The sequence below is a fragment of the Odocoileus virginianus genome, chromosome 7 (genome assembly GCF_023699985.2).
Source record: "Odocoileus virginianus isolate 20LAN1187 ecotype Illinois chromosome 7, Ovbor_1.2, whole genome shotgun sequence".
NCBI classification, from domain to species: domain Eukaryota; kingdom Metazoa; phylum Chordata; class Mammalia; order Artiodactyla; family Cervidae; genus Odocoileus; species Odocoileus virginianus.
The window spans coordinates 37113831-37258009 of NC_069680.1; positions in this window are offsets into that span (position 1 = coordinate 37113831).

The following is a 144179-nucleotide window of genomic DNA, read 5'->3' on the forward strand; positions in this document are numbered from 1 at the left end:
TAAGTCCGACAAGACTGAGCAACTTCACTTTCACTTTTCACTTTCATGCATTGGAGAAGGAAATGGCAACCCACTCCAGTGTTCTTGCCTGGAGAATCCCAGGGGTGGGGGAGCCTGGTGGGCTGCCGTCTATGGGGTCGCACAGAGTCGGACACGACTGAAGCAACTTAGCAGCAGCAGCAACCTCTCTGCAAGGTTGTCTTTGGATTAGACATAGTTGATTAAAGCAGTTCTCAGCTTTTGTTTTTAATTTTAATCTTTTGAGGTTGAGAAGCAGTTGTCTCTTTCAGTCTTACATATCCTTGAATTTGTAGACTTTATTCCCTTTCATTACTACTTGCAAAAGCTGACATTTTATTTCTGAGCTTAGCTCTTTCTTTTTTTTTTTTTTTTCATTTATTTTTATTAGTTGGAGGCTAATTACTTTACAATATTGTAGTGGTTTTTGACATACATTGACATGAATCAGCCATGGATTTACATGTTTTCCCCATCCTGATCCCCCCCTCCCGCCTCCCTTTCCATCCCATCCCTCTGGGTCTTCCCAGTGCACCAGCCCTGAGCACTTGTCTCATGCATCCAACCTGGGCTGGCAACCTGTTTCACCCTTGATAGTATGCTTGTTTCAATGCTATTCTCTCAGAATATCCCACCCTTGCCTTCTCCCACAGAATCCAAAAGACTGTTCTGTACATCTGTGTCTCTTTTTTCTGTTTTGCATATAGGGTTATCATTACCATCTTTCTAAATTCCATATATATGTGTTAGTATTGGTCTTTATCTTTCTGGCTTACTTCACTCTGTATAATGGGCTCAAGTTTCATCCATCTCATTAGAACTGATTCAAATGTATTCTTTTTAATGGCTGAGTAATATTCCATGGTGTATATGTACCACAGCTTCCTTATCCATTCGTCTGCTGTTGGGCATCTAGGTTGCTTCCATGTCCTGGCTATTGTAAACAGTGCTGCGATGAACGCTGGGGTGCCTGTGTCCCTTTCAGATCTGATTTCCTCGGTGTGTATGCCCAGAAGTGGGATTGCTGGGTCATATGGCAGTTCTATTTCCAGTTTTTTAAGGAATCTCCACACTGTTTTCCACAGTGGCTGTACTAATTTGCATTCCCACCAACAGTGTAAGAGGGTTCCCTTTTCTCCACACCCTCTCCAGCATTTATTGCTTGTAGACTTTTGGATAGCAGCCATCTTGACTGGCGTGTAATGGCCCCTCATTGAGGTTTTGATTTGCATTTCTCTGATAATGAGTGATGTTGAGCATCTTTTCATGTGTTTGTTAGCCATCTGTATGTCTTCTTTGGAGAAATGTCTGTTTAGTTCTTTGGCCCGTTTTTTGATTGGGTCACTTATTTTTCTGGAATTGAGCTGGAGGAGTTGCTTGTATATTTTTGATATTAATCCTTTGTCTATTTCTTCATTTGTTATTACTTTCTCCCATCCTGAAGGCTGTCTACTCAACTTGCTTATAGTTTCCTTTGTTGTGCAAAAGCTTTTAAGTTTAATTAGGTCCTATTTGTTTATTTTGCTTTTATTTCCAATATCCTGGGAGGTAGATCATTGAGGATCTAGCTGTGATTTATGTCGGAGAGTGTTTTGCCCATGTTCTCCTCTAGGAGCTTTATAGTTTCTGGCCTTACATTTAGATCTTTAATTCATTTTGAGTTTATTTTTATCTCTTTCTAGTACTAATTTGTCAGACAGTCAACAGCAATCAACTGACACTACTGATATTGTTAAATAAAACTAAATCACATTGTTTTTTCTTTTCATATGATAAAAGTTCTTAAGTCAATAGTCTGTCTTCTGAGTTATTATCATGACAGCTTTACCAGATAGGTCACCTTTACATAGCACAAATGTAACTCTTTCAGACTTTGAGAACCATATCCTGATCAACTGCTATATGAACCCTAAGTGAAGAATTTTGGTCTGTGGAGTGTGTGTGTGTGTGTGTATGTGTATGTGTGTGTGAGAGAGAGAGAGAGAGAGATAGAGACAGAGACAGAGACATACAGAGAGTGAGAGAGACAGAGAGAGAGAGGGAAATGGCAATGCTTCACTTCCACAGTCAATTATTTTTATCATAATGGTAAGTTACATTCTGTTCTGACTTTAATTCTTAATGCTTTTCAGAATAAATGTTTATTTCTCATTAATGATACATGAATTCACAAATTTACTAGAAGCTGGGATTAGTGATCTCTCTACTTTGGCCTAATGGTTAATCTTGATCTGTATCATTTCTATTATATTGGCAGAAAGTGAAGGAAAGAATGCCAACTAGTCACTGTTTTTTGAAAATTTAACCAAACTTGATATTCTAATTAGAGAAATGACCTAAGATACTGATTTCATAAATTCTAGGCTAGTGCCTTTTGACAGTCCATATATTATAGAATATCAGTTATCTTTCTAAGGCATTATATATAAATATAATTATTTGGTTCCAGAGATTAAGGGAAGTTGACTAGAAAGTCACAATCTAAATTATATTTCACTATAAGTTGAATCAATTTTGAATTTTTTTTAGAGCATGTATTTAAAATATGTTTCCTTTATTCTAGAAAATCAAAAGCAAATATTCATTAGAAAAACCAATTGAAGAGTTGAGTTTCACATTAAATAAAAGGAAAAATGGTGTTATAAATTTTGGTTTATTTCACTGTCTTCTGTCGCTAAGTCCTGTCCAACTCTTTTATGAGCCCATGCACTGTAACCCTCCATTGTCCTCTGTCCATGGGATTTTCCAGGGAAGAATGGTGAAGTGCGTTGCATTTCTTTTTCCAAGGGATCTTCCTAACCAGGGATCGTACCTGCATCTCCTGCATTGGCAGGCAAATTCTTTACAACTGAGCAACCTAGAAAGCGCCTCAGTGGAGATGCTGTCACTTCAGTCATGTGCAACTCTTTGCGACCACATGGACAGTAGCCCACCAGACTCCTCTGTCCATGGCATTCTCCAGGCAAGAATATTGGCATGGGTTGCCATTTCCTTCTCCATCAGTGTAGATATTAAGTATCAAATATACATAATTATTCACAAGACCCAGAGGGAGGCTAACTTGGGTTAAAATAAGTCTACTTTCCTTTCAATTAGTGTATTGTGTCATATTTGACAATTTTCTCCTGAGAGTATTTATAATATTTATCTCTGGAAAAAGTTGAATTAAATATTGTGGAGTATAGAACTTCCCTGGCAGTCCAGTTGTTAAGACTCTGTGCTCCCAATGCAGGGAGCACAGGTTCAGTCCCTGGTTGGGGGACTAAGCTTGCTGCCAGGAGTGGCATGCTGCCTGGAGTGGCAAAACACACACAAATGCACACACACAAACACACACACAGACACAATCAAAAACAAACAAACAAAAAGACAAATTTTTTTAGAAGCACAAAACAGGTAGAGAATGAACAGGTAGAGAATTAGTATTTTTATTAATTTTGTTACTGTGGGCAGTTTTTATAGACCCCAGATAGAATATGGTATACTATTATGGTATGCAGGTGCCTGTGCCACCTGCATATGAAACCAAATCTGTTGTTTGCATCATGTTCACATTATAAAAATACACTCCACATATTAGTGACTTAATAAAAAACAATTTAATGACAGCTCTCAAGGTTCTAGGAGTTAGATATCTGGTTGGCTCTAATTTGGTCTCCCTAAAATAGTTACAGTTCTTCCCAGGTGGCTCAGTGGTAAAGCATCCACCTGCCAAGCAGGAGACATGGGTTTGATCCCTGGGCCAGAGAGATCCTCTGCAGAAGGAAATGGCAATCCACCCAGTGTTCTTCCCCTGGAAAATCCCATGGACAGAGGAGCCTGATGGGCTACAGTAGATGGAATGGCAAAAGAATCATATACAACTTAGCAACTAAACAACAACAACAAAATGGTTATACTCAGGTGGTAGCCAAAGCTGTAGTCCTCTAAGAGCTTTTTCATTCACATGACTGGCACTTGTGTGGGATGGCAAAAAAAAAATTGTTGCTGGTTGGGCATTTCTGACTTCATGTATTTTCTCTATGTGGCAAGGTTGTGTTTCCTCACTGCACAGAGTTTACAGGCTATTCAGACATCTTATAGGAGAACGGGAATTTTCCAGAGCAAATATTTCAACAAACCCTGGTGGATACTATACCAACAATGCATGAGATCCTCATTTTAATTGTGGTGACAATATATTATTATTTTTTTTAATTTATGCTTAATTTTTGTCTCTTATCCAAGTAATCTTTTCTTTTTCTTTTTTTTTTCCATTTATTTTTATTAGTTATTAATTACTTTACAACATTGCAGTGGTTTTTGTCATACATTGAAATGAATTAGCCATGGATTTACATGTATTCCCCATCTCGTTCCCCCCTCCCACCTCCCTCCCCATCCCATCCCTCTGGGTCTTCCCAGTGCACCAGGCCTGAGCACTTGTCTCATGCATCCAACCTGGGTTGGTGATCTGTTTCACCCTAGATATACATGTTTCAATGCTGTTTTCTTTTCTTTTTTTTTTTTTTTAATGCTGTTTTCTTGAAACATCCCACCCTCGCCTTCTCCCAGAGTCCACAAGTCTGTTCTATACATCTGTGTCTCTTTTTCTGTTTTGCATATAGGGTTATCGTTACCATCTTTCTAAAGTCCATATATATGTGTTAGTATACTGTAATGGTCTTTATCTTTCTGGCTTACTTCACTCTGTATAATGGGCTCCCGTTTTATCCATCTCATTAGAACAGATTCAAATGAATTTTTTTTAATGGCTGAGTAATATTCCATGGTGTATATGTACCACAGCTTCTTCATCCATTCGTCTGCTGATGGGCATCTAGGTTTCTTCCATGACCTGGCTATTATAAATAGTGCTGCGATGAACACTGGGGTGCACATGTCTCTTTCGGATCTGGTTTCCTCAGTGTGTATGCCTAGAAGTGGTATTGCTGGGTCATATGGCAGATCTATTTAAATATTTGTTTGCCTTGCCTATGCCAGGTCTTAGTTGCGGCATGTGAGTTTTTTAGCTGTGGCATGCGAACTTTTAGTTGTGGCACGTAGGATCTAGTTTCCTGACCAAGGATCGAACCTGGCCCCTCTGCATTAAGAGCATGTTGTCTTAACCACCAGACTACCAGGGATGTCCCTAAGTAATCTTTCTCTATGCTCAGATAGAGAAGATTCTGTCTTATGTTTCAATCTTAAACTTTTATAAATTCAGCCTTTGTGTTTAGAATATAATACAGTTTTTCTTACCATTTCTCTGGTAAGAAGTAAAGTCGAGGTAAAACTATTTTTTTTCCTCCTCTAATATCGATATATAATTTTCCTAATACCGTATTGGAAAAGACTATATTTTTCCTCATTCAAATTAGATTAAAATACATATTGATCAATGAATCATATATATGCACAAATAATTATAAAATGTTTCATCGCTTCATCCTTTTGTTAAAGATGTCACTGCCCTTATTTAGCTGAAAAACTTTTTGTTTAGATTTTTTAAAAATAAAAATATTTACATTGTATTATTCCTTTTAAAAATTGCTTAGCAGAAGTTTTAATTAGGATTGCATTCAATTTACAGATCAATTTGAAGAGATTAAATTAGAAAAATATTGAATCTTTTAATTCAAGAACATTTTACATCTCTGTATTTTTTTTTTTGTACATGGAAAGGTGGAGATCCTTGATTTTATTTATTTATTTTTACTTACAAATATTTTTATTAATATGTTTTTTATGAGATTTATTTAGTTTCTTTCAGTAGTGTCTTATATTTTTCAGTGTATAGATTTTACAGCATTTTGGTAAGCATATCCCTAAGAATTTTATGTTTTTGAAGCTACTTTAAGTGGCATTTACACAATATTTTAAGATTTAAAATTCAACATCATATTTTTCATTGATAATATATAGTAGTTATGCTATATAATTACCTATTATATAAAATTCATACAATTATATGCTATTATGAAAAACTATGATAATATGTCACATCCTGGATATTTCTTTTTTACCACATATATGAGTTCTAACAGCATTTTTGTAGCTTTGTTAGACTTTTGAAATGTAAAATTTTTTCATTCTTCATACAGGTAACTTTATTTATTTTCCCAATGTGTAGGACTTTGATTTGCTTTTCTTTTTTTTTGAACTTTTTAGGATCCCAGCACAATGCTGAGCAGAATGGAGAGAGTGTCTCTTCCTATGTTTTTCAACATAGGAAGAATGAATATAGTATTTTGTTATTATTTTTTAGATACAGTTTTATTGCTTTTTATGCTTAATTCTTGAAATAAATGCTACTTATTTGTGGTGTGTGTTTCATATGTTACTGGATACTTGTGCATGGTATATAACAGTAGTGCATGCATGCTCAGTTGTGTGATACTGTTTGTTTCAAAATGACTAAGCAAAATTATTTTCCTCATTTCATTTCCTTCTACCTGTACCTCTCTTTCCAAAGTGGAACATTTATTGCTAAAACAATGTGAATTTATTTATCAGCTAATGAGCAATTTCTTCAGATAGAAAGTGATCCCACATTTATTTCTGAGATAGGTCCCTGTCTATCTTGTGCTGCCTGTAGTTTCTGTGGGCCAAGACCACTAAGATTCTTAAAAGTACTGAGAGGATCCGTAATTCATGTCCTGACAATGCTTAAAAAACCCTATTAAGCAACTCTCTAATTTCTCTTTTCTTTCTTTCTTTTTTTTTTTTTGAGGTACAAATAAGAGGGTTACATCAAAACTCTTGAGATAATTAACTTGAAACTATACTGAGGCACTGAGGTTGATCTTTGTCCTAATTCCATTTCAAAATTTGAGGCTTTTTTTTTCTTGAAAGAAACCAGTCATAAGAAATAGTCTAAGGTAAGGTTTGAACCCAGTGAATCCTGCATCCTGAGGCCTTTAAAGTTTTCTTGTGAAGCAAACACTTCTTTTGTTCTTGTTGTTGTTCATTTCTTGTCTTATATTTTAACATAGGTTGAAGAAGCCAGTAGCTCCTTTCTGTTTTCTGCCTGAAAATCCTCCCAGAAATAGCCATGTTTATTAGATACTTATTCTATGAAAGGATGACAGTTTATACAAGTTTCTGCCGCTACAGAATAATGATCTCTTTTCCCAGCCTTCATAACTATTTTCTTCTTTGTCCTTAAGTCTCTGGTGCTGCATGCATGTGTGCTAAGTCACTTTATTTGAGTCCAACTCTGTGTTACCATATGGACTGACGGTAGCCTGCCAAGTTCCACTGTCCAGGGTATTCTCCAGGCAAGAATACTGGAGTGGGTTTCCTCCAGGGGGTCTTCTTGACCTAGAGATTAAGCCCATGTCTCTTCTGTCTCATGCATTTTGCAGACAGATTCTTTGCCTTTGCTGCCACTTGGGAAGCCACTTAAATCTCTCGTGTGTGCATGCTAAGTCACTTCAGTCCTGTCTGACTCTTTTCGAAACAACAGACTGTGGCCCACCAGACTCCAGGCAAGAATGCTGGAGTGGGTTGCCATTTCCTTCTCCCTTAAATCTCTCACCAGTCTTCAAATTCCTTCCAGCTGTTACTAACTGCCTAATCACCAAACCACTACAAATCCTTGGAGTTTTTTTGTTTGTTTTTTGTTTTACAGTGGAACTGTGATTTTGGAGATGAATACTGTTTTAGTAATATTTTGCTTCATAGCAAATGATCCTCAAAATCACCACATAGATGACATTATTATCTCTCTTGCTTATAGGAGTTAATGATTTCAACTAGCTTTTTCACTTAGCTAGCTTGGGCTTCCTCATAGATGGAGATCTCAGGGTAGTTGTACATTTTACATTATGGTTAGTATCTTATGATCTAGTCACAGAAGTCATGCAACATAAGTTATACTGTTCTCAACTGGATAAAACAATTGGCTCAGATTCAAGGAATTGGGGGGATAGACTTTACCTTTCAGTGAGAAGATGGCTTGCATGTACATAGATAGGAAAGAAATTGATGGTAGGAAAAATACTAAATTATCTATATTATATACATATATGCTGTATCTATACAAAATATACATATTTTGTATGTATATATATATCAATATATATGTGTATGTATAAATATGGTATATATATGTATATACATATGTATACATATATACGTACAGTTGTATCCATGCATGTGTGCATGTGTATCCACTTGCATGTGTGCATGATCAGTCACTCAGTTGTATCCGACTCTTTGCAACCCTGTGGACTGTAGCCTGTCAGGCACCTTTGTCCATGGGATTTTCTAGGCAAGAATATTGGAGTGGGTTGCATTTCCTCCCCCAGGGGATCTTCCAGACCCAGGATTGAATGCCCATCTTCTGTCTCCTGAACTGGCAGGCAAATTCTTTACTCTTGAGCCACCTGGGAAGCCATACACAGACATGCAATGTATCACTATATATTTCTCAAGAATTCTTCATAATTAAAGAACTTAAATATTAATTTTAGCTTTTCCTGTGAATAACTTACCTGTAGACTTAACAGGGAAGGGAAATTAAAATGATAAATTGTGAATTTCTTTTCTTAAATCAACAGTATATGACATTCAGGATAGAAAAAAATGATCACCCTAACCAAAAATGATGACAAATTGGTAACAAAAAGTAGAAAATTGTTGAAATTAGTTGCTGAAAAATATTATGCATCAATTAATATACTCTGTAAATATTTATTAGACTTTTAATGCAGTACATGCAAGCATCTTTGCTAAACACTCATTAGAAATAGTATTTTTTGGTTTCTAAAGGGACACTAAATGTTTGACTCTCGATTTTGAGTTATAATAGAAAAATATATACACTCTTCCAAACATTTATGAAAAAATTATTGCTTTTAATGAAAACTGTTCCATAAACTGATTCAATATTTCTAGTATTATATGAAAAATTATTTCTTTTCTATAACCTGTCATGCAAGCAATCCATATTAATTACTTATTGAGATAGTTTCCACTAATAGGGAATATATATAACAAATATAAAATCAGAGGAATGCATATTAATGCTAAATATCCAAGAGAAATTTCCTTCTGTTCATGTATGTACATATATATTTATATACACACATATACACATTCATAAAATTCATGTTCAAAATAAGAAATGAGAGAGACAATCCCTTTGTGTTCAGGACCCAGAGCTATTCCTGTATGAATATGTAAATATATTGCTTCCTATGATAATACATTCATGTGATATCAATCTTTCCTTCTTCCTCAAGGCAGAATATAATCTATGGAGAAGAAAATGATGTGTTTGCTATATCAAAATGCCTTTAAAGACAAGTTATTTATCCACTCTCATTTCCAAATAGATACCTTACCTATAATAGGCTGCTCCTATATAGTTCAGAATTTCTATATGTCTTTCAGATTTTATCATTTTCTTTTCTTTTTACACCTGCTTTAATATAGTGTCCCCACTTTCCAAAGTGTTAGTTTGTCAATTTCTGTTCAGATGTTATATACTCAAAACTTGCCTAGATCTTTAACTGACTGTGCTAATGAATCATCCTTAATAACACTGATATTGTGTAGTGGGCTTAACTTATCTCTAAATAATAGAACTAAAGTTCTTGCAGTAGATATTTAAGTCAGAAAACATGAAAAATATTGATTCAGTGTTTATAGTTGCTAATTTTAAGACTACCAAAGATGTTAACAGAAACTCTTTTGAAAAATATATTTAAAAATAGATATAAATTTCTGATATTTCAATCCAGCAAGAAAAAGAGCAAGAGACTTTATAATATGTAAAGAATGCTATTCTTAATTTGAAAGATTTAGTTTCTGATAATAACTTCTGGGCTTCCCTTGTGGCTCAGCTGGTAAACAGAAACCTGGGTTCAATCCCTGGGTTGGGAAGATCCGCTGGAGAAGACAACAGCTACCCACTCCACTATTCTGGCCTAGAAAATTGCATGGATTATATAGCCCATGGGGTTGCAAGGAGTGGATATGACTGAGTGACTTTCACTTACTTACTCATTTAATAACTTCTGCTACACCTGATGATATTTAAAAATTCTTTACATTGGAAGCTTGGCAATGTGTGATAGCAATGGGCAATTGAATTTTGAAAGCATTTTTGTTGATGCAGTTGAGGGATACTAACAGGAAGAAACAAAATGCTGAATGCTGGTTTGCAGACTTTTGTTAAATAAGAAAAAAAGAAACTGACTCTTTTTATTTTTTAGCTATTGAATTAATACAGTAGACTTACATGAACATTTTATTAGATGATCAACAATGATATGAGAGCACTGAAGGAGGGATTACACAAAAACAGAAAGTATTATGTCTTTGATATTGGTGGTGGGTTGTTCTTTCAACTGACCTTACATGGAACATTATGTATATTTAGGTATCTATTTTTAAAGTATCTCTTACAGTTATTAGTTAACATATATCTTGAGGTCATTAACTTAACTACTGGAGATGCTATCAAAGGGGAGACAGCATAAGTCAAGTGTTTGTCTACTACTCATTTTAAGAAGCCAGTTTCTTATTTATATCACTTAAATTACATTTTGACAGATGTATATATTTTCTCTAAAGAATATCCTTTTCCCTAAACAATTTGAAAGTCTATTTATTTTTGTTTGTTTGTTTTGTTTAAAGTTTATTGAGAAATAGTTGACAAATATAATTGCATGTATTTAAAGTATACGCATGATGATTTAATATGCATGTACATTATGGAGTGACTATCAAGATCAAGATAATTAACACATTCATCATATAGCTAACTCTTTTTTTAATGTAGTAAGAATGTTTAAGATTTATTCTCAGCAACTTTCAAATGTGTACAATACCATATTAACTATGATCACCATACTGTGCATTTGATCCTTAGGACTGAATCTTCTTATAACTGAAAATTTGTACCCCTTGACCTACATCATCCCATTTCTCTGCTGCCACCTCAGCTTCTGGTAGTCACCATCTAGTTCCTTTATCTATGAAATTAGCTTTTTTTTTTAAGATTCCAAATATAAGTGATACCATACAGTATTTGTCTTTTGCCACCTGGCTTATCTAATTTAGCATAATGCATTTCAACTTGACCCATGTTGTCAAGATATCCTTCTTTTAAAGGCGGAATATTTCTCTATTATATAAATATGTACATTATATATATATATATATATATTTTCTTTACCCATTGATTTATTGAGGGACATTTATGTTATTTCCATACCTTGGTTATTGTGAACAATTCTACACTGAACATGGGTGAGCAGATATCTCTTCAAGGTACTAATTTCAATTCCTATAGATATGCACCCAGGAATGGGATCATACAGTAATTCAGTTTTTAATGTTTTGAGGAAATACCATGCTCTTTTCCCTACACAGTTTTCAGTTTACTGTTTTCTTTACTGTAAACATTTTCTTAACTGATATAGTCTCACTTGTTTATTTCAGCTTGTGTGCCTTCACTTTTCATGTCTCATCCAACTCCTCCAAGATATATCTTATGCAATTTATTATATAAGACCAAAGAAATCCAATTTCAAAGAAGAAAGGATTGTGTTTTGCAAAAAAGAAAATAATTGTGTATCACCAAACTCTGCTTTGAGCTCTGATGCAGCAGCTGGTATCATAAGGAATGTTTTCCCTAAGACCAACTATAAAAACGGAATTAAAAAACACAAACAACCATAATAACAAAATAGGAAAGAGAACATTGAAGGTACAGGGAACAAGAAAGGTAACAAGATTTGAGAGTAGAGAGAAAGAATTTTTTCCTCATGGGATATTTGCCAATCCACTGAATGGACCACAACTTGAAGAAAAAGCAGCAGTTAGGGCCTGAAAATAAATCTCACTAAAATGGAGGGATGTAAGAATTTTAATTCAAGACTTTCATGGAGTCATAAATTGAAGGACAAATAATTTAAATAAAAGGTAATGAAGGAAAGTATACCTGATATACTAAGAATGATTGGCTACCATGCATCTGTGGCGGATAGACCCTAGGATGGTCCCCATGACCCCTACCTTCTACTATTTATGGTTTATTTAATCCTTTCCCCTTGAGTATAGGTGTGGTATGTGATATGCCTCTAGCCAATAGACTATGACAAAGCCAAAGACTATGAAAGAATTTTGCAGATGTAATAAGTTCTCAATCAGTTGATTTTTAGGTTGTCCAAATGGGATTGTTCTGGGTGGATCTCACTTAGTCAACTGTTATAGCTTAATATAAAGTTATATCAAGTTTCTATTTGAAGTGAAAAAGTCTTGTTGACTTGAATAAAGCAATAGCCAAGCTGGAGAAGCCCACATGAAAAAAAACTACGAAGACTCTAGAAATGTCTAGCATCTTTTAGTGCAAGAGAGCAGTCTCTTTTCGACAGCCAGCAAAATTCCTCCATCATACAGACACAAGGAAATAAATTCTTCCAACAACCTGAACAAACTTGGGTGTAAAGTTTTCCCCAGTCAAGCCTTTAGCTGAGAACAAAGTTTGGCCAACAGCTTTCATTCTGCGACTCCAAGGGGAGGAACAAACTAAGCACGCTCAGGATCCTGACACGAGCAAATTGTGAGATAGCAAAGGAAGGCTGTTACAGCCTCCAAGTGTAATCATTTATCACACTTTGATAGGAAACTACGAAAGCATTTGTCAACATATATGCCTTGTATGCGTGGAGTCAGAATCAGAGAAATTAAGCAGAAAATCATTGTTAAGAGACCAAAAACTTGACTCCTGTGGTTTTGGGAAGAGAAGAGAAAAATTGAAATTCTGAGCCTACCAAGGAGAGACTAAGATCATTATCCAGACTTTCAGTTAAGAATCTACAAATAGGTCAGATTCAGGTAGATTAGAAGTTTTATATATATATATATATATATATATATATATATATATATATACATATACATATATTATTTCCTTATTAAATAACACTAATTATTCCCTGGTACAATATTACACACATACACACTCACATTTACACACACAAACACACACATTTACACACAGGAATAAACAAAAAATAGACTTTTACACTGATCTACATAGTTACAGGAAAGACATTTAAGATTAACTGTGAAGACTATTTTACAGGAAATAAATAAGATAGACAATTGCATCTGAGAACTTGAACTTATTAAAAATATGGAACAAAATGCATATGTCTAAAACAGCTGAGATAACAACAAAAAAGATTGGAGAACTGGAAAATAAGGAGTAGAAAATATTCATATTAAAACATAGATAAAAAAGGATTAGAAAATATACAAGAGAACTTAAAAGTAACATAGGAAATAATTTAAAATTCTAAGATACATATAATTTATGACTCAGAGGATGTAAATGTAGAAAGCATTAGAAATAAATGTATTTAAAAAGTATTACCTGAAAAAATTCAAAACTGACAAAAACAACAAAGAATCAAGACATTTCTAAACTCTTATATTGTTGACCCACAGACACACACTCCACATACCTAAGCATCATAGTATACCTCTTAAAAACCTGAAGACCAAGAGAAACATATGAAAGTATCTAGAAGGAAGACTCTTATGGGCAGTATTGAAGAGGACATATGACTTTCATAAAGACAGTGGAAGTCAAAAGATAAGAGAACAACATCATTAAATTGCTGAGAAAAATATATGTAGAATAAAGTTCCATAATATAGCCTTGAAAAATGAAAGATGTCATATATTATTTCCCACACACTAAATATTATATTTATGGCATTATTTTCTGCTTTGTCCTACAAGATTGTAGTGGGAAGAACTGCTGATGCTGCTTTGAGAGCAGACTTTTTTTTAATTTTTATTTTTATCCCTATATCCCCAGATTTTAGGGTATTGCTCTTGGTAAGTCTCACTGAATATATTTTATAAGTGAATGCATAATCTAAAAGTTTTACTTCCCATCTCCTTTTATCATAAGTACATTTTGACACTCATAGTCGTATAACAATGAATTTTGTGAGGATTATTTTCTTCCTCATTTAGTTTCCTTTATGATGTGAATCTTTCTAGTTTACAAATATGTTTGATGATGATAAAAGACATTTGAATATAGGAATTACTATCCTTCTGAGTCATGGTTCTCAGGTGTCAATACATATTAAAAATAATATAACCAAAGCAGATCAGAAGAATTTTAAATTCCTATGACAAATATTGGTAATTTTGATTGAGTATGATTGAGATAGGACCAAGTAAATTGAACTTGTACAATGATTGTACAAACCATGTACATAATGCTTTGATCACTGGAGGAACTCAGTTATGAAGGAATGACCCACAGCTGTACCACCATCTTCCAACAAGTGATAAATATCCCAGAATTTTTAGAAATAGTAAAAATGTAAAACATTTGCAGTGTGCCTTTAAATGGGATAGATTAAAACAGTGAAAAACTATATGATTTCTACTGCATTTAATTATTGCTCATATTGATTTATGCTGACTACATTAAAATTAACCATACAATTTCTAAGTTCACTGGCAAATTTTTTGTTTACATTGCCTTGAGTTCATCTATATGTTAAATTTAAGTTCTACATTGACCTATAAACTTGGTAACTTATCAGAAAGGACATTGTTTTGAGTTGATAATTAAAATGCAGCCATTTATTTTCCAGAAAATACCAGTAATTGGTACATTCAAGCTAAAGAGAATCCTGTCAATACTGCTTTATCTGCATTAGCACAATTCACACTCTCATCTCATTTTAAGCAGCAGTTTCCCAAGTCCTTATGCTTTATTTTTTAGGCTAAATCCCTCTTTATGTGAGGCAATGAGGATTGTAATGAATTTTGATGACAAGTCTACAAACTCTTCTCCCTGCTGCATAAAGACATACAGAAAATATATGTGTCTTCTGGGTTTTTTTTTTTTTTTTTTACAAAATTTAGTAAAACTGACATAATTTATTTTTCTGAAGGATGTTAATAATTGTTGTGGATTGACTTTCTACTGCTATGGAAATGCAAATGCTTTCTACAATGTAAAAAAAAAAAAAAAAAAGAAAATACTTTCTACAATGTAAAGTGATGATAAAAAGCAACTTTCCCTAGAGCTAAATATAATCAGAAATCATCTTATTCTGATATACACAGTTATGCTAAAGTAGTGTTTAACTTGTAAAGATTATTTTCATATATGTCAATTGGCCTATGTGCTTAGAGATTTCTTAATATGAATGATATATTTCAAATACCTTTAGACATCCTACTTTGCATTGTTATAAAAAGCTCACACCATTAGTTTGGAATTCATTTCAAAAATTGTGCTCAGTGTTGACTGGGAAAATGTAGAGGTAGGCAAAAGAAAAAAAACACAATTTTACACTCAGCGTATTTATCAACTTAGGTGAAACAAAACGGTTTGAAATACCTATGGTAATTGATTTTCATTGAGCATATATGTAAACAAAATATGTAATTCAAGCAAGCAGTCTTTCCATATTTCATTTTTTCCTTCACTAATCTCTTCAGTGAAATGGCAAAAAAAAAAAAAAAAAAGTCCAATAAAAGTGAAGGGTGCATGCTTAGATTTGTGATCTAGATACCAGTTAGATTTGTCTCTCATCAATAGAATTCATAAATCCTGAGATAAAGTCAGAAAAGGAGAATGACAGAGAGTCAAATAGTCACAATTCTGTGGAAAGTAAAAGTAACAGAGAGGGTAAATGTGGATCACTGCTCTTTCATATCCTCGCCTCTTAGCTTTTCTTTTTATAGTTTCAGCTTTAAGTCAAGGAAAAGCCTATCCTACATAACCCAGTTAATATTTTGTTCCTTAATTGGATCTGTTTATAGCATTTTATACTAAAATTGATGGAAGTCATTATCTCACAAGGCTCTAAGTCCCTTTATCAACATTTTGTCGTCTCTGTGCTTGCTCAATTGTGTCTGACTCTTGGAGACCCTCATGGCTGTAGCCCTCCAGGTTCCTGTGTCCGTGGGATTTCCCAGGCAAGAATACTGGAGTAGGTTGCCATTTCCTTCTCAGGAGATTTTTGTCAACCCTGGGATGGAACCTGTGTCTCCTGCATTGCAGGTGGAATTTTTTTTGCCAGTGTGCTACCTGGGAAGGCCCCAATAGAGGGTATATGGGCAGAAAAAAGATACACAGAAGCCCAAGTAGGACTATATCGCCACAAATTTGTACCTGGAAAGTAGTTCATTTCCCATCAATATTACTTTTAAAAATCATTAGGAGCAACAAATATTCCACTGACTTAATCTTTTTATAAGAAGAGCAGGAAGAAAGAGGAATAATTAAAAATTTAAACTGTCAGGAAAATATTAACTTGTGACTTGAAGAGGAGAGTTTTAATAGAATAGTAGTCATCAAAGCTAGGTTATAGGGTTGTTGGTGTTCTTCATAAGTAAGTCATGTCCTATTCTTTGTGACCACTTGGATTGCAGTACTCCAGGCTCCTCATCCGGAGTTTGCTCACATTCATGTCCACTGAGTCAGCGATGCTCTCTAAACATCTCATCCACACTCTCCAACCATCCATCCATGCTCTACCCTTCTCCTTTTGAGTTCAGTCTTTCCCAACATCAGGGCCTTTTCCAAAGAGTTGGCTCTTTGCCTAGGTGACCAATGTTGGAGCTTCAGCTTCAGCATCAGTGTTTCCAATGAATATTCATTGGGTTGTTTTCCTTTAGGATTGACTTGTTTGATCTTCTTGCTGTGCAAGGGACTCTCAAGAGTCTTCTCCAGCGTGACAGTATGAAAGCATGATTCTTCACTGCTCAGCCTTCTTCATGGTGTAACTCTCACATCTATACATGACTAATGCAAAAACCAGAGCTTTGACTCTAGGGACCTTTATCAGTAAAGTGACATTTCTACTTTTTAATACACAGTCTAGCTTTGTCATAGTTTTTCTTTCAAGGAGCAAACGTCTTCTAATTTCATGGCTGCAGTCACTCTCTGCAGTGATTTTAGAGACCGAAAAAAAAAAAAAAAAAACCTTTCATTTCTCTACTTTTCCCCTTATATTTGCCATGAAGTGGTGGGACTGGATGCCATGATTTTAGCTTTTGTAATGTTGAGTTTCAAGTCAGCTTTTTCATTCTTGTCTTTCACCCTCATCAAGAGCTCTTTCATTCTTCACTTTCTGACATTAGAGTGCTATCATCAGCATATCTGAGGTTGTTGATGTTTCTCTTGACAATCTTGATTCCAGCTTATGATTTATCAAGCCCAGTATTTTACATGATATACTCTGCACAGACTACAACAGACTGGTTCCAAATAGAAAAAGGAGTACATCAAGGCTGTATATTGTCACCCTGCTTATTTAACTTATATGCAGAGTACATCATGACGAAATGCTGGGCTGGAAGAAGCACAAGCTGGAATCAAGATTTCCAGGAGAAATATCAATAACCTTAGATATGCAGATGACACCACCCTTATGGCAGAAAGTGAAGAGGAACTAAAAAGCCTGTTGATGAAAGTGAAAGAGGAGAGTGAAAAAGTTGGCTTAAAGCTCAACATTCAGAAAACTAAGATCATGGCATCTGGTCCCATCACTTCATGGGAAATAGATGGGGAAACAGTGGAAACAGTGTCAGACTTAATTTTTTTGGGCTCCAAAATCACTGCAAATGGTGATTGCAGCCATGGCATTAAAAGATGCTTACTCCTTGGAAGGAAAGTTATGACCAACCTAGATAGCATATTCAAAAGCAAAGACATTACTTTGCCAACAAAGGTCCATCTAGTCAAGGTTATGGTTTTTCCAGTGGTCATGTATGGATGTAAGAGTCAGACTGTGAAGAAAGCTGAGCACCGAAGAATTGATGCTTTTGAATTGTGGTGTTAGAGAAGACTCTTGAGAGTCCCTTGGGCTGCAAGGAGATCCAACCAGTCCATCCTGAAGGGGATAAGTCCTGGGTGTTCATTGGAAGGACTGATGTTGAGGCTAAAACTCCAATACTTTGGCCACCTCATGCAAAGGGTTGACTCATTGGAAAAGACCCTGATTCTGGGAGGGATTGGAGGCAGGAGGACAAAGGGACGATGGAGGATATGGCTGGATGGCATCACCGACTTGATGGACATGAGTTTGGGTAAACTCCAGGAGCTGATGATGGACAGGGAGGCCTGGTGTGCTGTGATTCATGGGGTCGCAAAGAGTTGGAGATGACTGAGCCACTGAATTGAACTGAACTCTGCACAGAAGTTAAATAAGTAGGGTGACAAATTACAGCCTTGTTGTACTCCTTTCCCAGTTTTGAACCAGTCCATTGTTTCATGTCTGTTTCTGACTGTTGCATCTTGATCCACATACAGGTTTCTCAGGAGACAGGTAAGGTGGTCTGCTACGCCCATCTCTTTAAGAATTTTCCACAGGTTTTTGTGATCCACACAGTCAAAGGCTTTAGTGTAGCCAATGAAGCAGAAGTAGATATTTTTCTGGAAATCCCTTGACTTCTCAATTATCAATCAGATGTTGGCAATTTGACCTCTGGTTCTTCTGTCTTTTTTAAACCCAGCTTGTACATCTGGAATTTCTCAGTTCATATACTGCTGAAGCCTAGCTTGAAGGATTTTTGAGCATAACCTTGCTAGCATGTGAAATAAGTTCAATTGTAAGGAAGTTTGAACATTCTTTAGCATTGCCCTTCTTTGGGATTGGAATTTTAAAAGGGCATGGATACATGTTTCATTGCTGTTCTCTTGAAACATCCCACCCTCGCCTTCTCCCAGAGTCCGCAAGTCTGTTCTATACATCTGAGTCTCTTTTTCTGTTTTGCATATAGGGTTACCGTTACCATCTTTCTAAAGTCCATATATATGTGTTAGTATACTGTAATGGTCTTTATCTTTCTGGCTTACTTCGCTCTGTATAATGGGCTCCAGTTTCATCCATCTCATTATAACTGATTCAAATGAATTCTTTTTAATGGCTGAGTAATATTCCATGGTGTATATGTACCACAGCTTCCTCATCCATTCATCTGCTGATGGGCATCTGGGTTGCTTCCATGTCCTGGCTATTATAAACAGTGCTCCGATGAACATTGGGGTGCACGTGTCTCTTTCAGATCTGGTTTCCTTGGTGTGTATGCCCAGAAGTGGGATTGCATTATCTAGGGTGAAACAGATCACCAGCCCAGGTTGGGTACATGAGACAAGTGCTCGGGCCTGGTGCACTGGGAAGACCCAGAGGGATCGGGTGGAGAGGGAGGTGGGAGGGGGGACTGGGATGGGGAATACATGTAAATCCATGGCTAATTCATTTCAATGTATGACAAAAACTACTGTAATGATGTAAAGTAATTAGCCTCCAACTAATAAAAATAAATGGAAAAAAAAATAAAATAAAAAAAGAAAAAAAAAAGGGCATGGATATTGAAAAACCAACATGAAATTTTTTGACAGTGTAGAGAAGGAACATAGGATTTAGGAAGGTTGACAAGAGCATTCAGAAAATGTTATTCAAGGGGTAGAAGAAGAAGAAATGATCAATGGGATATGAGAATATGCTGGGAAGATCTAGTTTTGAAACAGGAAGAACACATTTTCTTTTTATAAAAAGGAAGGTGTATAGATGTGTAGATGTAGAGAAATGTAACGGTAATAATAATAGGAGTAGCAATATTAGTCATGATCATAAATATAATTGCAAACAATTTTAGAGGTACTTATATGTGCTACATAAGTATATAACCCACTCTAGCATTCTTGCTGGAGAATCCCATGGACAGAGAGCCAGGTAGGAGTCCATAGGGCTGCAAAGAGTCGGACATGACTGAGGTGACTGAGCATGCATGCACACATAACCTGATGTTATAGATAAAAGTTTTCATATTTTATAGAAAACATAATTTGAGATTAGGAAGGTTAAATGAGTTTCCTAAAGTTTTATGCCTAGGATTTAGTAGATTCACAGACAGAGCCAGTATGTTTAATCATTTTGCTGCCATCTTTCATTGTTGCTACCTGCCAAATATATATTAGAAATTCAAGGACACCACATTTCATTGAGTCCCTTGCCAGCAGTGTTCTAGTCTTAATTAAGCTAATGGGAGGTACTCTTGAGAAATTTTAGAGGTATAAGAAAGTAGAAGCTCTTTTTTTTCCACTCCCGCAAATCAATGGATAATTGGTGGAACGTTGTTAATGTAAAATTGCTTTGACATCAAGATGACTGGTGAAAATAATTCCTCTTGGGACTATAGGCACTTCTGATTTTTTTTCTATCCAGGAAGATTGGAGAGAGCTAACAGTGATTTTTTTTTGAACTTGTTCCTTCAGTACTTCCAAGAGCGTGTCAGTTTTCTGTTGTTGTGTAACAGTTTACCACACATTTAACAGCTTCAAACAACATATATTATCTCATAGATTTGTGGGGCCAAGATCTGTGCACCACTTAGCCAGGCATTCTATACAATCAATGCATTAGCCTGGCTGCATTCTCAGATGGAGGGTCAACTGGTAGAATAATCTAATGGGGAAGAATTCCAGGGTTACCAGGTTGATGGCATTATTTATTTCTGGGACTTTCTGACCGATGGCCTCACCTTTTGTGGCTCTGATTCCCCTGGTGGCTCAGACGGTAAAGTGTCTGCCTACAATGCGGGAGACCTGGGTTGGATCCCTGGTTGGGAAAATCCTCTGAAGCAGGAAATGGCAACCCACTCGAGTACTCTTGCCTGGAAAATCCCATGGATGGAGGAGCCTGGTAGCTTACAGTCCATGGGGTCACAAAGAGTCGGACACAACTGAGCAGCTTCACTCACTATTCTCTTAATTGGTGGTCATTCTCGGTTCCTCAACTACCCTCAGAGTTCTTAGAAGCCGCCCTAAGTCTCTTGATATGTGGCCTTCTCCAACATGGCTTCTTATTAGTAATCCCACAAGGAGATTCAGTCAGCCAAGATGGAGGGCTGTATAACATAACATGATGAGTAGGACATTTCATCACCTTTGCTGTGTTCTGTTGACAAGAAGTAAGAAATGAGTTTTGCCCGAAATCAGGAGAGGGAATGAAACAAAGACAGATTTTAGGAGGCATCAAATCATTCGGTCATATTAGTGTCTATAAAACTGTAAGCACCTGTTAACGTTGTATTAACTTTCTTCCTGTTTGGCTCCTTCTGCAGTTTCAGTTTTTCTGATCCAAACATAACACTGATGGAATATAGGAAGTATTTTGTCCCTTGCCAATGAAAAATATAGTAATCAAAAAGTTGCTGGTTATTTACAGGCCAACTGAACTGAAGTATTTATAGGTCTAATCATATTTACTTTTTCTCTAAACACTATATAACAGCAGGATTATTCGTAAATATGTGTTGTTGCTGTTCAGTCACGCAGTTGTGTCCAACTCTTTGTGACCCCATGGGCTGCAGCATGCCAGGTTTCCCTGTCCTTCACCATTCCAGGAGCTTGCTCAAACTCATGTCCATTGAATCAGTAATGCCATCTAACCATTGCGTCCTTTGTCATCTCCTTTTCCTTCTGTCCTCAATCTTTCCCAGCATCAGAGTCTTTTTCAATGAGTTGGCTCTTCGCATCAGGTGGCCAAAGTGTTGGCGCCCCAGTTTAAGCATCAGTCTTTCTAATGAATATTCAGAGTTGGTTTCCTTTAGGATTGACTGGTTTGATCTCCTTGTAGTCCAAGGAACTCTCAAGAGTCTTCTCCAGCACGGCAATTTAGAGGCATCAATTCTCCAGCACTCAGCCTTCCTTATGGTCCAACTCTCACATACATACACATGACTACTAGAACAAAAGATTAAGAAAAAAAATTTTAATTTAAATATTTTTCAATGTAAAATGTATTGCAATGTGTTTGCCTTTAGGTTTATATCTATAGACTTTCCAACTAAACTTTCCAATGATGTAAGTATATGTCCTTTGAAGTAGATTGGATAGAATCATTGAATGCTAGATTTGAACATATTCTTAAGCAGAATGTAATATTAAGTTTGATAGAGAATTTAAGCATAATATTTTGAATGTTGTTTGGATAGTTAAATTGCTGATGGGAAATGTTAACTGTAAAACTAATTGAAAACACACCTAAAGATTATTTTTTATTAGCACATATTAAATATTTAGGATGGTTTTCCCATCTGTCTTTTTGTTAACTTATTTAGTATAGCTCTAGATCTATTAGTCACTTATGCTTCTCAATGATTTAATGCCTACAGTGTTCTTCTGTCATCAAATACTTTGTCTGAGAAGTACTATTAGACATATTTGTATAAAGCACATACCTAAGAACATTTATTTTTAATGCCTACACTAGAGATTTGGAATACTTCTTCTCTCCTTATTACTTTGGCTTACTGAGTAAAGATGTAGGATTTTTATTTTCTTATGTGACTTAAGATTTGGCAAACAAATTCCGTGACAATTTGGTCATAGAGCTGTGGTAATGTGGGTAGCCTCTGTCTCAGCACATATTGGTTAGTGTAAATTTCCTTCAGACTAGGAAATAGCATAATAAAAATATGTGTGGTAAGCTGGGGATATTTAGCAAAATATTTAATGATGATTTGGCCATAAATCAGTGGCTCAGTGTTAAAGAATCCACCTGCCAATGCAGGAGACACAGGAGACATAGGTTTGACCAGTGGGTTGCAAAGATCCCCAGGAGTAGGAAGTGGCAACTCACTACAGTAGTCTTGCTGGGATAATCCTATGGAGAGAAGAGCATGGAGCGCTACAGTCCATAGGGTCACAAAAAGTCAGACACTACTGGGCACAGATTGGCCATCAATTGCAGCAAAGGGAGCAAAATTCTACAGAGGAGGTTTGCAATTAATCTTTCTTAGAAATATTTGATATGAGGTAATTAAAAGATCATCTGCTTTTTATATCCCTTACTTCATTATTTGAGGTTTTTTTATTCTAACTTCTGCCAATGACTGATTCTTTGTTTGTATATTAGGATATTTTATCATCAACATAATTATTTTGCTATTTGAAAAAAAACAGTGAAAACATAATTTGAGATATTGCATATAAAAAAGTCTGCATTCTTAATTTAGAATAGAAATATTAAAATATATTCTTAATTGTAGTTGAAAATGAGATAAATTGAGTTTTTTAATAAAATTCATTTCTACATTACTTTTTAACAAATATGTATTTTAAAAAACATAGCTTTTTTAAGATAAAAAAATATTTAAGAGCACATTATCATGCTTTCTAAATAGTCTACCACTTACATAAACTAAAATAAGAAGATCATTCAACAGAAAATGTTAGCTTAGTGATCTTTAAGTATAATATGATGAATGTGTGTGTATGTGCTTGCATAAGTTCAAAACTCAAAATTTAAGCTCTGAGATAAATGTTCATGTATACATCTCACATGGTAGAAGTCCAGTACCACATTCAACATGAACGTGAAAATATCTTGTTTTAAAAAAAAACAAAGAAAACAAGCAATATTAAGTGATGAAGAAAGGGGTGAAGGATCATTAGAATTTCATATCAAGATTATTTTCACGATTCAGGTTGAAGCGAGCATCATCCTAGTGTGATACAATGATGAGTATCTGAAGCAAACATTTGGAATTCTGAATTAATGTAAGTTAGGCTATAATTCATGGCATCCCTGCCTCATATTCCATATCAGGAAATGAACTTCTTTTGTTCGCAGATGAAGCTACCTCGAGGCACCCTAGGGAAATATTCTACTGAGTACCATGGATGTTTTCCAAGGGCTACATGGAGATCCATCTTCAGGCATAGACCCAGGCCTTTTATCAGGAGGAAATAAGGCAGTCTTGCATATCATTGTTGAGCCACAGAGTCACTGTACCAATTTTAGTGAGTGGATAAATAGAGCATTTGTGCCTAACAGACACTTACCTGGATTTAATACAAATATACTCTAGTAGTTATTTGCAGAAAATATGCCCTTTGAAACAATGATATCCCTTAGTATATTTTTCATATTTGCTTAGGTTGTCAGCTTACATCATCTCTCCAGAAAGAGCTATTTCAAACATAGACATTCATGGAATATTCATGGACTTTCTTGCAAAGAATAATTACCTGTAGTTTTCCCATCAGATCCTGAATTTTCCTCCACTGAATTTTTCAGATATATCTTTATATCCTTTGTCATAACATATGTATTATTTTAAAGTATGTGGAGTTTATAAGGATTTCACTAACCAAATTCCTCATTATTCTGTCTATCCCTGCTTTTCATTCATGATTTTATCTTCTCATATACTGTTTTTTTGTGGTGTGTTTCTAGGTGGGTACTGGCATGTACTAGATAGTGACTTTAAATTCTAGTGTGTAGTCATCTTCCTTTAAAAAGCTTTTATATGTTTTTTGAAATTAAGTGAGGCGTTAGTAATCTAGGATCATGTAAATTTAATTTCAGAGTCTGAATTTTCTAGGAGACTCAAATGATAAATTATTTTTAGCTTATAATTAAATTCCAATTCAAATGCAAGAAAGCTGTCAATACCTTGAATCTGGCCTGTTTAAACATGTGAATAATATTATTATTCCACAATTGTCTGTCTAACCATATGAAATTGTCAACCGTTTTGCTCTACCTTTAGAAATAGTGAAATGTTCCCAGGAGGAAAATAACTCTAATGCTGAATTCATTTACCTGATTTTTCCATCTTCTATATGTCAGGAACAACTTAGTGAATAAAAGAACAATAAGTAGTTCTATCCAACCTGATGTCCTCATGTTCCTATGCCTTCAAACAGGTGTTCGTGAATGTGTGCACACATAATATTTTACTTTTGTAGTTTTTTTTAATTGTTTTGCTGTAGCAGAAGTAATCTTGACTTTAAACATATGAAGAGGTCAATCTAGAAGAATTAAACAGCTTACTCATAATATCACAGATAGTTACAACAGATGGGGAACTAGAACTTGTTCTGGCTCTATGGTTCTTCTCCTTATCAGAAGAACCATTCCATCTATCAGTCACTTGCTGTGGATAAAGGGCAGCTCTCGCAGTGGTGCAGGCAAGTACATCAAATGCCAGGGACAGAAATATCAATGGTGTGAACTTAGTGTTCAACACTAGAGGAGGCAGCAGCCTAATCACAACCATTCTGTCACATGATTTGACTCTGACACTGGTAGCATAACCTCTGTATCTTCCTGACATTTTTAAGAAACGTCTCCCAAATATCTGGGTGATTCTGCGGATTATCCAAGGTTCAATGTCAATAAATGAATTCCTGCATAAAACAGGTAAAATCAATTTCAGAACTCAAAACTAAGAACCTCAGGGTTACAACATTATATCTTTGGACCCTCTGAGGCATATCAGGAACATGTAAAAGTACCAGAACTAAAGAGAACAAAAGACAAACCACTACCACAGCAACAAAAACAAGAAATGTGCTTTAAATAATATAAGAAGAAAACTAAAGACAGAAAGGTTTAACCTCTCTAAGAGGCATTTCTTGAAATGTTATGCCTACAACAAAAATTGTGAAGCATTGTGAATATTTAGAGCATAGGGGCCTGGAATGTGATGTGTTGCAAAGTGTCCAATATTCCTACACAAAGAAGACAATACCCAAAAGACTGAATAAATTTCAATATTCTCCTATGGTATTCATACCACAAAAATATTTGTTTATTTATTTTAGTCTAGAATCCATCCCTTTAAATTACATGGCTTTAATGTATACTATTTAGGAATATGATGTCCCTGTAAATAAATTAAATATCAGAACATCAGATCACTGATGACGGGGCTGCCATATTATATGTTATCTGCTTGCCTATGGAGTGCAACTGAATTTCTGAAATTGGCATGTATCACTTTTGCTTTGAATATGACTGCATGTATAAGATAACTGTAACTAATTTATAGTGGCAGTTAATGTAAGCTCATTCAGTTCAGTCACTCAGCCGTGTCCAACTCTTTGTGACCCCATGGACTGCAACATGCCAAACTTCCCTGTTCATCACCAACTCCTGGAGCTTAATCAAACTCACGCCCATCGAATTAATGATTCCATTCAATCATCTTATCCATGGCCATCGCCTTCTTCTTCTGCCTTTAATCTTTCCCAGCATCAGGGTCTTTTCCAATGAGTCAGTTCTTAGCTTTACGTGGTGAAATTATTGGAGTTTCAGCTTTAGCATCAGTCCTTCCAATGAATATTCAGGACTGATATCCTTTAGGATGCACTGGTTGGATCTCCTTGCAGTCCAAGGGACTCTCAAGTGTCTTCTCCAATACCACAGTTCAAAAGCATCAATTCTTCAGCACTCAGCTTTCTTTATAGTCCAACTCTCGCATCCATATATGACTACTGGAAAACCATAGCTCATTCAGGACTACTTTCCTTTAGGATGAACTGGTTGGATCTCCTTGCAGTCCAAGGGACTCTCAAGAGTCTTATCCAATACCACAGTTCAAAAGCAACAAATCTTCAGTGTTTAGGTTTCTTTGTAGTCCAACTCTCACATGCATACATGACTAGTAGAAAAACTAAAGCTTTGACTAGATGGACTTTGTTGGCAGAGTAATGTCACTGCCTTTTAATATGCTGTCTAGCTTGGTCAGAGCTTTTCTTCCCAGGAGCAAGCATCTTTTAGTTTCATGGCTGCAGTCACAATCTGCAGTGATTTTGGAGTGAAAATCACCACCCCCTCCAAAGAGTCTGTCACTATTTCCATTGTTTCCCCATCTATTTGCCATGAAGTGATGGGACCAGATGCCACGATCTTAGTTTTCTGAATGTTGAGTTTAAGCCAACTTTTTCACTCTCCTCTTTCATTTTCATCAAGAGGCTCTTTAGTTCTTCACTTTCTGCCATAAGTGTGGTGTCATCTGCATATCTGAGGTTATTGATATTTCTCTCAGCAATCTTGACTCCAGCTTGTGCTTCCTCCAGCCCAGCATTTCTCATGACGTACTCTGCATATAAGTTAAATAAGCAGGGTGACAATATACAGCCTTGACATACTCCTTTCCCGATTTGCAACCAGTATGTAGTTCCATGTCCATTTCTAACTGTTGCTTCTTGATCTGCAAACAGATTCCTCAGGAAACAGGTCAGGTGGTCTGGAATTCCCATCTTTTTCAGAATTTTCCACTTTTTGTTGTGATCCACACAGTTGAAAGCTTTGGGGTAGTCAGCAAAGCAAATGTAGATGTTTTTCTGGAACTCTTGCTTTTTTGATGATCCAGTGGATGTTGGCAATTTGGTCTCTGACTCCTCTCCCTTTTTAAAATCCAGCTTGAACATCTGAAATTTCATGGTTAATGTACCTTTGAAGCCTGGCTTGGAGAATTTTGATCATTACATTGCTAGTGTGTTAGATGAGTGCAATTGTGCAGTTGTTTGAACATTTTTTGGCATTGCCTTTCTTTGGGAGTGAAGTGAAAACTGATCTTTTCCAGTCCTGTGGCCACTGCTGAGTTTACAAATTTGCTGACATATTGAGTGCAGCACTTTAATAGCATCATCTTTTAGAATTTAAAATTGCTCAGTTGGGATTCCATCACCTCCTCTAGCTTTGTTCGTAGTGATGTTTCTTAAGGCCCACTTGACTTTGCATTTCAGGATGCCTGGCTCTAGGTGAGTGATCACACCATTGTGATTATCTGGGTCATGAAGATCTTTTTTGTATAGTTCTTCTGTGTATGCTTGCCATCTCTTCTTAATATCTGTTAGGTCCATATAATTTCTGTCCTTTATTGTGCCCATCTTTGCATGAAATGTTTCCTTTGTATCTCTATTTTCTTGAAGAGATCTCTAGTCTTTCCCATTCTATTGTTTTCCTCCATTTCTTTGCATTGATCCCTGAGGAAGGCTTTCTTATCTCTCCTTGTTATTCTTTGGAACTTTGCATTCAAATGGGCATATTTTTCCTTTTCTCCTTAGCCTTTAGCCTCTCTTCTTTTCTGAGCTATTTGTAAGGCCTCCTCAGACAACCATTTTGCCTTTTTGCCTTTCTTTTTCTTGGGGATGGTCTTGATCACTGCTTCCTGTACAATGTCACAAACCTCTGTCTGTAGTTCATCAGGCACTCTGTCTATCAGATCTAATTCCTTGAATCTATTTATAACTTCCACTGTATAATCTTTAGGGATTTGATTTAGGTCATTCCTGCATGATCTAGTAGTTTTCCCCTACTTTCTTCAATTTAAGTCTGAATTTTGTCATAAGAATTTCATGATCTGAGCCACAGTCAGCTCCCAGTCTTGTTTTTCTGACTATATAGAACTTCTTCTTTTTTGGCTACAAAGAATATAATCAATCTTGTTTCTATTTTGACCATCTGGTGATGTCCATGTGTAGAATTGTCTCTTGTGTTGTTGGAAGAGGTTGTTTGCTATGACCAGTGCATTCTCTTGGCAAAGCTCTGTTAGTCTTTGCCCTGTTTTGGACTCTGAGGCCAAATTTGCCTGTTACTCCAGGTATCTCTTGACTTCCGAGTTTTGCATTCCAGTCCCCTATAATGAAACATACATCTTTTGTGTGTGTTAGTTCTAGGAGGTCTTGTAGGTCTTCATAAAACCATTCAACTTCAGCTTCTTCAGCCTTACTGGTTGGGGCATAGACTTGGATTACTGTGATATTGAATGACTTGCCTTGAAAATGAACAGAGATCATTCTGTCGTTTTTGAGATTGAATCCAAGTACTGCATTTCAGACTTTTATTAACTATGATGGCTACTCCATTTCTTCTAAGGGATTCTGGCCACAGTAGTAGATATAATGGTCATCTGAGTTAAATTCACCCATTCCAGTCCATTTTAGTTCAGTTGCTCGGTCGTGTCCAACACTTTGTGACCCCATGGACTGCAGCACACCAGGCCTCCCTGTCCATCACCAAATCCTGGAGTTTACTCAAACTCATGTTCATTGAGTTGGTGATGCCATCCAACCATCTTATATTCTGTTGTCCCCCTCTTCTCCAGGTCCAGTTCTAAATGTTGCTTCCTGACCTGCATACAGATTTCTCAAGAGGCAGGTCTAGTGGTCTGGTATTCCCATCTTTTCCAGAATTTTCTAGAGTTTATTGTGATCTACAGAGTCAAAGGATTTGACATAGTCAGTAAAGCAGAAATAGATGTTCAATAGTTCACTGATTTGTAAAATGTCGGTATTCACTCTTGCCATCTCCTGCTTGACCACTTCCAATTTGCCTTGATTCATGGACCTAACATTCCATGTTCCTGTGCAATATTTCTCTTTACAGCATCGGACTTTACGTCCATCACCAGTCACATCCACAACTGCCTGTAAATGTATTATATATATTATTTATTTCCTCTTTTATTTCTTCTAAGTATTTTGGCCCTCATATTGATTTATCTTTGTGTTTTATGTGTAGCAAAATGAAATTCATAATTTTGTTTCAGAAAAATAAGGGAGTTGTCATAAAATATTTCTTAGAAAAAGACATTAGTGAACAGGATCAAGAACTACAATTGTGTTCTTAACATTGGAAAAATGAAAAATAACATTTTGATAGCTGAATATTCATTCACCCTTTCTTCCTTACATAGACAAGCCTACAAAGGATTCTTTTCAGGATGGAAATGCATTTGGCTAAAGATTCTATGATTTCAAAATTTCCTTGGCATTAGGAGAGTAAATAATACAAATATGGTCAATGAAATATAAAGATCACTGAGTTTACTGGGGAAAATAATTTTAAGAAAAACAGATATGTTCACATACTCCTTTCATTTCTTTTCTTAACTGTTTAATTTTTACTATTCATCCTGGCTATAGAATAGATATAATGGTCAAAGTTATAGCAGATATCTTGCAAAATAATATGTGGTGCTTTGTGTAAATGAAATGCAGGATTGCCATTCAAGAAGCAGGGGTGAAATATATGGATAATTATACAAAATTTTCTTTCAAATATTTCACTATTTTAAAATTTAAAAGGGATAATAGTAATATTTGAGTAACAAAATAATGGCAGAAAAATATTGCAAATGGTATAAAATATTTTCATCCATTAATTTTTATAACAATAAATTATAATGATGTATTAATGTGATATGTAATTGTTCCTAAGATTTTTCTGGCTAATTTTCCTCCAACTCTATCCAGTATGTCATCAAAAAACTGGAAATAGAACTGCCATATGACCCAGCAATCCCACTCCTGGGCATACACACCGAGGAAACCAGATCTGAAAGAGACACATGCACCCCAATGTTCATCACAGCACTGTTTATAATAGCCAGGACATGGAAGCAACCTAGATGCCCATCAGCAGATGAATGGATAAGGAAGCTGTGGTACATATACACCATGGACTGTTACTCAGCCATTAAAAAGATTCATATGAATCAGTTCTAATGAGATGGATGAAACTGGAGCCCATTATACAGAGTGAAGTAAGCCAGAAAGATAAAGACCATTACAGTATACTAACACATATATATGGAATTTAGAAAGATGGTAATGATAACCCTATATGCAAAACAGAAAAAGAGACACAGATGTACAGAACAGACTTTTGGACTCTGTGGGAGAAGGCGAGGGTGGGATGTTTCGAAAGAACAGCATGTATATTATCTAGGGTGAAACAGATCACCAGCCCAGGCTGGATGCATGAGACAAGTGCTCTGGCCTGGTGCACTGGGAAGACCCAGAGGGATCGGGTGGAGAGGGAGGTGGGAGGGGGGATTGGGATGGGGAATACATGTAACTCCATGGCTGATTCATGTCAATGCATGACAAAACCCACTACAATGTTGTGAAGTAATTAGCCTCCAACTAATAAAAATAAATGAAAAAAATACTTTTAATAACTTCATTTTTAAATAGTAAAATTGAGAGTGACACCAGTGTCTCTTGCCAATGCAAGAAATAATTTTTAATTTTGAGATGGATCTTTCTGCTGATGTTCTTATTACTGCTGCTGTTAACTGTACTTTATAAGATGTGAAAACTTTGGCATACAGTTTTATAATTTATTTCAAAATATAAATTTTAGTATATCTAGAGCTAATGAGATTTGTTGAAATATTTTCCAAAAAATATTTAACACTTCAACCAAATCATCTTTTTTGAAAGTCTTAATTTAATTTAAAATTTATATAATGGCATTTTACTAGTTCCTCGGACACTTACTGTAACTTGGGACCACCCGTGGCCAGTGGAACTGCTATGCACACAAGTTGCCCTTAGTTCTTATTGCCTGTAGGCCTGAACTGATGTCTGCACACGTTGCCACCCCACATATGTCACCCGCTCATGCACATGGTTTATTTTCTCTTAAGACTACATTTATAAGATGCATCTTCAAAGAAAGTAGTATTAACAATATCAAGAGGTGTTAAACCAATAGCTGAATCCCTTCTGAGAGCAGGGCCTTGTGTAACCACACAGTTTTCACATATGAAGCTGATCCTACAGATAAATTAAAAACATGATGGAGCAGTTAAAAAGCCATGCACTAAGAATGATGGATAGAGAAAGTAGCATTCAGGGTACTTGATATAAAAATGGAGAAATGGTGTCACTATAAACCCTTCACAGCCAATTCTTGACTTTGTATTAGGTCATAACAACAATAACAAAACTCCAAAACAAAGCAAAACAAAAAGCAAGTAAATAAATACCTAAATGATTAAACCAGTCTTTCTTCAGGTGTTTTTTGTCTTTTGATATTTAAATACATTCTTAAAGAGCATATAATTAATTACACAGAATTGTGTTGTGACAAGTAACAAAATTTCATATACAGAATAGGCATTCTGAAAAAGAGCGGGCTGTAGACGTTTGCAAACCTTCATATTAAAATGTCAAGTGCTGATTACCTTTTTGATGCATATGCAGACACATCAAAAACTTTAGGCAAACTTTCATATTCTGACCATTAAACAAGAGATACATGCTGACTGAGCTGTAGCACAGGTTTCTTCTATCGGAAAGTAAGTTGTTCCTGTGAAATCTTTTCTAAGTCAATATGGCATAAAGCGAAAAAAAAAATTGCCTAAGGACACATCTTGCTAACAGCTGCCCAAAATAAATCAAGAAAAGGGACAGAAGCTTTTAGAAGCAATTCAAAGCTGTGGAGGCTTGAGATGCTGAGTGTAGTTCTCCTCAGAAGGAGATTGGCAATGTAAAACTCTTCAGACAACCATAGAGGAAATCTTTACAACTTTGAATTTTGTAGTGGGTTTGTAGATATGACACCTAAAATATGAGTAACAAAAGAAACGTAGGTATATTGGACTTCATCGACATTTGAAATTTCTGTAGATTAAAGAATATTTTCAAGAAAGTGAGCAAACAACCCCATTTAAAACAGGCAAAGAACTTTTGTAAACATTTCTCCAAAGAAGATTATAAATGGCTAATAAGCACAAAAAAGCTATACAACATCAGTAGTCATTAGAGAAATGAAAATCAGAACTGTTGAGACATCACTTCACACTTACTGTGCTGTGTGTGCTGAGTTGCTTCAGTCGTGTCTGACTCCGAGTGGCCGTATGTACTGTAGCCTGCCAGACTCTGTCCATGGGATTCTCCAGAATACTAGAGTAGGTTGCCATGCCTTCCTTCAGGCATCAGTTCAGACTGTAGCATGCCAGGCTTCCCTGTCTGTCACCAACTCCTGGAGCTTGCTCAAACTCATGTCCATAGAATCGGTGATGCCATCCAACCATCTCATCTGCTGTTGTCCCTTCTCTTCCTGCCTTCAACCTTTCCCAGCATCAGGGTCTTCTCCAGTGAATCGGCTCTTTGCATCAGGTGGCCAAAGTATTGGAGCTTCAGCTTCAGCATCAGTCCTTCCAATGAATATTCAGGATAGAATGGCTATATTTAAAAACAAACAAACAAAAATCACAAAATAAAGTGTAAGCAAAAGTGTGAAGAAATTGAAACCTTCTTAGATTGCTGGTGGAAATGTTACATTGTGTAGCCATGTGGAAAAGAGTTTGGAAATTCCTTTAAAGCTAAACATAAAAGTACCCTATCACTAAGAGTCCACTCCTAGGTAAACTGAAACAATTGAAAACAAGGACAAAAGAGATATTTGTGTGCCAGTGTTCACTGCAGCATTGTTAACATTAGCCCTAAGATGGAAGCAATCCAACAGTTCATCAATAAATGAATGGATAAATAAAATTTTTTTATATACATAATAAACTGTTATTCAGCCATAAATAGGAAACAAGTCTTAATACATGTTACCACATGAATGAAACATAAAAACTACTGGGAAGGCAGGGACAAAAGGGCAAATACTGTGTAATTCAACTTATACGAAATATCTACAATAGTCAAATTATAAACTGATTAAAGTTTAGCAGGAGTTGGGGCAAGAGGAAAATGGGGAGTTATTACTTAATGACTATCAAGTTCCTGTTTAGATTATTGAAAAAGTTTTGGAAATCTAAAGAAGTGGATGACTATACAACATTGTGAATATAACTAATGCTGCTGAACTACACACTTAAAATAGTTAAAATAGAAATGTTATGTTGTATATATATTCTACAATAAAAACTTAGAATTTAAAATAAAATTGGAGATTAAAAGCAATACTTTATAATGATAATCAGTTCAGTCTATTAGAAAAAATCAAATTGATTTAATTAAACATCCCATTATAATACTCCCTAAAATGACTGTAGACATTTATGTGTAGTGTTCCACCATTTATTTGGCCACTCAATGCATACTCTAAGCAGAGGGATTTTCAAAGTATATAATTTTTCCTCTTGGAATCACATATTTTAAATAAGTTTTATCAGGTGCTATGAATGATGTTGAGGGTGTCAAATCTTTAACAGTGGAATGATCTGTTTTTATTTTTAAATTTTTGGATCAATTTTCTTGTGTAAACTTTTAATTTAATTTTTATTAAGCTATAGCTGATTTACAATATTATGTTAGTTTCAGCTGCACAGCTTCAAATGCTTTTCCCTTATAGTTATCACAAGATATTGAATAGAGTTCCATGTGCCATGCAGTAAATCCCGGTTGTTTATCTATTTTATATATGCATGCTAAGTTGCTTCAGTCAGGTCTTTTGCAACCCCATGGACTGTAGCCTGCTATGATCCTCTGTCCACGGGATTCTCCAGGCAAGACCACTGGAGTGGGTTGCCATTTCCTTCTCCAGGATTTTATAGATAGTAGTGTGTATCTACGAATCTCTTAATCTGTCCCTCCTCCTCCTCTTTCCCTTTGGGTTAGTTTGTTTTCTATGTCTGTGAGTCTGTTTATGTTTTGTAAATATGTTTTATTTGCATTAATTTTTTTTAATTTCACATATAAGTGATATTATGTAATATTTGCCTTTTGCCTGCCTGACTAAACCTGAAAAGAGTGTAGTGTAAGTTCTCCTCCTACTAATATTTATAAGGAAGGTCAGTGAGTGATCTGAATTATCTTCACCTTACAGCTGTAGAACATACATAAAGGGAGAGAGTAATGCTCAGAGTTAGTGATGCATCACTGAGACACAGTATCAGAAAAGTGAAATAGCCCAAGGCCATCATCTAGAATAGAGTCATGACACTGGGGTGGTGCAGACAATCTAAAGCAAGTGGCTATGTCTAAGTCAGCTTCTGTTTCCAAGCATTTGAGTAATTTGCAGTTTGTTCATCTTTATCAGAATTCTAAAGCTAAATACATAGTATAATTTCATTCATACCAAGCTATATCCAGATCACATAATTGCCAGATTAATAATATTGAGTAGATTATAACTGCAGAGACTATCTTTTAATTCTTTGTGCTTTTAGAACTGACATATAAGAAGCATTCAGTAATATTTTTCAGAGGTTACAAAATCATCCTGTTAACTAAAAAATACTGTTGGTGATTTCAAAGATGTGCAGGAGCTGGGAGGGAATTTCTCCTGTCCATCGTACAGTAAAGCAGTAATATCTCAGTGACAGTCTGACTTGTACACAAAGTGGTATAGTCAAATCCCTGAAAGAAAATATTATTTTCTATCAATTGGTTTATGACATTTTATTTTCCTTCTGAATCTTATTTTGGATTCTAGGTTGATGAACCAGGCAGAAAACAGAATACACTGAGAAAGACAGGCCTGGATTGCCTGCCTTTGGCCAATGATCAGTTATAAATAGTATTCTCTTGTCATTGACTTCTGAGCACATAAAAGGAAGAATCAGAATGACCACACAGGGGAATTACAGAACATGGTAAAGGTCAAAGCTATACAACTTAGTATTATCTTTCAAGGAACATATGAAGCCATAGAATTCTAAAACCTAATTCCTGTGACAAAAATCTCTAACAAAAAGAAAAAAAAAATAGCACAATATAAATCTAGTTCTCTACTGTTCTCTGGTAGCTTAGATGGCAAAGAATCAGCCTGCAAGGAGAGAGACCTGAATTTGATCCCTGGGTTGGGAAGATCTGGAGTCAGGCGGGGCAACCCACTCCAGTGTTCTTGCCTGGAGAATTCCCATGGACAGAGGAGCTACATGGCATGGGGTGGCAGAGAGCTGGACATGACTGAGCGATTAATCACAGCACAGCAAAGCACATTCTCTGGAGCAGGAGGAAAACTTATCATCGTAATCTGTTTTAGTTACAAGCCTAAGAATATAATCTTATTGATAATAGTCATATAATCAGAAATGAGTGTCAGATGAAGTATCTTATAATGGAATTTTATGGCAGAGCTTCCTTAACTGTGCTTTATGACTAGCATGTTTCCTTGTTTTACTAAAGATTTGGTTGGAATTTAAAATTAATCCATAAGATTTGTTACATTAAAATTGGAAGAAATTAAATTTTATAATCACGAGAAAATTTTAAAGATATTCTCTAACATCAAAAGTCAATTTGAAAATAATCTTTCTTAATCAGCCTCAGCATAGGTCTTTTCAATAGCATATATAATGAGAAACAGTAAGCTAATTCTAGCAGGCTTTAGCTCCATGATTAAGTCAGCTTAGCTTGAAGCAGTTTTGTTCTAGAAATGTGTGTGTATGTGTATTTAGTTCCAGGCTGAAATATTTCTAACCAAAATATATTTTATCTCAAGTACTAGTAAGTTTGCCAGCTTCAACTTTTAGTTAATTAGTGACTCCCTTAGAATATAGCAAAATGTTAGGTAAAAAACTAAGTTATTAATATTCAGGCAAGATTAGGGTGCTGGTGTTCTGGTAATACTTTAACTGATATAGGATACTACTAACACCAACATAAGAGTGAATATGGAAATAATGAATACCATACTTAAGATGAATATTTTTTCCCTAAGAAAAATAATCTTATTTTTGAGGGGAGATATTGGGTGTCCTAGATTAAATGGCTATTTGATTTTGAGGTAGCTGATTATTCCACAACACTTTTGGCACCAGAGACCAGTTTTGTGGAGGACAATTTTTCCATTGTCCAGGGGATACAAGTGATGAGAAGTGGCTATACATACAGCTAAAGGTTTGCTCACTCATCTGTCTGCCTCTCACTTTCTGATGTGTAGCCTGGTTTCTACCTTTCCATTATCCGGGGTTGGGGACCCCTAAGAGAAAGAGCTAGTTTTCTTTGTTACATCAAACCAAATTCAGATGAATATTCCTTCATCTTTTGACCATCCTTGTGCTGGGAAAGATCAAAGGCAGGAGGAGAACGGAACGACAGGATAAGATGGCTGGATGGCATCACTGATTCAATGAACATGAGTTTAAACAAATTCTGGGAGATGAAGGACAGGGAAACCTGGTGTGCTGCAGTCCATGGGGTTGCAAAGAGTCAGACATGACTAAGCAACTAGACAACAGAAACAACATGCTATTTTGAGGGAAAGGCCATTTGGACATATATACTTCTTGTGGCTGTCATCTACAGAATTATCTGCTATTTCCCTCTCATCAAATTCTTTGCCACCTAGATATTCTCCTTACCTTTCCCCACCTTCTTCTGACATGATTTCAGCATTCAGATAGCCCTTCAAAAAAGAACTTTGGCCTTTGGGTACCTGACCTTTTAATTCTCTGTACCTTTCTCTTTCAATCCACTTTAGCCATTTCTTTCTGTGGCAAAATCCTTGACCTTGTTTTTTTCAGGATGGGATGGGCCTACTGATGAAGCCAGCAATAGAAATGCTCCATAAATGATTCTTTCCTGTTTTCATTTTCACCACTTCATTTGTTCTTCAAACTCAAAGAGTTTGAAGTTACTTTGTTTTCTGTGCACTATCCCACTTAATTTTTTTCCTGATTTTTGTTCTAGGTTGAAATTAATGGTCCATAGCCTTAACTGCTCTCTTATAAATATCCCTAGTTCCCTGAACCCCTTGTCCTTCATAAATTCCTGATCAATTTAACTGCCAGCCTTAGTGGTTAACTGTCTCTCAAACTCCTGCCACAAATCCTTCAAAAGCAACCTATTTCCTCTTACTTTTGTAAAAGTTTATATTTCTGTATAAAGCTAATGCTTCTATCTTTGCTCTGAATCCAACCACACTAGCTTCATTAAGAATAGAAATTCAATCTTTATTTTCTGTCATACTTTCAACTTTCTCTCTATACTGGCTTTCTACTATAAACATGGACCTGTGCTCAAATTTTTCACCTTCCACCCATCCCCACCATCCCATGTCAAATCATTACATTTCTCTTCTCTTTCCAGCCAAAGTTTCTGGTAGATTTATATATTTTATTTTTAATTACCAATTGTATGTTCATTTAAACCTATTATATTCTACTCTCTCCCCCATCAGTCTAATGAAACTTGTCTTGCAGTGATCCCTCAATTTCATATGTTTAACTCATGAGACCGTTAACATCTACGTATTAAATTGTTTTTTTCTTAACAGTTCACTGATTTCCATATCACTTCTGCTACTGTACTTTAGGCTGATGTCTTTGGCAGGCATTACTACAAAAATGTTTCAATTTGTCTAGACAATATACAGTTTTTTTCATTTTGCAGTTAGAGGATTCTTTTGCAAATTTCAGCAGGCAGTGGCATTCCTCTCCATTCATACCCATTGAATTCTGTTAGGACTGTGCTGTCCTCTTGATTTTTATTTCCTAGAACAAGTGTCTCTTGCTGATGTAACAGCTGAATGCTCAGTTGTTCCTTCTTCCTGAAATATTATTCTTCAGATAACTTCCCTCCTATTTGCTAACTCCTCCTATTTATATTTCAAGTTTCAGTTAAAATTTCATTTTCTTTATACTCCTTGTGACCTCTCCACCAAATCCGAGTCTTTCCATCACACCCGTATCCCATGCAAGCTCTGAATGTACTGTGTTTTCCCTTGTAAAACATTTATCAAATTCTTTTAATTGCTCAGTTGTTTCTCTGTGTCTTACAGAGACTTCTTACAGGGTGACTTCTATCACCAATCTCTAGACCCAGGAGACTAACTAATAGTAGATTAACACATTCTCTAATGCTTAGTAGATACTCATAAATATGCACTGAATAAATCAATGAATGAATATATGATAAAACAATATTATAAAAAATCCCATCACTATTCATTAGAAGGTAAATGGTTCCAGCATATAGGGAACCTCTTATTAGCTTAATAACTAAATTTCTGTGTCATTTCTTTCTGCATGCCTTTACTGAAATTTTGCTTTGTTTTTTTCTTAAAGAATTTGGGATTTGAGTCATTTCTTTTGTGCAACCAAAGTCAGCTATTTTTCTACTTTAATTACAAATCAACTGTGTAGCATAATAATATACAAATGTCTTAATTCCCTGCTCTATCTAAATAATACTACAGACTTCTTGAAAATATATGCAGAACTAGTAATTATAGGAAGACAGAGAATTTGTTTAAAAAAAAGAAAAAAGTTGAGAATTAAGAACTCCTTTAAAACTACTTATATTCAAGTAATTGATCATTATTGAACTTTAAAAGCAACAGACTTAAGAAATCAAATTCAAACACTTTTCTCAATAGGCCCTTTGTTTTCTTGGAAAATATGTCTGTTTTTGAATCATTAATCAGCTCAATTCAGAAAATATTTTAGTAGACACAGATGCAACCTGATAAATATTCACTTATTCGGCCTATGTACTTTTATGTAAACTGAACTTATTGTTGATCAACTTATTAGATTAAACAATTCATACATTAATTCATGGAAGAGCTTGATCCCTGGTATTTTTCATTACCTACTAGAACCTTCTTAGTTTTCTTTTCGAGCATATGCTCCTGAAATATACTGTTGACCCTGGATAGCAGAGATGCCTTTAAAACCCTGGAAGTTATCTTTTTAGTTGGAAGCTCTCCTTTCTCCTGTTTCTCACTATTTTTTGCCCACCTTACTTTGTCAACTTCATTTTAATTATCTGTTTTTAATGGAAAGGAAAACTTTCATTCCTAATGTGTTGTTTTAAATAGATGTGTCTGATCTCAATGACTCATTAGCTCCTTCTGACAAACTCAGTAAGCATCTAATTTCTCTTTTGCTAACCTTTGTTCTCTGTTTGTTTCCCATTTAAATCCTATTTTCAATCCAGTCTATATACCCACTTTTCAGATTTTTTGCAGATCAGACAACAGATAGGCTTGAGTCTGAAAAATAGTTGATGCTATTTTTTTTTTTTTTCTGGAATTGAGTTCCAGTGATGCCAAACTCCCTGTTTTTATTCTTGTATTACCCCAATGAGGGGAGGAACTTCTAGAAATATACTGTCATATTTGAATTACCAAAATACCATAAGCATACATACAAACAAATACATTTTTCAACCAGTGAAGAAATTTATTTCCTCTCTCAGGAAATGGAATCTCAGTTCAGGAGGTTGTTATGATTCAAATAATGCAGAACTATTAATAATGCTTGTGTCTTTCACAATGATCTCAAACTTTAAACATTTTAAATTTTAATTTTTTTTTCCTCTCCCAATCTATCAATTTAGGTGAGCAGTAGAAAGGAATCACAAATTAATTTATTTTCTTCAGGTAAAATGGAGGCATAGGAGAAATTAACTCAAGTTCAGTTCAGTTCAGTTCAGTCACTCAGTCGTGTCCAACTCTTTGCAACCCCATGAATCACAGCACACCAGGCCTCCCTGTCCATCACCAACTCCCGGAGTTTACTCAAACTCATGTCCATCGAGTTGGTGAAGCCATCCAGCAATCTCATCCTCTGTTGTCCCCTTCTCCTCCTGCCCCCAATCCCTCCCAGCATCAGGGTCTTTTCCAATAAGTCAACTCTTCCCATGACATGGCCAAAGTATTGGAGTCTCAGCTCCAGCATCAGTCCTTCCAATTATCACTCAGGACTGATCTCCTTTAGAATAGACTGATTGGATCCCCTTGCAGTCCAAGGGACTCTCAAGAGTCTTCTCCAACACGACAGTTCAAAGCCTTCAATTCTTCGGCGCTCGGCTTTCTTCACAGTATAGTTAACATCTATGAAAAATAATCTTCTTGTCTGCCTTCTTCAACAGGTTGTCTAAAGTACATAGCTTTCCTTCCAAGGAGCAAACATCTTTTAATTTCATGATTGCAGTCACCATCCACTGTGATTTTGGAGCACAAGAAAATAAAAATTTGTCACTGCTTCTACTGGAAGGACAGCTATGACAAAACTAGAAGCATACTCAAAAGGAGAAACATCACATTGCTGACAAAGTTTCTTATAGTCAAAGCTATGATTATTTTCCAGTAGCCATGTACAGATGTGAGTTGAACCATAAAGAAGACTGAACACTGAAGAACTGATGCTTTTAAATTGTAGTTCTGTAGAAGACTTTTGAGTGTCCCTTGGACTGCAAGGAGACCAAACCAATCAATCATAGAGGCAATCAACCCTGAAAATTCAGTGGAAGGACAGATGCTGAAGCTGAAGCACCAATACTTTGGCCACCTGATGCAAAGAGCTGACTCATTGGAAAAGACCCCAGTGCTAGGAAATACTTATGGCAAAATGAGAAGGGTTCAGAGGATAAGATGGTTAGATAGCATCCTCCATTCAATGGATGTGAATGTGAGCAAACTCCAGAAGATAGTGGAGGACAGAAGAGCCTGGCATGCTGCAGTCCATGGGGTTGGACATCCACAAGGAGTTGGATGTGACTTGGGAGTAACAACAATAAAGTACATGAACAATACTTGGAAAACATAGAAGGTACTCAAATATGCTTACTTAAATGATCCACTTGCCATGGGATGAGCAATTATTTTTTTTAAGTTTACTTCCAGAATTTACACTTTTATAGCCTCGCTTAAAACATTAAAACTCTTAGTCATCATCTATTCGATAGTCTCTAGGACACTTGAATAAGTCCTTTACAAATTTATCAATAGATCATAATCACAGTAATTTGAAAAGCAATATAAAAAGATGAAGAATATCTGATACTTAGTGTTTGCAGGTGTCTATGGAAATGGGCTCTCATTGTTATAAAAATCTAACTTGGACCAGTAGGTGTAAAGGTGGTTTTCACTTCTTAAACACATGCACACGAACAATTTAGATATACAATTCTAACTGTTGAGGTTTCAGACATTTACCATAGTTGTATAAGTAGAATTCTGTATCAGACTTCTGTATAAGGATTTTTATTACAAAGTTCTTTAATGTAGCAGAAATGTAATCATCCTTAATTCTCTAAAATTAATCAGTGATGGTAAATTAATAAAATTGTAAAATGTGATATGTAGGCTCAAAGATGAATGAGATAGATTCATATTTTCTAACATGGACATATTTGGATAATAACAGTTTCAAAAATACAGAAATAGGCTTTGAAATATACAGGATGTCTTATTTTATAATACTTATGATTAGTGCATAACTTAGGTGTTCATTTTTTTTTCTATTAATAATGCATTTTTCTAGAACTAAAACATACTAGTCATTATTTCTTATTCCTGGAGTTGCATTAATTTTCACTTTTTTTTTTAAATTGTAATACTTGAATTGATGTTGTTGTTAGTCACTAAGTCACGTACAGCCTCCAACTAATAAAAATAAATGGAAAAGAAAAAATTAAGTCACGTACGGCTCTTCTGTGTAGACTATCACCCAGCAGGCTCCTCTGTCTTTCCTCTGGATTTCCCAGGCAACAATACTGGAGTAGGTTGCCGTTTCCTTCTCCAGGGGATCTTCCCAACCAGAAATTGAATCTGCATCTCCTTCATTGGCAGGAGGATTTTTTTTTTTTTTTTTTTACCACTTAGCCACCAGGGAAGCCCTGATATACAACTTACATATGCTATACTTATATTCAATGTTGTTCAGATATCACCTTATTCCAAGCTGCCTTGTGGACTTAATACAATTCTAATTAATATCTACTGGGTGTTTTACAGATATTTGGTCAGTTTGTTTAAAACTTGTATGGAAATACAAGGGAAATTTAATTTCAAAAGGAATCTAGTAAAAGAATAAAGAGGACTTACATTGACTAATTTCAAGACTCATTATAGAGTAATCAAGATAGAGCGTCACTAGATAAGAATGGATGTATAGATTGAAGGGAAAAAAATGAGGTCAAAAGTAAATCCCACAAATATGCTCAAATGATTTTTGCCAAAACTCCAAGGATATTAAATGCAGGAGACAGAAGTCTTTCTCTCAAATGAAGCTGATAGCCTTTATGTCTTTATGGGGTAGGGGAATAAACCTTGAGTATAACCTGCTATCATTCAAAAATTTAACTTGAAATTGTTCTTAGTTCCAAACATGAAAGTGATAACTAACATAGCTTTGTAAAAATCTATGAGAATCTCTGTGACATTGGAGAAGGGAAAGATTAGTTATGTCAGATATATGATTTTTTTTTAAGGAATAAATCCACTTTTCCAAAATTAAAAACTTCTCTCTAAAGAGAAATAATTAGGGGGAAAAGGCTCTTCAGACACTGAAGAAAATGTTAAAAATATATATTACTGACTTGTATCAAGAGTAAATGAAAACTCTTCTACCCTCATAGTATGAGGAAAGCCAGACCCAAGGAAATGGTCAAAATATTTGAAAAGACAGTTGACAAAATAGGATATCTGTGTTTCTAATAAGAACATTAAAATGTGCTCAAAATCAATCTTCTGAGAAATGTAAATTAAGACCAATGGGACACACAGTTATATATACACTAGAATGGCTATAATTTAAAATATAGAGATCATATATATTAATGTTATGCATAAAATAAAGAGATAATCAAGTTGTGGTGCAGATGTAGGCCAGCTGGAACTCATGCAGAGCTGGTATGAGAGGGGATGTAAAATAGTACAATCACTTTGGAAATTCTTTAGAATTATGCATTTAATTATACATATGCTTAGGAAAATACTTAAGTTATTTATATAAAAAACACAAACATATGAATGTTAATCAACATGCTTCTGAATAGCCAACAGATCACAGAAAAATAGAAAACAAAATCAAAATATACATAGAAACAAATGAAAATAAAAACACAATAACCTAAAACCTATGGGATTCAGTTAAAACAGTGCTAAGAGGGAGGTTCATAGCAATACAAGCCTACCACAAGAAGCAAGAAACTAGTAAAAGTCTCTCAGTCGTTTCTGACTCTTTGTGACCCCAAGAACTATACAGTCCATGGAATTCTCCAAGCCAGAATACCGGAGTGGGTAGCCTTTCCCTTCTCCAGGGAATCTTCCTAACCCAGGGACTGAACCCAGGTCCCTGCATTGCAGACAGATTCTTTACCAGCTGAGCCACAAGGGAAGCCCAAGAAATAAGAGAAATATCAAATAAACAATCTAATTTTACACCTAAAGAAACTAGAAAAATAAGAAAAAGAAAAACCCCAAAGTTAGTAGAAGGAAAGAAATAATAAAAATCAGAGCAGAAATAAGTGAAAAAGAAACAACAAAGACTATAGCAAAGATCAACAAAGTTAAAAGCTAGTTCTTTGAGAAGAAATAAAACAGACAAACCATTAGCCAGACTCATCAAGAAAAAAAGAGAAGAATCAAATCAATAAAATTAGAAATGAAAATGGAGATATCACAATGGACAACACAAAAGTACAAAAGATCATAAGAGACTACTATGAGTAACTATAGGCCAATAAAGTTGACAAGTTGGAAGAAATGGCAAAATTCTTAGAAAGTATAACCTTCAAAAACTGAACCAGGAAGGAATAGAAAATCTGAAGACCCATCACAAGCATGGAAATCAAAACTGTAATCAAAAACCTTAAAAAAAAAAAAAAAGAAGAAGCAAAACATACAAAACAAAACAAAATCTTCCAACAAACAAAAGCCCAGAACTAGATGGCTTCACAGGTGAATTATACCAAAAGTTTAGAGAAGAATTAACACCTATCCTACTCAAAGTCTTCCAGAAAATTGCAGAAGAATGTAAACTCCCAAATTCACTCTATGAGGCCACCATCACCCTAATACCAAAACCAGACAAAGATGCCACAAAAAAAGAAATTTGAGTTATTTATAAATGTATACATATACTTACCCATGCAACACAGAGGTTTTACTACTATGTATTTGTAAATGAGAAATGAAAACACTTTTACTCTAATACTTACCCAGGAAGATTTATAGCCGCACGGATTCAATGGAAATCCGGGATTCAGACAGACAAGGCATAAAATGTGACTACTTGATTGATTACATGGGTATAAAGGTGAAGTAGTCATTATTATTAATATATAGAATATCAATATTTTGTATTATCATTAAATGATTTTATGTTATTTCCTAAGTAAAAATGATTATTTGATTATCAAAATATATGGTCTTTCATAGAATGTAAAGTTTGGGAAGAATCCTAAATGTAATTTATGCTCACCTCTACTGATAGTTGTCAGACATGCTATCTATAATTAATATATTGGGCTCAGTTCAGTTCAGTTCAGTTGCTCAGTGATGTCTGACTCTTTGTGACCCAATGATCTGCAGCACACCAGGCCTCCCTGTCCATCACAAACTCCTGGAGTTTACCCAAACTCATGTCCCATTTAGTCGGTGATGCCATCCAGCCATCTCATCCTCTGTCGTACACTTCTCCTCCTCCCCTTAATCTTTTCCAGCATCAGGGTCTTCTCAAATGAGTCAACTCTTTGCATCAGGTGGCCAAAGTACATTTCAGCTTCAGCATCAGTCCTTCCAATGAACACGCAGGACTGATCTCCTTTAGGATGGACTGGTTGGATCTCCTTGCAGTCCAAGGGACTCTCGAGAGTCTTGGACCAGATAAACACAAATGAAAACTCCCAGTTCTATACTCGGAGTGATTGATTTGACTACTTACTTATACCAATTTCCTATGCTACTTTAAAATATATGCTTCAGATTTGTGTGTCTCATTCTGTAAAATAAGCATAATAATACACCTGTCACAGAATTATTTTACACCATTGTGAATGGCTTAGCATGGTGCCTACATACTAAATGTTCCTTAAAGTTTAGTTTTTGTTATTTTAAAAATTGGGTTCTGTGGGGGCACTCCTTATAGCTCATACAGGAAAGAATCTGCTCACAATGCAGGAGAACCAGGTTTGATCCCTGAGATGGGAAGAACCCCTGGAGGAGGGAATGACAACCCACTCCAGTATTGCCAGGAGAATTCCATAAACAGAGGAGCCTGGCAGGCTTCATAGTTCATGGTGTCACAGAGTCAGACATGACTAAGTCACTTTCACTTCACCAGGGCACTCAGTGTTTCTTACCTCATCCAAATCTGGCTTTTAAACCTTGTGGATGGTTATTGTTGATATGGCTCAGAAACAGTGGCAATGATGAGAACTTTGAGTATGATGGATTTGTCTTTTGGGCTTGTCTTGAAATCTCTGTCTTGTGATAAGGAGGGTAGGCTTTGGAACCAATTGCTTAGGTTCAAATCTAGATTCCTCTGTTTACCTGTGTTGCTTAACCTTGGATATGATAGGAATACAGGAAACCCTGTAGGAAAATGGATTCTTGTTCAAACATTTAAAAGGCTGTTTTTGTACCACGAGGATTTCCATAGCTTTAGTGTGGCACTGTACTAAGATTGGGGTTGGTTGGTGACATACCTTTATTTTGTAAGTTGGAAAAGAGCTGTGGGGATGTCAGGCATGTTCTTAGGCAAATCATTTCTTTTTGCCCTTCTTCAGGGGATTTTCCTGACCCAGGAAATGAACCCTGGTCTCCCACATTGTAGACAGATTATTTACCATCTGAGACACCAGGGAAGCCCAAAGGGTATAAATGAAAGTTAAAATGTTAAAAATTAAATCCCTAATATTCATGCTGTTATACTCTTCAAATAGTCTTTATGCAGCCACACATGGAAAGACACTGAGTTAGGTCTGCTAATAAAGCTGTTGTGATAAAGAGACCTCAAAATGATGTGAATCAAAAAACTCAGAATTCAGTTTACCTTTTTATCAGCTATTACTAAACGTTCTTTATCTGCAGTGTTGAAGCTACTTCATACCCACAGTTTCTGCTGTTGCCTTCTGGGAATGGAAAAGAGAAAGTGGATAGCAAACTGGTACTCTTTAGGATGTAATGTAGAAGTTGTATACAATGCTTCCACTAACAATCACTGTACAAACCTGTTAGAAAGTCACAGCTGTACCCAGGAAGCTATGAAGGGTGACTTGTCACTGCTTAGCCAGTTACTTTTTTAAAAAACAAGGATTTCTTTATTAAAAATAGAATGATAAAATGGCCTTAGGGGATAATTAGCAGACTAATACTTTCAGATGCTTTATCAGACACTAAAAACAAACATGTTTTTAAAAAGTCAGCTTAAGATTCCTCAGTGGCAACCAAACATATTAAAGCATTCATGAAAAAACAAACAGTAATAAAGGGCTACTTAAAAATGTATCATATTTTTGTGTGATTACTCTACAATATCTATGAGAGTAACATGCAACTACTAATAAACCCATACTCAGCCTTCCCTTCCTTGAACAGCAAAATGTCAGCACTAATGTATAATTATCTTTTTTTCAATTTCTCTGAAGGGAGAAATTCTTTCTTTGCCTTTGGGAGATGGCACTGGTTTTCTTATAAGAAAGCTCATTTCAATATCCTGAAACTTGAATTGTTAGAAAGTGTTGTTTTTCTCAGGCTAATATTAACTATTACTTATTATTCACTAATATCAAGTAAATATATTCCTGTGTATTTTTCACTGGGAATAATTTAAAAATTTTAGGCACTATGAGTAACTCAGAATTTTATCATCAGTTTTGAATATTTTTATTTCTTTGAATAATCCTGAATTATGATATTTTACATATCTAAAAAGTAGTTGGTCCATAGTTCTACATTAAATGTTTTTAGTAATTAAATGTCATTTACTTTCTGTAAGAGTTTCATTGTTGTATGTATTTACATAGCTACTCTTTACACTATAGAAATTTTTAGTAAATTTAAAATTAAATATTTAATTACTGAGAAAAAATTCCGTGCTAAGCTTCTTCCTTAAAGAAATCCCACATTCAATATTTCAGGTCACTGGGGTGCCATTTGGACAGTATAAGTGTGCTGTAATTTCTTCACATAATACCTTAGAGGATTAAAACAGGATTTTTAAATTGCTAATCTTGCAACCAGCGTGCAATTTAACCACTCAGTGAGTTCTTTTTGTATTTGAGATTCTACATAAAACTTTTATGAATGCAGAGACCTTCAAATTTGATTAACTAATTTTAGGAAGAGAGAAACTTGCAGTCTTCCTCTGGAAATAAACCCCCACCCTCCTCCAGGTATACTAAACAGTACTTATCAATAGAAAAATGTATGTAGACTCTATGAAAATTATATGCTGAATTTATATAAGCAAAGCTAATTAGTTTTTTGTACTAAAAGTAATTTCTATAAATGCAATTTGGTTTCATTTTTTTAATTACAAATTTTGCCACAAAAATAATTTAAGAATACCATGATTTATACAATATAGACTTCCAAGATACTAAAGCTTCTAGAAAAAACTATGCACATTAATTTTTGTTTCATTTACTTTTAGTAATAAGTACAAGGAAATGGCAACCCACTCCAGTATTCTTGCCTGAAAAATCCCATGAATAGAGGAACCTGCTTGGCTACAGCCCATGGGGTCACAAGAGTTGGACACTACTTAGCGACTAAACCACCAACACCATACATATTACAGTACTTTAAGGAAGCAAGTAAAGAACTGTGAAGTTAAATAAATAATAATTATAAAAGGAAAAGTTTAAAAACTATTGTTACAAAGCAATTTAGGAAATAGGATATAAAATAAAATAGTTTTAATATATTCTCAAACTTAAGAAAATATTAATAGTCAAGAATAAACTTTCCTTTTCTGAATCATTTGAGAGTATATTGCCTGATACTATTACCAAAATACTTCAGCACCTATTTTATACAAGAAGGATATTCTGCTATTTGACCTTCTTACAACCATAAAAATTAACATTAAACTTTAATATATTGCTACTAACTAATAAGCAAATTGTATGGACCTAACAGAAGCAGAAGATATTAAGAAGAGGTGGCAAGGATACACAGAACTGTACAAAAAAGATCTTCACAACCCTGATAATCACAATGGTGTGATCACTCACACGCACCTAGAGCCAGACATCCTGGAATGTGAAGTCAACTAGACCTTAGGAAGCATCACCACGAACAAAGTTAGTGGAGGTGATGGAATTCCAGTTAAGCTATTTCAAATCCTAAAAGATGATGCTATGAAAGTGCTGCTCTCAATATGTCAGCAAATTTAGAAAACTCAGCAGTGGCCACAGGACTGGAAAAGGTCAGTTTTCATTCCAAGCACAAAGAAAGGCAATAACAATGTCCAGACTACTGCACAATTGCACTCATCTCACATGCTAGTAAAGCGATGCTCAAAATTCTCCAAGCCAGGCTTCAGCAACAGGTGAACTGTGAACTTCCAGATGTTCAAGCTGGATTTAGAAAAGGCAGAGGAACCAGAGATCAAATTGTCAACACCTGCTGAATCACTGAAAAAGCAAGAGAGTTCCAGAAAAAAAATTTCTTCCTGCTTTATTGACTATGTCAAAGACTTTGACTGTGTGCATCACAATAAACTGTGGAAAATTCTGAAGGAGATGGGAATACCAGACCATCTGACCTGCCTCCTGAGAAATCTGTATGCAGGTCAGGAAACAACAGTTAGAACTGGACATGGAACAACAGACTGGTTCCAAATAGGAAAAGGAGTACATCAAGACTGTATATTGTCACCCTGCTTGTATAACTTATATGCAGAGTACATCATAAGAAATGCTGGGCTGGAAGAAGCACAAGTTGGAATCAAGATTGCTGGGAGAAATATCAATAACCTCAGAGATGCAGATGACACCACCCTTATGGCAGAAAGTGAAGAGGATCTAAAAAGCCTCTTGATGAAAGTGAAAGAGGAGAGTGAAAAAGTTGGCTTAAAGCTCAACATTCAGAAAACTAAGATCATGGAATCTGGTCCCATCACTTCATGGGAAAGAGATGGATAAATAGTGGAAACAGTGTCAAACTTTATTTTTTGGGCTCCAAAATCACTGCAGATGGTGATTGCAGCCATGAAATTAAAAGATGCTTACTCCTTGGAAGGAAAGTTATGACCAATCTAGACAGCATATTAAAAAGCAGAGACATTACTTTGCCAACAATGGTCCGTTTGGTCAAGGCTATGGTTTTTCCAGTGGTCATGTATGGATGTGAGAGTTCAACTATAAAGAAAGCTGAACACCGAAGAATTGATGCTTTTGAACCATGGTGTTGGAGAAGGTTCTTGAGAGTCCCTTGGATTGCAAGGAGATCCAACCATTCCATCTTAAAGGAGATCAGTCCTGGGTGTTCATTGGAAAGACTGATGCTGAAGCTGAAATTCCAATACTTTGACCACCTGATGTAAGAGCTGACTCATTTGAGATGATCCTGATGCTGGGAATGGTTGAGGGCAGGAGGGGGGAGTGGACAACAGAGGATGAGATGGTTGGATGGCATCACTGGCTCAATGGACATGGGTTTGTGTAGACTCCGGCAGTTTGTGATAGGGAGGCCTGGCATGCTGCGGTTCATGGGATCACAAAGAGTCAGACAAGACTGAGTGACTGAACTGAACTGAATAAGCAAAATCCACTACAGTTTTTCCAATAATGCCTTTAATAGCCAAAGATTTCAGCTCAGCATTACAGTTTGCATTTAATTTTCACTTCTCTTTGGTTACTTCCAATTTCACAGAATTCTTTAGTAATTCCTTAATTTTTATGAACTTGACAGGTTTGAATGCTACAGGCCAGTTACTTTGAATAGTGCCCCTCGACTTGGATTCATTGAGTGTTTCTTCATAATAATAGGATACAGGGTATGACACTTTAACAGGATTATTACAGAATTGATGCTGTATTCTTATTTCCTTTATTAGGTGGTACATGCTTTAGATTTGTCCTTCAGTAGTGGTGGTCACTTTGATCACTCTGATGAGGTATTATCTACCAGAGTTTATCAGTCAAAAGTCATAAATTTTTCCTTTTTAAATAGCAAATATTTTGTTTGGAGTTAATTTGAAACTATGTAAATATCTTGTTTCTTATGAAACTTCCAAATTATTTTTTATTTCACCTTATATTCATGTTTTCCTGTTCTATTTGATGTTACAACCGATTGTTATTATTACAATTACTATTTTGTTGGCCACGTTTCTCCAATTTTGACCAACTGGAATATTTTCAGCTTCCATGTGTTTTTGATATGCTTGCATCTCTAAGCCATTTCTTGTTATCTGGCTGAAGTTGTTTAAGGATCATTGTATACTGTTATATGCTTATACCCTGTATCAGTCATTCACCAGGAGAATTGATCTGTTTTAAAGGAAGATGGAATTTAAAAGTCAATCATCAAACATTTGTTATGGTCATTGCGATTAGAATGCTGATGCCTCCAGCTTACTCATGGAAAGAGTTAGAAAATTTGTATTTTGTCACATTTTCATGTCCAGGTATGCATCTATCTATCTGTCTATCTATCTATCATCAAATGTCTTGAGTGCACAAACATATACCCAAATTCAATTCCACGTTTTTGGGTGCATTCTAGTTTTCTTCCTTTCCATATTTGTAATTACCTTCTCTAACCCTGGGTGGCTCAGATGGTAAAGTGTCTGCCTACAATGCAGGAGACCCGGTTTGATCCCTGGGTCAGGAAGATTCTCTGGAGAAGGAAATGGAAGCCCACTTCAGTATTCTTGCCTGGAAAATCCCATGAACAGAGGAGCGTGGTAGGCTGCAAAGAGTCAGACAGGACTGAGCGACTTCACTTTCACTTTCGCTTTCTCTAAGAATGAGAAATTGACTCCAATGATTCCAGTTATTTATTTATTTATTTATTTAATAAATACTCTTCTGTGTTTCCATATCTCTGTTCGGATACTCTCTTCACACCATACAGGTTCCAGAAGGTTGTATTGTACCCTCTCCCCATTCCTAATGTGGATATCCTTTATGTTCCAATCACTTTTAGATGACTACCACTGTGGGCCCCATCTACTTGTTTTAGGACTGAATATTCATGAGTTGAAGGGATGGCTAAGCAAAGGAAGAGTTGAAAGAAGAGAATGTGGAGGCAGAAAAGTCACCATTGTTTTAGAATATTTCCCTTTCTTCATTCCTACTATATCTTATTCTAATTCCAGTTTGTAATATGATAGGTCTTCTGCGTGTCAGTCACTCAGTCATGTCTGACTCTTTGTGAGTCCGTGGACTATACTCTGCCGGGTTCCTCTATCCATGGAATTCTCCAGGCAAGAACATTGGAGTGGGTTATCATTTACCTCTCCAGGGGATCTTCCCAACCCAGGAATGGAACCCCGGATCTCCAGCATTGCAGGCAGATTCTTTTTACAGTCTGAGGCACCACGGAATGCTAGGTCTTACTTCATCAATAATAACAACACATTCATATTTATTGTGTTCTTTTTCTCAATGCTAAGATTTTTGCTATTCTTCAGTATGTCAGTTTTATATTTTGCTGAATATAATCTGCTTTTAATTCTGAATTGAATTTCTAACTTCAAATACAGTGTCTGTGTATATAAATTTCTGTAAAACTTTTTTTTTTTTACAAATCTTCCCAGATATATATGTTAACAGTTTATTTTATATGTAATATTTTAATAGCTTATTTTATAAGGTATATAAAAATATACTAATCTATTTTGTATTCTGGTTCTGATAATTCCAGTATATGCAGTATGATTTTTCAGTTTGTTGGTTCTCAGAACTCCGATTCACAGTGAATTACTTCTTCAAGTACTTTTCAGTTCTTGAATGGTGAGTCCATGACACTTGCACTTTATCTTTGGGAATTTGTTGAAAGTTTAACTGCATTCCCCCAGCAAGTATTTATAGTTGTTTCTCACAGATCTTTCATGGCTTACAAATCCAGGACAGTCATTATTTTTACTTTTGCCTGTGTATTTTTAGGTGAACACAATGTTGTAAATGTCAGTTCTAATACTGTGTGGTACTCAGTTTGTGATTAGGAATTGTTAGGGCAAAATCTTATTTTGTGTCTGTCTATGGAATGTCTCTTCTTTTCATACTTTGTGCACTATAGGTGTTGAATTTTAGGAGACCAAGATTTGTTTGGGAAGCCTTTGCTTCATTCTAATAATGGAGGCCTTAGATTAATTCTCTTCAAAACCCAGTAAAGTCTAAGGGCTAGGCTAGGAACCTTTGGCACAAGTTCCAAGAGCCAACATTATTAATACCTAGGCTTACTTTCCCCCTCTGGATTCTCAGTTTCATTTTATTTATAGCATTTTAAAATTTATGTTACCTTCTCACTAACACAACTGTCATCATGTGTGTGGTGTGTGTGTATTTTTTTTCCTAAACTTTATCCAGTGTTTTGGTTTACTTCTTCTAGGTGATTCCCAAAGAGCTCTTTCCAACTAATTTCTCTGATCCCTATATCTGCTATACTACCAGAACAAGAAGTAACCAACAGATTAGAAATTTACATAACCTTGAAATGATTTAGCAATAGAATATGTGTATATTTTATGATGGGAATTAACACATACTATTTAAGACTGATAGTGTTACAGCTCTTCTTTTTCATTTCATCATCTGTTGCTTCCATCCAAAATCATTATCTTAAGAAACAAAAGCAAAATTGTCTTTCTTAATACCATTTTTTAAAATAAATCTAGGTGGTCAGATGACATTAAAGTCTTAATGAAAAAACTTGCTTTTATTTTTTAAAAAGAGCATACTATTTTAATCACCAGCTGAAAATGTTGGTGATAATTTTGAAATTTTTTTTCTTTTGTACAATATTTATAGGATGTAAAATACCTCTTTTAGGGTAAAATTCCATATAACAGAGTTCCATAACTGGAGTGAATTGTTAGAAAATTACATTAATTTCTGTTCATCCAACATTGAATTTGCAGAAGCTAAGAAAAACATCTTTTTTTCAGCTTTGAATTTTTTGTGAGCTTTTTAATTCTTTTCTTCACAAGCCTTCTGTTTTGATAGATGTGTTAGCATTTTGTAAAAATGTATCATCAGTAACTATTTAAAACTATATGCTTGAGTAGTCAAAGGTATGAGACTCTCTTGTTTACTAAGTGACCTTGGCAATAATCACTATACATTTAAGCTCAAGAGACAGATAATAGGGGATACATTAAAACTGTTTCTTGTAGAAGCAGTTTTTCACATGTCAACTCATTGGTAAAGTGCACAGCAGCTCTATTTGTAGATGTTTCAGTCTGTGACAGGTTAAATCAGTTGACAAGAAAATTGTGCTAAAGCCAGAAAATGGGTTTAATTCTCAATGTGGTCAATTAACATTATTTGACCCAAAGCAAATAAGGGCACCCTTGTGGCTAATTAATCTGAATTCCCTCTTACTGGCTAGGGGAAAAAATGTTGCATAGTATTTTACATGATTCAAAGCAGCTTTACATATAGTAATTTATCTTTATTATAACACTAAAATATAGAGGATGAGTCATCTTGCAGAAGAAATAATGGGATTTAGGTGAATTATTTATTTTTTTTTTTACTTAACCTTAGAGTGCCTGGGTGTGTGTGCTCAGTCACTTTAGTCATGTCCAACTCTGTGCGACCCTATGGACTGTAGCCAGCCAGCCTTTTCTGTCCATGGCATTCTCCAGGCAATAATACTGGAGTGCGTTGCCATGCCTTCCTGGAAGGAATCTTTGCAACTCAGGGATTGAACCCACATCTCTAGCATCCCCTGCATTGACAGGGGAGTTCTTTACCACTATAACCACCCGAGAAGCCACTAAAGTGCCAGACTGAAGAGTAAAAACCTTAACAAAGAATTTTTTTTTTTTTTAAGTGAACAGGCATAGAGACCAGAGGAGGAAATGGCAACCCACTCCAGTATTCTTACCTAGAAAATTCCTTGGACAGAGGAGCCTATTCTGTCTGTGGAGTCACAAAGAGTTGGCCAAGACTGAACTACTGAGCACACAGGCATAGAGACAGTGTATATATTAACAAATTCACATAATTTGTGAGTTGGTTCAGTCATGATTTAAGTCCAGATATTCAGATCTTAGATCTTATACTATTAAACTAGATCCTTCACACTTAATGCAAAAGTCACTTATGCTACACTTTCTGCAGTGTTTTAAGAGCTACACAGTATCATGCTTGCACATATGTGTAAATGCAAATTAAATGACTTTATTTTCACCAAGTTTTGCTGTCTCGTGAACTCAAGGAACTTTTACTGAAAAAAATTTAAAATATTTGAATTATTTTTCTTCTAATGCTTCTGATACTATTTTCTTCTAATACTCAGGTAAAGGCCCTTCATGCTTTTACCAATTTGTTCCATGTATGAACACTGTGAAACAGTTGTTTTAGCTTTTGTCTACAGAGTATTTTTGCTTAACTCATCAGGGTATATTGACTTGTAAGTCACAGATCTGTAATTCATGAGAAAATGTTAGAGCCCATTAAAGCTTCTATCAATGAATTTTGAGCCTGGGGAATGGTGTCTGAGTTCCATGGATTAATGGTCATTTGAAAACTCACACAGATTGAAATTCACAACTTTAATACACCAAACAACTAGACAGCACTGCGGTGGCTTACTGTTCTCTCCTTTGTGTAATGTGAACATTTAATTTTGTTTTAAAACATAAGAGATGGACTCTATTCATAACATAATTATAGGATGGTTTATATTAAAAACACCCAAACATAAAGCTATATTGTATATTTTAACTATTTAATGATGCTTTGATTAGAAACCATTTCAGAATTTGAAGCAGAGTTTTGGAATCCAAAATTAATTTCAGCATTCCATTCTAATATCTACATCCATGCAACAACTCAACCTGCTCTTTGCAAATTTAGAAAATTAAAAAAAAAAATAACAAGATCTTTAGGGAAGATGTTACCTGTCAAACATTAACTCTGAATAAACAATCATTCATTTCAAAATACACTGAAATATGTGCATAGGATATATATTCATACAACCAAAATACAAAACCAAAATATATAAAAGTGTTTATAAAATAAACTATTTTTATTTATTTGCATGAATGATGTAGCTTTTCTTACAAGCACAATCAAGCTTAACTCTCTGTCTTTGAAAAAGTCACATGACAGTGTTATGTACTCTGCTTAAATTTCTAAATGAAGACTGTGAGTTTACAGCCTACACTTATGTGTAGGGCCATATCTTTTTAAAGGAATATTAATCATTTGGATTGTTAATTTACCCAAATGTCAGAGAAATAAATTATCCTAGGAAAGCTTTCACACTAAGTTGAGTTGATCTAAATAAAAACTCCATAAAATTCAGATAATATATTAACTGTTTTAGATAAAGTTTTATATTTTGATAATTCTTAAGGTTATTTTATAAATAACAATATACATAAAATTAACTCTCAAAATAAGTGAAATGAAGATAGTTGAAAATTTGCCAATGAATATTACAATATCATTTTCCCCTGCTAATTTTCTCATCCTAATGTTTGATATAAATGATATATTAACAGTGGACTTTCTAGAAGATTAGATTTTCATGTAAAAGACACTTCATTTATCTTGATGATAGTACCTCCTTTTCTAATCTGTTTGCCCTTGCCTACATCCTCTCATGACCCTTACCTTCAGTGACAAACTCTATTCTCTGATGCACTCATGTCATGTCTTCACTATTTACAGCCCTAACTGAGTCATCTCATTCTTTGTACTGCTGATGCAAAATATTACAAATAATGGGTGTAATAAATTACATCTTAGCTTAGACAGATAGAACCAAATGCTTTTAGATTTACCAGAATCATTTCAGAAATGGACATACCTCTGCCGCTGCTGCAGATCAATAGTGCTTCAGCTGTTGCCACCATAGTCAAATGATTTCTGCCTATGCAGGTCTGCTAAGAGGTCCTCAATAAATGCACCCTAGGAAGGAAATTTATTGTACTGTTTGCTTTATTTTTTACTAACTAATCAACTCTTCTTTATCATTCTTTTCTTTTCCAATTCTCAATCATATTAATTATCATTAGTTCTACAATCAATACAATGATCGTTAGCCTTTCCCTAGAGTATGACCTTGGAAATATCCAACACTATCTAGCATGACACTGTGCACAAAATTATATGATAAATAAATCTGACTGAATGAATTTTTATATTATATAGAAAAATTTGAGATGCAATGAGTATACACATAAACATATGCATGTACATATACCCTAGAACATGGGTATCTGTTTTTCATTAAATTCATTCCTTGCTTCTAAATAGTTACTTAACCAACATTGTGTTTAAGGAAAATTATGAGAACATTTATTGATTGCATATATATTAACAATTTTTCTATTTTAAATTAATTTTGTTATTAAATTCTTTTTTCAAAATATAGACACTTAAAATAAAAATAACATGTTACTTTATCCCTGAAACATGTCTGGATAAAGTGACCAAAGTTATATATGGCATACTGTTATCCTACTGGGTTTCCAGGAGTATTTTGCTAGTTTTTTTTTTTTTTTTCAAATGTAAAGAAATTGCTGATATACCATACTTCACAATTTATCTGGGAAATCAAATTAAAACTCCCAACTGTTTAATTAGTATACTATGTTATAGATCTTATAGGTGGAGAAATTATGAAGGGTAGCAAGCATAACTCTGGAGAACATTTATCAAGCTAAATAGGCAAAGTCCTTCTCTATACGTATTTTAATTTTCATACATATTCAGGTAATTTGAGAGAAAAATGGTATACATTTATTGTAAGTTTATATCCAGCTGATAAAAGAGTAAAAAGCTAACCTTTGCAGTTCCATTGCTGCATTAAGTTTTAAATTGGTCATACACACGCAGAGAAATACATGCATGCGTGCACACACACGCACACAACTCACAGAGAAAGGGAGAAAGAGAGAGAATATGACAAAAACAGACTTTAGCTTCAAGAATACAATAAAATGATGCAAAAGGTGGGACAACGCATTCTGTATTGGAAAGAGGAGAAGAGAAAAGTGATGTCCTGATCAAACAGTTTTATTCATTATGGTTGAAAAGGATCTGTTTTAGAAAATTTTTAGTGTTATACTCAAAAAAATGAATGAAATGGCTAACCCTTAAATACATTTTGTTTCTTCTGGATTAGTCCAGTCACACTTGTCAATATGGAAAAGATGGCTAAGACAATTTTTTGCATGAGTTTTAAAATCTCAAATATAGGCTGTACATTCATATAACTTCCTAATAAAAGCTTTCAAATATGATATATATTTTTCCAGGCATAAAGAACTATAATAATTTAATCTGGAATCACGTTGACATTTGACCATTTGACCATATTTACTAGTGCCATTTAGTCTGACTCAGCCTTATAGGAGGGTGGTAAAACTGTCTTTTTCTTTTAGTTCAGACACTCACTGATGATCTGAATAAAACTCTTTTTTCCTTAGCTTAATAAACACTAAATCTGCACTTAATAAGTGTCCTGGGGCAGGAAATGTTTTAAATTGCACATATCCTTTGGTCTAGCCTGAGTAAGTTTATTATTATGATGTCCTAAGGAGATAGGCACTGGAGGCACTTAGAATTTTGTATGATCTTGTCACTTCCTTTAACATGCATGAGGCTTTAAGGAAGAGGCTTAGTCTTTCTGAGAGCCAGTTTCTTACTCTTTTAAAAAATCTCACTAATTTACTGAACAAAATATTTAAGACTAAGTATATAAAGTCCTTAGCTTACTACTTAAAATATTGTAAGCACTCAATAAACTCTAGAGGTTATTACTGTTTCTCTTCGACTATGGATTCATTATTGTTATTTTCCTTATTGCAATTTCATATAATATTCACATTTAAAAGATCTTAGGAGGTTGCATGGTAATCACTAACAATATTATGAATCTATGAAATCTATTTTAAAATAGTTTAAAAGACACATATAATCACAAATTTTATAAAATTTTGTGAGTATTTAGACCTATGGATCTTATAGGTCATATCTAGAGAATTCCTTTGGCATCAAGCTAAAACTTACCCTGGAGCATGTTTTTTCAAAAACATGCACATAAACATGAAAATCTTAAATATATGTCAGAATATAAAGGTGAACTGCTAATGGAAAATACTAAGAACTATCAGTAACTCAGAAGATGGTGAGTTATAGTGAAAAATACATAGAATTAGGAATATTGTGCCTAAGGACTCAATGGATAAGGGCTCAATGCAAATGCTAGAATTCTGTCCCTAATCAAGTATTTCTTCCCATGAAGATATTGAGGAAAATGAATATGCAGATCAAAGACTAGGGAGACAACTTATTCTTCTGTAACTACTTGAGGGTTTATCCCAAAACATTATTAGGGTATTTTAGTGAACTATAATAGACCAGACTCTTGGCTTCTGCATCCCGCACTGAGGGGGAGTTGCGAGTATCTTGCAGACTTGAAATGGGGAGCCACTATGGTATTCTTGCCTGGAGAATCCCATGGACAGAGGAGTATGGTGGGCTAGAGTCCATGGGGTTGCAAAGACTTGGATACTACTGAAGTGACTTCACACATGCAGACTTGAATGACAGCGGACTGTTTACTTCAACCACACACACCCAGAATTACCATACTGCCACTGCAGTTCTAGGAAATGCTTAGAAAAAGATGAGAAAATTGCCAACAAATGAAAAGGCACAACCAAATCCATACTTGCTGATTTCAACAATTTTAAATCTCCTGTACTTAACTATTTTTATCTTATCTGGATCCTCTAGTCTATTTATCAGCCTTACAGAAGAACCCTCCTTTTTAGTTGTAAATCACTTTGTCTTTAAACCTGACCCAAGTTTTTAGATAACTGAAGAGATTTAAGGGAAGAGAAACAAGGACACAAATCAACCCCCAAAAAATTTCACCCTAAAAAAATTTTTGTTCCTGACTTAACTATGAGGGTTTAAACAAATATCTTAGCTTCATCCATTAAAAACTAAAGAATTTACAATATGTTGTATGCCATTAAGTGACAAAATTAATATTGTTGGATCAAGCCCTAATACATATTTTAACTTTAATTAGACATCTTTTTTTTTTCTTAGTGTGACTCAGTATATGTTTCAAACATAAGAACAGATTCTAGAGTATTAGCTAGTAGCTACCACTGCCTACTCTTTCAAAGTACAGGGAAAAAGACTGTGAGTAATAAGGACCAATTCTATATATCTGTAGTATTTATAAAGATATAGATATGTGTATATATATACACACATATATCTGGAGGGAAGAGACAGGGAGGGAGGGAGGGAGGGAGAGGTAGAGAGAGAATCCCAATTTGCAAATTTACCTACTTGGTAAAATTCTTCTGTAAATCAGTACTCAAAGTGTTCCTGACGTCATTTGGGACATGCACAGAGCAGCAAAAAGTTTTCACCTGTCAGAATGTTCCTAACTGATGTCAAATAAGTAGAAACACTTCCTTCTTGCTTCTTCAGCTCTCATGCCACTGAGTAAGTCAGAAAATTAATAATGACTCCAGGATAGAAAAGTTATAGGGGATGATGCTGTGTAGTACGGGAAATTCTGGCTCTGAGGTCAGTTGGGTAAGGTTTGAATTTCAGCTCTGACACTTGTTAGTGGTATGGCATCAGGAGAGTTATTAACATTTCTGAACTTTGCTTTCTCTTTTTCAAAATAAAGAAAAAATGCTGATGACTTTAATTTTAGGATTTAAAATTATAATTTATGTAAGATATATGTTTAGACACATTTGTGTATCTATGTGTGTGTGTATATATATATATATATATATATATATATATATTAGGGGCTTCCCTGGTGGCTCAATCAGTAAAGACTCCTTTACCCATAAAGACTCCTGAAATGCAGGAGACTCAAGTTCAATCCCTGGGTTGGGAAGATCCCCTGGAGTAGGAAATGGAAACCCACTTCAGTGTGCTTGTCTGGGAAATCCTACAAATAGAGGAAGAGGAGAGCCTGGTGGGCTGTCATGGGGTTGCAAGAATTGGACATGATTTTGTGACTGCACTGCAACCATGTATATATTATGATGAATGCATGTATGTTTTCATATTAATATATTTATATATCAGTTCAGTTCAGTCGCTCAGTCATGCCCAACTCTTTGCAACCCCATGGACGGCAGCACAACAGGCTACCCTGCCCATCACCGACTCCTGAAGTGTGCTCAAACTCATGTTCATCAGTGATCCCATCCAACCATCTCATCCTCTGTCATCCCCTTCTCCTCCTGCCTTCAATCTTTCCCAGCATCAGGGTCTTTTCCATTGAGTCAGTTATTTGCATCAGGTGGCCAAATTATAGGAGTTTCTGATTCAGCATCAGTCCTTCCAATGAATATTGAGGACTGATTTCCATTAGGATTGACTGGTTGGATCTCCTTGCAGTCCAAGGGACTTTCAAGTCTTCTCTAACACCACAGTTCAAAAGCATCAATTCTTTGGCATCCAGCTTTCTTTATAGTCCAACTCTCACAACCTTACAGGACTACTGGAAGAATAGTAGCTTTGACTAGATGAACGCTTGTTGGCAAAATGATGTCTCTGCTTTTCAATATGCTGTCTAGGTTGGTCATAGTTTTTCTTCTAAGGAACAAGCATCTTTTTATTTCATGGCTGCAGTCACCATCTGCAGGGATTTTGGAGCCCAAAACAATAAATTATCTCACTCATTCCTTTGTTTCCCCATCTATTTGCCATGAAGTTATGTGACCGAAGGCCATGATCTTCATTTTCTGAATGTTGAGCTTTAAGCCAACTTTTCACTCTTCTCATTCACTTTCATTAAGAGACTCTTTAGTTCTTCTTCACTTTCTGCCATAAGAGTGGTGTCATCTGCATACCTGAGGTTATTGATGTTTCTCCTGGCAATATTGATTCCAGTTTGTGCTTCATCCAACCCAGTGTTTCACATGATGTACTCTGCATATAAATTTAAAAAGCAGGGTGACAATGTACAGCCTTGACATATGTCTTTCCAGATTTAAACCAGTCTGTTGTTCCATGTCCAGTTCTAACTGTTGCCTCTTGACCTGCAGACAGATTTCTCAGGAGGCAGGTCAGGTGGTCTGGTATGCCCATCTCTTTACGAATTTTCCACATTATACTGTGATCCACACAGTCAGAGGCTTTGGTGTAGTCAATAAAGCAGATGTAGATGTTTTTCTGGACCTTTCTTACTTTTTCCACGATCCAGCGGATGTTGGCAATTTGATCCCTGGTCCTCTGCCTTTTCCAAATTCAGCTTGAACATCTGGAAGTTCACGGTTCATGTATAGTTGCAGCCTGACTTGGAGAATTTTGAGCATTACTTTGCTAGTATGTAAGTTGAGTGCAATTGTGTGGGGTAGTTTGAGCATTCTTTGGCATTGCCTTTCTTAGGGATTGGAATGAAAACTTACCTTTTCCAGTCCTGTGGCCACTGCTGTGTTTTCTAAATTTGCTGGCCCACAGCATCATGTTTTAAGATTTGAAATAACTGAACTGGAATTCCATCACTCCTACTATCTTTGTTCATAATAGTGCTTCCTAAGGCCCACTTGACTTCACATTCCACATTTCACATAGAGGATATCTGACTCTAGGTGACTGATCACACCATCATGGTTATCTGGGTCATAAAGATCTTTTTTGTATAGTTTTCCTGTGTATGCTTGCCACCTCTTCTTAATATCTTCTGCTTCTGTTAGGTCCATACCATTTCTGTCCTTTATTGTGCTCATCTTTGCATGAAATGTTTCCTTATTAACTCTGATTTTCTAGAAGAGATCTCTAGCCTTTCCTATTCTATCATTTTCCTCTATTTCTTTGCATTGATCCCTGAAGCAGGCTTTCTTATGTCACCTTGCTATTCTTTGGAACTCTGTATTCAAATAGATATATTTTTCCTTTTCCCCTTTGCCTTTAGGTTCTCTTCTTTTCTCAGCTATTTGTAAGGTCTCTTCAGACAACCATTTTGCCTTTTTTCATTTCTTTTTCTTGGGGATGGTCTTGATCCCTGCCTCCTGTACAATGTCACGAACCACTGTCCGTAGTTCTTCTGGCACTCTAACAGATCTAATCCCTTGAATCTATTTGTCACTTCCACTGTATACTTCTAAGGAATTTGATTTAGGTCATACCTTAATGGTCTAGTGGTTTTCCCTACTTTCTTAATTTAAGTCCGAATTTTGCAATGAGAAGTTCATGATCGGAGCCACAGTCAGCTCCCAGTCTATTTTTTGCTGACTGCATAGAGCTTCTCCATCTTTGGCTAGAAAGAATATAATCAATCTGATTTAGATATTGATCACCTGGTGATGTCCTTGTGTACAGTCATCTCTTGTGTGGCTGGGTGAGGGTGTTTCCCATGACCAGTGTGTTCTCACATATATGTACATATGTGTATCATATATGTATATGATACACATATGTATATATACATATATATATGGCACTTTGAAACTGCCATTTACTAGATCCCTATTATATGCAATAAATATGCATACACTTTATTTAATTCTATAATGTGCTGATTATGAACTAATATATGAATTTGTTAGAGGTTCTAAGTATCAAAAACATTCACTACTTTGTCCAAGATATTTTCAAGCTGGTAAGAAGTCTTTATTTATTGAACTCATAAGGTTTTCAAAAAGCTTCTGAATTTACCTAATTCAGTAAATTGCCCAAATGCATCAAGCAACTATATGCAAGAATCAAGCTCTGACTTATTTGACTGTGAATTCAATGTTCTTTTCAATATTCCATGTAGTCAAGAATTTGAGTAAATGTTTTCATGTTAATACAGGATTGATTTGTAAGATAGCTGTCTTCATTCATAAGGTTTTACCCACATGTAACTCATAAATTGTAAATATGTATAAATTTTTCAATCTCTGTGTACATTCACATGAATGTTTGTGTGTGTGTCTGTGTGTGTGATCAAATTCTATTCCTTTTTAAAACTTATCACCCCATAGCAAAGCCTTCCTGGAGAGAATGAATGTGAGTGCTGTATACAGATGAGTATACTAGATTAAACAGAAATTGATGTTTTCTACCTTTGAAACCTGTCTCCATTTGCTAGCAGAATAAAGGATGTCATTAGACTTCTGTATCCAGCCATTACCACTCACAAATTTTATTAAAATTGAGGCAATTTAAAAAGTTGCTACATGTCCTGTTTCTGAATTTGTAACTGAATAAGTATAAAAACAGTAAATGTACTGGGCATTAGAAATCTTTTAGTAACACAATCATGAAAAAGAATGCCAACATCTTGTGATTCCTTTTAAGGACTGAGAAATCACACAAAATTTCTCCTAAGGCATTCAAACATAAATAAATTACATGAGTTTAAATGAGGTAAAATTTGTAGACAGGTTCTTTTTTAATGGACTCGATTTTTCAGAGAAGTTTTAGGTCCACAGCAATAATTAGAGGAACATACCGAGATTTTCCACATACCCTGTACTCCCACACATACACCATCTCCCACACTATGGGCATCTCACACCATAGTGGTACATTAGTTATGATTCATAAATTTAAATTAATGCATCTTTATCAACCAAAGTCAATAGTTTGCATTAGGGTTCACTTTTAGTGTTGTATGTATGTAGGACATAGATACAACATAAAGATATTGGTTTTGCCGGATATATTCTCACATGAATATGCCACTGTGATAGCAATTCCAATAGTTTCACTGCCCTAAAAATCCTTTGTGCTTTACTTATTCACCACTCCCTTCCCAAACTTTGGAAACCTCTGATTTTTTTTTTTTTTTACTATACTTGAAGTTTTGCCTTTTCCAGAATGTCATACAGTTGGGATTATATAGTTTAATTTATAGATTTATAGCTCATCTCTTTTTAGGGTTAAATGACCTTCTATCTTCTGAATGTGCCACCTTTTATTTATCTGTTCAACCTCTGAAAGACATCTTGGTTGAATCCAAACTGTTGGCAATTATGAATAAATCCTCTATAAGTATCCATGTGTATACAGTTTTTGTGTATACATAAAGTTTCAACAACTTTCTTTTGTATAAACATAAGGTTTCAGTTCATTTGGGTAAAATTTTTGAGGGCGATTGCTGGGTTGTATGGTAAGAGTATTTTTAGGAAAAACCAAACCGTCTTCTGAAGAGTACGTACTGTTTTGCATTCCGAACAGCCACGAATTAAAGTTTTTTTGCTCCATGTCTCCACCAGTATTTAGTGTTGCTGGTGGTATGGATTTTGTCCATTCAAATGGGTTTGTAGTGGCATCTTACTGTTATTTTAATTGTTAAATTTTAATGACATAAGATGTTGAGTATTTTTCAATATATTTATTTGCCATCTGTATATATTTTTGGATGACTTCTCTGTTAAGGTCTTTTGCCCATTTTTTTAAAATGAGATTGCTCATTTTCCTTTTGTTGAATTTTAGGATTTCTTTGCATATTTTGGATAACAATTCTTTATCACATGTCTTTTTCAAATTTTTTTTCCAATCTGCGATATTATTTTATGCTAAACTATACTATTTAGTAGAAAGTTTTTTGGGCGATGGATGAAAAAAAAGTGATAAAAACAATGCCCATAAGGAATGGGTGGCAGATATAGGTCCACAAGTGCAGAGGGAGATGGAAATGCAAAAATAAGGTGAAATGATAGGCTTTGAAAATGAGAAAAAAATGGGATAGAAAGATAAATAGAATTTTTTTAGAGTCCATTATTTGAAAAAAATGTTTCCTATGGAATCTGGCATGTCTTATGTGCAAAATTACAATACATACAACTAAGACCTAGTAAAGCTAAATATTTTGCTAAGCAGTATATGTTAGATCTGAAACTTTGGTCTTTCTTGTACTATATTACCATGGCTCTAATATGTGACTATGAATAAGTGCATGTGTATGTTTATGTTAACATACGTACATAAATATGTGGCACATGTATATAAATGCATATTATACATATTTATCCTTCAAATCTTTGATCCAACTTTCATTTTGGTGAACTCACTTTCATTTTGGCTTTCTGATTTAGTATTTTACAAATTTAAGTATAATTATTGTGAAATAACAATTTAGAGTCCATTTTACAATTACTTGGTTATATCTAATGATAACCTTGGTAAGGTAGGTATGTGTTAAAAGTGTAATGATATATATATATTATGTTTAAATTGCCAACATTCATTAGATTATAGAAAAAGCAAGAGAATTCCAGAAGAACATCTACTTTCACTTCATTGACTATGCTAAAGGCTTTGACTGTGTGGATCACAGCAAACTGTGGAACATTCTTAAAGAGATGGGAATACCAGACCACCTTACATGCCTCCTGTGAAACCTGTTTGCAGGTCAAGAAGCAACCGTTAGAACTAACATGGAACTATGGACTGTTTCTAAATAAGGAAAGGAGTATGTCAAGGCTGTATATTGTCACCTTGCTTATTTAACTTACATGCCAAGTACATCATGCAAAATGTCAGACTGTATGAAGCACAAGCTGGAATAAAGATTGCCAGGAGAAATATCAGTAACCTCAGATATGCAGATGATACCATCATTATGGCAGGAAGCAAAGAGAATCTAAAGAGTCTCTTGATGAAAATGGAAAAGGAGAGTGAAAAAACTGGCTTAAAACTCAACATTCAAAAAAAACAAGATCATGACATCCAGTCCCATCACTTCGTGCCATATAGATGGGGAAACAATTGAAACAATGAAAGACTTTATTTTCATGGGCTTCAAAATTCCTGTAGATGGTGGCTGCAGCCATGACATTAAAAGACACTGGCTTCTTGGAAGTAAAGCTAGGACAAACCTAGACAGCGTATTAAAAAGCAGAGACATTATTTTGCTGACTAAGGTCCATCTAGTCCAAGCTATAGTTTTGCCAGCAGTTATGTATGGATGTGAGAGTTGGACCATAAAGAAGGCCGAACACTGAAAAATTGAAGCTTTTGAACTGTGGTGTTGGAGAAGATTCTTGAGAGTCCCTTGGACTGCAAGGAGATCAAACCTGTCAATCCTAAAGGGAATGAATCCTGAATATTCATTGGAAGGACTGATGCTGCTGAAGCTCCAATACTTTGGCCACCTGCTGTGAAGAGTCGACTCACTGGAAAAGACCCTGATGCTGGGAAAGATTGAAGGGAAAGGGAGAAGAGGGCAACAGAGGATGAGATGGTCAGATGGCATCACCGATTCAATGGACATGACTTTGAGCAAACACTGGGAGATAGTGAAGGACAAGGAAGCCTGGCATGCTGAAATTCATGCAGTCGCAATGAGTTGGACATGGCTTAGCAACTGAACAGCAACAAGTGATTTTATAAAACATATTTTCTAAAATTAAAAAATCAGCTTTGGTGGTTCAGTGGTAAAGTATCTGCCTGTCAATGCAGGAGACTCAGGAGATGCAGGTTTGATCCCTGGGTTGGGAAGATCCCCTGGAGAAGGAAATGGAAACCCATTCCAGTATTGTTGCCTGGAAAATCCCATGGACAGAGGAGCCTGGTGGGCTTCAATCACAAAGAATTGGATAAGACTGAGCAACAATGCATGCATGCACATCTATCCACCTATCTAATATGTATGAAATTTCAAAGCCAGAAATAAAAATTTGAAATGTTTAATATGTCAAATTTTCAAAATTATTGTTATGGATGTTTATTAGATATTCATTTTCAATTATGCAACATTAAGTACCAAAATATTTTCACAGTGAAATTTTTTGTTGTAGTTGAGTTGCTCAGTCATCTCAGACTTTTTGTGACCCCGTGGACTACAGGCTTCCTTGTCCTTCACTATCTCACGGGGTAAGCTACAGCATAATCAAACCAGTACTACACTTATACCCCAGCAATTGGAGGCCCCTCCACTTACATAAGGTCCCAAAATCAGCAAGCTCTGGAGTGCCTTCCTAGAAATATGCTGATTTCCCAGAAATTTCCTAGAGAACAGTTCCCTTCTGATGTTTAAGATTAAGAGAACCCAAAAATGGCATCTGTGAAGAGCATTCTCAGCCTGGAATTCAATCCAAATTTCTCTTTTTCAGGGAAGTCTAATAATGTGGTAAATCAAATGCCCTGGGTAGCTAGGAAGAGCAGAAAAATTATACCTATGTCTTAATCCTGGTACCTACTGGTCTGCCTTTTGTTGTACAGAGCGGTGTGATGCCCCACTGGTCTGAATTTAGTCATCAAAAATAGTGCTGACACCATGATTTTGGATGATTCTAATTCATATTAGAAGCAGCTTAAGTACTAGAAAAGATATGGCATGTCAGTACTAGTGCCACTGACTTTTTTCTGGAGTATATGGCATATGACATTCGCAAGTATCATGTGGTACACGCATTTTTGTTTGCTTTTGTTTCCTCACAAAAAAGATAAGAAAGATGACTTCTAATCCTAAACAAAAAGAAATGGCACCTGAATACTATGAAGAATTTTCATGTGCACTGATTGAACAATAAACCAATATGTAATTTCTTTTCTACCCATTATTCTAAAATTTTATTGAAAAATCACTATACCTCAAATGAGCCCATCAATTTTATATTCTTAAAAACTAAATTTTTTCTATTCCTTGGCACTAATCAAAAAATATTTGTATGGGGCCATGCACCTGAAGACACACTTGAACTCTACCAAGAGTTTTGATACTTGGTACTTTTTATGTTAAATTGACATTTCTCAAACTTTCAGTTATGTGTTTGCTAGTCCTGTATACCATATGTATCACTATTTACTTATATGCTTTTAATTTGTATTTTAGTTTAAGCTTTTTGATATATAATTTTATTTCTATAATTTGAAGCTAGTGTTATAGGCAAAAAATAAACATCTTTATAAAAATATATATGATGAAAGCAAAATGCTGTTATTTTGATCCAGGTAGAAAGAGTTGCCTGTAAACACATAAAACTGAGGCTGCTCCAGTAGAGTAAAAAAAATGATATGGTGTCAGAGAACTGCAAATAACAAACCAAAACCAAACTTTATTTTTTATTTTTGCATAGATTTGAAAGAGAATAAAAAGAATTTTCACAATGTGACTTTATTAACAAATGCCACCTATGTTACAACTCTTAAACTTTGAAATCACTGATATTATGTAATAAGTGTGTATTGGATTATAGATAACTTCTATTTTTATAAATTTTGTTTCTTTTCATTTATTTTAAGAGGTATATAATTGCCAGTTATTATAATGAGGAAAAAGAAATAGAAATACCCTTCCTCAAAGATGTGGAGTATAACTCTCATTGGTTAAATGTAGAAACCTGAATCAAATTACCTTAGCTGGGTGATGAAAGTTGGCATTAACCATGATGTTATGTTAATAACATATGCCCTTGATATGACTGGATAAAAATTACACTCTTCTCCATGGTCTCCCTCATCTACAAAATCACCCCAGTCTAATCATAGCACAAACATCAGACAATGGCACAAGCTCAGTTAAGTGCTCTGTGGTGACCGAGATGGATGGGATGGGTGGGAGAGGGTAGGAAGAACATAAGGAAGAGGATATATGTACACATAGAGTTAATTTCCTTTACATACAGCAGACACTAACACAGCATTGTAAATCAACTACCCTAATAAAAAATAATGAAAATAAATATATACATATATAAATATGTGGAAATATCAGACAAATTAAATTGAGGGGACATTCTGCAAGGTACTTGATCAGTAGTCCTAACCACCAGAAATACTTTAAAACTATTAAGATCATAAAGACAATGAAAGTCTGAAGAAACAGTGTCACAACCAAGAGAGCCTAGGGCAACAGGACAGTTGGCTGTAATGTGATATTCTGGATGGCATCTCAAACAGAAAAAGGATATGCCGTAAGAGCTAAGTAAACCTGAAGAAAACATGCTTTAATAAATAATAATAAATTGATATAGATTCATTAGTTGTAACAAATGTAACATACTGATAGTGATTAGTTTGATATGTTAATTTGACTGAGTCAGATGTTGCCCAGATAATTGATTAAACATTATTTCTCTGTAAGGGTGTTTCTGGATGAGACACACATTTGATTTGGTAGACTGATAAAGCTGATCACCCTCTCCAATATGAGTGGTCAAGACATATATATGCATATATATATATATATATATATATATATACACATATATATAATGTATGCTAAGTCACTTCAGTCGTGTCCGACTCTGTGTGACCCCATAGACGTCAGCCCACCAGGCTCCCCCATCCCTGGGATTCTCTAGGCAAGAACACTGGAGTGGGTTGCCATTTCCTTCTCCAGTGCGTGAAAGTGAAAAGTGAAAATGAGGTCACGCAGTCGTGTCCGACTCTTAGTGACCCCATGGACCAGAGCCTACCAGGCTCCTCCCTCCATGGAATTCTCCAGGCAAGAGTATTGGAGTGGGGTGCCATTGCCTTCTCCAATATATAATGTATATTATATATATGTATATATATATGTATGTGTTTGTGTATATATATATGTGTGTGTGTGTGTGTGTGTGTGTGTGTGTGTGTGTGTGTGTATCCCTCTCATATTGGTTATTAGCTCTGCTGCTCTGTAGAATCCTGACTAAACCATTGGAGAAGGAAATGGCAACCCCCTCCAGTATTCTTTCCTGGAGAATTCCATGCACAGAGGAGTCTGGCAGGCTACAGTACTGGAGAGTGCGAAGAGTAGGACATTACTGAATGACTGAGAATGCAAGATATTAATACAAGGAGAAACTAGATGTGGAGTTGTGGAGTATAGAAAGCATATATTCCATCTTCATAATTTTTCTGTGAATTGAAGCTATCCTAAATTTTTTTTTTATTCTTAATTTTATGTTGGAGTATAGTTGATTAACAATGTTGTATTAGTTTCAGAGGTACAGCAAAGTGATGCAGTTATGCATATATGTGTATTTATTATTTTTCAAACTATTTTCCCATTTACATTATTAAAGAGTATTGAGCAGAGTTTCCTGTGCTATACAGTTATAGGTCCTTGTTATTGTCTGTTTTAAATGTAGCTGTGTGTACATGTCAATCCCAAATTCCTAATGAATCCCCCACCTCCACCCTTCCCCCAACCCATAACCATAAATTCATTCTCTAAGTCTGTGAGTCTGTTTCTGTTTTGTAAATGATTTTGTATCATTATGAAAAGGTTATTTTTAAAAAGGATTTACATTTTTAAAGTTAAAAACTATATATTAAAAAATCAAAATCACATCTGCTGCTTCTTAATTTTTTCCTCATAAAGAAATTAAATATATTATTAGCTCTTTTCATAGGAAATTATTTTTGTGGAATAGCAAAAGAATGCTAATTATAAAATATTACAAAGATTATAAAGCATCATTTATATGTTATTCTTATATGAGGAATCAGTTTTGGTGCTAAAAAAGATCAGGGGTTATAGATTCAGATAAAAATTTGAATTTAAAATTCCAACACTTCTATGGATTATTGGACCAATTGCTATTCTCTTGTAACTTCATTTCTCCAGCCCTGTCAAATTGGGTTAATTCAATTTATTTCATAGATAAATGTGGAGGATGTTGAACCTAAAGTATGTGTTCAGGAAGTGTTAGTCTGGGTCCTTATATTTTTGGAAGCCAACATATTGTATGGAGTCCCAAGGGAAATTAGTTGGTAACAATAATATATAAGATTCCTTTATTCAAATTTTTAGGTATTGGAATTTATGTATTATATTTTCAGTAATTCTTTACTTAAAGTGTGGATATGTTGATGTTTTGATGATGCTGAATAAATGCTGAAGCTCTTTTTTGTATCTTCTATTTTTAAAAGTATTCAGTAATTGCAAATTTTAAATGGAATTAATATTTGGGCATTTGGGAATCAATACATTTATAGATGTCCCAGAATTCCTCTAGAAATATGCCAAAGAATAAATTCATCACTATAATGCCACCTTTATTTTGAAAGTATTGCTATTTGATTTTAGTTCACATAATAACACTTTATAGTATTAGGAAAAACTGAATACAAATTTTAAAAACAAATTGAATGTTACTCAATATAAATTGATGGTTTATAGTATTTTTTGATAGTAATCATTAATTTTTCACCTTCTGTGTTTAATTTTAGACTGAACAGATTACTAAAATCATGTGTGCTAATAAATTAATCTTTTCCTCAGCACCTAATCAAAATCTAGCTAGCCTAGCTATACTCTTTGTTTTTCCATGTGGCTTCACTTAAGTTTTACTTAGTATTCATTTGAACAATATTTGTGTTATGAGATTCATTGAACTTATTTCTATATTGTCAAGCCAAATTACCTTTCAAACTTGGAAGTAAAGAGAAATTTGGTGAAATTAAAAATAAAATAAAATCTCAAAAACACTTATAGAGCTTAATTTTCTCCAATATTGTATAAAAGTTACTTATATAGAAACCAAACTCAGCTAGTTATTATTTCTTTCTTGTATAAACCTCTCCTTGAAGGCCATATAATCATGACTGAGATTCAGCACTAACAGCAAATTAAAGAACATTTACAACTGAAAGATACAATAAGCCTAAAATTGCCCAATGAGAGCATCAGGAGTATCAAAGAGAATGGAGAAAAGCATCAATAGGGGAAGCAGAGCAAACATAGTTGGAACCTTGCAGCATCAAAGGAAGGATAGGAGTGCACTCTAAGCAGTAAAGACAGAGTACCAGTCATGGTGGATGGAAGGGGACTGTCAGTTTGATTAGATATCATTAGGGACTGTATAATGATGTCTTTCTAAAATTCTGCACAGTATTTTTTTATACAATACACAAAAATTATGTTTTATGGGTAACTGAGACACATATTAATGAAGAGTTAGAACGATAATTCCCTGGGTTCTGCCTGCAAAGCAGGAGACGTGGGTTCGGTCCCTGGCTTGGGAAGATCCCCTGGAAAGGGCATGGCAACCCACTCCACTATTCTTGCTTGGAGTATCTCCATGGACAGAGGAGTCTAGTCCATGGGGTTGCAAAGAATCTGACAGTACTGACAGACTAAGCACAACACAGGATGATGATAATGAGATTGATTTAGCATCTTCTGAGATCTAGAGTAGAGATCATGTCTTTACACAACTTGTATTTTAGACAAATTAAACAGAGAGATGCTTTCCTCTTATAGAAGACCATTGTAGAACACAGATTTCTTAGATCAGCTGCTGTATAGTATAGGTAAAGAGATGATAAATTATATTGTGTATAATTAAACAGAAGATGAGACAGCTTGAGAAAAAACTACGTCAAATTCAATTTTAAACTAAATTCCTAAAATGACTCTCAGGTAAAAAATTGTTAGCATTGTGTACTTACAAGCCAAACAAGATTTGGCATTTCAGTTCAGTTGCTCAGTAGTGTCCGAATCTTTGCAGACCCAGGAACCGCAGTACTCCAGTCATCCCTGTCCATCACCAACACGTAGTCTACCCAACTCATGTCCGTTGAGTCGGTGATGCCATCCAACCAATTCATCCTCTGTCATCCCCTTCACCTCCTGCCCTCAATCTTTCCCAGCACTAGGGTCTTTTGCAATGAGTCAGCTGTTTGCATCAGGTGGCCAAATATTGGCGCTTCAGCTTCAACATCAGGCTTCCAATGAACACCCAGGACTGATTTCATTTAGGATGGACTGGATAGATCTCCTTGCAGTCCAAGGGACTCTCAAGAGTCTTCTCCAACACCATAGATCGAAAAGCATCAGTTCTTCACTGCTAGCTTTCTTTATAGTCCAACTCTCACATCCATACATGACTACTGGAAAAACCATAGCCTTGACTAGATGGAACTTGGTTGACAAAGCAGCATTATGTACTTACAAGCCAAACAAGATTTGGTAAGGTTTAATTCTAACATAAATCTCTAAATATATTCTAGGACAACTGAGCATCTGTAAGTCAGGGAAGAATAACTAACTAAATAATAAGTAAAAGCATATATACCCTTTGAAACAAGTACTAGTACTTTTTAGGTGACATGTTCCTTACTTTTCAATTAGCATAACTTCTTATTAAATCCAAAATGCTTTCCTATAGCTACTAATCATAATAAAATAATTATAAAAACTGCATCAGTTCAGTTCTGTTCAGTTGCTCAGTCGTGTCCAACTCTGTGACCCCATGGACTGCAGCATGCCAGGCCTCCCTGTCCACCACCAACTCCCGGAGTTTAACCAAATTCATGTCCACTGAGTCAGTGATGCCATCCAACCATCTCATCCTCTGTTGTTCTCTTCTCCTGCCTTCAATCTTTCCCAGCATCAGGGTCTTTTCCAATGAGTCAGTTATTTGCATCAGCTGGCCAAAATATTGGAGCTTCAGCTTCAACATCAGTCCTTCCAATGAATACCCAGGACTGATCTCCTTTAGGATGACTAGTTGAATCTCCTTACAGTCCAAGGGACTCTGAAGAGTCTTCTCCAACACCACAGTTCAAAAGCATCAATTCTTCTGCTCTCAGCATACTTTATAGTCCAAATCTCACATCCATACATGACTAATGGAAAAACCATAGCCTTAACTAGATGGACCTTTGTTGGGAAAGTAATGTCTCTGCTTTTTAATATGCTGTCTAGGTTGGTCATAACTTTCCTTCCAAGGAGTAAGCGTCTTTTTACTTCATGCCAGCAGTCACAATCTGCAGATATTTTGGAGCCCAAAAAATAAAGTATGCCATTGTTTCCACTGATTCTGTATCTATTTGCCATGAAGTGTTGGGACTGGATACCATGATCTTTGTTATCTGAATGTTGAGCTTTAAGCCAACTTTTCCACTCTCTTCTTTCATTTTCATCAAGAGGCTTTTTAGTTCCTCTTCACTTTCTGCCATAAGGGTGGTGTCATCTCCATATCTGAGGTTATTGGTATTTCTCCTGGCAATCTTGATTCCATCTTGTGCCTTCCATCCAGCCCAGTGTTTCTCATGATGTACTCTGCATATAAGTTAAATAAGCAGGGTGACAATATACAGCCTTGACATACTCCTTTTCCTATTTGGAAGCAGTATTTTGTTCCATGTCCAGTTCTAACTGTTGCTTCCTGACCTGCATATATGTTTCTCAAGAGGCAGGTCAGGTGGTCTGATATTCCCATCTCTTTCAGAATTTTCCACACTTTATTGTGATTCACACACTCGAAGGCTTTGGCATCATCAATAAAGCAGAAATAGATTTTTTTTTTTTTTCTGGAACTCTCTTGCTTTTCCGATGATCCACCAGATGTTGGCAATTTGATCTCTGGTTCCTCTGCCTTTTCTAAAACCAGCTTGAACATCTGGAAGTTCACAGCTCACATATTGCTAAAGCCTGGCTTGGAGAATTTTGAGCATTACTTTACTAGCGTGTGAAATGAGGGCAATTGTGCAGTAGTTTGAACATTCTTTGGCATTACCTTTCTTTGGGATTGGAATGAAAACTGACCTTTTCCAGTCCTGTGGCCACTGCTGATATTGAGTGCAGCACTTTCATAGCATCATCTTTCAGGATTTCAAATAGCTCAACTGGAATTCCATCACCTCCACTAGCTTTTTCATAGCGATGCTTCCTAAGGCCCACTTGACTTCACATTCCAGGATGTCTGGCTCCAGGTGAGTGATCAAACCATTGTGATTATCTGGGACGTGAAGATCTTTTATGTACAGTGCTTCTGTATATTCTTGCCACCTCTTCTTAATATCTTCTGCTTCTGTTAGGTCCATACCATTTCTGTCCTTTATCGAGCCCATCTTTGCATGAAATGTTCCCTTGGTATCTCTTATTTTCTTGAAGAGATCTCTAGTCTTCCCCATTCTGTTGTTTTACTCTATTTCTTTGCATTGATCACTGAGGAAGGCTTTCTTATCACTCCTCGCTGTTCTTTGGGACTCTGCATTCAATTGGGATATCTTTCCTTTTCTCCTTTGCTTTGGCTTCCCTTCTTTTCACAGCTATTTGTAAGGCCTCCTCGGACAGTCATTTTCCTTTTTTGCATTTCTTTTCCACGGGGATGGTCTTGATCCCTGTCTTCTGTACAATGTCATGAACCTCCATCCATAATTCATCAGGCACTCTATCAGATCTATTCCTTTAAATCGATTTCTCACTTCCAATGTATAATCATAAGGGATTTGATTAAGTCATACCTGAATGGTCTAGTGGTTTTCCCTACTTTCTTCAATTTAAGTCTGAATTTGGCAATAAAGGGTTCATGATCTGAGCCACAGTCAGCTCCTGGTCTTGTTTCTGCTGACTGTATAGAGCTTCACCATCTTTGGCTACAAAGAATATAATCAACCTGACTTAGATGTTGACCGTCTGGTGATGTCCATGTGTAGAGTCTTCTCTTGTGTTGTTGGAAGAGGGCGTTTGCAATGACCAGTACGCTTTCTTGGCAAAACTCTATTAGCTTTTACCCTGCTTCATTCTGTACTCCAAGACCAAATTTGCCTGTTATTCCAGATGTTTCTTGACTTCCTACTTTTGCATTCCAGTCCCATATAATGAAAAGGACATCTTTTTACAGTGTTAGTTCTAAAATTTCTTGTTGGTCTTCATAGAACCATTCAACTTTAGCTACTTCAGCGTTACTGGTTGGGGCATAGGCTTGGATTACCGTGACATTGAATGGTTTGCCTTGGAAATGAACAGAGATCATTCTGTTGTTTTTGAGATTGTATCCAAGTACTGCATTTTAGACTCTTTTTTGACCATGATAGCTACTCCATTTCTTCTAAGGGATTCCTGCCCACAGTAGTGGATATAATGATCATCTGAGTTAAATTCACCCATTCCAGTCCATTATAGTTCACTGATTCCTAGAATGTTGACATTCATTCTTGTCATTCCTGTTTGACCACTTCCAATTTGCCTTGATTCATGGACCTGACATAAGGATGGCTGAAAAATTACAATTGGACAATTATTTAAATCTTATCCCATTCCCTGCTTTAAACAAAAATTGTCTTGTTCTTCAAACTCTTATATCTCTGTTGCATATTGTAGTAAAGAATGACCTATAAAGAATTCTGTATATGTTTTTATATAAGTAGATGTAATTTTCAGTGAACTACAGAATCAGTCATTTTCTTGTTAGTAAATAAACATATGCTTCACTACTACTACATATTTAGGATATTATGAGGTATAACTGAAATGACTGACATGAATAGGATAGATATACACATATTATGTAGTTTTTCATTTACTCCATTTTCTGAATATAATTCATATTTCACATCCTTTTTCTCTTTCATTATAGCAAAACAATCACCAAATGAAAGATTAAATAAGTAAATTAAAAAGTAAATAAAAAAATTTAATTTTTCTGCCAACAATTTGATTACTTTGGGATTTATATTTCTTAAGGTAAATTTTCACATTATATGAACTTTAATATAAGTTCCAAATGAGGTATAAATGGTTTAAAATGCATCTGAGCCTCTGTGTGTCTGTGTGTGTATGAGTATAGTTGAGGCCTTATTTCTGTGTAAATCTAACACTGATGGGAAAAAGAAGAAATAGTACTACTTAAACAAGTCCTAGGGCACCCATGCCAGTATAATTTGCCATGAAATATTATGTAACCAGTACATATGCTTTATTGGCAGATAATTTTGAAATGTTCCTTTCTTTTTTACTTTTTGGATTAAATATGTATTCTACTTCACCCTAAAACTTAATTGTTTGTAAATTCTCTGAAACTTTAAGTAGCTCTACTTTTTAAAATCAAATAGCGCTCTCTCTAATAGAAGATAAAGTAAGCCATTTAGATATACCTTTAAAATGTTTAATGTTCACATAAAAAGGAAAATCTAATTAAAATATTATCATTTCAACAGTAGCCTTATTAAAACTTATTAAAGAGGTACTTAACATCATTCTTTTTGTTGTTCTCAGTTTTCAAATCTGGTATGTACAGTCATAACACATCTCTGTTAATTCCTGTGTTTTCAACAGTTTTGGTAAAATGTAGTCCTCAGTTCAGTTCAGTTCAGTCGCTCAGTCATGTCTGACTCTTTGCGACCCCATGAATCGCAGCATGCCAGGCCTCCCTGTCCATCACCAACTTCCGAAGTTTACTCAAACTCATGTCCATTGAGTCGGTGATGCCATCCAGCCATCTCATCCTCTGTCATCCCCTTCTCCTCCTGCTCCCAATCCCTCCCAGCTTCAGGGTCTTTTCCAACGAGTCAACTCTTTGCTTGAGGTGGCCAAAGTATTGGGAGTTTCAGTTTCAGCATCAGTCCTTCCAATGAACACCCAGGACTGATCTCCTTTAGGATGGACTGGTTGGATCTCCCTGCAGTCCAAGGGACTTTCAAGAGTCTTCTCCAACACCACAGTTCAAAAGCATCAATTTTTCGGTGCTCAGATTTCTTCACAGTCCAACTCTCACATCCATACATGACCACTGGAAAACCCATAGCTTTGACTAGATTGGACCTTTGCTGGCAATGTAATGTCTCTGCTTTTTAATATGCTATCTAGGTTGGTCATAATTTTCCTTCCAAGGAGTAAGCGTCTTTTAATTCAATGGCTGCAATCACCATCTGAAGTGATTTTGGAGCCCCCCAAAAATAAAGTCTGACATTGTTTCCACTGTTTCCCCATCTATTTCCCATGAAGTGATGGGACCAGATGCCATGATCTTAGTTTTCTGAATGTTGAGCTTTAAGCCAACTTTTTCCACTCTCCTCTTTCACTTTCATCAAGAGGCTCTTTAGTTCCTCTTCACTTTCTGCCATAAGGGTGGTGTCATCTTCTTATCTAAGGTTATTGTTATTTCTCCCAGCAGTCTTAATTCCAGCTTGTGCTTCTTCCAGCTCAGGGTTTCTCATGAAGTACTCTGCATATAAGTTAAATAAGCAGGGTGACAATATACAGTCTTGAAGTACTCCTTTTCCTATTTGGAACCAGTCTGTTATTCCATGTTTTAGCAAACAATGAAAAAATACATATAGCCAAAACTTTTTTAATCTGCTTCAGTTTTTAGTTTAATTATTTTTACTTAAAATTTAATTTAAATATTTTAAATTAAATATTCAATACCTTAGGCACATATCAGATGTTCAATAGTCACATGCACAACCATATTTGACACTGTTTCTATAAAACTAGGCAATGTTAAACTCACAAAGCCAAAAAGTATAAGGACAACCATCATTTTTACATTTTCTTTAAGAAATTACTTGAAATATCCATTGAACCTCTATTTTAAAAAGGATTGCTCATTATAAAACAGAACAGTAACACTTGGTTACAAATGTGATATTTATATCACATATATTCACATATTTCCTCATCATATTTAAGTGACATGTGTTTTGATAGTCAAATATTTTTTCTTTGACTTTTATGATAATGTTTAGATAAAATCTTAAAGCAAAAGATCTCTATTTTAACCAGGAAGCATGAAATCAAGTAAATAACTGCCCAACTAATGGAAATTCAGGTTAGTTCCTTCTAACTGTAGTTGAAATTACAGCTGAAATAATATTATGACAAAATGAAGCATAAAAAGTTGATTACATTACCACAACTAAATTATATCATTTTTCTAATGACTTCTAATGAAAATCCAGAACAGCAGGAATATACCTGATTCAACAGTAATATTACCTAATGGGTTATAGATACACTACTAGAAATATTACCTAAACTTGCTCTAATGTCAAAATTTCAGTTTTATCAAAATTGTATTAAATGTCCAGTATGTAAAAGGAAGCATTGAGATTCTGACATTGTTTATTACAGGCAAGCTGACACAGTGTTTACTGACATGCTTTAAGGTGCAAGTTTAAAGTAAACTTGAAGGTCAAGGTAAATATCCAACATTAAAGTCTACTTCACTATCAAAATTGGCTCTCTATAGCACTTATTTACTAGATTATTCCATTCTCAGCTTATCTTTTCTATGAGAACAAATTCTGTTATCGTTACTTCCTTCCACAATAATGGAATCCTAATGCTATTCATCACAATATTTTTAACCGTACATACATTTTATTTTTTATTAACCCATGGTATTGTTATGGCTGGAACCCACTCAAAAAGATGCTTTGAAGTCATAAAGCCAGGTGCTTTATGATGTGGCCTTATTGGGGAAAATAGAGTCATTGCAGACATACTTAGCTAAGTTAAGATGAGGTCATGCACAAGTTGGATTGGCACTTAATCCAACTGACCATTGTCCTTATAAGAATAGAAGAGATGCAGAGATAGAGACAAGAAGGAAAAATAATCATATCAGAGATGCAGAGATAGAGACAAGAAGGAAAAGTAATCATATCCAACAGGCAAAATGTTTAAACTAATTTGCCTATTATTTCTTTCATCAAACTATAAGGTGCTGCTGCTGCTGCTGCTAAGTCACTTCAGTCGTGTCCGACTCTGTGCGACCCCATAGACGGCAGCCCACCAGGCTCCCCCGCCCCTGGGATTCTCCAGGCAAGAGCACTGGAGTGGGTTGCCATTTCCTTCTCCAATGCATGAAAGTGAAAAGTGAAAGTGAAGTCGCTCAGTCATGTCCGACTCTTAGCGACCGCATAGCCTACCAGGCTCCTCCCTCCATGGGATTTTCCAGGCAAGAGTATTGGAGTGGGGTGCCATTGCCTTCTCCAAATTATAAGGTGAGGGTGGTTAAAAGCCACCCCAAACTTCAGTTGTACGTGGTTACTTCGTTAAATGACAACCAAATTTAAAGTCTAAGAAAAAAAATATATATATATATATATATCAATATATCAACATTTTATCAAGAAGGAAAATGTGACTCTACACTATCAGACAGCTAGCTACCTGAGAAAAAAAATCAAATTTTTTTCTTGAAAAACCTGTCCTTTGGATTGTCTATGTTGGAAGTCTTTCCTTTAAGCTATGCTTTTAATTCACTTCAGAACATAGTGTGGAAAAAAGTATGATATTTGTTACAGTTAATATATAATAAGAATGTGTTTTGAATTAACATGTTTGTATTGTATGAACCTGTGTCCTTTGGATATCCAAACTTAACAGCCTCATGTACCAACATTTTCAGAGAAAGAAACTGGAATTTAGCCAGCCATGATATTTCCACTCAACAAGCATTCACATTTAGTGTCTTCCCAGATGACTGGCATGATTTGTCCAAAATTATTTCTGTCAAAAAAGCCTGCTGTGAAACAATATCTATGAGCATTTTTGACAAAATTTATAAAACCAGTAACCAGAGATTTAAAAAAAAAGTATGAGACATCTTTTCTTCATTTCCCTAATTAAGGCTGATCAAGCACTTTCTCTCCTTTACTTAAGATTCTTGTGCTAACAATGAGTGTATTGAGCCTCCTTGAGTGATTTCACTACCCCAGCAGAGAGAAATCAAAATCACAAGCCCTAAAACATAGCATTCTAAAAAGCCAAGTTCAACATGTTGTAAGATAAAATATAAGCTTCTTTCATGGGGCTTTTTATGAGCTTGTGTTTTGAAGAATTCAATTAGCTAATTTTCTCTGATGAGCACAACTGCTCTATTGAATCTTTAGTCCAAAATTCTGTGGATTTATGATCATCCTAGTAAGGGAATTGAATATACTCTTTATGTTGTCAAGTCTTTTATAAGCCTTTAAAATGTATAGATTTCTTGTGCTTATAAGGCAATTCTGTAGTGATTTCCCAAGAGATTCTCCAAAATGAACAAAGTTGCTTTCATTTTGAGTGTTTCATGTAGAAGGTTTTAATTCAGTTGACAAATACATACTTCAGAAGATAATACATCATAATTTTCTAGCAGTGCGTGCTATGCCATTCCCCCTCTCTTCCGTGCAACAGCCATGAAAACTAATCACAGCTGCAGAAGTTTCCTTTGGTGTAGCAGTATTCATTTGAAACTATCTCAAAAATTTGTGCACTTTTATAAAATCCAAGGAACAATTATTTATAATAAAGCTAAGACAAATTATGTAAACTTAAAGGAAACTGTGAAAGTAAGTCTATGAAGATGTACATTTGAATTCCTAGATGCACTATTTTGTAGGTAATAAATATTTGCAATTAGTAGAGTACCTATTATGTATCTCTTTCATAAGAAAAGCAAATGTTAAAGTTTTTAACTTGTAGCCTGGGAAGAAAATACATTATAAAAGTGTTAATGGCTTTAAAAAATAAGTGAGTAAACAACATATGTAATTATTCTGTAGGGAAATGCTGCTTAATTAAAACACAAAGTCATTCTATTAGCATACACACCTGCTGTGTATAGGGTTCATTTCTTCCTAAAATAGTTTAATTCCTGAACAAGGTTCTCTCTCCACTTCATTTCCCTGGGAATTGTCCATTTAAAGGTCCAAGTATTTTTCTATATTTGTTGTCTCTGTATATGTGTGTGTGTGTGTATAACTCACAGAGATTTCATCAATTTATATTGACAACTGACCCTCTGGACTTAATACTTCTGTATTTTATTAAAATATTCAGCATCCAGTCATGACAGGCTGCAGATAACTGTCCTTTTTTTCCCCCCCTGAAGCATCTATAAACAAACTTACTGTCTCTACTAAAACAAGAGAATTATTATTTACAAAGGCTTCTATCTGGTGTATTCTTGTTTCAGGGTTTTATTCAAAGATACTTTAAAGGCTGCTTCATTTAGTAAATTTTTTCTGTGTTGAAATTAGGTTTATTTTCAGTAAACATGTCGAGTTCTCTGCCCTACTTATCATTTATTCCAAAAACAAAAACAAACATATTGGAACAATTGATAAAATTTGAATGAATATTGGAGAATAGAAAATAGTACTATATTAGTGCTCAATTTCCATATTTCCATAATTTATGGTTAGATAAGGGATTATCTTTGTTCTTAGGAAATATGTTCAGAAGTATTTAAGAGACGTGTAATCTCCAATTTGAGGCTTCCCTGGTGGCACAGTGGTAGAATTCTCCTGACAGTGCAGGAGATGCGTGTTCGATCCCTGGGTCAGGAAGATCCCTTGGAGAATGAAATGGCAACCCACTTAAGTATTCTTGCCTGGGCAATCCCAAGGATGGAGGAGCCTGGTGGGCTACAGTCCATGGGGTTACAAAAGATTTGGACACAACTCAGTGACTAAACAACAATAACAATAAAAATCTCCAATTTACACTCAAATGATGAGGAAAAAATTATATATAGGTAGGGGTAAATATATATTTTATATATTTCCATATGTGGGAATATATATTTGTGAGATTGTGTAAATATATATATGTATATATGTATAATATGTACATAGACATCAATTGAATTAATCAGGCAACTTTCTGTAACTTGAAGTTTTGCTAATATAATAATTCACAGAAACCATTAAAAGACATAAAATGAAAGAAATCAAATATGGAAAAGTGGGGAGTCCAAGGGGAAAAGCACTGAACAATGGTAGTAGCCTCAAGACTATGAAACAATTTCTTAAAGAGAAACTCCTACAATTATGCAACTGTTGAACAGTTGTATAACAGAATTTTGATCGCAGGGATAGCTAATTCAATTTTATATTATTCCATTGCTGTAGTATTAATCCCCGTTGTCATCTTGTCTTCCCTAATTCAGCAAAGTTGGCTGTACTTTAATAACACTACTGTGAGAGGTTTTGAGACATTTTCTTTTCCTTTCTTTCTTTTTAATATCATGAAAGGAGACTTACCTGTATAGGTTAAATAAGGTCAGAAAGAAGAAAGACCTATTAAATGATATGGAAATTAAATTGAATTTCAGCAGCATTTTTCATTTGGTACAAAATGTAAGCCCTAAAGAATTTGCAGACATTTTAAAAATGTTATTTGATTTCCCATAGAACCTGTGAAGAGGAAACTATTTGTAATTTTATTTAATTGTCAAAGACCAAGAGTCTCTGCAGTTATCTAATTCTCCAAGTAGAAAAGGTATAGTCAACACAAAAGAATAATCTAAAAAGGAGACTAGGGCTATAGCCCAAAAGGAAAGTAAACCAGAGAAAATGTAGCCAATAAAAGTGAAAGGAACAAGTAAATATTTTTTCACATGAACAAAGGAGAGAGTTGTGATAAAGACAAAAAAATCCACTGTATTTACCCACTTAGCAACTTTTAAAAGTTATTTCAGTATCTACTCTGATAAGAGTGGTGGTTTCTGGGAGTTAGTAAATGAATTTGAGCTGAACTTGTGAATCTGAGATAAGGAGTAATCTTTTTATAAACTATTACTGTAAAGGTTCATTTTATCACCATCACACCTAACAATTCAACAGAACCCTCTGGTTAGTTTACCTGCTGGCTGTCAGGTAGTACACCCCCTCTTCCTCCCAGAAACACACTTTTCAGAGCTCCTAGATAACTTTACTTATCCCTGTGTGTTTCTAACATGTACATTGCGAAGATCTCTACCTCTGCAGTTCTGCCCAATATATCTTCCTTTTCTCTTTCCTACATGAGACCTTTAATTTTTCCTTTAACAATGATGATTTAAAAAATAAAAAAATAAAAAACAAACTTGTTTAACCTTTCTGCACACTGCTGAGATATAACAGTAGCTCCATAAGTATTTACTGAATGAACAGTTTCTTACTATATATTAAATGCTTGTTGAGAATACATTTTCCAAACTTGAATTCCTACGAAGGAGAATCAATGATTGTGAAAATTTGGAGAAGATATACCTGCTGCTTGGTAACACCAAAAAAGACTAGGGCAGAGAGGCCCTTGAATTGCCTGACAATTCAAACACCAATTGCCAAACAACTTCAAACAACAAACATCCTGTGAGAAGCAGGAAACTAGGGACAGAAAATTCCTCTTTTCAGCCCTGGTTAGGCTCACTGGAGAAAACCCAGAAAAACACTCTGCAAAAATTATCAGGTGTAAAGTGCCTCACACAACATTATCTACTAAACTTGAATGCTTGGCAGAAATTGACTACCAGGAACCACACAACACAATTACTAGCTTATATAAATTTCGGCTTATTAGGTTGTTGAAAAACTTGAAAATTTTTTCAGGTCATAGATTTGTGTAGATTTTGAGCTTTTTTATTGGATGGTAATAGTATGACTGTGTTATATCTCTGGGAAAATTAAAGACACCTCTATTGCTTAGCCAAGACTCTCACTATACACAGCACTGTGTATTTATATGGGCTGTCCCTAATTTAAAATAAATACAAGAGAAGAAAGACACATTTATAACCAGCTCCTTTACTCTTGTAACACATTTTTTAACTCAAATTCAGAAATATGTGAATAATTCATAACTTGAATGTGCTACAATTTCAGTTAATAACACCATACTGAGGTTACTGTTCCTTTGAAAACTAAATATTGCAAATCGTTGCTTCCTAGGCATCTCTTCTTTCACTTTCCTCAAATACACAAGTTGTCACCCTTTTTAAAGGCCCAAATCTGAAGGTGTATATATTTATTTTAAAGTTATGAAAATATTAGAAGAATTCTAGAATTTCCCTCAGTTGTATTTTCCAAATTGATATATCATGAGTGTTATTTCCAGCCCTTCCCTTTTGCATTAGCAAGTATCTATTAGGACTGTTCCTGTTCCAGAAGCTTTGCCAGTGTGTTTCATTTAATTTCACAATGCTCTGAGAGGATCTCTATGATTAATTTTGCTTTGCCAATGAGGAAGCTGAGTTTCAAGAGCTTCACTAATTATTCTAAGGTTACACAGCAGAAAGGTGACTAAATAGAAATGTAGCCCAGGCCAGGCAAGCTGACAGCAGGGCTGATATTTAAACTACTCTGTCTCTTCCTATTTCTTATCAGGAGATACTGACATTAAATATATGATTACCCTTGACTGACTGGACCAAACATAATAGAATAATGTTAGATTACAATAACTTAACCTGCAACCTGGTAGAAAATAGATAGCAATTATACTGGTGACACAGAGAGACAGTTTCCACACAATATAGTCTAACCATTCTCAAAGTGCTAAACCCAGACCAAGAGCAGCATCATATGCATTATGCATATACATTAGACATGAATATTCTTGAGCCTTACCCTAGAATAGTGAATCAGAAATTCTGGAGAAACCACTATCTGTGTTTTAACAAACCCTCAAATGAAACCCATAATTATTAAAATATCAGAACCAGTGCTATAGGTAAAGGATCAGCAAAGTACTGCACATGAGGGAAACTTAACTCCCACTTAATTGTTTATATGGTTTTAATGTTTTATTGTGGTAAAATATATACAGAATACAGTGTAATTTTAAGCATTTCAAATATACAATTCAGTGATATAGCTACATTAAAAATATCACAACCATCTATTTCCAAAATGTTTCTGTCCCTCTCAACAAAAATTCAATATTCATTAAGCAATGACATATCTTTACTGCTCCTATTCACCCTTGATAATTCCTAACGTTTTCTGTATCTATGAATTGCCTATTTGAGATATTTCATGTATGTGGAATCATACACTTTTCTTTTTGTGTATCATTTATTGTACCTAGCATAAGGTTTTCAAGAGATATTGTGTTGCACCATATATCAGAATTCCATTCCTTTATATGGTTGAATAATACTCCTTTTATGTTCCACATTTTTTTCATCCTTGCATTTGTCAAGACCCTTGGGTTGTTTCTGTCTTTTAGCTCTCATGAATAATGCTACAATAAAAGTTGATATGCGGATATCTGTCTGAGTCACTATTCTCCTTTTTTTTGGTTGTATACCAAAGGAGTAGAATTGCTGGATCATATGGTGATTCTATGTTTAGCTTTTTGAGGGACTGCCAAACTGCCAGAGTGGCTGTACCGTTAATTATTCCCATCAGTAATGTAAGAGTGTCCCACTTTCTTTATGTCTCAACCAACACTATTCTTTCACCCCACTTAAAAGAAAAAAAATCCATCATAGCCATCCTAAGAGATGGGAGGTGGTATCTCACTGGATTTTTGATCTGTTTATTGAATTACAGATGATATTAGATGTTTAAGCATATTTTAATGTACTTATTGAGCATTTGTACATCTTTGAAGAAATGTCTATATGAATCATTTGACTACTTCTAAATTGTGTCATTTGCCTTTTTACTGTGGAGTTGTAAGAGTTCTTTACATATTTTAGATATTAAATGCCTATTAGACATATGATTTGGAATTATTCTCTCACATTCTGCATGCTGTCTTTCATTACCTTGATAATGTCCTTTGATGCACAAAACTTTAAATTTGGATGAAGTCCCATTTATCTATTTTTTTCTTTAGTCTCTCAATCTTTTGGTGTCATATCTAAGAACCCATTGCCAACATAAGTTCATAAAGCTCTATCCCTGTGTTTTCTTTTAAGGGTTTTGGTGTTTTACTTAAGTATTTGGGTAATTGATCCATTGTGAGTCTTTTTTGTGTTAAGTAGAGGTCCACATTCATTCATTTGCATATAGAAATTCAGTTGTCCCAGAACAGTGTGTTGAAAACTATTCTTTCTCCTGCATTATCCTTGCCTGAAGAATTCCATGGACAGAGGAGGGTGGCAGGCTACAGTCCATGGGATCGCAAAGAGTGACAGACTGAACAATTTTCACTTTCATGACTCTCCCCTTTGAATAGATTTGGCAGCTGTCTTGAAAACTAGGCTCATTCACCATAAATAAGTAGCTTTATTTCTTGATTTAATTATTAAACTAATCTTTATATGATTATGCCAGCACTATGCTGTTTTATTTCTATCACTTTTTAGTAAGCTTATTTTTTTTTTAATAGTGAGGCGTGTGTCTTTTAACTTCCTTCTTTTGTAAGAGTATTTTTTTCTATTTGAAGCCTTTTTGCAATTCCATATGAATTTGAGGTTGACATATCAATCCTGTAAATAGCTGTTGTGATTTTGATAGAAATTGCATTGGATCTTTATATAGTTTTCAGTAGTGCCATCTTAACAACATTAAGTCTTCTAATTCATAAACACGGGATATCTTTTTTTATTTAGGACAATTTCTTTCAGCAATGCTTCATTGTTTCCACCATACATGTTTTCATCTCCTTCATTAAATTCATTTCTAGGTGTTTTAGTCTTTTTTTCCTTTTATTGGAGCATAATTGTTTTAAAGTGTTGTGTTAGTTTCAATTGTACAAAAACGTGAATCAGCTATATGTGTACATATACCCCCCCCCCACCTATTGCAAATGAAATTAATTTTATTTTTAAATTGTCCTTTGCTGGTGTATAGAAATGCAACTGATTTTTGTGCTGACCTTATTATGTGCAATTTTGTTGAATTTGTCTAACTGCTCTAGCAGCTTCAGATGGATTTTATTTAAGTTTTTTATATAGGATCCCATCATCTGCAAAGAGATATAGATTTACTTCTCCCTTTCCAGTAGGGATGCCTCAAGCTTGTTTTCCTTGGGTAGTTGTTCACCAACAATTAGTTCAGTGTTTACTGGCAGTGATGAAAACAGACATCCTTGACTTTCCCTGGTGTTAAGGAAGAGCTCTCAGCATTTCACCATTGAATATGATGTTAACTGTAGATATTTTATAATTTTCTTATGTCTCATGGAAAAAGTTACCTTCTATATCTAGTTCTCTGAGTGTTTTTATTATACAAGTGTGCTGTATTTTGCTAAATATCTTTTCTGTGTTGATAAAGTTGCTTATTTTTTTCTTATATTAACATGTTATATACCATTGATCGGTTTTCTTATGTTAAATTACCTTTGCCTGCCTGTTGGTCATGGTGCAAAATTCTTTTAAGGAATTTGGTTCCCTGAATATTTTTGCATCTATGGTTTATGAAGCCTGTTTGTCCATAAGCTTCTTTTCTTGTGATGTCTTTATCTACATTTAGAATAAGTGTAATCCTGGAACAGACTGGTTCCAAATAGGAAACGAAGTACGTCAAGGCTGTATATTGTCACCCTGCTTATTTAACTTACATGCAAAGTACATCATGAGAAACACTGGGTTGGATGAAGCACAAGCTGGAATCAAGATTGCTGGGAGAAATATCAATAACCTCAGATATGCAGGTGACACCACCATTAGGGCAGAAAGTGAAGAGGAATTAGAAGCTTCTTGATGAAAGTGAAAGAGTAGAGTGAGAAAGTTAGCTTAAAGCTCAACATTCAGGAAACTAAGATCATGGCTTCTGGTCCCATTACTTCATGGCAAACAGATGGTGAACCAGTGGAAACAGTGGCTGACTTTTTTTTTTTTTTTTTGGCTCCAAAAATCACTGCAGATGGTGACTTCAGCCATGAAGTTAAAAGACGCTTGCTCCTTGGAAGGAAAATTATGACCAACATAGACAACATAATAAAAAGAAGAGACATTGCTTTGCCAACAAAGGTCTGTCTAGTCCAATCTATGGTTTTTTCAGTAGTCATGTACGGGTGTGAGAGTTGGACTATAAAGAAAGTTGAGTACCAAAGAATTGATGCTTTTGAATTGTGGTGTCGGAGAAGACTCTTGAGAGTCCCTTAGACAGCAAGGAGATCCAATCAGTCCATCCTAAAAGAGATTAGTCCCGGGTGTTCATTGGAAGGACTGATGTTGAAGTTGAAACTCAAACACTTGGGCCACCTGATGTGAAGAGCTGACTCATTGGAAAAGACCCTGATGCTGGGAGCGATTGGGTGCAGGAGGAGAAGGGGATGACAGACGGTGGGATGGTTGGATGACATCACTGACTCAATGGACATGGGTTTGGATAGACTCCAGCAGTTGGTGATGGACAGGGAGGCCTGGCATGCTGCAGTCCATGGGTTCCCAAAGATTCAGACATGATTAAGGGACAGAACTGACTGAATGCTGGCCTTATAGAATGAGTTATGGGGTGGTTCCTCCAATTCTATTCTTGGAAGATTTTTAAAAGAATTGGTGCTTGTGTTTTAAAAGTTTGGCAAAATTCACAAGTGAAACTGTCTACTGCTGGAAATTTTCTTTTTGTGAGATACCATTTTAAGCTCTTTACTTTAAAGCTTTTAAAATTTTCTTCTTATTTTAGTTAGGTAATCTGTGTTTTTCTAGGAAATTTGCCAATTTCCTCTGGTCATCTAATTTATGGTACACCATTGTACATCAGCTGTATCATTGAAAAGGCAAGAGAGTTTCAGAAAAACATCTATTTCTGCTTTATTGACTTTGCCAAGCCTTTGACTGTGTGGATCACAATAAACTGTGGAAAATTCTGAAGGAGATGGGAATACCAGACTACCTGACCTGCCTCTTGAGAAACCTGTATGAAGGTCAGGAAGCAACAGTTAGAACTGGACATGGAACAACAGACTGGTTCCAAACAGGAAAAGGAGTACATCAAGGCTGTATATTGTCACCCTGCTTTTTTAACTTATACGCAGAGTACATCATGAGAAACACTGGGCTGGAGGAAGCACAAGCTGGAATCAAGATTTCCAGGAGAAATATAAATAACTTCAGCTACGTAGATGAACCCACCCTTAGGGCAGAAAGTGAAGAGGAACTAAAAAGCTTCTTGATGAAAGAGGAAAGTGGAAAAGTTGACTTAAAGCTTAATATTCAGAAAACTAAGATCACGGCTTCCAGTCCCATCACTTCATGGCAAATGAAACAGTGGGGAAACAGTGGGGAAACAGTGGGGAAACAGTGGGGAAACAGTGGAAACAGTGTCTGACTTTATTTTTTGGGATCTAAAATCACTGCAGATGGTGATTGCAGCCATAAAATTAAAAGATGCTTACTCTTTGGAAGAAAAGTTATGACCAACCTAGACAGCATATTAAAAAACAGAGACATTACTTTGTCAACAAAGGTCCATCTAGTCAAGGCTATGGTTTTTCTAGTAGTCATTTATGGATGTGAGAGTTGAACCATAAAGAAAGCTGAGCACTGAAGAATTGATGCTTTTGAGTTGTGGTGTTGGAGAAGACTCTTGAGAGTCCCTTGGATTGCAAGAAGATCCAACCAATCCATCCTAAAGGCGATCAGTCCTGGGACTGATAGAACATAGAAGGACTTATGTTGAAGCTGAAACTCCAATACTTTGGTCACCTGATGGGAAAAGCTGACTCATTTGAAAAGCCCCTGATGCTGGGAAAGATTGAGGGCAGGAGGATAAGGGGACAACAAAGGATGAGATGGTTGGATGACATCACTGGCTCAATGGACATTGGTTTGAGTAGACTCTGTCAGTTGGTGATGGACAGGGAGGCCTGGTATGCTGCGGTTCATGGGGTCACAAAGAGTTGGACACAACTGAGCGACTGAACTGAAATGAACTGATTGTTCACATTATTCTCTTATAATCTTTTCAACTTCTGTAAGGTCAGTAGTAATGGCCCCAATTTTGTTCCTTATTTTAGGTTTTTTACTTAATTTTTTATCAGTTTAGCTAAAGGTTTGTCTGTTTTGTTGAAATTTTCATAGATTCAGCTGTTAGTTTCATTGTTCCCTGTTTTTCCTATTCTCTATCTTATTTATTCTCTTTCTAAAGGCTTCCCTGGCAGCCCAGTCATAAAGAATCTGCCTGCTAAAGCAGGAGATGTGGGTTCAATTCCTGATCTGGGAAGATCCCTTGGGGAAGGAAATGGTAATCAACTCCAGCATTCTTGCCTTGAAAATGCCATGGACATAGGAGCCTGGAAGGCTATAGTCCATAAAGTTTTGGCAAGTTGCAAAGAGTCAGGCACAATTTAGTGGCTGAACCATGACAGCAATAGCAAATCTTTATTTTCCCCTCTTTTGCTAGTTTTGACTTTAGTTTTCTCCTCTTTAACTGGTTGGTAAGGCCTAAAATTATGTTACTAATTTGAGATCTGTCTTATTTTTTTAAATGTAGTCCTTAACAGCTATAAATTTGCTCTGATCAATACTTTTTCCTCATCTCATAAGTTTATTGGTCTTCATTTTTATTTATCTCCAGATATTTTCTAATTTCCCCTCTTTGATCTACTAGCTAAAAATATTTTGTTTAATTTCCACACATTTATGTTTTTCTCAGATTTTTTTCTGTTATCAATTTCAAGCTTTATTCCATTATGATAGAAAGGAACACTTTATATGATTTTAATCTTTTAAAATTTATTGTGACTTTTTTGTTGTTTAATATATGGTCTACCATGGAGAAATGGTATTCTGCTGTTATGGAGTGTACTAAAGTGAGTTTTGCCAGATATAGAATTCTTTTTAAAAAGAATTTTTGTCTGAGCAGGGTCTCCTGTGGTGCACATGGGCTTTCTTTATTTGTGGAGAGTGTGGTCTCCTCTCTAGTTGCAGTGCATGGGCTCCTTATTGCAGAGGCTTCTCTTGTTGCAAAGCACAAGCTTTAGGGCACTCGGTCTCTAGAGCACACTCACTTCTATGGTTATGGGACATGAGCTCAATAGTTGTGGCACACAGGCTTATTTGCTCCACAGCATGTGGCATCTTTCTGGACCAAGGATCTATCTGGAATCCCCTTCATTACAAGGCAGATTCTCAACTACTGAGCCACCAGGGAACCACTAGAATTCTTGACTGACAATTGATTCTTCATTTCAGGACCTTGAATATATCATCCTATTGTTTCCTGGTCTCTATCATTTTTGATGAGAAATTGGCTCTTAATCTTAGTCTCTGTTTTTGGCTTTCAACAATTTAACAAAAATATGTCTGAGTGTATCTCAAGTTCCTACTTGAGGGTGTTGAGTTTATTGAATTTGTATGTCAATATATTTTCTCAAACTAAGGAGGTTTACATCTATTATTACTTCAGATATTCTTCCTATCCCTTGTTCTATTCTTTCATTCTGTGATTCCCATGGTGTGCATGTTGATCTGCTTGTGGTGGCTGTCTCAGAAGACCATTTGGCTCAGTTAACTTGTCTTCATTCGTGTTTTCTTTCTGGTCCCATGCTGAATTTAAGTTGACTTTTTCTTGATTAAAAACTGATTTGTTGCTATAAATTTATGACTTTTTTATAAATGTCTGGCAATGTTATTTCTCAAAGTTTCTACTTGTTATTAACATTACTATGGAAGAAGAGAAAGTTGGAAATGCTTTGTTCAACATTTTGCTGATATCACTCACCTTCACCTATTCTGATAAGCAAAGTTTTGTCAGAATACAACCATTTTCATTCATACACATGTTCTCTGCTACTTTTATGCTACCATTAATTGAATTGTTACAGCAAAATCACATAGAGTACAAAGTTAAAATATTTACTGTATGTGCTTTGGACAGCAAGGAGAACAAACCAGTCAGTCCTAAAGGAAATCAACCTTGAATATTCATTGGAAGGACTGATGCTGAAGTTGAAGCTCCAATACTTTGGCTACCTGATACAAAGAACCAACTCTTTGAAAGAGATCCTAATGCTGGGAAAGATTGGAGGCATGAGGAAAAGGGGGTGACAATGGATGAGATGATTGGATGGCATCATCAACTAAGTGGACATGGGTTTGGGAAGACTCTGGGGGATAGTGGAGGACAGGGAGGCCTGGCATGCTACAGTCCATGGGGTCACAAAGAGTTGGACACTACTGAGTGACTAAACAACAACACATGGCCCATTATTGAAAAGTTTTCTGGACACTTCTATAGGCTATTGAAAGCCAAAATTAGAAAAGTCCAAATAGAGAACAGCTTGTATACCTTTTTTTAATCTTCAGATTTAATAAGAATTTACATTTTTGAGTACTTATAATGTACAAAAAGATTCTTGATCTCTTTCTTGAAATTTTGCTTGTTCTACGGTTAAAAAAAACAACAACAACAAAAAAAAAACCTGGAATTCAGAACAATTAGGAAATGTTTTGATTCAGCAAGCTAGTCAATCTTAGAACTAAGGCGCAAACAAAGCTCTACCTGATTCCAGAGGGAAGACTCAAACCAGCTGAATCAAATATTTGTAATAAAATGTATCTGCTTCCTTAACAGAAGCACTGGGATTACACTTGAACTATAAATCAGTTTTGTACATGAAGACATTATTATCATGGCCATATTTTCCAGAGAAGCTTTGATATTCAAACCTAGTATCCTGAGGGTAAGTTAGAACCATAGTGAACCTACAAAGTCATCACTATCACCCGCCCCCACCATGAGCACAGAGTTTTAGCATTGCCATATATTTTCCTGGTCTTGATTAACTTGGGCAATCTAAATATGGTGTTAGAGTCACTCATATTAATGAACTTCCTTTATATAGTAACATAGATGGGGATATAAATGAATATAAAACTTCATGCTGGTTTGACCAGATATGCACTACTTTCTTTATCCCTATCTAGAGCAGAATAAATTGTCAGAGTACTCAAATATAGTTGAAATGGATGGAACTTCTAAAATCATTGGTGACTTTTTACAGGTTTTTTATAACATTATTCTTCAGTAGTAATAATCAATTTAGTTTTCTATTTGCATCTTTATTACTTACATTTCATAGCAATTTCAAGAAAAATTAAGAAGGCAAATAAGTGACAAGAATTAGCATTATACATGTTCCATTTCCATTAACTTCCACTGTCTCCAAAAAGAAATTCAGACAGTAGCAGCATAACTAATGGAAATAACACTGAATTCATAGCTGGAGTACTGAATTCTGCTCACAGTTCTGATAATAATAAAATTGTCAGACTTGGGTAAGTAGTGACCAGTGTGTTCTAGGTTCTTCAATGATAAAATTATTGTATAAAAAGATATTATCTCAAAATATATTTTTGATACAATCTCAAAAATGACAGAATGATCTCTGTTCATTTCCAAAGCAAACCACTCAATATCACAGTAATCCAAGTCTATGCCCTAAGGCCAAAGAAGCTGAAGTTGAACAGTTCTATGATGACCTACAAGATCTTCTAGAAATAATGCCAAAAAAAAAAAAAAGTTGTTCTTTTCATCATAAGGGTCTGGAATTCAAAAGTAAGAAGTCAAAGGATACCTGAAGTAACAGGCAAGTTCGGCGTTTGAGGACAAAATGAAGCAGGGAAAAGGTTAATAAAGTTTTGTCAAGAGAACACACTGGTCATAGCAAACACCCTCTTCCAGCAACACAACAGGAGACTCTACACATGGACATTATCAGATTGTCAATACTGAAATCAGATTGATATATTCTTTGCAGCTAAAGATGAAGAAGCTCTATAGAGTTAGCAAAAACGAGACCAGGAGCTGACTGTGGCCCAGATCATGAACTCCCTGTTGCAAAATTCAGACTGAAATTGAAGAAAGTAGGGAAAACCACTAGACCATTCAAGTCTGACCTAAATCAATTCCCTTATGATTATACAGAGGAAGTGACAAATAGATGCAAGGGATTAGATCTGGTAGACACACACACACACACACACACACACACACAAAAGATCTGATAGACAGAGTACCTGAAGAACTATGGATGTAGGTTTGTGACATTGTACAGGAGGCAGGGATCAAGACCATTACCAAGAAAAATAAATGCAAAAAAGCAAAATGGTTGTCTGAGGAGCCCTTACAAAGAGCTTAGAAAAGAAGAGAAGCTAAAGACAAAGGAGAAAAGAAAAGCTATAATTTTTGAATGCAGAGTTCCAAAGAACAGCAAGGAGAGATAAGAAAGCCTTCTTCAGTGATCAATAGAAAGATAGAGGAAACCATAGAATGGGAAACTAGAGGTCTTTTCAAGAAAATTAGAGATACCAAGGGAACATTTCATACAAAGGTGGGCACAATAAAGGACAGAAAAGGTAAGGACCTAACAGAAGCAGAAGATATTAAGAAAAGGTGGCAAGAATACACAGAAGAACTATACAAAATAAATAAATAAATAAATAAAAAGTCTTAATGACCCAGATAACCACAATGGTGTGATCACTCACCTAGAGCCAGATATTCTGGAGTTTGAAGTCGCGTGGGCCTTAGGAAACATCACTATGAACAAAGCTAGTGAAGGTGATGGAATTCCAGCTGAGCTATTTCAAATCCTGAAAGATGATGCTGTTAAAGTGCTGCACTCAATATGCCAGCAAATTTGGGAAACTTGACAGTGGCCACAGGGCTGGAAAATGTCAGTTTTCATTCCAATCCCAAAGAAAAGCAATGCCAAAGAGTGTTCAAACCACTGCACAATTGCACTCTTCTCACACACTAGTAAAGTAATGCTCAAAATTATCAAGCCAGGCTTCAACAGTATGTGAACCAAGAACCTCCAGATGTTCAAGCTGGAATTAGAAGAGGCAGAGGAACTAGAGATCAAACTGCCAACATCTGCTATATCATCAAAAAAGCAAGAGAGTTCCAGAAAAAAAAAATCTATATCTGATTATTGACTATGCCAAAGTCCTTGACTGTGTGGATCACAATAAACTGTGGGAAATTCTTCAAGAGATGGAAATAAGAGACCACCTCCCTTGCCTTCTGAGAAATCCTTACACAGCTCAAGAAGCAACAGTTAGAACTGGATAGGGAAAAGCAAACTGGTTCCAAATTGGAAAAGGAGTATGGCAAATCTATATGTTGTCATCCAACTTATTTAACTTATATGCAGAGTACATCATGTGAAATGCCAGGCTGGATGAAGCACAAGCTGGAATCAAGGTTGCCAGGAGAAATATCAATAACCTCAGATATGCAGATGACACCACCTTTATGGCAGAAAGTGAAGAGGAACTAAAAAGCCCTTTGATGAAAGTGAAAGAGGAGAGTGAAAAATCTGGCTTAAATCTCAATATTCAAAAAACTAAGATTATGGTATCCAGTGCCATCACTTCATGGCAAATACATGGGGGAAAAAATGGAGACAGTGACAGACTTTCTTTTCTGGGGCTCCAAAATCACTGCAGATGGTGACTGCAGCCATAAAATTAAAGACTTTTGCTCTTTGGCAAGAAATTTAGGACCAACCTAGACAGAATATTAAAAAGCAGAGTCATTACTTTTCCACCAAATATCCATCTAGTTGTAGCTATGTTTTTTCAGTAGCCATGTATGGATGTGAGAATTGGACTATAAAGAAAGCTGAGCACTGAAGTATTGATGCCTTTGAACTGTGTTGTTGGAGAAGACTCTTGAAATTCCCCTGAACTTCAAGTAGATCAATCCAGTCAATCTTAAAGGATATCAGTCCTGAATATTCATTGCAAGGAGTGATGCTGATACTAAAGCTCCAGTACTTGGGCCACATGATGCAAAGAACAGACTCACTGGAAAAGACCCTGATGCTGGGAAAGATTGTAGGCAGGAGGAGAAGGGGAGGACAGAGGATGAGATGGTTTTATGGCATCACCGGCTTGATAGACATGAGTTTGAGCAAGCTTTGGGAGTTAGTGATGCACAGGGAAGCCTGGTTGTTGCAGTCCATGGAGTCACAAAGAGTCCGACATGACTGAGCGACTGAACTGACTGACTGAAGATATTATGTCAATGCAAGATGTACCTCATGCAATTGTTCAAGTGAATAAAGAGGCTCTACTAAAGTGTGTTTTCCTAACTCCAATACACCCCATTGTGAGTTCATTATATACTCAGCTCTGTTATCAGACTCACAAAACTACATTATAACTGCTTATTCACTTGTCTGAGTTCTCTTGTTAGAAATTATGGTAGAGTGCTTTTTGAATTCTGTATTTCTCATCTGTCTTTTTAAAAATACCTGGTACATAGTGGGCCCTCTACAAATATCTGTTCAGGAAATGTAACCTCTATCATTATAAAACACACATACACAAAGGTAAATGACAGGTAGGAATGAAGGTGGATAGGTAGGCAGGTGGGTATATAGATAGCAGTTAACAAAATTTAATGGTTGTAGGTTTTTAAAAAGAATCAAAGTGTTTATTTTTGTTGTTGATTTTGTTTGAAATTAACTGGCATGATTGATCTCCTTGACACTAGTGTCTATTTATGTGATGCTGTTATCCCTAATACATGTTAATGTTTGCATTATTGTCTCCCATCACCACTTCTCACTTTAGTGATTCTTAGTGATCTATTTACTCACCAGAATCAAAAGTAATTTCTCCTAATCAAGTCTATTATGAATTTGTAAGAGATGGTTTTTCCCAGCAATGACTTCAAATGTCATTGAATGTATTTAAATATAGCTTTATATCACATAATATGTTCAAGACTTACTATACAACCAAATGGACCTAATAAGGCAGAGAATCATGTTTTCAAATATAATCATAATCCTAGATTACCTCCACATAAGGTTTCAGTTTACACATTCTACATAAGTATGCTTTTACATTACTTGTAGTATAATGTTAGTCAGTTTTGTGTTTTACCTTTGTTTTGCATCCATTTCTGTTCAGGTAGATGTTTTTGAGGTAAAGCATCTGTGTGTCTAACTATTAATTTTCTTGTGGTGACCTGTTTCACATCCTACAACAGTATTTCCCTTTCACTCAGACTGCTCAAATACTCTTATTTGTATAAAAACATTTCATAGTAATTTCCCCATTTCCTTCTGAGGCTGCATCATGGTACTTCCTCTACCTAGTTTTCTATGTCTAGAGAGTGTCACAGATCTTCCTGCTAAGCAGGAGAGGGTAAAAATTTTGGCATTTTTTTTTCTAACCCTAAACTAGGGGTACGTATTTTCTTTTAAATCACAAAAAGGAAATGGTGTAGCACTGCTTCTAACATCTACTTCCTTCTTATAATACCTTGTAAATTGAAGTAGATAGGCAGTTTCAAGTAACAGTAAAAAAGCAATGTATTGGCCTTGACATCTGTGTTTTATAGATTCTAGTCTCTAAATTCTCTGGCTTGTAATGTTTATGAGGTAATGTGTATAAAGAATCCACATCTTATTTATACTAGCTCTATCATTTATATATAGAATGTGCTACTGAGTAGAAGTAAGAATGTATGGTCTGTATGTAAATATGCACATAGGTAGGTTGAATGATAGATACTTTATAAAGCAATTTTTACAATGTAGTCCTTCCATCACAATATGCTCCTTTAGCTGTGCAATGCCTGAAAGTTGTACAGAAGAGACAAAGTTATTAAAATGTTATTTTTTTTTCCAATTGCATGCACAGAGACGGATTACAGAGAAATGATGTTGTTTTTCAGAAATAGTATTTATAAACAAATTTTTTAAAAAGAGACAAACTGAAATTAGTACACTGTGACATTGCTTTGTTTTAATCAGTGAGCATAGATGATTAGCATATTCAGTACATAAGTTAATGGAGAGAGAAAATCTCATGGACAGAGAAGCCTGGTGGGCTGCAGTCCATGAGGTAGCAAAAAGTCAGGCACAACTGAGCGGCTAACAATTATTTACTTAGTACATAAATCTTTCAGAAGATTGTTTAATATCAAATGTATTATATTTTTCAGTGTATTCAAAGTTCAATTATTTACAAAAATTAATGCTAAAATCCTGACAACTCTGAGGGTAACTTCAGTTCAGTTCAGTTGCTCAGTCGTGTCCCACTCTTTGCAAACCCTTGGACCGCAGCATGCCAGGCCTCCCTGTCCATCACCAACTCCCAGAGTCCACCCAAAACTATGTCCATTGAGTCGGTGATGCCATCCAACCATCTCATCTTCTGTCATCCCCTTTTCCTCCTGCCCTCAGTCTTTCCCAGTATCAGGGTCTTTTCCAGTGATTCAGCTCTTCACATCAGGTGGCCAAAGAATTGGAGTTTCAGCTTCAACATCAGTCCCTCCAATGAACACCCAGAACTGATCTCCTTTAGGATGGACTGGTTGGATCTCCTTGCAGTCCAAGGGACTTTCAAGAGTCTTCTCCAACACCACAGTTCAATAGCATCAATTCTTCAGCGCTCTGCTTTCTTTATTATAGTCCAACACTCACATCCATACATGACCATTGGAAAAACCATAGCCTTGACCAGATGGACCTTTGTTGGCAAATAATGTTTCTGTAATATGCTGTCTAGGTTGGTCATAACTTTCCTTGCAAGGAGTAAGCGTCTTTTACTTTCATGGTTGTAATCACCATCTTCAGTGATTTTGAAGCCCAGAAAAATAAAGTCAGCCACTGTTTCCACTGTTTCCCCATCTATTTCCCATGAAGGGATGGGACCAGATGCCATGATCTTAGTTTTCTGAATGTTGAGCTTTAAGCCAACTTTTTCACTCTCCTCTTTCACTTTCATCAAGAGGCTCTTTAGTTCCTCTTCACTTTCTGCCATAAGGGTGGTGTCATCTGCATCTCTGAGGTTATTGATATTTCTCCTGGCAATCTTGATTCCAGTTTGTACTTCTTCCAGCCCAACATTTCTCATGATGTACTCTGCATATAAGTTAAATAAGCAGGGTGACAATATACAACCTTGATGTACTCCTTTTCCTATTTGGAACCAGTCTGTTGTTCCATGTCCAGTTCTAACTGTTGCTTCTTGACCTGCATACAGATTTCTCAAGAGGCAGATCAGGTGGTCTAGTATTACCATATCTTTCAGAATTTTCCACAATTTATTGTGATACACACAGTCAAAGGCTTTGGCATAGTCAATAAAGCAGAAATGGATTCTTTTCTGGAACTCTCTTGCTTTTTCCATGATCCTATGGATGTATGGATGTTGGCCATTTGATCTCTGGTTCCTCTGCCTTTCTAAAACCAGTTTGAACATCTGGAGGGTAACTTAGAATACAATATATGTACTATTCTTCCATTTGCAGAAAAAAGCTGATTTGTAGATTAATTAAATGTGAAATTTTATAAATCAAATATTTTTTATAATCATTTCTATGAAAGAAAGTTTTTCTTGTGGTTTCTAGAAATAAATATCACATATCTAAAATAAATAACTGGAAGACCAAGAGAAATTTGCATTCTCTTTCATTTTTACAACTAGGAAAATAAATGATATGAACTAATATAATTGGGAGGGCAAAATATCCATTGAAATAATATTATACAAAATTAAATATTTATCTAAAATTTTAAAAAAATGAATGTGTGTTTAGCTGTGTATGAGTAAAGTTGGCTACTGTGGATATCTGATGACTTCCTTGGTTAAGCCACAGCTGGGGGTCCTGATAAATGTAATATATACAATTCTAAAATGTTGCTGGTCAGCCCTCAATCCTGAGCTCATATTATCAATGAATTTCATTTCACATTTGGAGGCATCTCATTATTTGGGAAATTGGAGAATAGATGTATTGAAGAATTGTCTGTTTAATTAGTTAGAATCACCTTGTTTGAGCTGTCATATGGAAATAAAGTAGACAGTAAACAGACTGGCATTCTATCACTGTTCCCCTGGCAGAGAATATTTAGGAAGTAATCTGATGGGCTACAGTTCATGGGGTCGCAAAGAGTGGGACATGACTGAGAAATTAAGCACTCAGTCAGAGGGGCACATGCATACTTTTAGTAGCCTGGTTCCCCAATAGTTAAGCAAGTATTGTTGAATTCATTTCATTATTGAGAAATCAAGTTTGTATTTGAGTTATGCAATCCAACAACAATTGACTCTCTTCTTTTAGTATGTGAGATAATTTATATAAATTAGAAGTGAAGTCTCTCAGTCATGTCAGACTCTTTGCGACCCCATGGACTGCCAGGCTCCTCTGTCCCTGGGATTTTCCAGGCAAGAATATTGGAGTGGGTTGTCATTTCCTTCTCCAGGGGATTTTCCAAACCCAGGGATCCAACCCGGGTCTCCTGCATTGTGGGCAGATTTCTTACCCTCTGAGCCATCAAGAAAGTAAATATAAATTAACATATAATAAAATTAGGTCCTTTATTATTCCCACTTGTAAATGAGGAGACAAAAGACTGGGTTATTTAAGTAACCAAAATCACAGTTAGTTAGGATACAGTCCAAGATTAAAATTCTGCCGGGTTCCAGAACTGTGCTCTTCAGATAAAGACATTTTTGCATAATTACAAACCTCAGTACTTAGAGTCCACAGTGAATTCTTTGCTAATCGCAGGAGGTCCAGGCAAACAATGGTTTGTCTATAGTTTCACTTTCTACCAAGCTACATCAATACAAATCAAACCAACTAGGCAATTTAGTATGTATATAAATGATGGATGGATAGATAGATAAACACAGAGATAAAAAAAAGATCCATTAAATTAACAAAAGTAAATTTTGGCATTTAGAAAAAGAAGCTCTTCATTTTTTTGTTTTAAATTCTGTCTCACAAACACAGTTATCTAAAAATAAAAAGATTCAATCTTACTTCCTAATATAGATTTCTACTTCAAGTGGCTTACAGCTCTAAAATGGATATACATCTAGAAAAGATGAGAATATTGTTACTATAGATATTTCGAACTAGTTGTAAGTCCAATATGGGAGATGTTATGTCTTTGTATACAAAGTAAATCAATTCTGATGCACAAGATAGCAGTGTTCAAGTATGTAGTCTGTTAATAGAGCGATATTCAACAAAAATTTTAATGATTACATTTTCAGTCTTTCCAACCTATAGAAGTTTTTGTTTTTCACTTAATTGCTTTTTCAGGGCTATTAGGCCCTTGGACATTCACACTCTAAATACAATTATCTGCATTTATTTCCAACATGTCTCTCAAGGTTATATGCAGGTGACAAAACTATTTTACTTTCTATTTGAATGCTCTTTAAAAGCTAGATATGAATCCTCAACAAACAGACAAACATGAATACACACATACAAATGCACAATGGTCTTTTTATTCAGTTCGTTAATTTATTCACTTAAATTGACTCACAACTATACACACATATACAGACTCTCTGGAATCGACTTTTGTAAACACAATTTCTCATTAGTATTTCCTTTATCTGTGCTTGATTTTTTATGGTTTATTGTTTTCCAACTCTAACACTTTTATTTTAAGAAAAAAAAAAGGAAAGTAGGCATTGTGGACCAAAATTACAAGATCTGTTATTTTGTGTAACAGATATTCTTTCTCACTCAGGATATACACTGGCTATTACAGTTGTTTTTATAATTGTTGGGTTCAGTTCAGTTCAGTCACTCAGTCGTGTCTGACTCTTTGCGACCACATGAATCGCAGCACACCAGGCCTCCCTGTCCATCACCGACTCCCGGAGTCTACCCAAACTCGTGTCCATCGAGTCGGTGATGACATCCAGCCATCTCGTCCTCTGTCGTCCCCTTCCACTCCTGCCCCCAATCCCTCCCAGCATCAGGGTCTTTTCCAATGAGTCAGCTCTTCACATCAGGTGGCCAAAATACTGGAGTTTCAGCTTCAGCATCAGTCCTTCCAATGAACACCCAGGAATGGATCTCCTTGCAGTCCAAGAGACTCTCAAGAGTCTTTTCCGACACCACAGTTCAAAAGCATCAATTTTCCGGCACTCAGCTTTCTTTTTTTTTTTTTTCCGTTTATTTTTATTAGTTGGAGGCTAATTACTTTACAATATTGTAGTGGTTTTTGCCATACATTGACATGAATCAGCAATGGATTTACATGTATTCCCCATCCCGATTCCCCCTCCCACCTATCTCCTCACCCTATCCCTCTGGGTCTTCCCAGTGCACCAGCCCTGAGCACTTGTCTCATGCATCCAAAATGGGCTGGTGATCTGTTTCACCCTTGATAATATACATGTTTCGATGCTGTTCTCTCAAAACATCCCACCCTCGCCTTCTCCCACAGAGTCCAAAAGTCTGTTCTGTACATCTGTGTCTCTTTTTCTGTTTTGCATATAGGGTTATCATTACCATCTTTCTAAATTCCATACATATGCGTTAGTATACTGTATTGGTCTTTGTCTTTCCGGCTTACTTCACTCTGTATAATGGGCTCCAGTTTCATCCAACTCTCACATCCATACACGACCACCGGCAAAACCATAGCCTTGACTAGATGGACCTTTGTTGGCAATGTAATGTCTCTGTTTTTTAATATGCTGTCTAGGTTGGTCATAACTTTCCTTCCAAGGAGTAAGCATTTTTTAATTTCATGGCTGTAAACACCATATGCAGTGATTTTGGAGCCCAGAAAAATAAAGTCAGGCACTGTTTTCACTGTTTCCCCATCTACTTGCCATGAAGTGATGGGACCAATGCCATGATCTTAGTTTTCTGAATGCTGAGCTTTAAGCCAACTTTTTCACTCTCCTCTTTCACTTTCATCAAGAAGCTTTTTCGTTCCTCTTCACTTTCTGCCATAAGGGTGGTGTCATCTGCATATCTGAGGTTATTGATATTTCTCCCGGCAATCTTGATTCCAGCTTGTGCTTCTCTTAGCCCAGCGTTTCTCATGATGTACTCTAGGTTTGTCCAATTATGCTAAACATTTTTTGGGAAAAGTGTACACTGTATACACTCTTTTTCACATATATTTATAAACTTCATTAGGAAATATAGAAGTTTTTCAGAGTGAATTTATAAAAGTTAGAACTCAGGTCAGTTTTAACCAGAGGTTATCACATGAGCATTATAGTCACTCAGCATGACTCAGACTGAGGTGTTCACTGATGGAGTTAATAGACAACAAGCTCCTCTTTTACTTTAAAATTACCAAGATCAAAAATCAATGTCCTCATTATTCAGGTTTTCAATTGATTTTTCCTATCTCAGCACCATTTTCTCTATCACTCACAAAGACAAACACACTCACACACACACACACACATACACACACACACACCATTCCACAAATGCAACTCTCATGAGTCTATCAAAGGTAATCTCACTATTTCCACTCATTAAATCATTGAGTCAAGATAATTGAGAAAAATAGTTGTGCTATTATTGGCAATTAACTCATAAACTGGGAAATGATCTGCCCACATCTTAATAATATTTGATGTTAGAAAATTAATCCATCAAAAAATGGTGGAGAACAAAGTTCTATCATAGGGTGTCCATGAAGATGAAGGGTAAAATAAATCTAAAAACAACCCAGTGTAATGATGGATACATAGTAAAGACACATGCTGAATTTTTACTCCTCTTTTGCTTTAGAAAAGCAAACAATATGCTCTGGTATAGTTATGTTTGTAATTCCAACAACATTGATATTTTATTTATATTTATATTAAGTAAATATATATATTTATATTAAGTATATTATTAAAGTATATATTAAAGTAAATATATATGTTTATTATATTAAAGTATATATGAAATATATATATTTATATTTATATTAAGTATATTATTTTATTTATAGTTATATTTATATTAAGTAAAACTTTGAAAAGTTTTATTTGAATTTATGAGTTGACTTTTGTAGAGGACTCAGCACCCTGTATCAAAACACTTTGGTATTTGGATTTAGAAAAATGGAATTATTTGATTATATATCAAAATGAATTTTGTTCTTTTACGTATTTAACATTTGTGTAGCAATTCACTTCAATTATTACAATGGATTAATCAGATTGAATAATTCTACTTCCAAATAATACTAGCCTATAAGTTAAGAGTTAAGAATTTTTACTTTTAGCTCATTAGCTCTGAGTTTAGGGACAATTCATCCATTCTCTTCATTCTTCCTAAATAATTTAGCATTGCCTTCCTACATGTGATTGAACTTAGATGCATACATTGCAGCTTCATGGTTCTGTTCTCCAATCAAAGGAAAGAATTTATTGCCAAAAAATAAGGGGGAAAAAAGTCATAGGCAAAAGTGACCTATTGCCACCTTAGAGCAATAGAAACTGAAATGCCTACATTAGATACAGAAATTAAAATGAGGGAAGCAGCCTGTGTGTGAAAAACAATAGCTGAAGCATGACAATAAATGATAAATGTCATCATTGTTGTAATTAAGAACACTATTGAATGCTGGGCATTGAAGATAGTTGAAGAAAATACCTGCCTCACCATGGCAGCTTCTATTAGACTTATGACTATTTATGAAGAATGAGAGTAGATATTCTGGTTTTTCAAAATATATCAGACATTAAATTGTTCATGTAACCCCATTTTTATATTTAAGTGACTAGCTTGGTTATTTAAAAATGCTGTTGTTTAGTCACTAAGTCAAGTCTACAACCCCATAGACTGTAGCCTACCAGGTTTTCTGTCCATGGGATTTGCCTGGCAAGAATAATGGGAGGGATTGCCATTTCATCCTCCAAGGGATCTTCCCAACCCAGGGATCTCCCACATTGACAGGTGGATTCTTATACCACAGAGCCACCAAAAATGTAGTGATGCTTTTAGATCAAACAAATATATTATCATTTTAAAAACAACCATTTTGCTATCTATTCAAACCCAGGTTTCCATCTGATACTTGAATTTTCTTCATAGCACTACACAGAAGTGATTTCTTGTACTTGAAAAAATGTATAGATGAAATTATTGTTACTTTCTTTGGCAAATGTTTCCACGTTCATAAAATTTCCATCTCAAGAATTTATATATTTTGGTAGTACTCTCTTGACTATAAACAAAGAACAAAATTGCTCACCACCCATTTCTAGAAGAATGAAGTCATAACCTACTGCATTTGCTGACTGATAATGCGCTGAGAGGAAGTTAAGATGGTAACAGGATTAAGTACACTGCGCTTTGGACAAGCAGGCTCCTTAGAGAGTTAGGTGTATATTTCAGGAAGAATCTTAATAAACCCAGATTCTTGCATCTTCCCATATATAGAAAAGGACTAAAATAGTTTACTTGAGATATCTGTTCTTTGTGATTAGCAATAATCTTTTACCAAGATGTATGCTTGACTACATGTATTCCTTAGACCAAAAAAAAAAAAAAAAAAAAAATTCACAGATACACTGACTTCCCAACCTACATCTTCAGACAAGATTTCTCAAAGCTACTGAGAGACTCTCTCTCAGGCTTTGGTTCTCAGTAAGGCTCTGAATAAAACTTAAACTCACAACTCTTATGTTGTGTATTTTCCTTTCAATTGACATTACCATTCTTAAATATAATTTTTTTAGTTTAATCTCCTAAAGTTACACTGAAGAAAAATGACATTTTTTCTCTTTAATGTATTAAATATCACATTCCTGTCCTCTCAAAATATCCAGGTCTTTTTTTTTTCCATTTATTTCATAGTTATAGTTGGATTTTCATCACCATCCAGATAGATCTCCTCTGACATGATAAAATCATTTTATATTCTCATACTAAAGGGGCCAGAGGATAGTTCTTCTTGTTGACTAAGGCATTTCCGACTCCTTGCAACCTAGAGGACTGCAACGCTCTAGGTTCCTTTGTCATCCACTATCTCTGGGAGTTTTCTCAAAATCAAGTCCATTGAGTTGATGATGTCATCCAACCATCTCATCCTCTGTTGCCCACTTCTCCTCCTGACCTTAATCTTTCCCACCATCAGGGTACTTTTCAATGAGTCGGCTCTTCACATCAGGTGGCCAAAGTATTACAGCTTCATCTTCCACATCAGTCCTTCCAATGAATATTCAGGGTTGATTTCCTTTAGGATTGACTGATTTGATCTCCTTGCAGTCCAAGGGACTCTCAAGAGTCTTCAAGACCACAACTCAAAAGTCTCAATTCTTTGGCACTCAGCATTCTTTATGGTTCAACACTAACATCTGTACATGACTACTGGAAAAGTCACAGCTTTCACTAGATGGACCTTTGTTGGCAAAGTGCTGTCTCTGTTGCTTAATGCCCTGTTTTGGCTTGTCACAGCTTTCCTTCCAAGGAACACGTGTCTTTGAATTTCATGGCAGCAGTCACTGTCTGCAGTGATTTTGGAGCCCAAGAAAATTGAATCTGTTACTGCTTCCACTTTTCCCCCTTCTATTTGCCATGAAGTGATGGGACTGGATATCATACTAGTTTTGTAGTGTTGAGTTTCAAGCCAGCTTTTCACTCTCCTCTTTCACCCTTAGGAGGCTCTTTAGTTTCTCTTCACTTTCTGGCATTAGAATGGTATCATCTGCATATCTGAGGTTGTTAACATTTCTCCTGCAAACTTGATTCCAACTTATGATTCATCCAAGTTGGCATTTTACATAATGTACTCTGCACATGAAAATGAGTGAAAGATGCTCAGTCATGTCTGACTTTGTGACCCCATGGAATGTAACCTGTCAGGCTCCTTTGTCCACGGAATTATCCAGGCAAGAATACTGGAGTGGGTAGCCTTTCCCTTCTCCAGGGGATCTTCCCAAGCCAGGGATCAAACCCAGGTCTCCTGGTTTGCAGGTGGATTCTTTACCATTTGAGCCAGCTACATTGAAGTTAAACAAGCAGGGTGACAATACAGCCTTACGTTCTCCTTTCCCAATTTTGAACCAGTCCGTTGTTCATGTGCAGTTCTAACTGTTGCTTTTTGACCTGCACACAGGTTTCTCAGGAGACAGGTATAGTGGTATAATTCAGGTATAATTAAGACATGTATAATATAAGACAGGTATAATTCCTATCTCTTTAGGAATTTCCCACAGTTTGTTGTGATCCACACGAAGGCTTTAGTATAGTCGATGAAGGAGAAACAGATTTTTTTTCCCCTGAAATTCTCTTCCTTTGTATGATCAAATGAATACTGGCAATTTAATCTCTGTTTCCTCTGCTTCTTAGAAACCCAGCTTATACACCTGGAAGTTTTCGGTTCACGTACTGCTGAAGCCTAGCTTGGTGAATTTTAAACATAATCTTGCTAGCATGTGACATGAGCACAATTGAACATGAGAGCATGGTACAGAAGGACTATTGATTTACCATGTATCACATCTACTGTCTGTAAATAATCTTTGTTTTGAGAAATATTTGATTATTCAGATTAAGTTCTGCATCTGTTAATTTTTTTAAATTTTCTAAAAACTTTATTAACTAAAAGGTTAATTATATGCACCACAATCCTTGTAAATAATAGACACCATTGTAAGTAATACATACCACAATCACTGTAAATATAACACAAGAATATAACATATTCCTGTTTCAGAAACTCATTCTGAACCACAGTTCCACTATCTTCTCCTGAGTAGAATAAATGTGTTTTAAAGTGACAGCAAATATTTATGTCTACTATTCCATCCACAGTAAAAAATTTGTTGCACAATTGTCTAACTGAACACAATATCTTTTATATTAGCTCCCTACACTACTGTGAGGCCACTGGTGCTCCACATTTCTGATGTTGCATTCTAGGAACTTTTTCTACTGTCCACTCTAAGTACACCTGCTGTTATCTCAGATTTGATCCTGTTGCCTGTTACTTAACTTCCACATTTCTTCCCAGGTTATTTAGATACATATTTTCTATTAGACTATCCATTCTGACATTTAACAGATGGATGATGTAAGTTACTGAGGTGGTAAGATGAAATAATGTGTGATAGATACCATTTTCTCTTAAGAAATTTCCTTCTCAGACTGTCAAACATAGTATAGTTCAGTACAGTGTGAACAGCTTCTGTCCATAGGGCACAGCTAATTGGGTTCATAGTCCATATTAATCTAAACAAGTTATTTAACCTTCTTAAGTTGGCTTTCCTATTTTATAAAGAGGTGATAATAAAACTGTCTACAATACAGAACTGCTATGAAGATTTTAAGAATATTGTATAGAAGATGCTTAGTGCAGTGTCTGACACACAATAAATATTTCCTACATTTTGACCCTTGTTTTCACTGTTATTTTCACTCTCAGCTTTTTAACTTACCCTTGGAGCCTGTGGATTTGTAATACACCACCTCTGTCCCATAACTAGAACCTAGAACATTTACCCTTATGTGATTCCTATATCCCAAATCCCATAAATATAGAAGAGGAAGTTTTTGCAATAGTATCTAGTAGATCTGGAAGCAAATAACTATGCCTTTAGTTTCTGGTTTTTTAGAATCTGGCATTTTGTTTCCTTAACATATTAAAACTGCACACACCTATAATTTATTCTCTAAGTATCTATTCAGGTAAAATGAAAATGTTCATCCCAGGTTTAACTTAACTAAAAGTTGCTCTTAATATTTGTATGATCTTTATTAAATATTATTTCTCCAACTGAAAAAAAAAAAGAAAGCCCCAGGAAATGGGTTTCAGATGAACCAAAAGCAAGGAGTTTCAAGCAAGAAAAATCATGTATGTTTTTGGCAGGATGCTAAATGATAGGAAATGGAGACAAAACATTGTTTTCCTGGTGATTCTTCTGACTCTGTATTTGCTCCATAATGTAGGTATGAACCCTTGTGAACTGCAGTCTTCCCTTCTACTTTTAGAGATAAATGGAAATCATCAATATAATCCTGCTGAAAGTTATCTTTTCCATCATTCTTTACATCAGGACAGGTGTCAGCTACAACTGAGTGCTCAATAGGCCACCTTTTGGGCCATCCACTGTACTGTGTTGATGAGTTATTATTTTCACTGGTAGCAACTGCTATTACCATGCTCCTAAAAGCAAGTGTTGAACTAGAGACAGGCCTACAGTGGTCTCATCAGTCACACTCTTGTGCTTGACAGTCTTTAGATGGAAATTCCCAAAGAGAAAACAGGTATTTGCCTTGCAATATTTTATTTCAAACCCTCAGTGACTAATGCCTTTCACAGTTGGTAATATAAGTGACATGCTGAGCTTAAACAAATAGATTCTTTTGCTTTGATTGGTACAGCTGTGTTTTTCCTCTGTTTTAAGTACTGAGCAGGAGGTATTTTCTAATAATTTATGTTCAGCTTTTCTTCCATCTTGAGAGAGAGCTTAGAGATGTACCCAGTGACATTTGTAGTCAAATGACAATAAATAAAAGATGGTTCTGTATACTTTGGTTAGAAAAACATTTAACTTGGGATCATAGAAGCAGAAGAATATAAGGTGGGGCTGAGTCCTGCCCTAGGTAATTCAGAAGTCATTTAACATCATCTAGCATCCTTTGTCTTGGTTCTTATCACTTGTTAAGAAATGATGAATTGGAGCAGGCAATCAGTAGAAGTGTTCAAGACACTGCATTTAATAAAATCAAGTAGAACTTGGTAAACATTTTGTGTGGGAAAACTTTGAAGATGGTTCAAAAATGACTGTAATATCCATAATATGAGTTGTAGAGTGTCCACTCGTGGTCAATGACTTGTGCATTATCAAGAATATCAGCTTTCTCATCCAATGATACAAATTAAAGCTATTTTTTAATAAATTATATATTCCATTCTCATTATGAATTTAAAACAATTAAAACAGACATCATGCTCAGTAAGGATTCTGTATATCAACTCACTGAGTCATATAGTTTTTTTTTTTTCTATTTCCACTTTTATTTTCAAATTCTGGACTGTAAACACATAAATCATTATGAGTCATACAGAATCCATTACTTTCCATTGGATGCATCCTTGCCAGGAAAGAAGAGGAGTCTTTTGTTGAACACAGCTGTCATCACAGGGCATAGGTGCTTCTCCTTCGGGTCTATGGACTCTATTTAATTGAGATGTCAGATTATTAATTTTTTTTAAAAATTCAAGCATTTATGAAAAGTTTATGAAATTTGTGAACATTTATGAAAAAGGTAGGATTATTTCCTGTCCTTGGGATTTCCTTCATTTTATGTTTCTCACATTTTCCTAAACTAAATGGATAGTTTCAAAATTTTTGAAACGAGTTTTGGCTGAAAGGAACTCTGACAATTATGATGGTTTAGAATTATTAATATATCCAAAGCAAGTAGGGAATTTTGAAGACAGCATAATCAATGACAAGAGTTTAAACCATGGCTCTGAAAAGAGGAAATAATTCAGGGTTGAAGCATTAGTGCTTTTAAGGCACTAGGTTAGCCCTAAATTAAGAGGATGATTTATGAGATTAAGCACAATAATAAGAACAGGAGATCACAAATGATATATAATGAGCTGGGTAAGAATTTTAGTACCAAATCCATCAAGAACTGTAGTAAGCCAAGGGTTTCTTTTTATGGGTTACTAGCTGTGTGTTTTGAGAATGAGGCTGCAAACATTACTAGAAAATATTGGAAAAATTCAAGAATAGATTTTCATCTGTTCATCTATTCATGAGTTTATTCATTCTTCAAAAGACTATTTGTGTGTTTTGATGGTTCAGAATACTAAAATTGAATAATTATATGTGATTAATTATAACCACATAAAAATCTGTATTAAAATGGAAATAGAATGCATTCTGTTCAAAGAAGTTTTTTAAATCAAAATCTTCTATTTTTTTCTTTATCAGCAATCCATTAGAAGTACTACACTTTCCCCACCGATTATCAGCCTTACTTGCATAATCACCTTTACTGATTTTTCAACTGATACATGCAAAAACTTCAGTTAATCTTCAGAGAAATATATTGGGTGAGTAAATCCAATCACAAAAGTTTATATACTGTAGGATTTCACTTATATAACACTATTGAAGTGACAAACTAGCAGGAATGGAGAATGGATTAGTAACTTAATAAAAGGAAGTGTGTGAGGATTTAGGTAGGACTATTAAAGAATAGCAGGAGGAATCCTTGAAATGATGGAAATGTTCTTTACCATGATTATTTCAGCCTCTATATGCTGGTTATAATGTTTTACTAGTTTTGCAAGATGTTGTTAGTAGATGAAACTGAGTAAAGTTTACATAAGATCTCTCTGTATTATTTTTTACAACTACATATAAACCTGAAATTATTTCAAAACAAAGATCTAATGTAAAAAAAGAGATAGTTAATCAATAACTAAATCTCAAACCTTTAGAAAATAGAAATATAAAACTAAACTCAAAGCAAGCAAAATGAAAATGTAATAAAGTTTCACATTGAAATCAAACAAACAAACAAAAAAGAGAAACTTAATGACCCAAAAATTGAGTCTTGAAAAGATCAAGAAAACTGACACATATCTAGTTAGTGAATAAAAAGAAAGACTACACACATCATTAAATTTAAAAATAAATGGAGGTTAATACTACTAACCTTAAAAAATTAACAACTTTGGTAGACATAACTTTATACCAACAACTTCTAAAAAGTATTTAAAAGACAAATTCCTAAGTAAGACACAGATTTCATTTGCATTTGCATTGCATACTCAGTTGCTCTGTTGTGTCTAACTCTTTGTGGCTACATGAACTTAGCCCACCAGGCTCCTCTGTCCATGGGATTTTCCAGGCAAGAATATTGGAATAGGTTGCCATTTCCTCCTCTAGATTATCTTCCCAAACCAGGTATCAAACCCACTTTACCTGCATCTTCTGCATTTCAGGTAGATCTTTACTGCTGAGCTACTGGGGAAGCCAGACATAAATTACCAAGATCAAAACAAAAATGAATAGAAAATCTGAACATACCAATTAGAATAAATTTACTGAATTAGTGATTAAAGTCTTTCATAAAAGAATTTCCAGGGCCACATGGCTTTACTGGTAAATTATTTCAAACATTCAATTAAAAATGTTACCAATCCTTCATGAACTTTTTCAGAAAGTAAGAGAAATAATTCCCAACTCATTTTGCGAGGCTCATATTACCTTATACAAAAACCAAACAATGAAATCTTTAAAAAAGAGGAAAAAAAACGTGAAAACTATAGATTAACATAACTGATGAATATAAACATAAAAATCCTAAGTAAAATACTAGCAGACTAAATCCAGCAACATGTGACAATGATTGTATACCATGACTAAGCAAAATTAATCCAGTAATGCAAGATTGTTTTAATATTCAAAAAGCAAAGTCATATACCATGTTATCAATAAAGAACTAAAACAGCATGCTCATCTCAGCAGATAAAGAAAAAGCATTTGAAAAAATCTAGCATCCCTTAACAAAAACACCACTGATAAGCAAGAAGGAAACTATAACTTTCTCAATTTGAAATAGGGCATAAATAAAAAGTCCAGTACTTAATAACATATCTTATGATGAAACATGGACCGTATTCTCCCCCAAATTTGTAACAAACCAAGGATTTTCATAATTGATTTTATTGTCAGTTATATTCAATATTGTTCTGAAGGGTCCAATTAGTGCAATGAAGTATAACAATAATAAAGTTATACCGACTGAAGAGAAATACAACTATCTTTATTCACAGATGATTTAGTTTGTTTAGAAATCCCAAAATAATTCACAAAATGTATTATATTAAATTATTTTAATAAAGTTTTGGAATATGCATACACCCACAATGACAGAGTTCAGTTTCTATGTATATACAAAAAATAAATGATTTAATTTTCACGTAAAAATGACAAGTGAAAAACATTCACAAAACCTTTTTTTAATAATCAGCAAAAGATGGAAAAAGTCTATCAAGAGGAGAAAATATTTTAAAACTGTGATACTGACTTACATAGTAATGATACACACCAATAAAGAACTAAGTACTAGAGTTCCAGAAAAACATTTATTTCTGCTTTATTGACTATGCCAAAACCTTTCACTGTGTGGATAACAATAAACAGTGGAAAATTCTGAATGAAGTGGGAATACCACACCACCTGACCTGCCTCTTGAGAAACCTGTATGCAGGTCAGGAAGCAACAGTTAGAACTGGACATGGAACAAGAGAATAATTCCAAATAGGAAAAGGAGTATGTCAAGGCTGTATATTGTCACCCTGCTTATTTAAATTATATTCAGAGTACATCATGAGAAATGTTGGGCTGGAGGGAGCACAAGCTGGAATCAAAATTGCCGGGAGAAATATCAATAACCTCAGATATGCAGATCACATCACCCTTATGGCAGAAAGTAAAGAAGAACTAAAGAGCCCCTTGATGAAAGTGAAAGAGGAGAGTGAAAATGTTGGCTTAAAGCTCAACATTTAGAAAACTAAGATCATGGCATCTGGTCCCATCACTTCATGGCAAATAGATGGGGAAACAGTGGCTGACTTTATTTTTTTGGGCTCCAAAATCACTGCAGATGGTGATTGCAACCATGAAAGTAAAAGACGCTTACTCCTTGGAAGGAAAGTTATGATTTTAAAAAGCAGAGACATTACTTTGCCAACAAAGGTCCGTCTAGTCAAGGCTATGGTTTTTCCAGTGGTCATGTATGGATGTGAGAGTTGGACTGTGAAGAAAGCAGAGCACCAAAGAATTGATGCTTTTGAACTGTGGTGTTGGAGAAGACTCTTGAGAGTCCCTTGGACTGCAAGGAGATCCAATCAGTCCATCCTAAAGGAGATCAGTCCTGGGTATTCATTGGAAGGACTGATGCTGAAGCTGAAACTCCAGTACTTTGGCCACCTCATGGGAAGAGTTGACTCATTGGAGAAGACCCTGATGCTGGGAGGGATTGGGGGCAGGAGGAGAAGGGGATGACAGAGGATGAGATGGCTGGATGGCATCACCAACTTGATGGATATGAGTTTGAGTAAACTCCGGGAGTTGGTGATGGATAGGGAGGCCTGGAGCACTGCAATTCATGGGGTCGCAAAGAGTCAGACAGGACTGAGCGACTGAACTGAACTGAACTGAAGTCATTTATAACTGAGTGATAAATTACATATAAATCTTTATCACAATCTGCAGTTTAGGTAGTATTACCTTCATTTTAAATTCAAGTAGCAACACAGCGATTTTACGTGGCTTGCCCAAAACCACACAATTATTTAATGATGTATTGGGATTCAAATCCAGGTCCACTTCTAAATTGCAATATGTTCATTCTTCTTCACCTTGATAACTTTAAAATAACCTTTGAAAGAGCTTTATTTATTTGATCAGTTAACATGCCTTCTTAACGTATTATAAATTGTGTGGATTATGTAACTCTAGTTGAGTTGACATTGTGCTAATACTTAAATCTTCTAATAGTCATCTGAACATGGCTAGTGATCTTTCTCTTGGCAAAACGGGATGATAATATCTTCCATTCTCAAAGTTACTGGTTGTTTAAATGGATTTTTTTTTTTTTTTTTTTTTTACCCATTTTGGAAGATTCTCTCAGGACACAAAGTGCAAAAGAGGATTCTCAATTTTCAGAAATGTCTGAAATTTTTATTTACCTTCTCGTTCTTATTGTCACCTCTCTCCTTAATGCTGCTACTTTCAGGTTAGCCCTCTAGTTCACTTCAATTTAGTCGCTCAGTCATGACTGACTGTGACCCCGTAGACTGCAGAATGCGGGGCTTCCCTGTCCATCAGCAATTCCGAGAGCTGGCTCAAACTCATGTCTATCCAGTCGGTGATACCAACCAACCATCTCATCCTCTGCTCCCCCTTCTCCTCCTGCCTTCAATTTTTCCAGCATCAGGGTCTTTTTCAATGAGTCAGCTCTTCACATCAGGTGGCCAAAGTATTGGAGTTTCAACTTCAACATCAGTCCCTCCAGTGAATATTCAGGACTGTTTTCCTTTAGGATGGACTGGTTTGATCTCCTTGCAGTCCAAGGGACTCTCAAGAGTCTTCTCCAACACCACAGTTCAAAAGCATCAATTCTTCAGGGCTCAGCCCTCTAATTGGTAGATTATGTCTTACGCTCAACTCTATCCACTGTCTCTAGAAATAAAATAAATATCCTCTCCTGCACTTTTCTACTTCCAGAATTTTCTCACTTGCTTTTCCTCCCATCTCTCCAATTTGGAATCACATGCCATTAGAATCTGTTAACTTCTCTATTCATGTAGGCATGTTCCCTTATTCTATGAAAATTTTATATCCTTATTTCCTGTCAATATTTGTAATTCTGCCCCTGTCGTTATTTTGGTGTTCTATGAAATTCCTCATCCTTAGGTAAGTGATGTACTCATTTTCAATACTCTTGCCTCAATTACTCAATTCCATTATCTCAGCTCCATGCCATTACTCATAATACAAACGGTTATCATCTAAATTGTAAGTGACCAACTCTTTGCATATTAACCATCATCTTTCCAGTTCACTCCTTTACTACTACAACTCCAAAAATGTATCGGTTCCTCCTGGCCCTGCAATCTCGTGTAATATGCAAGCTTCAGTCATGCATAACACCCATTTCTCAGCAACTCTACCCTCAAAAGTATCCAAACAATTCTCACTATTATTATTATTCACCCAGTTCAAGTCAACTCATATTTCATCTGAATTTTTCTTTCTTTCTTTTCTCTCTTTCCTCCACATTTGCCATCACTTGTAATCTACCCTCAATACATAAACAAGAACATAAAATAATTGAAGTCATATCATTCACCTGCTCAATTACCTTCAGTAACTTATGGTCTCACTCTGAGTGAAAGGCAGAATCATATAACACTTTACAAAACCATGTATATGCTCTGTCTGGTGCACCATTCTGAACATATTGATGATTTTTCTCCCCTTCACCCTGTTCCAGCATTATTGCTGCCCTAACCTCCTGGCGGTTTGAAAATGCCAAGGATTTTCTTACATTAGATTCTTTAAATGTGTTTTCTCTGACTGAAAAATACTGATCTCCAGATATCCACCATGATTGCTTTCTTACCTCTTTGTAACTTTCACTCAAATGCTACTTTCTCCACCACAACTTCCTTAATTTCTTTTGTTAAAATTAAATGACACTACCAGTTTACTTTTCCTGCTTTTCTTTTCTTCACAGAACTTACCTGTGGAGAAAGTAGGAAAAACCACTAGACCATTCAGGTGTGACCTAAATCAAATCCTTTATACAGTGGAAGTGAGAAATAGATTCAAAGGATTAGGTCTGATAAATGGAGTGCCTGAAGAACTATGGATGGAGGTTCATGACATTGTACAGGAGGCAGGGAGCAACACCATCCCCAAGAAAAAGAAATGCAAAAAGGCAAAATGGTTGTTTGAGGAGGCTTTAAAAATAGCTGTGAAATAAGAGGAGCAAAAGGCAAAGAGAAAAGGAAAGATATACCTGTTTGAATGCAGAATTCCAAAGAATAGCAAGGAGAGATAAGAAAACCTTCCTCAGTGATCAATGCAAATAAATAGAGGAAAATAGTAAAATGGGAAAGTATAGAGATCTCTTCAAGAAAATTAGAGATACCATAGGAACATTTCATGTAAAGATGTGAACAATAAAGGAAAGATATGGCATGGGCCTTACAGATGCAGGAGATATTAAGAAGAGGTGGCAAGAATACACAGAAATATACAAGAAAGATCTTCATGACCCCGATAATCACAATCGTGTGATTACTCACCCAAAACGAGACATCCTGGAATGCAAAGTTAAGTGGGCCCTAGGAAACATCACTAGGAACAAAGTTAGTGGAGGTGATAGAATTTCAGTTGAGCTATTTCAAATTCTAAGAGATGATGCTGTGAAAGTGCTGCACTCAATATGCCAGCAAATTTGGAAAACTCAGCAGTGGCCACGGGACTGGAAAAGGCCAGTTTTCATTCCAATCCCAAAGAAAGGCAATGCCAAAGAATGCTCAAACTACCACACAATTGTACTCATCTCACACAGTAGCAAAATAATGCTCAAAAATATCCAAGCTAGGTTTCAACAGTACATGAACTGTGAAATTCCAGATGTTCAAGCTGGATTTACAAAAGCCAGAGAAACCAGAGATCAAATTGCCAACATCCTTTGGATCATCAAAAAAGCAAAAGTGTTCCAGAAAAACATACTTCTCCTTTATTGACTATGCCAAAGCCTTTGACTGTGTGGATCACAATAAATCTTGGAAAATTCTGGAAGAGTTGGGATTACCAAATCACCTGACCTGCCTCTTGAGAAATCTTTTGCAGTTCAAGAAGCAACAGTTAGACCTGGACATGGAACTACAGACTGGTTTCAAATGGGAAAAAAGTATGTCGGGACTGTTTATCATCACCCTGCTTTTTTAACTTATATGCAGAGAACATCATGATAAATGCTGGGCTGGATGAAGCACAAGCTGGAATCAAGATTGCCGGGAGAAATATCAATAACCTCAGATATGCAGATGATACCACCCTTATGGCAGAAAAAGAGGAACTAAAGAGCCTCTTAATGAAAGTGAAAGAGGAGAGTGAAAAATTTGACTTAAAAGTCAACAGTCAGAAAAAGAAGATCATGGAATTTGGTCACATCACTTCATGGCAAATAGATGGGGAAACAATGGAAACAGTGATAGACTTCCTTGTTTGGGCTCCAAAGTCCCTGCAAATCATGACTGCAGCCACAGTATTAAAAAAGGTCTGCTCCTTGGAAGAAAAGCTATGACCAATTTAGACAGCGTATTACAGGGCAGAGATTACTTTACCAACAAAGATCCATCTAGTCAAAGCTATGGTTTTTCCAGTAGTTGGGTATAGATGTGAGTGTTGGACTATAAAAAAAATCTGAATGCCAAAGAATTAGTGCTTTTTAAATGTGGTGTTGGAGACGACTCTTGAGAGTCCCTTGGACTTCATGGAGATCCAACCAGTCCATCCTAAAGGAAATCAGTCCTGGATATTCATTGGAATGACTAATGCTGAGGCTGAAACTTCAAATTTTGGCCACCTGATGTGAAGAACTGACCCATTGTATAAGACTCTGATTCTGGGAAAGATTGAAGGTGGGAGGAAAATGGGATGACAGAGGATGAGATGTTTGGATAGCATCACCAACTGGATGGACATGAGTTTGAGTTAGCTCTTGGAGATGGTGATGGACCGCGAAGCCTGGCATATTGCAGTCCACGGGCGCATTGAGCGTCAGAGTTTACTGAGCAACTGAACTGAACTTATCACTTCCAACATGTCATGGGGCTTCATTATTTATTTTTTTATGTATCACCTGCCCCATAATGTACATACATGAAGGCAGAGCTTTTTGTCATTTTTGCTCACTGTGGTATCCACAGTACATATCACAGTATGTGGTACATGGATGGCATCCATTACGAATGAATGAATGTTAGTCTCATTATCTTTTATGTTTAATTTTCTATTTTCTGTCTTCAATCCTTTGAAATATGCTCACAGAAAGTAGCAATGTTCAGGAAGAAAAGTTTAACTTTTTGTTTCATCTTACAATCTTGGACTACCCCCCCCCCCCCTCCCGCCATGTCCTGCTGAAAACCTTGATGAAATTAACTCTGTTCCTGTTGTTGTCAGTTCTGATGCACTAAGATAATCAGACCTGAAAACTTACTTGAGAAAAGTACCTTCCTTAGTGTTCTAGGATTAAGATGAAGCAATCTTCTGCATCCTCATTTAGCTTTTATTTTACTTTTCTTTTTTTTCCTTTTGTTCTCCTTTCTTACATTTTGCATTTTGTCTTTTATTAGAAATCCTAAACATGCCATCGCATAATCTATTTTGAAATGTGAATTACTCACTAGTTTGTATTGTATGAGAGGATTTTTGCACTTTGAATTTTCTTAAATCATTACATAGATATATTATATTAGACATATCAAACCAAAAGGCAATTAATAGCTTGCTGGTTTCAGTCTTAATACTGTTTAAATATGAGACACAATGCCCTTATCTCAAGGAATGCTGCTAATGATATATCAAATATGATCATGCTGTAATCACAAAGGGAATTATCTATGTGATACATTTTAGGAAGTCAGTCAAATAGTTTCTTATCAATTTTATTCAATCAGCACACTACTTAGGTTATTATTTAAAAAGGAATTTTAAGCGGTAAAAATAAAATACTCCGGGTGTTGGTCACTCCATCAAAACAGACATTAAACTGAAAAAATGATAAGAATCTATTATTTTGGAACTCTGTACTCTGATCTCCTCTTCATAGATCACAGCCTTGTCATGGCTAAGGGGCTTGTGTAACTCAGTGAATCTTGTGCCATGCAATGCAGGGCCACACAAGACGGACAAGTCATACTGAAGAGTTCTGACAAAACTTGGTCCACTGGAGGAGGAAATGGCAACACACTCCAGTATTTTTCCTGGAGAAGCCCATGGATAGTATGAGAAGGAAAAAAGATATGACACTGGAAGATGTGTCCCCAGGGTTGGAAGATGCCCTGTATGCTACTAAGGAAGAGTGGAAGGTGATTGCTAATAACTCCAGTGAGAATAACTGGCTGTGCTAAAGCAGAAATGATGCTCAGCTGTGGATGTACCTGGTAGTGAAAGTAAAGTCCCATGCTATAAACAACAATATTTCATAGGAACCTGGAATGTTAGGTCCATGAATCAAGGTAAATTGGGAGTGGTCAAGCAGGAGATGGCAAGTTTGAACATCAACATCTTAGAAACCATCGGACTAAAATAGATGGGAATGGGAGAACTTATTTTGGATGACCATTTTATCTAATAGGGTGGGCAAGAATCCCTCAGATGAAATGGAGTAGCCCTTGTTGTCAACAAGAGAGGCTGAAATGCAGCAATTGAGTGTAATCTCAAAATGACAAAATGATCCCAGTTTGTTTCCAAGGCAAATCATTCAACATCACAGTAATCGAAGTCTGTGCTGTGACCACTGATGCCCAAAAAGCTAAAGTTGACAAGTTCTATGAAGATCTACAATACCTTCTAGGACTAACACCAAAAAAAGATGCCCTTTTCATCACAGGGGATTGGAATGCAAAAGTAGGAAGTCTAGAGATAACCAAAATAGCAAGCAAGTTTGGTCTTGGAGTACAAAATGAAGCAGGGCAAAGGCTAACAGGGTTTTGTCAAGAGAATACACTGGTCATAGTAAACACGCTTTTCCAGCAACACAAAAACAGCGCCACACATGGACATCACCAGTCGGTCAATACCAAAAGCAGACTGATATATAGTGAAAAGTTTTTGATCTTTAAATTTCAGGGAGTAGATATTACAGACATAATTTGATAAAGTTCATGGAGTAGAGATCACAAAGTAAAAGGTATTCTATTTAAAGACTGGGCAAAATTGAGCAGGATATAGCTTCACTCTATATAACATTTCACTGCATGTTTGACTAATTATCATTTCCATTCTCAAGACTGAGATATGTGTTTACAAGATTGAATTCCAGATTTGACAAAACTATATCTACAAGATTCATATGGTTAGCTCTTAGTTCTATAAATGACACTTCAAATGGAAGATGATTCATTAGCTTCAAACCTTTCTTGCAATGTAATACAGGATGAAAATTAACCTGGCAAATATAATTAACATTCATGGGTTATTAATTACTCTTGTAAGAAAAGTGTGTTCATTTTAAAGGGCTTGATTAAAGCATACATTTCCTTAATTTGGCAGTGTAAGTGGAGTATGTGGAAATATTTAAACAATTTTTGCTTCATTTTCTTACAATTTAAAATGGTTTCCTAGAACTTGATTTTGCACCAGTCTTTCCACTTTATCCAAGCTTGTATTAGCCAGCTCAGGCTACTATAACAAAATACCATAAAATGTATCTATTTCTCATAGAGAAAATTCTCACAGTTCTGGAAGCTGGAAAGTTGATCATTAGGATGCCCATAGACTCTGATCCTGGTAAGGGCCTTCTTTGACTTACAGATGGATGCCTTCCTTCTGTATGCTCACATCAGAGAGAGAAAATGCTAGCTCTGATCTGCCTCTTTTTATAAGGAGACTAATCACACCATGGAGGCCCCACCTGCCTGAGTTTATCTAAGCTCCATTACCTCCCAGAAGTGCATGCTCTGTCACTAAGCCATGTCTGACTCTTTGAGATCCAATGGACTGTAGACCACCAAATTTCTCTGTCCATGGGATTCTCCAGGCAAGAATACTGGAGTAGGTTGCGATTTCCTTCTCCAGTGATTCTTCCTGACCCAGGGATTGAAACCGAGTCTCTTGTATCTGCTTAAGTGGGAGGCGGATTCTTTTACTACTGAGCCACCAGGAAAGCCCAGACACCCACCTCTAAATACAAATCACTTTGGGAGTTAGGGGCTTCAACATATGAATTTGCAGGAGTCACAAACACCTAATACATAGCAAATCTTCATAAATAAAAAAAAAAATCCAGAGACATAGACGATGGTATTCAGTGGTGACACATCCAAGCAAGATATGTATAGAATAAAACATGTTTGATTAAATATAATAATATCCATTGTTAGTTCAGTTCAGTTCAGTTCAGTCGCTCAGTCATGTCCAACTCTTTGTGACCCCATGAACCACAGCATGCCAAGCCTCCCTGTCCATCACCAACTCCTGGAGTCCACCCAAACCCATGTCCATCGAGTCAGTGATGCCATCCAACCATCTCATCTTCTGTTGTCCCCTTCTCCTCCTGCCCTCAATCTTTCCCAGGATCAGGGTCTTCTCCAATGAGTCAGCTCTCTGCACCAAGTGGCAAAAGTATGGGAGTTTCAGATTCAACATCAGTCCTACCAATGAACACCCAGGACTGATCTCCTTTAGGATGGACTGGTTGGATCTCCTTGCACTCCAGGGGACTCTCAAGAGTCTTCTCCAACACCACAGTTCAAAAGCATCAATTCTTCAGTGCTCAGGTTTCTTTATGGTCCATCACACATCCATATGTGACCACTGGAAAAACCATAGCCTTGACTAGATGGACCTTTGTTGGCAAAGTAATATCTCTGCTTTTTACTATGCTGTCTATGTTGGTCATAACTTTCCTTCCAAGGAGTAAACATCTTTTAATTTCATGGCTGCAATCACCATTTGCAGTGATTTTGGAGCCCAGAAAAATAAAGTCTCTCACAGTTTCCACGGTTTCCCCATCTATTTGCCATGAAGTGATGGGACCGGATGCCATGATCTTAGTTTTCTGAATATTGAGCTTTAAGCCAACTTTTTCACTCTCCTCTTTCACTTTCATCAAGAGACTCTTTAGTTCTTCTTCTCTTTCTGCCATAAGGGTGGTGTCATCTGCATATCTGAGGTTATTGATATTTCTCCCAGCAATCTTGATTCCAGCTTGTGCTTCCTCCAGCCCAGCATTTCTCATGATGTACTCTGCATATAATTTAAATAAGCAGGGTGACAATATACAACCTTGACATACTCCATTTCCTGTTTGGAACCAGTCTGTTGTTTCATGTCCAATTCTAACTGTTGCCTCCTGACCTGCATACAGGTTTCTTGAGAGACAGGTCAGCTGGTCTGGTATTCCCATCTCTCAGAATTTTCCACAATTATTGTGATCCACACAGTCAAAGGCTTGGCATAGTTAATAAAGCAGAAATAGATATTTTTCTGGAACTCTCTTGCTTTTTTGATTGTTACGTAGAAATTATAAAAAAAAAAAAAAACCTGAAAATAAACTGTATGTTTACCATAATCAACAAAGGTGACCACTCTTATGAAATATGTAATGGTAGTATTTGTTTAACCAAATGCTTGAGGCATGTATTAGTTTCTTAGGGTTTCTAGGCAAATTACAACAAAATTGATGGTTTAACACTATATATGTATATATGTATGTATATATACATATATAGTGTTATTTTTTTTTTTTTTTCCCTCTCACTGTTGCAGAGGCTAGGACATTAAATCAAAATCAAGATGTTTGTAGGACCATACTCCCTTAGAAGACTCTAGGGAGAAACTTACCTTGACTGGATCAGCCACTAGAGGCTCATGAAAAGCCCTGGCTTGTATCAGCATAATCCCATCTCTGCCTTTGTTATCATGTGACCTTCTTGCTTGTGTCTTTGATCTCTCTAATTTTTCTTAGTATAAGGCTACTGGTCATTAGATTTAGGATTCACCCTTATTCTAGATGTTTCCTTCATAAGATTCTTACCTTGGTTATATCCATAAATATCTTGCTTCCAAATAAGCTCACATTCACAGGCACTCATGGGGAGATGGAGAGCACTGGGGTCTACAACTTGGTCATACCTTTAGGGTAATGCTATTCAATCCATTACAAGGCACAAAATAATTACTGTAGGCTAGGTGCTTGCTAGAGTTCAGTGCAGTTTGGGATATATTTATGTTTCCCTATAAGAGAAGAACTTGTCCCGAAATCACTTCATCTTGGCATCAATATAGGAGTGGGATTCAGAGACATATAGGTGTGGGGTATAAATCCTATCACACTTAAAAACAAAAACATGTATACTAAATTCACAGAAAACCTGGAGCCTGAAGTTTAATTCAAAGCTTTGGTACCAAATAGTTTATGCAGCTAATAATGATCTTAGCCATATGTCTAGTAGTTTTTTTTTCCCCCCAACGTTGAATGTCAAACAATAAAATCAAATAAAGAAAAATTAGAATGAAAATTATCCACCTTTTAACAGAAAAACTTTTATTATACTTTATTCTTTTTCCTTTGTATAAACTCTCAATAGTGCTCTCTTTATAAATATTTAAAAGATTTTGATAAATTATAGCCAATTTTAATTAAATGCAAGTATAAATGCAATGAAATATTACAGAGGACAGTCTGAACACTATGCTACACCACTTTTTCAAGGCTTATATATGCCATAAATAATTATATCAATAGAGTTAAAAAGAACTGAAAAAAATCACGTTTTAAAAACTTAAAATCCTGAATAAGTTTAACATGGTATTATTATTTACTAAACCTTATGTATAAATTCACTTAACAATCAAAACTTCTTTATAAATACAGAAATACATGCATTATCCAGAATAAATATTCCATTTCTTTCAAGGGACAAAACACTGGATCAAATCATCTGTGTTTAAACTGTTCATTTGGTCCACACAAATACTTAAAATTTTGTTTTAGCTGTTTATTTTGCAGTTTATTTTATCTAAAGATATAATAGAAAATTCTAATTTTTATTTTATTATTTTATTTTGCCATTTATTTGCCAAACAATATTTTAATCCAAAGAGACAACTGAAACACAAACAAACACAATGATGCTCCTTTATGAATCATTTATTCATTTAAATTATAATTAGGGCTACTGCTACGAGATGTTGGAGTGTACATTATAGTCAATGGCATTTGTAGTTGAATAACAGCAGAGCAGAAGCTGAAAAAATAAATAATGTATAAAACCAGCTTAAAAGAGATGATAGCACTTTTCTGCCACATGGCTGTCTCAAAACTGGTAGTTTTAGGCCTTTATGCTACTGTTGGATTTAGGCTTTTGGCAAGGCATTTATGTCTGACTTTTGCTTTCTTTTTTCCATGTCCTACTATCAAATTCTCCTATAGAATGGCAGTTGAACTAAATATTCTTGGGGGATTGTTGATGGGAGGGCATCAGTATGATTACTTACTGCCTAGGCAATTTCACATAATTTGTAATTAGTGTTTCATAAAGGATTTTGCTGTCTAAAATGTGTCTAAATTTGATCAGTGTAAACCAAAGTAATATGTGTTTGTAAGTCATAAGGCAGCAAGCACTAAATACAGAAATGTTTAGGTAGTTTGAAAGCTCATTTGGTATTATTTGTTTATGAATAAGTGCAAGGAAACCTACTAAATATTTATGCTAATTTGGGTTTGATTCCACTAGAGAAACTGAGTTCCACAGGCAGATACAACTCAGTGCATAATTTACAGCAACTTTTTCTCAAAGGCCTCCTATGAGCCAAAGGAAGACAAAATGTGAATCAGTGAGTCTATGCCATGAGTCTCTGTTAAACACACCTTTGTTTAGCAAAACATCTGGGGATGGTCTATGAATCTGTTGGAAGCTGTCCTGATACCCAGGACAAATAGTGTGTAAATTAAGGTTTTGATTAATTTTGCTATTCTTAATATGCTGGCCTTCGGACAATTCTAAGTAATATGTGTCAATATAGAGATAACATTTATTAAGAACATGTGCTGAGAATCAAAAGATCCATGTTTGCATTCCTGTTAATTATTATAACATGTACACAAGTATTTGATGATCTTTTTAGAAATTGTCACAAATACTTAACGTTTCTTCATAATTAAAAAATTAATGTCTCAGAAAACCTTGATAGCTCAGTTGGTAAAGAATCCTCCTGCAATACAGGAGACCCTAGTTTGATTCCTGAGTTGGGAAGATCCACTGGAGAAGGGGTAGGCTACCCACTTCTGTATTCTGGCCTGGAGAATTCCATGGATTATACAGTCCATGGGGTCCCAAAGAGCTGGACACTACTAAGCAACTTTCACTTTCACTTTTCAGAAAACCTTGCCCCAGAGAGATAATAGCTGTCAACTTAGTAATAGCTATCAGAAGAAGAAACTTAAACCTTTTTATAACTTTTTGAAAAAAATGAAATATAGAAGTGATACACTGTGATATTGTTTACACTAAATAGCAATAATATGAATTGGCAGTTTTCTGTGAGAGTATCTCATACCAAGTGTTTTTCTTAAGTTTTAATTTAAAATATTGGGTTTCTGTTGTACCTATCAAACTTTGTAAAATTATAATAAGTCTTCTGCATGCCTGTATTATTGGAATTTTTTTTCATTTATTTTTATTAGTTGGAGGCTAATTACTTTACAATATTGTAGTGGTTTTTGTCATACATTGACATGAATCAGCCATGGATTTACATGTATTCCCCATCCCGATCCCCCCTCCCACCTCCCTCTCAATCTGATCCCTCTGGGTCTTCCCAGTGCACCAGGTCCGAGCACTTGTCTCATGCATCCAACCTGGGCGGGTGATCTGTTTCACCCTAGATAATATACATGTTTCAATTCTGTTCTCTTGAAACATCCCTCCCTTGCCTTCTCCCACAGAGTCCAAAAGTCTGTTCTATTTTATAAAAAGAAATAGATATTTTGATTTTTTCCCCTTTTCTGGCACAAAGTTCTTAAACTCTTGGAATTTCCTAAGTGATGAGAGTGATAACCTAAGTTAACCTAAGGATAGGAGCAGTGACTAAGGATACCAACCCTGTGGTTAGAGGATACCACCCTGACTCCTGGGTAAGGGAGAGGGACTGGAGATCGAATTAATTGTCAATGGCTAATGATTTAATCAACCATGACTATGTAATGAAGCCTCTAAAAACACCTTAAAGGGTAAGGTTCAGAGAGCTTCCAAGTTGGTGAACACATGTAAACTCCATACCCTTTCCCCATAACTTGCCCTACATACCTTCCTCTGGCTATTTCTGACATACAACCTTTTATAATAAATCAGTGATCTAGCTAGTAAAATATCTCCCTGAGTTTTGTGAGCCACTCTAGCAAATTAATCAGACTCAACCAAGGAAGGCGTCCTGGAAGACTCTGGATTATAGCCAGTTTGTCAGGTGACCGCAGGACTTCTGATTGGCATTCTGAGATGGAGGAGTTTGTTAGAACTGCCAATTTGTATCCAGTCAGTTAGAAGCGTAGGTAATCTAGAGTAGGGATTGATGGGAAGCAGTCTTGTAGGACTGAACACTTCACCTATGGAATCTGAAGCAATCTCTAAGTAGATTACATCATAATTGAGTTAAATTGTTGGACAAATATCTGGGGTCAGAGTCTCATTCATTGATGTGGTGGTAACCCTTCTACCACACACTGAAATTAGTGACCAAAACCGAAATTGCATAAATATGTGATCAAGAAGATTTAGGTTTTAGTTTCACCTCTTTGTCTACCTAGATTATTTAGTAGGCAGATTCATTATTTACCAACCTGGGTTATAAATATTCTTTATTCTTATCTTTCACTATAAGCAGAGAGAAGTGATTCATATAGAGCCTGAACAACAAAAAGTGTCATGAATTGTTTCAATTTAATTAAAGTTAGGGAGTATTTGAATAGTTAAAATATTAATTATAAATAAGCAGAGAATGCAAATATATCTTTGGATATAAAGTTTGCTTTCATTAAGATACCTATTTTATGTTCTAAAAACACACGTGCATGAAATGCTTGTCAAACAGATCTAAGCTGATTGCAAGAACACATTAAATGAGATCACACTCACCATGTCAAACCCCATAGCATAGCTTATATATCATAAATCACACTTTGTCAGGCAGCCTCAGGAGGAGCAGGGAATAGCTGGACAAAATGATGAATTTGATCTTTCATACCTTTGATTTATTAATTAATTATTAATAGTTAGACTATGGAGTATCTTGGAAGAATCACATCAAAGGTGGAAACTTATTTGCAGAAATCTTTGTTTTCTTTTCTATATTAGTGTCAATATTATTTGACATATTCATATGAAAGAGGGCTGAACTACTTTTTGATTTCTCATGTCAACTATTAATAATCTCCCTTTTATCTAGAAAAAAATCACTATTTTATCTTTCTATAAGTTAACCTTGTCAATATTACTTTATTTCTGCTAATTCCTAAGATTACATTTTTTTTTCTGACAAAGCATTCACAGATTGCTGTAATATATTTCTCCTCATTCAAATCTTATAACCCTCAGTTGAATTATTCAAAGGATCTTGTAATTCATTCTGTTAGGTTTTTTAAAAAGTAACATCAGCATGTATATTAAATTGATTTTTGATTAGTTTTTCAGTATATTTAACTGACTTTTAAGAGAATCTTTGATAATTTTCAGGACATCTATTATTTTACTTAGAGCTTTAAATTCATTCTACAAATATCCACTGAAGATCTACAATGTGCAGGCACTGGGCGAGGCTATGGTGACATATCATGGGGAGCCAAGTCAGGGTCTCCCTTTTTTCCTGGAGTATGTACTCTGACTAAGTGTTGTGAAGGAAAGGTAATGGCACGTTAGAGAGATATGAGAAAAGAGTTCACTTGATTCTATGTAGACTGTTCTTAAGGAAGACTTCTTACCGAGTTGGTACTTGGGTTTCAATCAGAAGTTCAAGGGGGGTTAGCTAGGTAATTAAGGGGGAAAAGTGTTTCCTAAAAGAAGGGACATGGTATACAAGGTTGTTTGAGGCAGGTAAGAACATGTGTGTGTGTTTTTTTGTGTATGTGTGTGTGTGGATTGCTCAGTCATGTCTGACTCTGTGACCCCATGGACTGTAGCCCACAAGGCTCCTCTGTCCATGGAATTTTCCAGGCAAGAATACTGGAGTGGGTTGCCTTTCCCTCCAGGGAATCTTCCTGACCTAGAGATGGAACCCAGGTCTCCCATATTGCAGGCAGATTCTTTACCATCTGATCCACCAGGGAAGCCCAGGAAAGAGCTTGATACACTCTCAGAACTAAAGGAAGGCATACATTAATGGACCACAGAGAGCTGGAAGGAGAGGCTCCATTTCTGTCTAAGAATTTAAGAGTTTTTCCTATGAAAATGAAGACACGTTTTCTGAAAGTGCTTATTGAGGAAACTAACATTCTAATATTAAGGTTTTAGAACATTCTCTATCTTTTGGAGATTATAAAAAAGCATGCAGAGAAACAAGTTGAAAGGTTATTGCAGTTATTCATGTTAGAGAAGAGTAGTTTGTAGCAGATAAATACTGATCATGCCATCTAATAAAATATTAATGTCTTATTTATTAGAATTTTTGCATTACTTTTAATTTTGGAACATTAAAAGTTTGCCTGATTACTGATCTTTTACACCTTCTTAAATTTTGTGCCCAAATTAAGTGCTTTACCTGCTTTATCCAAGTCTTGGCCCTGTTTTGTTTTGTTTTTAGTGAGGTGTAGTTGATTTATAATATTTTATTAGTTTCACTTATATAACATAGTAATTCAAAATTTTATAGATTACACTCCAGTTAAAATTATATAAGATATTGGCTATATCCCCTGTGCTGGGCAATGTATCCTTGTAGCTTATTTATTTTATATGTAATAGTTTGGACCTCTTAATTCCCTTCACCTATCTTAGCCCTCCCCCAATTGGTCTCCCTGCTGGTAACCACTAATTTGTTCTGTGTGTCTATTTTTTAATCTAGTCATTTGTTTTAGCTTTTAGATTCCACATAATGATAGCATACAGTATTTGTCTTAGTCCGAGATATTTCACTAACCATAATACCCTCCAAGTCCATCTATGTTGTTGCAAATGACATAATTATTTTTTTCAGGCTGAGTGGTATTCTATCCACATCCTCTTTATCCATTCATCTATTGATAGACACAGATTGCTTCCATATCTTGGCTATTGTAAGTAATGCTGATATGAACATTGAGGTATGTGTATCTTTTTGAATTACAGTTTTCATTTTCTTCAGCTACATACCCAGGAGTGGAATTGCTGGATCATATAGTATTTCTAATTTTAATATTTTGAGGAATCCCATGCTGTTTTTCATAGTGGCTGCACCAATTAGCTTTCCCACACACAATTACAAGAGTTCTCTTTCACCAATATCCTTGCCATCATTTGTTATTTGTTTTCTTTTTGAAGATAGCCATTCTGATAGATATATGGTGATATGTCATTTTGGCTTTGATTTGCATTCCTTGGATTAAGGGATGTTAGACATCTTCTCAAGTACCTGTTGGTCATCTGTATATCTTCTTTGAAAAATATCTATTTAGGTCTTCTGCCCATGTTCTAATCAGGTTGTTTGTTTGCTTGATATTGAGTTGTATGAATTTTTGATATATTTTGGATATTAAGTTCTTCTCAGTCATATCATTTGGAAAGATTTCCTCCCATTTAGTAGGTTGTTTCTTTTTGTTTTGTTGATGGTCTCATTAACTATCACAATAGCAACTGACAAATTAAAAACTATATTTTCTTTAGCTGATTTGAAAATTGCTTCTTTCAAATGTCTCAGAGAGGTAGACATTTTTGTACTAAATGCATAACGTTTGATAATGTTATAATAATCTGAGGGATTATCCCAAAACCTGAACTTAAATTTTCTTAATATTGTCTGTAATATGAAAATAATATAATTGCTTAATAGGATGAATTAGTCCTGAATTTAACAATATTCCTCTGTCTCTACATACTCTTCTCTGCAGCTATTTTATACTTGCTTAAATATACCTGATAGAGTTAACATTATCTTATTATTGATCTTTAGTAAACCACTACTTTTCTGGAAATTTAAAGGTAGAGTAGGCTTCCTGCATTCTATCCTTAAACACTATTGTTTATTTCTGTTAATCCTGGTAAGCACTGACTATCTGGAGTTACTCTTTCCAGTTCTTATTAGGTGCTTGGAACATTATCAGCCGTATACTATAGAGAGTTTTTTTAAGGATTATTTGAAGGTTGTTTACCAAGTGAAGAACAAATTTTCTTGCAAAGTTGACTCTAGCAAATCTGTAAAATGATTTGTGCAATAACTGCTTGAAGAGGAAAAGGGGTATCATCTAGTCAGCAAATTTGCCTTGTGTCCCAAACACTCTGTTCCTACATTTTGTAGAACTTGAACTTTGATGGCTAGGGGCATACCATAATCTCTTTGGAGAAATTTATCTAGTAGCCTTACGAAAATATCACAGAAAATTACCTTTTTGTTTTTCTTATATTTGTTTTATTTTCTAATAGCTTTCTAACCATGTACCTCATTTCACGTTCAATATTCATTCACATCTCTTTTTCTTAAGACAACCTTATGTAACACTGTTAACAACTAGAAAGTTTGTTTTACAAAATGCTGGTTAATTTCACATAGACATTAGAGGATTTTTGGTTCTCTGTGAAAAAGCAACCACTCATTGGTTCCTTGTCCAGTTCCTTGTGCAGAACCTTTGTAGGAAGCTGCTCCTTGATTCAAAATATACAAGGGAGGCACAGATTACCCAGGTAAACCCAGTCCTGAACAAGACCCCACTAGGAGTGGAATGAGCAAACCTGGTTAGTTTGCAAGGACTCTGCTCTCATGCAGGAAGGAAGCCATAAATAACTTTGATAAATTAGAAAGATATAGACAGGATGATCTGGAACATATAACAGAAGAAACTAGCATGATTTGGGGGAGATAGAATCAGAAAACAGATCCCTAGGGAACCAAGGAGTGAAATATTTAAAGGTAAATAAGACAAAGGAATATGGCTGTAGACAGAGATTTTTTTTTTTTTAATTTTTATTAGTTGGGGGCTAATTACTTTACATCATTATAGTAGTTTTTGTTATACATTGATATGAATTAGCCATGGATTTACATGTATTCCCCATCCCAGTCCCCCCTCCCACCTCCCTCTCCACCCGATCCCTCTGGGTCTTCCCAGTGCACCAGGCCCGAGCACTTGTCTCATGTACCCAACCTGAGCTGGTTATCCGTTTCACCCTAGATAATATACATGTTTCAATGCTGTTCTCCTGAAACATCCCACCCTCTCCTTCTCCCAGAGTCCACAAGTCTGTTCCATACATCCTAGTCTCTTTTTCTGTTTTGCATATAGGGTTATCGTTACCATCTTTCTAAAGTCCATATATATGTGTTAGTATACTGTAATGGTCTTTATCTTTCTGGCTTACTTCGCTCTGTATAATGGGCTCCAGTTTCATCCATCTCATTAGAAATGATTCAAATGAATTCTTTTTAATGGCTGAGTAGTATTCCATGGTGCATATGTACCACAGCTTCCTCATCCATTCATCTGCTGATGGGCATCTGGGTTGCTTCCATGTCCTGGCTATTATAAACAGTGCTGCGATGAACCCTCTTACACTGTTGGTGGGAATGCAAATTAGTACAGCCACTATGGAAAACAGTGTGGAGATTTCTTAAAAAGCTGGAAATAGAACTGCCATATGACCCAGCAATCCCACTTCTGGGCATACACACCAAGGAAACCAGATCTGAAAGAGCCACATGTAGACAGAGATTTAAAAAAATGAGAAAAGGCTAATGAGGAGGTCAAGGTTTGTAGACTTCTATTAATATTTCTGTTACTATCAAAAGAATGCAATTAAGAAGCTTTAAGAATAGGATCATGGCACAACCATAATTGTCTTTTCAAATTATAGCAATGACTTTAACGTGAAGTATGGATTGTCATTCAGTCACTCAGTCATGTCTGACTCTTTGTGTCCCCATGGACTGCAGCATGCCAGCCTTCCCTGCACTTCACTATTTTCTGCAGTTTGCTCAAATTCTTGTCCATTGAGCCATCTAACCACCTCATCCTCTGTTGCCCCCTTCCTTCTGCCTTCAACCTTTCCCATAATCAGGGTCTTTTCCAATAAGCCAGCTCTTTGCATCAGGTGGCCAAAGTATTGGAGCTTCAGCTTCTGTATCAGTCCTTCCAATGAATGTTCAGTGTTGATTTCCTTTAGGAATGACTGATTTGATCTCCTTTCTGTGTGAAGGATTTTCAAGAGTCTTCTCCAGCACCACAGTTGGAAGGCATCAATTCTTCAGCACTCAGCTTTTTTTATTGTCCAGCCCTCATATTTGTAGATAACTAATGGAAAAGCCATAGCTTTGACTAGATGGACCTTTGTCGGCAAAGTAATGTCTATGCTTTATATATGCTAAGTCTGTCATAGCTTTTCTTCCAAGAACAAGGCATTTTACAATTTCATGGCTGAAGTCACTATCTGAAGTGATTTTAAAGCTCAAGAAAATAAATTTTGTCACTGTTTCCATTATTTCCCCATTTATTTGCCCTGAAGTGATGGGACCAAGATGCCATGATCTTTGTTTTCTGAATGTTGAGTTTTAAGCTAACGTTTTCACTCTCCTTCTTTATCTTCATCAAGAGGCTCTTAAGTTCCTCTTCTCTTTCTGCCATAAGGGTGGTGTTATCTGCATACCTAAAGTTATTGATATTTCTCCAAGCAATCTTGATTCCAGCTTGTGCTTCACCCAACCCAACATTTTGCATGATGTACTTTGCATAGAAGTTAAATAAACAGGGTGGCAATATACATCTTTGACATACTCCTTTCCCAATTTGGAACAAGTCCATTTTTCCATGTCTGGTTCTAACTGCTGCTTCTTGACCTGCACACAGGTTTCACGGGACACAGGTAAGGTGGTCTGCAAAGTCTCATCTTTTTGAGAATTTTCCATAGTTTGTTGTGATCCATACAATCAAAGCCTTTAACATTGTCAATGAAACATAAGTAGATTTCTTTTTTCTCAAATTCTCTTGTTTTTTCTATGATCCAATGGATGCTGGCAATTTGATCTCTGGTTCCTCTGCCTTTTAAAAATCCAGCTTGAACATCTGGAAGTTCTCAATTCATGAACTGTTGAAGCCTAGCATGGAGAATATTGAGTATCTCTTTGCTAGCTTGTAAAATGGGTGTAATTATGTATTATTTTGAACATTCTTTTGCATTGCCTTTCTTTGGGATTGGAATGAAAACTGACCTTTTACAGTATGGGTTACATGGTGGCAAGGGTAGAAATGAAGTCATCATATAGAAGATTATTTCAGTAGGATGAACAATGGGAGTAGCCTGTGCAGTGGTGATAAATAAAAAAATATTGCAAATAAAAGTAAAAGGAAGTAGAAGCAACATAATTTTGATAGTTTTACTTCATTCATGAAATATGTATCTAGTATTTATTCTGAGTATATAGTGAATGGGGATACCACTCTGAGGAAAACTAAGCCCGTCCTCATGGAAGTTTCACTTTAATGAAGGAAGATAGACAGTAATGAAATAAATGGATTCACAGATAGATATAGAATATGATGACAGATTATCTGGTGGATGAGTGTTCCTGCAGAGAGCAAAGCAAATACAAATATTGTAAGTTAGAGAGATGGTGAAGTTTTTGAACAGCATCAAAAAGGCCATTGTGGCTAATAGATAGTGAATGACTTGGAAAGAAGTAAGACCTGAGAATAGAAGCAGCCAAGAGCTGGGTCATTTAGACACTTCAGTTCAGTCAGTTCAGTCGCTCAGTCGTGTCCGACTCTTTGCAGCCCCATGAATCGCAGCATGTCAGGCCTCCCTGTCCATCACCAACTCCTGGAGTTTACTCAAACTCATGTCCCCTTCTCCTCCTGCCCCCAATCCTTCCCAGCATCAGGGTCTTTTCCAATGAGTCAGCTCTTTGCATGAGTTGGCCAAAGTATTGGAGTTTCAGCTTCAGAATCAGTCCTACCAGTGAACACCCAGGACTGATCACCTTTAGGATGGACTGGTTGGATCTCCTTTGTGTCCAAGGGACTCTCAAGAGTCTTCTCCAATGCCACAGTTGAAAAGAATCAATTCTTCGGTGCTCAGCTTTCTTCACAATCCAACTCTCACATCCATACATGACCACTGGATAAACCATAGCCTTGACTAGACAGACCTTTGTTGGCAAAGTAATGTCTCTGCATTTTAATATGCTATCTAGGTTGGTCATAACTTTCCTTCCAAGGAATAAGCACCTTTTAATTTCATGGCTGCAATCACCATCTGCAGTGATTTTGGAGCCCAGAAAAATAGTCTGACACTGTTTCCACTGTCTTCCCCATCTATTTCTCATGAAGTGATGGGACCAGATGTCATGATCTTAATTTTCTGAATGTTGAGCTTTAAGCCAACTTTCTCACTCTCCTCTTTTACTTTCATCAAGAGGCTTTTTAGTTCCTCTTCACTTTCTGCCATAAAGGTGGTGTCATCTGCATATCTGAGGTTATTGATATTTCTCCCAGCAATCTTGATTCCAGCTTGTGCTTCTTGTGCCCAGTGTTTCTCATGATGTACTCTGCATATAAGTTAAATAAGCAGGGTGACAATAGACAGCCTTGACATCTTTTCCTATTTGGAAACAGTCTGTTGTTCCATGTCCAGTTCTAACTGTTGCTTCCTGACCTCATTCAGGTTTCTCAAGAGGCAGGTCAGGTGGTCTGGTATTCCTATCACACTTAGATAATGATAAAATGTCTGAGTTATACTGTAAGTGAACTGGAAAGGCATTGTAGAGATTTGAGTAGAGGTGTGACTTTGTCACCCATAGAATCACTCAAAAATATTATAATGTAATGTCTGAGTTCTTTATTGATCAACAGGGAGAAAGGTAATGTCATTTACTGAGAGCATAAGCATAGCCCTAGAGAAAGAGTAATTTTTGTTTGTTTGTTTTGTCTTTTGGAGGGGGGAATGTACAAATTAGATGGTATGATAGGAAATAATTTATAAGTTCAGTTTTCTATAATTATTCAAGTAGTATCCAGATAGTATATTGAAACAGAGAAAAAAATATGTTGATATACTTTAGTCATATCCACTGGCCTACTTTTTGTTGAGTAATATGATGAAAGTTAAAAAAAAAAGAATTCTAGGGGAATGTTGCAAAGTTCTGCAAGGAATGAAGATTGTATGCACTATAAATTGATTTCCTACAATGATCTTAACAGAAAAGAAAAGAGATTGAAAGCAATAAGTATGGCAGCTCAGTGACTCTGAGGTCATTCAATCAGGAAAGTTTTTTTTTAGATGTCCTTAGAAAAATATGAAGAATGGTTTATCCTACTAAAGAATGTATCAATACTTAAGTTCCATTTTATTTCTGAAATGGAATCATTTCCTGAGTATTCTCCAGAAATGTCTTGCTGCAATGATGTTTCCTTAATATTTCATTTTCAGGGTATCTTCAAATATCCATTCTGTTTGTCTGAGGTTTGTTATGTATGAAGCAAATACTACAACTGGTATATGATTAAATTCTCTATTAAGTCTAATAATAGGTATAGCATTAACTACTTCTCATCATGCTATAAATAGATGAATAGATAGTCACAGGTAAGATCCTTTGAGAAGCTTACTTTGAGGTGGAAGCTATCACAAAAAGCATTTACACTAAAGTAATTTTCTTATTTATTATAACATTGTCAATAGTGCAATCATGAGACACCTAAATGCAGGCCTGAGTAACAAATGTATATTTCTCCCTACTTCCTCCTTTTGGTCAAGATATCTTGGTATGAGGAGCCAAAAATGCTCTCTTCATTAGTACTTTAATTGTATCTTTAAGGCAAATCTTGATTTCTGAACTTTAGACACCTTAGTCTTTAATCCCACAGAATCTAGTGATATGAGGATGGAAAGCATCAGCTCCTAAAATCCATCATTGGGAGTTCTGATAAGCAGTGCCAACCATGTTTCCATTTCATGGTTCCCAAACAGATGATATTTTCTTTCTACTGGGGACATCATATAAATACGTTTACTTTAAAATGCATGAAAATCATCACCTTTGATTTGGCACTTCAACAGGCCATTCCAGAACATACTCCCACACTCTTTTGCTGTAAAATGGGTGATTTGGTCTAAAATAATACAATAGGAGATGTGCCATATGATAAAGCACACTGCAATCCCTCTAATAGTAGTACTAAATGAGGCCCTAAAGCATGAAACTTAAACCTGTACTTGGAATATGTGCCAATTTCTGCTAAAACAAATAGCTATCCCTTCAGAAAAGAAGAGTCACTTATAATCACTTTGCTATTAAGTAACCTTCAAAAGCGATGGTGCATGATTGGGCTGTCTTCTCACTTAGCTTGCTGATGCCCTCTGCATGAACTACTTCCATCTTATGGTATTTTAGTGTGGTTCTGCTGGAGATGAATTCTCCCAACTTTCATCTGTCTGAAAGTACTTTATTTCACCTTCATTTTGAACTATATTTTAACTGAGCATAGGATTCTAGCTTGACAGTGTTTTCCTTTCAGCACTTTATAGATATTCTATTGTCTTTTGGACACCATTGATTCTAGAGAAAATTCATCCATATGTATCATTAGTGAAAAAGTGAAAGTCACTCAGTCATGTCTCACTCTTTGAGACCCCATGGACTATACTGTCCATGTAATTCTCCAGGCCAGAATACTGGAGTTGGTAGCCTTTCCCTTCTCCAGAGGATCCTTCCAACCCAGGGATCGAACCCAAGTCTCCCACATTGCAGGTGGATTCTTTACCAGCTGAGCCATATTTATGAGCTGATGTGTTAGAGAGAAGCCAGCTCCTAATGGGAGGTTCTGGTTGTAAGATGATTTTGTGTTTCATTGTCACTTGGTGTCCTAAGTCCAAGTACTCTATCTCTCCATGGCTTATTAATATGACAGAGCTATCAAAATGTGGATAATCTCCCAATGAAGATGATTTGCCTTAGTCTTATATCTCTAGGGGTCTATATTGTGATTTATCTGCTGGGACTTGCCATAAACACCACATAGGGTCCTTTTCAATCATTTATACCACAAATATCATAAGATTTGATGTGTCATATGATCTAACTTACAGGGTTGTTTATACTATACCCTGAACTGATTACTGTAAACCATCCCTTTCTGAATCTCACTCAAAACTGACAACTTTTCAAGTTATTCAGTATGTGGGCCAGGGCAATATTCTTAAATAGGGAATATTCAACCTCCAAATCTGAGGAGGCCATCCAAGCAGTTTATGAAGTAATTTCATTCCACTTTTATTTGCATATCTAGAAAATTCATAATTAATTCCAAGTTGGTTAATGCCACTGTCACTAAATTTATCACAAACTCCAACATGAAAATGTTACTGAATGACTCTTTATTTCAGTTTTTTTTTTGCATACCTTTTCTAATGAAGTAATCCTCTGAAGTTAGAATAAATTGAATTCCTAAAGCAAATGTTAAGAAATTGTCTAGAAGTAAGTGCGCTCTAAGATGCTTTAAATCATATGTTGAAACATACTGGTCTTGAACATAGAAAAGCGAGGAAAACTTGAATAATTTTATATAAAATGCTAAGCACTTTCCCCCTGAAGATGAAAACTTCAAAACAAACTTTCAAATCAAACACTAATCAAGCAACAATCATTTAACTTGTACATCATAGAATATTTTGAGCATTTCAAATTCTAATTTTCTACCAAAATATTTTATAAATTACACACCAATAACACTTTTGCTCTTTCTCTAGTCAATATCCTTTGTTTATAAATTTTATTGAAGTTAATTATGGGAACAATTTTGGATATCATGTGGATCTTTTTGGATTTATTTTATACTTAGCAAAACTATTTAAGAACTATTTCCCTGTTTTGTTGTTACGTATTTATTCTGAGCACTGCATTCACTTTAACATTCTGAAGAAACTAAGTCTGGGACTTACAATCACAGAGCTTAGGCAGTGGGAATTTGGCGTTATGTTTTCTAAGAACTGTGTATTGCTTTTAGCTTGTATTTAATATTGCAGTTACTTGGGAAAATGTGAATAAATTTCATAATATTAAAAAAAATGAAACTGGGTAATGTAGAATCCAAGATTAGGAAAAGAAAGCTGAGCAGACAGCTGGGAAGTTGCCCAAGACTAATGTGATGGTTTTTCTTTTTTTTTTTTTAAATCAACATTTCACTCTTGGGCAGGATTTTTTCTCTCCCCTTTAATTCTTTGGATCATCATTTACCAGCCAAAGCTCCCTGCTTAAATGTAATGATGTACTCCTTGACACTATGTGATTTCACCAGTCCAGTATGCTTCATTTTTATATTCTCTATCCCAACTAGGATACTCAAGTGAAAAAGTCTTACGGATTTCTGCCCAGTAGATGGTTAACTTCCATTTGAATCATTTGTCCAGCCATATTGCAATCCACTAGGTTATGTGGGTTTTAATGACACGTACAAGCAAACTTCTGAAAATGTGAAAGAGTTAGATCCCAGAGAAGAGGTCTTGAGTGGGTGCAGTGCTGTGCTTAGTCGCTCAGTCATGTCCAGCTCTTTGCGACTTCATGGACAGTAGCCTGCCAGGGCTCTCTGTCTGCGGGGATTCTTCAGGCAAGAATACTGGAGTGGGTTGCCATGCCCTCCTCCAGGGGATCTTCCCAACCCAGGGATCAAACCCAGGTCTTCCTCATTGCAGGCAGATTCTTTACCAACTGTGCCAGCAGGGAAGCCCCTTGAGTGGGTGGGTTGCCTTAAAAAGATCGATACTCTAAACAAAAGTTGTACGAACAGCTCCATGGGTCCTTAAAGGAATTCATGAAGGCAAATCACTGGGTAACGGATTGTCAGCTGGTGTGGACCAGGTGAGCTCTTGTCTGTGCTGTCATCTCAGTCGTGTCTGACTCTTTGTGACCCCATAGACTGGAGCCCACCAGGATACTCTGTCCATGAGATTCTCCAGGCAAGAATACTGGAGTGGGTTTCCATGCCCTTCTCCAATTCAATCTTGTCTGTTTTATATTGAGTCAATTATTTCATGAAAGAGCTATGTTTGGAAAAACAAGTTTAAATTCCCTTGCTAAGAAATTGGTGGTTTTTATAAACCTGTAGTTTAGTGTGAATCTCCCATGTAAAATGTATGAATACTTTCAACAGATTAGCAAACAAACAGATTTCCATGCACTTGGAAACTAGCATAACTTATTAAGTAGAACTCTCTAATATGAAACTTCTAAGTAAAGACTTAATTCCTCAAGGTTACAGAATTCAATATACCTTCAACTTTTGTTTGCCCAGGGAGACAAATACATTTCCTATTATGGATGGCTGACACACAACAGCTTTATTGTGAATAAAGCACATTCTACTATGGTTTTAGATGAATATAGCTTTATATATATTCAATTACCTCCCATTAGAGAAAAAATTTAAAATGTATTATTTCTTTAGCCCATAGCTTTATTTCTCTCTTATATAACAAAAACTGTAAGGCATACTTAAAGTAAAGTAAGACTTTTTTAAAGGTAATAATATCCCATAGAATTTTAATGAAAGCCAATATGAAGACCACTTTTACATAACATTGAAGAGAATTGAGACAAGACTATAAGCCCAAATAACAAGGACATTTCTATATTCCTCTCTATTTCCCTAAGTTACAAGAAATGCTGAAACATTTGAACATTAGAGAAAACAACCTAAGGACATGTACAGCGTGTGTATTCCATAATGTGATATGCCTATTCAATTTCAGTGAAACCCACCACAAAGCTACATATATTTTGTTGTTGGTCAGTCGCTCAGTCATGTTTGACTCTTTGTGACCCCGTAAACTGCAGCACTCCAGGCTTCCCTCTCCTTCACCATCTCCCTGAGCTTGCTCAAGCTCATGTCCATTGAGTCAGTGATACCATCCAACCATTTCATCCTCTGTCACCCTCTTATTCTCCTGCCTTCAATCTTTCCAAGCACATATATATTTATACATCAGGCTCTGAATATATACTATACATATATTTAAGTCATATATATGTGCCAACCAAAAGGATATGTTAAGAAAATAATCACATGAGGAAATGTGTAGTTTGTAGAGATGGCTGATTTAAGTTACTTCTGCAGTCCCCAAGGGGCTGGCTTCAGTCTATCCCTTCCTCCCATAAAAGAAGTGGAGGTAGGGGGTGTGAGGAAACCAGGGTCCGGGGTCCTGCCTCACCCCTCACCCTGGCCTCACCTTGCCCAACCAGCCTTTCCTAAGGGCAAGTAAGGGCCTGGGCCCTCCCTGTCTGCAGGAACCCCTGTCCCATCCCTGAAATGGTTTGTGATAGCCAGAAATGTGTCAAGTCATTTTTCTTTCAATGCCTTCATTTTTACTGAACAAACTTGCTTTTCAAGAGTTGGAGGTTTCTGCTTTTTCTTTTTCTTGTCCCTCCCTCCCTCCTTTCTCCAGCCAAGAAGAGAATCCATAAGTTTTAGGGATGTTTGTGCATATAGACTCTCATCGTATGTAACTTGTTTTGAAGAGAAGTGTTTCCATTGTGGGTGTGTCTTGCTGTAAATATTTGTTCATATTTTTGTGAATTCAATACTATGTACCATTGTATTATAGTAACTTTTATAAAGCAAACCATAAATATACTGACTTTTCTTACAGAAAAAAAAATAATATGCATGTAAATTATTAATTAATATGGAACACATGTGGGTTACTTTTAGAAAATTGTCTAATTATTCAGTATATTTTAACTTACAAATTTAATGACAATTATTATGAGCCCCATCTTATGATTTTATTTTACATAGTACATTTATATAGGTTAATACTTTTAATTAATAATTCATAGAATAAAAATGTCTTAATAAAAAAATAAAAATAGAAAGGAAAATAATTTATATTTTATGTCGTTATACAGTATTGAAATTCCATGTTATTCTATTAAGTGATCAATTTTAAATACTTAAATCTGTCTGGAGTTTTCAATGTTAATGGTTAGAAAGCAGAATAAAAACAGAAGAAAATATTGAAAATTCATGTAAACTATTCTTGATGTATGAAGGTTAAAAATACTGTCTTTAAATGTTTCTATACTATGTCAAAAAGTGTAATGAGAAATAGAAAAACATATAATTTCTCTCTACAAATATAAAAGTAAAATAAATTGTGTTAATATATTTTTATTGAAGTAAAATTTGCACACACTGATTTTCAATATATATAATTTGAAAAGTTTTGTCATACTGGCATCTGAGAAAACACCATGAAAATTAAGATAATCAAAATATATATTTACTCCCAAAGTATTTTTTTGTCCTTTGTAATCCTTCTCAATCCTCCTCCACTGCTCCATTTCTATGCAACTTCTTATGTATTTGAAATATTATAGAATAGTTTGCACTAGGTAGAATTTTATATAAATGTAGTCACAGAGAATGTGATCATTCTTGTTTGCCTTTTCACTCAGCATAGTTAATGTGAGATTCATCCATGATGATATGTGTATAAATAGTCCATTAATTCAGTTCAGTTCAGCTGCATGGTCATATCCGTCTCTTTACTATCCCATGGACTGCAACAGGCAAGGCTTCTTGTCCATTACAAACTCCCAGAACTTGCTCAGACTCATGTCCATCAAGTTGGTGATGCCATCTAACCATCTCATCCTCTGTTGTCCCCTTCTCCTCCTGCCTTCAATATTACCAAGCATCAGGGTCTTTTCCAATGAGTCAGTTCTTCACATCAGGTGGCCAAAGAATTGGAGTTTCAGCTACAGCAAAAGTCCTTCCAGTGAATATTGAGGACTGATTTCCTTTAGGATTGACTGGTTTGATCTCCTTGCAGTCCAAGGGACTCTCAAGAATCTTCTCCAAAACCACAGTTCAAAAACATCAATTCTGTGGCACTTACCTTTCCTTAAGTCTAACTCTCACCTCCATACATGACTACTAGAAAAACCATAGCTTTGATTAGACAGACCTTTGTTGGCAAAGTAATGGCTGTGCTTTTTAGTATGCTGTCTAGGTTGGTCACAGCTTTTCTTCCAAGGAGCAGGGTTTTAAAATTTCATGGCTGTAGTCACCATCTGCAGTGATTTTGGAAACCAAAAAATAAAGTCTGTTACTGTTTCCATTTTTTAACCATCTATTTGCATGAAGTGATGGGACCAGACCACATTACCTGGCTCCTGAGGAATTTGTATACAGGTCAAGAAGCAACAGGTAGAACTAGACATGGAACAACAGACTGTTTCCAAATTGGGAAAGGAGTACATCAAGGCTGTATGTTGTCACCCTGTTTATTTAACTTATATGCAGAGTACATCATGGGAAATGCTGGGCTGCTTGAAGCACAGGCTGGATTCAAGGTGGCTGGGAGAAATATCAATAAACTCAGATACATAGATGACACCACCCTTATGGCAGAAAGTGAAGAACTAAAGAGTATTTTGATGAAAGTGAAAAAGAGTGAAAATGCTGGCTTAAAACTAAACATTCAAAAAACTAAGATCATGGTATCTCGTCCCATCATTTCACGGCAAAAACAAGGAGAAACAATGGAAACAATGACAGACTTTCTTTGCTTGGGCTCCAAAATCACTGCACATGGTGAGAACAGCCATGAAATTAAAAGACACTTGCTCCTTTGAAGAACAGCTATGACCAGCTTAGACAGCATATTAAAAAGAAGAGGCATTACTTTGCCAACATAGGTCCATCTAGTCAAGCCTATGGTTTTTCCCGTAGTCATGTATGGATGTGAGAGTTGGACTATAAATAAAGCTGAGCTCTGAAAAACTGGTGCTTTTGAACTGTGGTGTTGGAAAAGAATCTTGCGAGTCCCTTGGACTGCAAGGAGTTCAAACCAATCAATCATAAGGAAATCAGTCCTGAATATTCATTGGAAGGACTTTTGCTGAAGCTGAAACTCCAATACTTTGGCCAACTGATGAGAAGAACTGACTCCTTGGAAAAGACCCTGATGCTGGGAAAATATGAAGGCAGGAGAGGGAAGGATAGAGGATGAGATGGTTGGATGGCATCACTGACTCAATGGACATGACTTTGAGTAAGCTCTGGGAGTTGGTGATGGACAGGGAAGCCTGACCTGTTGCAGTCTATGAGGTCACAAAGAGTAAGACATGACTGAGCGACTGAACTGAACTGAACTGAAGGGACCAGATGACATGATCTTAGTTTTTTGAATGCAGAGTTTTAAGCCAGTTTTTTTACTCTCCCCTTTCACTTTTTTTTATCGAGACTCTTTAGTTCTTCACTTTCTGCCGAAAGGATGGTGTCATACTGCGTATATGAGGTTATTAATATTTCTGCCGGCAATCTTGATTCC